We start from the raw sequence: 124,956 nt of genomic DNA on the forward strand, positions 1-124,956 counted from the left end.
TTTCTACATCTGTTATTGGGTATCTTTCATTAACAGTAAAATACGTAATCAAATCTGTATTCTATTCATGAAATTTCCACATTGAGAAAGGTCCATATTAGGCCTTTTGTAATCTTTCTAAGGGTTCAAAAGCTGATTTAAAGAGTCGACAAGTTTTTCCTGTTGGCTTGCATCAGAAATTCCTTGTCTGTAATCTGTAGGTTTTCATTTGGTATTATATTATGCAGTTCATGGATATCAACTATTAACCAAGGCAAAATTTGTATGTACCTCCTGTAGCAAATAAGAACACACATTCTTATGATAATTTGGAGAACAGTATCTCTTTGAAGTGTGGCCTGGATTTAGAGGCCACATTGCTGCCATATTTCTCAACTCTGAAAAGGTCTGTTAATTTAATTTAGCTTTTGTTTTAAATATGTTTTTCTAATTTACTGTATGATATAGGCTGGAAATTCAGTATCATCAAAATCATAAAACATATGAATTTTGAATTAAATAGTATCATGGAAAGTAAAAGAAAAATTTACATTTGATAGGCATGAAACACTTCCATAATAGCGTTACAAAACAGAACAAAAACCTTTACAATATATAACATGAACTAACTTGTACGTATTTGTATAAATATGATACATATTCCCTGATATTTCCAATTTAATGAAAGCCGTTAGTAACTGCTTTTGTACTTCCCAGATAATTTCATACACTGATGGTGAACATGCCAATGATACAGCTGATATGGAGGGTAAATTGGCAATATCTAGAAAAATCACAGATATGTTTACTCTTTCACTCAGCAATCTCATTTCTAGGAAGTTATCCCAAAGTTACACTGGCAAAAGTATATACTATGTGCACATGCTCATTAACTGTAACAATATTTGTAATGGCAAAAGACTGAAAACAAACCCATCAGCAGAGAGTAGGTTGTGATAATAGCACACAATGGAGTATATGCAACCACACACACACAAAATGAGGATTTCTGCATAATGACAGATTGTAATCACAGGGACACATTAGGTGGAGGAAGCAAGGTGCCGATCAGTGTATACGGTAAGCTACATTTCATCATCAATAGTGACGTGCTATTTCAGGACAACTAGGTATTATGTTTATCTTGATGTACTACAACCTAAAGTACATAGAATCACCTATAGTCTCCCCCAGAATGTTTAACCTGAGCCTCATCAAGTCCTTAAGTCTAATTCCCAGTTTATTTGGAATACAGGGGACAAAGGAACATGTTAAAGGAGACATGGGGAAGCATCAGACCAGTGCAGAAGTTGGGACACTCTGCAAGACCGCTGGCCTTTAACTAGAAAATGTCTTGGGAAAAGATACAGTGGTTGTGATAAGGTCTATTCAGATTAAAAGAGAAAGAACTTGAGTTGATCCTGGTTTAGACCAACCAACTCTAAAAAACATTTTGGAAGGAATCAACTATGGACTAAGTATTAGATAGTACTAAAGAATTATTGTTAATTTTATCTGATGTAATTATTGTATGGCGAGTAGGTAGGGAAACATCCTTTTTTCAGAGGTACCCAGAGGTATTTAGGGTAGAAATACTCTATGTTGTCTGTAATTTAAATACTTCAGGAAAAAAAAAGTTGGAAAAATTGGGCAGAATGTTAACAATCATGAAACCTAGATGATGAGTATATTGGGGAGGATATTGTGAAACCAAGTCCCCTAAAACCAAGTTGCCTTGCCAAGTCTGTGATGAACCTTTCAATCAAAAACTTTATTTTCGGGCTCCCCTGGTGACGCAGTGGTTGAGTCCGCCTGCTGATGCAGGGGACATGGGTTCGTGCCCCGGTCCGGGAAGATCCCACAAGCCGCGGAGCGGCTGGGCCCGTGACCCATGGCCGCTGAGCCTGCACGTCCGGAGCCTGTGCTCCGCAACGGGAGAGGCCACAACAGTGAGAGGCCCGCGTACCACAAACAGAACAAAACAAAACTTTATTTTCTTTCTTGCCCTGCCCTTGTTCCTCTCAGGATTGAGGAGTAGCAAAGAAAAGGGAGGATTGAAACTAAGTAGAACCCTGCAGGGCCTTCCTGGGTAAAAAAGCCCCTCCATGTCCCCTCTATATTTGTAGAAAAAGGCTTTGGTCTTCTAGGCCTTCCCCAAGTTCCAAAGAGCAGACTCAAGCAGTTACTAATTAGAGAAGTGGGGGAATGCAGAAACACAGGAAAAGCAGTTAAGCAAGAAAAGTATGATAGCTTGAAAAATAGTTCAGCAATGAAAGAGTCCTAGTTCCTCCTGAAGGGATATGTGTAATAATCTGATACATATCTTTGAGTTGTTCTGTAGAACCTAAGACCCTCACCCAGGGAGAGGATGGGGACTACACACTCACCACGGGCCGTAGACGCCAGACTGATCGGAATCAGAAGGCTGATAATTGAGATTTGCAAAACATCACCCTGTTACCTCACCACCAGCCCATCAAAGAAAGTCCATGAGCTGATCAGGTACCCTACAACCCTTACCCCTAAGGTCGACATTAAAAACCCTTCCCTGAAAGTCAACAGGGAGTTTGGGTCTTTTGAGCATGTTCTCCTTGCTTGGCGTCCTGCAATAAATACTGAAATTTCTCTCACCTCAACCAGGTGTCAGTAGATTGGCTTTGCTGCATTTGGGCAAGTGGACCCGAGTTTGGTTTGGAAGCAATATTTGTATTATTTCTATCTTTATGTATGTTTGAAACTTTTCACTTAATAAAAAGCTAAAAAATGAAACCTAAACAAAGAAACAGCAACTGAGGTGTTGCCTGGTCCCATCCTCTCTTGGTCGATGACTGGGTACAGGCAAGAGCTGTAGCAGCTGCCTTGCTTTTCTAAGTAGAAGGCACAGGTTGAAGTCTGCAGAGTCATGCCAGCTCTGGACCACCTACCTGCCCAGGGAGAAATGATTATTATAATTAAGGCTTTGGTGGAAATTTTTAATTTTAAGTGTTATAAATTTGCAGGATGTGTCAAGAAATAAGATATACACTCTGAATCTCAGAAGTCCCACTCTCCCTGCCCATACCTTCTAGACTAAATCTTAGACCTTATCAGATATGCAAAAATAGGGGCCCATGGAACAACTCACTGCAATATTCAGTACATTGTTAATTCCTAATAAATGCTGCCAAAGACTTTCTTCGATTTATCTCATTAATGATCAGATGACCTGCCTCCACATAGGTGGCTTATAAAATAGAAATGAGGCTTACACTGAGGACTCAGAGTCAGTGATAAAACTTTATATAAACATCTTTTCCAAATAGTACATGTCACCAGCACTGAGGAAGGGGAAGTTATCATAAACAGAAGTATCCAGATGTATGCAAACTGTTTTTAAAAGCCATGAATAAAATATGAGTGTAAAATGTCTTGGCAGAATTCTGACTGGCATGACTTTCTAGGCATAGTTTGTATTCTGTGGCAAAAATGATAATTATATATTTAATTTGTTTGGGAATTGTTACCCAGACCATTATTACTGAATCACTTATTTGGTGCTATAAAAATTTTATATTTCAGGAAGTGTTTGGTGTATCTAAGACATGTGGTAATGTTAATACCACCCAACTCTCTAACAGGAAGCCTCATCTTTAATGTTGAGTTCGCTTCATGAGTCCTTGTGAGGAATACTATCGTGGGCAATAATTGTTCATTAATACAAACAAACAGATTGTAGGATGAGTAAGCTTCCCATTAAAAACCGAACTCCGATCAGAGAGTAAAACAGTAATTAAAACCTGAACAAAACCCTGTTCTTGGACAGAATTTTAAAGTGGATGAGTCTTACTTACAGTCAGCATTTCTCACTCTCATTTCACCATCTCTCTTCCTCATATACTCCACTCCACCCCAGCCCCTTCCCCAAGTGCCAGCTGCAGTGTAGGAACTCAGTGCTTCTTGGCCCAGCGCAAATACCTGTTATGGTATTTTGGTGCCAATGTAGCATCATCTGGGGCCTTTCTAAACCTCTACCTTCTTCCCCAAACCTCCCATAATCCAAAATGTGACTGCTGTAGGATTTCATCAGAAAACATATGAACACAAGTAACTGATCTTCACAAAGTAAAAATTTTCAACTTACAGTGCTAAAATCCTATGGGCATAAGTCATGGCTCATCATATGATGCTTTGTTTCAGTTTTACTTTGATCTACTCACTAAACAATTCATCCCCAACGTAACTGAGGGTAAAGAGTGGGGTGGGAGTGGGTTAGAGAGGAAAGTCAAATCGGAAATGGGAAAGGGGTAGAGTAGAGCATATTTGGACTGAAAATAAAGCAAGATTTTTCTTTTACATGGGGCTAATGTAGGAATACACACAATACTTCTAGCTGTCCCAAGATGATCATTGATTCCTTCTTTGTGGTGAGATTTCAGGCATGGAATTGGCCTTAGCCAATATAAATTTTGGCAACATATGTTTTTAGTTCTCCTAATAAATCAAACTGTCTCACATTTATGGTGCCAAATATTTTCTCAGCTCACTTATATCAATAGTTGCTAAAAATTTTGTTCCATGACCTGGGATGATGTTAGGAGGTCCGTGATATGAAAAATCAGTGTAACACATGAGTTTTTCATGAAGTTAATTTTATTTATTCTCAAAGACTGTCTTTTATTATAATGGTATTCCCTTCCTTCTTTAATGCTGAAATAAATTCTTCCCTTTATGAAATAGTGGTGACAGTAGATGGTAATTGTTTTAATGTGTGCTTAATGTTTTTAATTTTACACATTAAAAAGATGGCAAACCTATGTTTTGTTACTCATTTTCCAGTAGAGGTGGACAGATTTTACTTGTATTGGAATTCAAAAGTCTGAGACCAACTGCTCCATATTCTATTCTCTGCTTCAAATATTGTTTTCTTGGAGGTGACTGATTCAGACTAGATCTAGGAGAGAAAAGCATAGAATGTCAAAGATGCTTTTCAAGCTGTAAACTAACTTCTCAGTTGTAAACTACTGGGTACTAATACTTTTCTTTAAATGGAAAGGTGTTTCTGAATTGAAAAGCCCAGAGTTTCCAAATAAATTTAGAAAGCATTTTCTTGATCTACACAAAAGTGTTTTAAAGGCTTGTCTTTCTTTTGGGCTCTTCACTGTGACTTCAAAGTAATCATTTTCAGATTATTAAACCAGTCTGCCTTGGAGTTATCAGTTTTTTCTTTATGAGGAAATCTGAGGTTAGCTAGAACCCAGTTGCAGAACATAAGACTGAAGGAGGAAAAGCTGACAAAGTGAGGCAATGCTTAATCATTTCAATATGTGCAATTAACCATTTATACACTTCTTGAAAGCAGAGAGCTGGGATGGTGGTATGTGAAAGAAAAAAATGTGTAATTAAACACCCCTCAGTTTATCTTCAGTAAAATTTCACCATTGTCTAAAATTTATTGTTATTTGCAATTACCTGTTTCAGCTCCTCTTTGCCCTCCCCCCTTTTGGAATCCTTAGTTTGAAGTTCTGTTCATTTTTTAAAATTATTTCAATGGAAAAAAAATATTTTATGCTTTTAAAAAATATATGGATGTGGGTATGGACTTAAGCTCCCACATCAATCAGTACTGGAAAATTTTATAAAAGGCAGTATCAGGGCTTCCCTGGTGGCGCAGTGGTTGAGAGTCCGCCTGCTGATGCAGGGGACACGGGTTCGTGCCCCGGTCCGGGAAGATCCCACAAGCTGCGGAGCGGCTGGGCCCGTGAGCCATGGCCGCTGAGCCTGCGCGTCCGGAGCCTGTGCTCCGCAACGGGAGAGGCCACAGCAGTGAGAGGCCACAGCAGTGAGAGGCCCTCGTACCGGGAAAAAAAAAAAAAGCACTGTCAAGGCACTCTAAGGATAGAATTCTAGTATAAATGTCAATACCAACCTACTGATATAAGTTTTCACAAATACTTTTTGTAGAACGGCAAACCAACTTTGTGATGTTTCATGAACAAAGAGTTCAAATATTGCTTGATCTGTCCAATTCATAAATATCTTTTTTGTTGTTGCCTGTCTCCCTGTTCCCTGCCTCCCCCCTGCCCCCTACGGCAGTTTTGGGGTTTTTTCTTTAATTCTTCCCCTCGCCTCTCTAGCCTAGTTTCCTTTATTGACTATTTATTGAATGAATGAACTCCCCGACCCTGTTCCAGCAGCCTGGTTCCCCTCGACCCCATGCCATGCGACTTTCCCTCCTGGGAGTCCGATCGCAGCACACTCGCCGGGGGGCTGGACGTGCCGTGCGCCAAGGGAGGAGCCGGCGAGGGGGCCAGAGTCGCTCAAGCGGCCGCGGTCTGAGCAGGGGTTGGCTGGGAGCCTGGAGGCGGGCGGGAGGCGGGCAACAGCTCCGCCGTGGCTCGGAGGAGAGCTACACCGGCTCCAGAACTCTCGGAGCGGAGCCGCGGCCGGCGTAGAAGGCAACTCTTCCAGAGGGCGCGGCGGTCACCTGGGAGCCCCGCGGGGACCCGACGTGCCCGAGGGGAGCTCCCGGGCGCTGGGCTGCGGCTGCGGCGCGGGGCGGCGCTGCGGGGCCCGGATCCCACGAGACCTGGGACACCCGGGACGGAGGTGTGGCCGCGTCACCCTGCGCGGTTTGTGGTTGATCAAGCCGGGAAGCCGGTGCGTTTCTAAGCAGTCGCCACCCCAGCTTCTCTCAGCTCGAATTCAGCCTCCAAGTTGCAGGCACCGGAAAGACTACCTCGACGAGGAGGGCATCTGCCCCTGACTGTGGTGGGGTTTGCTCAGGGGCTTAGAAGGCACCGGGGACTGACCCAACCAGCCCGGGGAGGGCTGGCAGGCGCCTGAGAAAGCCGCAGGGCGTGGGCGGCCGTCGGGGTTCGGAGGCGAGGGGGCTGTGCTTGATTCATAGATCCCGAGGCCCTGAGCTTATCTCATGGGCTGTCTGCTCATCCACCAGTTGTCCCACGCCTGATCCCCGGCACTCCTTGGGGCGACTTCTGTGCAAACTTCTGATTCTGTTTCGCAAGATTCCCTTCTTCCCGGAAAGGTTGGGACGAGCTGCAGGTGCTAGCCTTGCACGTTGCGGACCAGGTGTCTCCGAGGAGAGGTGCACCTAGAAGAGGACAATGGCAGGGCCAGGATCAGAGCTGCCTTCTGGCCCTGTGGCCCCCATGCTCTTGTCATGGCTAACAGGACTAGGGGCTGGAATGGTCTTCCTGAGCTTCATGCAGAAACTCCTGTACCCTTACTTCTGGGACGACTTCTGGTACCTGCTGAAGGTGGTACACTGTGGACTTCGGTTGGAGATGTACAGACTGAAAGGGGAGCTGGTCACTGTCCTGGATAAATTCCTGATGCATGTCAGGAAGCAGCCTCAGAAACCTTTCATCATCTATGAGGGAGACATCTACACCTATCAGGATGTGGACAAGAGGAGTAGTAGAGTGGCCCATGTCTTCCTGAACCATTCCACGCTGAAAAGGGGCGATACCGTGGCTCTGCTGATGAGCAATGAGCCCGATTTCATTCACGTGTGGTTCGGCCTGGCCAAGCTGGGCTGCGTGGTGGCCTTCCTCAACTCCAACATTCGCTACGTCTCCCTCCTGCATTGCATCCGCAGCTGTGAGCCCAGGGCCCTCGTGGTGGGTGCAGGTAGAGTATGGGGTGTGGTCGGCTTGTGCAGAATGGCAACCCTGCCTCCTACCCCTACCCCCTCATTTTTTTGTTAGAACCAATTCACAACTAATATTCTGGGTGTGTGATGAAGTGTGCATGTTAAGGGTACAAAATAGTTTCATAATTCTATGCCAATGGTTTAATTCCCCCCTCCCACTTCAATCACTTACTCTGTTGTAAATTACTAATTATTAGCACAGCTTTTGAAGACTTCTGAAATCTCTGCTGCTTATTATTTTAGCGAAGGCGGGGGGGGGGGCAGGGGGGAGGGGTAGGGGCGCGCATTTTACCTTTCTTGATACCTTCAGTGAGTGCAAGAACGCAGAGATATAGAGTCTGGTAAGTTCTAAATTTTGTCAGATCTGACAAGATTATTTGACGAGGAGGAAAGTGATCCTGATTTCATTGTGGAACACATACTGCCTCGAATAGTAACATTATCCGGGTTGACTGCCTTTGCAGAAAAAACATGTTTAATCGCAAGTGCATGAATGCCAGTCTTCATGTCTGCTCTTATTCTGCACTGCCTGCAAGCTAGGATTTGCCTGGCAAGGTTGGGCTCCCACCTCACAGCCAGTGGCGGGCTCTTGGCAGACTCTCAGCTTCTCTCTCTCCCTTCTCCCACCCCAACCTGTGCATCATTTTCTTTATTTCAGTAAGTGCTAACCTTCTTCCCGCTCCCCTTCGATTTAGGCTTTGCATAAATATACTGACAGTGAACTACAAAGAAAAGTCTTTGGTTGAGTGCCTAACTAATGAAGGACCTAGTAAGATGGGTTGCATAACAAAGTGGAAGTGCAGTATGAAAACTGATGCTTTGGTATAATCTAAGTGGTTTATGCTTACGCTTCTTGCATGGGGGTAGGAAGGTGGAGCATGAGGAGGATCATGGCAAGGACCTCAGTGAAAATATTTAAGTATTTTAGGTTAATAGATATATACTGACACCTCATATAGAAGTTTTAGATTCACAGAGAAGTATAGGGGGAAAAATCTACATTTCTACACCAGTGGTGTCTAAAGTACAGTACCTTTCGTGTAACCTTTATTATATAATAATTGCACATCACATGAAAATGAATTAGGCAGTATATAGTAGAAAGGTTAGTTATTCAAGGCTTTCACTTTTGCTTGTTCCAGTTGTCCTTCCAGCTCAGTTTGTGACATGATGAAATAGCTAAAATGCTTACTCTTTTTATTTTATGATGATATTTTTTTTCATAGAAAGGCATTTTGTTTTAAATGTAGCAGTGTGTACATGTCAATCCCAAACTCCCAATCTATCCCTTATTACTCTTAAGCACTGATTTTATCTTATGTTATAGGAGTGGAGAAGCCAGAAGGCCTCTATTGTGTATTTTTGTTCTTTTTCTTTTTTCCATTCAACAGTAATATCCTCCAAGATTGAAATTCAGCTCCTCTTCACCTTGGAAGGAAGTTAACTAGTATGATAAAATTTCTCTGAACTGTAGCAATAAGTAGGATAAAGGAGTCACACAGAATTTTGATAACATGGTGAAGCAATATTTACCTCTAGTGCAGGGGCAGTGATAATATGAATGCAGCAGGGAAAACTATCACAGTGCATCTCTGGATATATTCTGACATTTTAGTTGCTCATTCTAATTTAGATTGCAGTTTCTGGAGCAAATCTAAACTTTAAATTGTGCAAAAAATTAGTAAAGCCATAAAGTCCCTTTAGAAGAGCAAACTAGAAGGGCCACGATATCTCTGAAAAGATTTCTGTGGCCATGATGTTGAGGCCAACCTGAGAAACGTCCCATATCCTGTCTCCTGACGGACTCGGCTTGAAGTGCATAGGGCTGGTTACCTCTCAAAACAGAGTTTTCAAACTTTTCTCTTGACCCTGTTTTTGCCTAATTAGGACCAATTAATTTTGCAATTTTACTTGTGCCAGTTTTTGCTTTGCTTGCCAATAACTAATTGCATAGTTTCCTTGTTTTTACCACTACCAGTCAGGTTTTGTTGGAACTTTAAGCCAAAAACATTTAATTGCTTTGCTCAGTAAGTAGGTACCTGGAGAAATCAACCTTAAATCCTAGTAACAGTTCTTTTTAGCATACCTCCAAAATACATAAACTGCTTATGTTTTTCAAAGGTAGGACAGTTCTATTTTTATTAATTACTAGTTTTGTTTTGTAAAACAGCACGGCTTAGATCACGGTCACTTTTTTGTATTTGAAGCTCTTACCCTGAAAACTGTATTCTTGGCATCTTGCGTCTCATCCATGAACAATTTATATATATAGCTTTTAGAACTTTCCATTTCAGAGGTCTTAAATTCTCATTGGATGTTTCTAATGGAGATGTATTATGAAATCATTATATCCCCAGGGAGAGTGTATCAGGTGGAAAGACCAGTCAAGTGGTTTAGATCAAGATAAGCCAGACAGTCCCAGGTTTCACTTATGATCTGCCACTTCTTAGCTGTGTGATTGAAGATAAGTTTATCAGCTGCCCTGAGTCTCGCTTTACTCAGCTGTAAAATGGTGATAATACCATCTCCTTCACAGTGTCATTCTGAGGATTAAATGACAACTTTTGTAAAGTGACTAGCTGAGTGCCTAGTATGTACAAAGTAAATCCTTGGTGAATTAACATAATTGCTGTTATCATTATAGATTCATCGGGGGCTTTTACTAAGGGATCTCATTTGGATTTTGCTGCTACATTCTAATTTGGTGTTAGCTGTAAGAAAGACTAGTAAGTCGGACTATCTGTTTGGGATAGGACCTTTAACGTTTCACTTTGCTGTGTTTTAGCAAAATGTTATTTTTCATAAATTATATAAAAACAGTGTCAAACAGGTTTTATAGGCAGGCCAGATATTGTCCAAGGTGGTCCATGGTGATAGGTGACGTTTTAATCATGGCAGGTGTCTGATAGTTCTGTCTGTATCAACTAAGCCACCAGGGAAATAGATGTTATTCTTGCTCTAATTGTCGGTAACAGAAATACGAATGTTGCCATTTACTCAAGGCTGACTGTGTGAAAGGTACTCCCAGTGATTCTGAGAAGCAGGCACAGAGCTATATTTTGGAAACTGAAAGGGAAAGAAATTCATCTAGGGTGTCTAGGATGACACAGCTTAGTAGGTACAGAGCAGACTCAAAACCTGGTATCTGATGTTAAGACTCTGCTGTATTATACACTATAGCCCAATGGTTTCTGGCTCTGTTAATCCCCTTTTGATATAACCATGAAAAAAATTGCATTCCAGTTATATAAAAATAGTAAAATTAAAGTTGCCAATATTAAGACATCAGGTTTTTCATGCACAGATAACTAGAAAAAATTTAAATGTTTATAAAACTATTATTCCTATTTCTCATTCTGAAGATTCAAAAATAGTTGCAAAAAAGCTTTATATCTGTATAGTTTCATTTAGAAGATGTATCAGGTGGCATCCCAACATTCCCTGGAAAATTTCAGCACTTACTGAAAATTAAATAGTCTTGTATTAAACCTAGTTCTTTCCCCCCAATATTTCAACTCTGATATTGCAAATAGTGCCTGCTGCCAAGATTATCATCCACCTAGATATGCTCTTCTCTTTACTTGGAACAAACAGAAAAATGTTGAGATGTTTGTGTATGGCTTTTAAAAGTTTTTGTCATTATATCCTTTGACATATTTAGCAATAATAAGAATAATGATAATAATAAATAATAATCTCTTCCATTTTTAAAGTACTGTGTAAATAACAAGCTGTTTTTAGACACATTATCTTATGTCATCCTCACCACAGCCATAGCCTGGTTTTAAAGATGAGGGAAGCATGGTTGGGAGTGGGCAAGTAATCTTGTTAAGCTCCTACTTCTAGGAGAGGCAGTATGGGAACTGGAGCCTGGATTTTCTGATGCTAAATCTCAAAACCTGTTGGGTATACCTTTGTCTTTGTCCTCATTTCTGCTCCTGCCCATTCCCTCATCTCCATCTTTTCCCTTCCTCTTCCCTTCACTTTCCACCCCTCCCTCTGCCCTGCTCCTTTTCCTTCTCTCTCTGTCACCTTCCATCCATTCGTCTACTTTGTTTCATCACTTTCCCACCAATCCTCTTGCCTCAGTCACTGTATGCTGTGGCTATCCCAGTGACTCAATGGAATGGTAAAGATCTGTTTGCCAATTCACGTATAGATATTTGTGTGGCTCTGAGGAATAGGCCAAGAACTCAGATGTAAGCTCTTAGAGAAGGAAGTTTGTTTTGTTTGCTGCTAAATTCTCAGAACTTAGTGTAAAGGAGATGCTCAATAAATATTTACTGCCTGGATGAATGAATAGGTGATTGAATGACCTAATGAAAAACTGTAAGGTACATCTGGGCATTCACTAACTGTTTACTTACTTGCCTATTTTTGCCCATCAATTGTCCCTCTGCTGTTCTTTTGATAGCTGATTTTGGCAGTAGATATATCAATGGAATTTCTGGTTGTGTTATTTTATATCAATGTCGCTAAATGTTAGAATCATGACTCCCCAAAAGTCAAAGCATTTTAGACTTCGTAGTCTTTAGTGTTTAGACTAAACATCCACAGAATCTCAGATTTACTTGCATGTGTGTATTTTGCACTCTCTCCTTTCTCAATATATCACATATTAAATCATTATAATTATAAGTGGATAACTAAAAAATATATATTGATATTATCCCAAACCTTTTTACTTTACATTCAGTAGTAGTTTGTGTCTCCACATTCTCAGAAGGGTTTTGTGTTTCTATTCACAAGAAGTACAATCCTATGTCAGCTCTCTAAACTTACAGTAATGCATGCAGCATTGCCCTGTTCGTTTTTATGATCTGTTGCATTCAGACTGTGCAGGGCAAATATTCCAGTTAACAATCAAGCCATTGTAATTCTCCAAGTGACTTTCAACCATAAAGGCATCTTCTTTTCAAAGACCAAAAGGAAGAGATAGAGGAAAAATAAGACCCTTTAAATTCTGTAGAAAGTTCTATAGAAAGTAATACATACTCAGATAGATAAGACATGGCTCATGTGAACCTGTAGTATTGTATCCATGTACTATGATAGCCTCACATATCTATTTTAATTTTTATGTGTAGTAGAATGAATGGCCGTTTTGCAATTTTTTTTCCCGTTTTAGACTCAGCTCTGTCAAGGATTACCTCCATTCCAAAAGAAAATAACTGATTTTGATTGGAAGTTTAAGTGGCTTCCTGGTTTACTAGTTGGAAACGGTACTGTTCTAAGCATGTGTTATTTTCTTCAGTGATCATGAGGATACCAACCCTGGAATTCTTATGTACAGTATATGTTGAACATGTGTTACCTTAAGGGAATGGTGCTTGAATACTGACAGGAGCAAAAACAATTTAAAGAGGGATTGTGCCTCCTCAGAGAAGTGGCAAGGCTGAATGGGAGAAACACACATCAGAGTAATAATTATTTACTGGCAATAGGAGACGTGTTGGAAATAATGTCAAATGAAGTATTCTACTTTTTATTTTCTTACGCAATTTTGCCAATAATAAATACACTGTCTACTCCCCAAAAGATGTGGGGACAGCTGAAAGTGAAAACCCATAAATCCATTTACAAACTTGTGTGCTCGTATTCAGGGCAGTTAATAAAGGTGCTTCAGGGAAGAATATGTTATCACAGTTGAAAGGCTTATGCCCCAGTGTACTTCCTAGGGTTATGATTATCAATAAACTAATATTTGTAAAAATAGCTGGCACATTGTTGGTGATGAAATTAGTTTCTGGCCTGATAAGAAGTATTGTTATCTACATCATGATATACGTTGCTTACTTAAGCATCAGTTTTCTTAGACACCATAGCCTACCCATGTGTTCTTTGAGAAACCTGTTGAGCTGCTGTTAAGCAGTAGGATGGTAATTATGAGCATGTGATGAGACCTACAACTTCACTTTGGTTTCTCTGTGAATATTGCTTTGCATTATGGAAAGCTCAAGTTAACCCTGTGCAGATGAATTTCATATTAGTTGTATTAACACATAAAAGTTTAAAGTTAAATGTTTGCCAGTGTTTTAAGAGCTACAAGCAATACATTTGAGATACCTATTAGTTTGTTTTATGTAGAATAAGATAATTTAAAAATAATTTTTGTAAGTCAGAGAAACACAAACATCATATGATATTACTTATATGTGGAATCTAAAAAAATAATACAAATGGACTTATTTACAAAACAGAAACAGACTCACAGACATAGAAAACAAACTTATGGTTACCAAAGGGGAAAGGGGGGAGGGATATATTAGGAGTTTTGGATTAGCAGATACACACTACTATATATAAAATAGCTAAACAACAAGGTCACAGGAAACTACATTCAATGTCTTATAATAACCTATAATGAGAAAGAATATATAGGTATGTATAACTGAATCACTTCTCTGTACACCAGAAACTAACACAACATTGTAAATCAACTATACCTCAATTTTTAAAAAAAAGTTGTTGTTGTTTTTTTTTTTTTTGCGGTACGCGGGCCTCTCACTGTTGCGGCCTCTCCCTTTACGGAGCACAGGCTCCGGACGTGCAGGCTCAGTGGCCATGACTCATGGGCCTGGCCACTCCGCGGCATGTGGGATCCTACCGGACCGGGGCACGAACCCGTGTCCCCTGCATCGGCAGGTGGACTCTCAACCACTGCGCCACCAGGGAAGCCCAAAAAAAAGAGTTTTTAATGCAGAATGAATAACATAATTCACACTAATGGCATATTAGAGGAATATATTACATTTTTACTCATTGATTTCATAGTCTTAGAAATGTGAATAAGAGGCATAATAATGATGTAGAAACAAGAAATTAATTTGTACAAACAGTACTAAAGGATTGTAAGCAGAGATCATAATTTACCTCTTTTTATGCTTGCAACCCCTCCTAACACAGTACCTTGCATATGCATATTTCCTGGAAGAATCTATTGCTTTGAAAAGAGAGATTCAATCTTCTCCTGTAGTGCGGACTTTGTTAAATCTTGTAGAATTGTCGTCTGTCTCATTTTCTTATGGTAATTTACTGATAAGACCTGCACCTACAGTGGATCCCATGGACAGAGCTCCATTCCATATCCAGCACCTATGGTGTGTGTGCCAGGCACAGTCAGTGAAAGGATGGAGTAGGACAGGCATCATTTTGAGGTGCTTACAGTTCTATGGGTTTCAATGGTAGGACACTTCACTAAAGAGTAAATCTTCATGAAACACAAACAAGTTTCCATGAAGTATTTAAACACATGCTATGTTGTGGTGGGACTTAATATTTAAAATTTACTTGCAAAATGACACTAAAACTTTCCATTTGATTAAGAAAGATTGACAGTGATAAGTAAATAGTGATTCTTTATCCCGTACAAGACTTTTCAAATTTTTATTTCAATTTTCACTATCCTCATCCACACTTCCTACCACTATTGAAGAAATAATTTGGTTAGATAAAATTCTATTTGATAATTCTAAATGTCTCAGCTAAGTCAATTTAATTGTAATGTATGAAGGAGATTAAGTTGTATCTCCTCTGATTCCTAGGAAATCCACTCACTTCCTTTTTCTTGTAAAAGTCATCACTCTGTAAGTACTCTGATTTTTTGGACTCTACAATTCTAACAAAGATTTGGGACCACAGTTAATCATATTGTAACTTTCTTTGTACTTAATTTGCCAATTTAGACACACATATTATTAAGAACACATAAAGTTTGTGCTGTGAATTTACAATTCCAGGTGAGAAATTTGAAATTAAGGTAATGAAATGGGTCAAGTCAGAGACTTAACCTTATATGTTCAGAATGCCCAGGAGAATCATTTAAACAAAATCTAGTGCTAAAAATTAAAAGAAGATACAAAATGCAGATCATGTGCTTGTCCTGCTTTTTCATTTATTTATGACTCGTCCTTCCCCTGGCATTCCTTGTAATTTTTCACTTCTCCTCACCAAAGCAATCTGTATACAGCAGCATGCTGTGTATGCTCAGTACAAGTAGATTTTTCTCTGGAATCTTACAGGTTATTTTATTTGGATTTGTTAAAGAAATAAAAATTAACTCAGAAAATTTCAAGCCCCAGTTTGCCTCCCCAACCCTGATATTTCAACTCCTTATCATTTTTCTGTGTTTTCGCAGTTTTCTTGCAGGTTTTATTGTGAATTTCCTAGTCCTATTTGATGTATTTCTCTTGCTGCTTCTTTGTGAACAATTTGGGTTATAGATTTTGAGGCGGTAAATCATGAGTTTTTTTCAAATGTTTTGTATTATAGTAGAACTAAGGGCTGACAGATGGCTTTTTGAAATAACGAGACAGCGATTTACATTTCCGGGAAGATGTTTAATGCATCACCCTGAATTCAGCTTCAAAATAGAATATATCTGGCGATTATTTTTTATTTTTTGTTTAAAAATTATTTAAAAATGTAATTATTTAGATGGACAGGTTTTATTTACATGGACCTTATCATTCTGACCAGGGTATATTTTACATTTAATAATATTTTTTATCATTGATTTCTTTAATGAGGTAATATATAGATTTTAGAGTTAGGTTAGACTAACAGTTCTGTCCACCAACTTGTGACCTTGGTTGAATTAGTTTCCTAGGGCTGGTGTAATAAAATAACACAAACTGGGTAGCTTAAAATGACAGAAATTCATCCCCTCACAGATTTGGGGGCTAAAAGTACAAAATCAAAGTATCTGCAGGGCCATGCTCCCTCTGAAGGGTCTAAGAAAGAATCTTTCCTCACCTCTTCCTAGCTTCTGGTGGTTGCTGGTAATCTTTGGCATTCCTTACATTAACTCTAAAAGGCCCCTGCGTAATATCCCCGTGGATGTTAATGTAGATTTTAAGATAAATAATATAGCACTCAGAAATCGCTTTTATCTTAGAAAAGTGTGATGTATTATAATACGAAAATAAAACTGGAGCACCCATGTAGAACATGAAAGTGGATCTTCACTGTTAAAGATCCATGTTGAAGGAAAGGAGTGTCACATTTTAAAAGAATTTAAAGAATATAAATAACTGTTTGTCTCTCTACTCTGGAAAAAAAAATGATGCCTCGCTCGCTTCCACCTCATCCAAGGAATGCCGATGCTCTGCTTCTTTTGTACCCCGTAGAGTGCTAGATACCTTCACGCTGAATATCTCCTTCTCCAAGACCTGCACCCACTCTCCATCTCCCTCCTTCTCTACCACTACCCTCCTCCTGGACAGACGACAGTTTCTCCTATATTAAAGATCAAATTAAGAAGGTCTAATTCAATCTCCCAGAGTGACTCAACACAGTCTCCCTTCCACAGTTGCTCGTTTGTTAATGTGTACAGTAGATGCTTCCCGAGAGAAGTATCCCTTTTCCTTTCTCCAGTCTGAATTTCAACCCAGACCCTTGACCTTGTGAGGACCCCTAAGCTCTTCAGGCCTGAAGACACCCGTGTTTCTGGCTTTTCTACTCCTCTGCCTTCTTTTTTGCTTGACGTGTGTTCTAGCCAGGCCTTGGATCCCACTGCTGCTGACACAGGCTCTGCTTTCACCAGCCCGCTCTCACCTGCCATTGTCATAGCCTGCTGTGCACCGTGGATCCTACTGCCTTTTCTGGAAGGTGTTCTTTTTCTCCTTTTGCTTTCAAAGACCTTTTACCTTTAATTATTCTAATCCAGAGGAAAGAGCATCTCTGAATCTCCTCATTTAACTTTTCACTCTGAAATGGTCTCTAAGCCATAATCTTGTGAATCCAGTCAGGTGTTTCTCCTGGATCATTACATTATAGTAGAACTAAACAGTGACAGACAGATGGCTTTTTGGAATAATGAGCTACTGAGTTGTATTTCAAGGAGAATGTTTAGTGCAGTGTCCTGAATTTAAATGTAAAGCAAAGTACGAAAATAGAGTTTTATTTAAAAATTGGGAAAAAAACACTATCCGGATAATGGAATCTCCAAAGTTCAATTTGAATTGGGCTATTTGCATTGATTAAATCAGGTAATAACTAGATTTTCCTTTCTGTTGGTCATGTTGAAACATACTCATGAAATGGCTGGGATGTCACTTATCCAACATGAAAAGGAAGTAAGCGTTGTATTTACATATCATCCCTGTTCCAACATGCAAAAGAACACACAAGGTGAGTGCTTTGAGATTTATGTCTTATTTACTTACTCCTAACCCTTTGGCTTTCAGATTTGCTTGAAACTATAGAAGAGATCCTTCCGAGCCTCCCAGCAGATATCAGTGTTTGGGCAATGAAAGAGTCTGTTCCACAAGGCATAATTTCACTCAAAGAAAAACTGAGCACAGCATCTGACAGTCAGGTGCCACATAGCCACCATGCTGCCTCAAACCTCAAGACTCCTTATCTTTATATTTTCACTTCTGGAACAACAGGTAAGATCCATCTGTTCTTGAAACTTAAGAAGAATGCAGCGTATTTGCAAAGCAGCAGTTTCAGGCAAATCTCTGCCATGTGTAGTTGTAGCTGAGCAAAGAACTCATGTGCCCTTGACACAGAAAGCCAAACTCTGACAGTGGGAGTCTGCAGCCCAGTAAGGATTTATTGCAGGGTGCCCAGCCTCAGATCCACTCCAACTTGATCTTTGAGTTAGGGGTTTCTTAAAGGGGAAGAACAAAGAAGCTAGGGTGAATCATCAGCTTGTGACATTTCTGTGCCAGTTTCCGGGGAGTCAGGCTGTCTCTGGTTTACAGCTCTCTGACCAGGTGCTTCATGGCTTGAGGGTCTGTGAGCTCATCTCACCCTGGAGAAACAACCTGAGTTTACACGTTAATGATATCTATAATAGCTACTTTAGTACATTAACAATGTTATCCGCAAGAGCAATTTTAGTCATCTGACTCTGGTTGATTATTGTTCAGTTAGCCCAGAATTGAGGTCAGAGGGGACAAGAAAGGGAACAAAGCTTTGGATGTATAGAGATTAATCATAAAGTTGGTAAGAGAACTTGGTTTTAGGGGGGGCTCGGTTTCATAGTCACCATACATCTCAGAAAGCATGCATCCAAGAAGGCCTGGGGTTCTTAGATATTTGAACTCCCAAACTTGGATGAAAAAGGTAATTGTTTTAACGTTAACTTGACAAGTCACCATGTTCACTTGGCCATTGTCTCATGTGGAAAGATTTTCTTCAAGTTTGGTAGTACAAATGGCACAGGAATGTGTGAAGACTTGACCCAACCCGGTTGCTCAGAGTGTGGAATTTGGCCAGCTTCTTTGGCAGGATCTTTGCTAGCTTCCCTTAGTTGCCTAATGTATAAAATGAAAAGATTAGTTTAAATAGTTTCTAATTATCCTGCTGCATTAAAAAATCCATTAGTCTACTTTAAAACCATTTTCTTAATTCTTGTATAAAATGTTAAATCCTAAGCACAGTCCAAGTGTAGCTGCAATTTAAGTACCTGTAGCTGGCTCTCCTCGTTTTGCATAAGTTGATTGGAACATGTGAGAAACAGGAAATCTTGAAGGCATTGCAGGTTTGAGGAAGGATACAAAATAGAATCAAGTCACTAAACTTTCCCTTTTTTAGGTAAACAACAACACACACACACAAAGAATGTGAAACTACCTGAGAATTCAAAAGAAATGTTAAACTTAATTGATTCTTAAGAAAAATTGAATGATATCTTTGGTAGTCTAAGTAAGCTTTTGTAATTAATTTGAAGATGACTGGGAGTTTGAATTAGAGGCATATTAAAAATATTGGTACTAATTTCTTATGCACAGGTAGTATTGTAAGCAAAACTACTATTTTTTTTTTTTTAACATCTTTATTGGAGTATAATTGCTTTACAATGGCATGGACATATATACACTACCAAACGTAAGGTAGATAGCTAGTGGGAAGCAAAACTACTATTGCATTAGTAAAATTTTCTTACTTTTTTCTTTTCCTTTTTCCTATTTGGAGGCTAACAATGATCTCTATACTGGAGAGTAGACTATGGTTTTCTTTTTGACTTTGTTTGCAGCAGCTTTGATAAATAAACTAGGAAATGCTAATATGTATCAAGTCGCCAGCATAAATTCAGACTGACTTTGGACTTTGAAAGAGACAATAAAATTTTGGAAATTATATGCTTTGAAAACTTCCAACGGAAGGTACTTGTAAAAATAGAAAGTGACTCTGGTCTTCAAAACAATCTTTACCTCTCCCCGCTCCCTCCGACCCCCCTCCCCACCCCAAAAGAGAATAGTGTGGAGCAGACTATTAACATCTTTTGTTCTTGAAGATTAAAACCAGAGTGTTTGATACATTTGCACAACAGGCTGAAAGCAAAAGCGCTATTAATTTTTTCTGTTTGATATTTATTTGTATTAAAGTTATACAGCACAGAGATGAAAAATTCTAATAGTTTTAAAAATTTTAGAGAAAAGTACCCTGCTTACCCCTCTATTTCTCCATCCTGAAACCAATTACATTCAGTATTTTTTAGATCTTTCCTTCTGTAATCACCTCCATTTATCTAAATAGATTTATGAATAGTATTTTACTGGATACTTAATAGGTACCTACTAAAAAGTATGTACTGCTTTTCCACAATGGAAGATGAGGATTTTATCTTCTTTCTTTACCACTCTCTCCCTCCACTCATTTCTTTCTCTCTGGTGCAGATACTTTCTCTCCCCAATATCACCCTAATATTGTTTCATCATAAATTTTTGTTTGATTGGTATCAGTATCATAACTTAGTAGATACTATTTCTTGCTGAGCTCTATAGTATAACAAAATTATATTTATTTCCTTTCGTGTAAAACTCTCCCCAACCTTGGATTAATCATTTGGTTTTGTTTGTTTGCTTGCTTAGTTTTCTATACACCTATAAATGGTTTGTACCCATCCCTTTATTAAAAAGTAACTCACCTTTAGATGTTGAAAAGCTAGTCTGTATTCTGTCAAGCCCACGTTCTTGGCTGCACCCTTCCCAGAGCTTTCCTCCCTATGATTCCAGTCTTGACATGTTGCTCTCTTACTGTCCTGGGTTCATTCCTCACCATCACCCTGAGAATTCCCTTCAACTCTTTTCTTTTTTTCTGATCCCCTGATTCTTAGATTCTAAATTCATTTCCTTAGTTTGCTTTTCATTTTATCACTGCACTGCTTTCATTAGCTGCTTGATAAAGAGTATTTAGCAGGTATGTTTTAAGTCCTTATATGCCTGAAAGTGTCTTTTTCTACCCTTACACTGGTTTGTATAGAATTCTAGATTAGAAATGATGTTGATGCAGGGACTTGAAGGCATTGCTTTTTTATCTTCTGTCTTCCAGTACACGTATTGAGAAGTCTTTTTCTTTCTGATTTCTAATCCTTTACTTGCAACCTGGTATTGTTTTTCTTTCTTTCTTTTTGGGGATTTTTAGAATCTTTTATTAGCCTTCAGTAGTCTATGATATCATGATTATTTGTACTGGAACCAGTCTTACTTATCCATTTTGCTGGTAAATTTGCAAGCCTTTTAAATCTAGAAACTCATGTCTTGCAAGTCTAGGTACTTGAAAATTTTTTTTTAAAGGTGTCTACATATCTTCTTTTTCCTTCTTTATTTCTATTCTTTCTGCCCATTCCCTCCTTCTATTATATTTGTTTGCTTGTTTGTTCTTTTATCTTTGGAACTCTAACTTTTTAAAGATTGGCCTCCTTGCACTTAGTTATTAATTTTCTAATCTTTTATATCCTATTTTCCTTCTCTTACCTTTTGATTTACTTTTTTTTAAGTGCAAAACAATAAATTTTTATTTGTTCACAGTTAAACACAAGCAACTGCCTTGACATTTTAGAGCATTCTAGGAAGGACAGCAAATCCTTTTGATTCCAATTCCCATTCACTAAGATTGTACCATTTCCTCCTGCTGTTCACGTTTATGGCATCTCATGTGGATTGTTTGACATGCTTTTAAAATCAAGATGGGAAGGTGTAAACCTTTTGACAAGAGATGACTTTCTATAATTTAGCTTTTAGCAGTCAGCCAAAAAAAAAATCTGTTTTTCACTGATGGGACCCCTTGATTTACTTTTTGAGAGATTTATCTTTTAACCCTTGTGTTCTCTTACTATTTCTCATTTTGTAGCATGTTATTTTTGTATTATTGATACTTCATTGTCTCATATCTCTCAGAATATTAATATTTTTTGAAAATTTCTCCTCTCTACCTTGTCTCTATTTTCTCTGTCATCCTTTTATCTTTTGTTTTATGTTGCTCTCTGTTCTTTACCCTAGAGGATTTTCTCAAATATCTGGTGACCTTTGGCTGTGCATGTTTAAAATGCAGCCACCAAAACACACACACACAAAAACAAACCAAATCCTAACTAGAAGCTCTGTGTGATTGAGTGGGATTGTGGGCTGGTTAGTTTCATTGCTCACGACATTTTGTTGGGAGATTCGTGACTGTCAGTTTTTACTTCTGGGCGCCTTAGATTCCTCAGATAAAAATCTTGAAGGGAAAACTAGTCAAGTGTGAAAAGGGAGCTGGAGAAGGATGCAGACTTTCTTTTATTCTCCCTACTTGTTCAACCTCTCTTCTTCCTGGTGTTTCCAGAGGCTCATCTTTTTCCAGAGAATACACATCAGATCTTATAGCAGTGTGGAGGAAGCAACCTGGGGCTGTAATTTTATTTTATTTTTTGCATTTTAAAATATCAAAAGCATTTATTGACATTCTTCCAAATTTGGATTGTGAATGATCTTATACAGGGAAAGTTATACAGGTAGCATCTCCTGTTAGCTTGAAGTTCTGAGCAACATGGGGTCTTGTAGAGATCAGAGCAGAGCAACATACAGAATTAGGCATATAGTAGATGTCATGCTTTAGAAATACAAAGCTATCAAAGAATGTAACAAAATCATATTTTTTACTGACTAGGGCCCTTGGACTCTTTAATCAATAGAAATTGATTAAGTTCTACTCAATAGAAATTGATAAGAGGTCAGATGAGGGATTCATGCTAGGCTTTATCGGGACTTGTGCTGCACATGAGGAAGTGAAAACAAGTAACAGGTGCCCTTACTCCCTGAGGAGGGACTGGTTCCTTAAATGGTGGGGGTGGATTGGTGGGTTGGACTGGAGGGTGGCTTAGGTGTTCTGCCCACCCCCTGGGTGGTACTTTGTGCAGGGATCACGTGCAGTGCCCTGCTTTTGCTCTGGGCACCTCAGAAATGGCAGTTGAGCTGTGGCCTTTTTGTATTTTATTGTTCATAATTGCCTCAACTGTGCATGCGTGCACAGTTATTTTTAGTCCCTTATAGTTTCTTTGTATTCTGTTGCTCAAGGTGAAGCAACTCCAATAAAGGATCCCAGGCGCCAGCTCCCAGCCTGTCTCACATTGAGCCTTGCTAGAGGCTTCATTGACACTTTTTATTAAAAGCATCTCTCTTGTTCTCTCTCTCTAATATAAGCTGATGTTTTGCAACTCAAAACCCAGAGCTGAATTAAGTGATGATAATTGTAATGAACATGAGAATTAATATTAGTATGTCACCTATTATCATAAAAATCACTTGATTCTCACATAAAAATCTTATAATGTTGATAACGATGAAGGTGTTGGTGCAAGTTACGAAGTGATGTAAAGAAATGAGACTTGGAAAAGTTAGATGACGGCAGTAGAGTTTGCTCATAAGCCCTTTCAGGCAGGTTATAAGGGAGCATTTTGGATTATATTGAATCTTTCCTAATCATTTTACTACTATGAAGTTCTGTTTACCCAAGCTCACCAAAATATTATATCCATGGACCCAGGAACAGACTTAGATGTCTCTGAGTAAGGAAAGGATTGAGGTCAGTTTTTATACCATTCACATGTCTTTGACCTGGGAGATTCTGTGAGATCTTGATGAACAAGGGGTGATTCCCTTATCTATGACTCTGATGGAATTGCTTCTTAAACATAACTCCCACTTAGCTCCCTCTTTATAGTTCCATATTGATATTCCACTGGGGGGGGTACCTGGTCATCAAGTTTCTGAGCCTCGCTGGGGTTCTGTGGGAGCAAACCAACTTTCTTCAAGGCTTCAGCTTCGGTTTCATCTTCTTGGGTCTGCTGTGTCAGTCACCAGTTGTCCATCTGCCTTTCTTTTTTTTCTTCCTTCCTTCCTTCCTTCCTTCCTTCCTTCCCTCCCTCCCTCCCTGAGCCGGGTCTTAGTTGTGGCATGTGAATTCTTAGTTGCGGTATGCATGTGGAATCTAGTTCCCCAACGAACCTGGACCCCCTGCGTTGGGAGTGCAGAGTCTTACCCACTGGACCACCAGGGAAGTCCCCATCTGCCTTTCTAAAATTGTGTTGGCCATTCTTTTGGCGTATGTATGTGTTCAGTCTGCCAGCTTCTGGTTCTGTTGTTGCTCACTGAAATTGGTTAGGTGCCTGAAGATCTCTAGGAAAGGCTATTTAAGCCTGGTCAGAGCAGCCTTGCCTTCAGCCACTCCGGTAAGTAGTGGGAGGGGGAAAAAGACAGAACTGCCTTCCACGCTGCGCCTGGGGCCAGTTGCTATCACCATCTATGTCTCTATTTACTTTTGTCCCTCTTTCTCCTTAATCCTATGGATTCTTTCCTTTTTCCAAAATTATCCCCGAATTCCCCAGATTTTTTCATCCCTGCCCCTAAATTGGTTTTCTCTAGATATCATCTGTTCCTCCTTCTTCCTGCTAATCCCCAATTCACTGGACACAGCCTCACTCCCACCTTTACGCCTGGACCTTATCGCAGTGGTCTCCTCACATCTGCGGACATGTGGGGAGTTTCAATGCTAGGGATTCATAGAAGGTTAGAAGAACAAAGGACTTCAGAGACCATCTAAGGTAGCATTTCTCCAAGCATGTGGCACAGCATGTCCCTTCATGTCTACAAAGAAGGGAAATAAAAGTTGTAAAGGGGCTTTATGACCACATGAGCTTGAGAAACATCATTGAAAAAATAGTAACATTTCTGTACTGTTGGGCTTGTCGAAAGCTTTAATATGTTAATGTGCTTTCTAACTCTTCCAAGAAGGGACTTTAACTTGCAGTTTTAACACGCTTCATTTATTCTGTTGGTTCTTCTTTCCTTCTTTAAAACTTTAAACTCCATGAACCTTTGATCACTTTCATTTGTTGGATAAGCTCCTATCTGTTGTCTCATTTATCAAAAAGTCTGAGTACCTTGAATGGTTTAATAATAAATTAATGAGATCATTATTCACTTAAAGCTAACCAAATTAGGAACGAAAACATGACTAATTCGCTCACTAAAGTGCTTTACAGGAGTGACATAAGCACACAGGTGGAAAATAACTAGATAAAGCATCCTTCTTTTTTCGACATACCTCCAACTGAAAAGTTATTTTTAAGGCTGGGTTGCCATGAGGTCAGGAACAATATGGAAAGTAGGGAATATGGTGACTGAAGAACAGTAGGTGGGAACTTCTCGGAAGCAGAAAATGCATAAATATTTGATTCTCTCAATGAAGAAGAAAAGGCATTGCATTATCAAGAATCAAGGATGCTAGTCTCACTCAAAATCTTTATACATGGCTTTGAGAAGAAATTTTGGAGGGATTCTCAGTACATGTGGATGACAATAAACTCTTTTAGGGTGTGAGATGCCAACCTATCAGGAAAAGCCACAGAAACTTCTTTTGAAAAAATGTAATAAATGAATTTTGGTTAGGATGGTAGGCAAGATCATGCCAATTTTCTGTATGAGATCTTCCAGTTAATGGAAATGGAGGACAAAGCCTATCAGAAAATATCAAAGCAGGTGCAGCAGCAAGGCGGACTTGAGGCTCACCCTGGTGAGTGTCTGGAAGTCACTGTAGACTGGGGTTCATAGCTACATGTGCTGTCACCAAAAACCCATGACAACTTGGGCTTTATTCAGTAAATGTGTTGAACCAGAGAAAGAATGATATATTTTTGGCATCTTTATAGCAGATATGGCTCTTTGAACCTTACAAGATCTCAAACTCTATGTAATTTTATAGTTTTAATCCTTCTGGGTAGATCTAAGATTCTAGAGATTAATTACAGTTGTAGCTGACATCTGTATGGCCCCTTTTACCAAGGATATAGACCATTTTGATGTATTTTTGTCTCAACTGCTGTTGTAGTTGATACCAGCATAGTATCTATTCTATTCTTTCTTTCTTTCTTTCTTTTCTTCTAGGTCTCCCAAAAGCAGCTGTGATTTGTCAGCTGCAGGCTATGAAGAGTTCTGCTGGATTATGGGCTTTTGGTTGTACTTCCAATGACATCATTTATATATCCCTTCCTCTGTATCATAGCGCAGGATCTCTCCTGGGAATTGGTGGATGTATTGAGTTAGGTAAGCTTTTATTTTCTGTTTCATAAGTTCTCAAAATGCCTAATAATTGGAACTTGCCTTCATTAAAGTGCAAAACTCTATCAGTAGAATTCAGAGTGATCGTGTGCATGTTATACAATTATAAAAAAATATTTATTAAAAGGACACAATTTCATCACATACTTCAGTGTATGCCTGAAGTGGAAAGAGCAGTAATTTGGCCTTGTGGTTGGATCTGGCTGTAGACAGGGCTTCCCTCTCCATGTGGTTGCTCACCCTTGAGTGGTTGCCACCCCTGCCCTTAAATGGTGGTAGGAGCCTTCCCAGAGGGTGAACTCAGAAGCTGTGTAGCTCTTAAGTCTTAGCCTCCTCGGAAGTAACATGGATCATTTCACCTGCACTTTGTTGATCAAAGCAAGTCAAAAGCCAGTTTAAATTCAAGATTTGAAGAGTTGGGAAAGAGACCCCACTTCTTGAAGGGAAGGGTGGCAAATTCACACTGCAAAGGTAAGGGCGTAGGAGAACTTGTTGAGGCTATCTTTGCAAACAGTGTACCCCAGATACCCAAGAAGTCAGTTGGTAGAGCTGGTGACTCAGTAGATTCCATTCATAACCGTGCTGAGATTATGTGTCTGTTACTAGTTAGCCCAGAAATAATATACAGAGATAATTCACCATTATTTATGTTTGTCTAAAATACTATAAAGTAATCTTATAGAATAGTATATTTCAAATATGATCAATGTCCACAATAAATAAAGATGAGGGTCAAGACATTAGTATTTTCCTTGGAACATATTCATATGACTTACATTGTTATTAAAATTAGGATGTTACAATTAGCAGTCATCAATGAACCTTTTTTGTTGGTGCTTTCATACTAACTCTACCTTACCAGCTCTCAATCTCAAACTATATTGAGACTGCTTAAAAGTTTTTAAAAATGAATACTATGTATATATTCAACGTTGAAAGCAAGTGAATATTCTTGGTTTCTGTGAAGAAGGATGACCTTATCTATATTCATGCTCTAATACTTGTAATTCTCCTACATATTTTGACTGCTTCTTTCATCCCATATATTGCAAAAAGTGTATCTACAGTCAGAATATAAAATTACAAGATGAATATTTTTTAAAGACTTATTGGACTGTAAGATTAATGTTTTCAAATGAGCTTGATATAAATGGCCACTGATGGATTATAAAAGCCTTGAAAGTGAGCAAAAGTGTTCTAGACAGAGCAACATCATTTGTGTTTTATGTTAATTCTGCCCTTGAATTTTTTTCCCTTTTGCCTTTTTATACCTTTTCTTGTAGGTGCTACTTGTGTGTTAAAGAAGAAATTTTCAGCAAGCCAATTTTGGAACGACTGCAAAAAGTATAATGTGACTGTGTTTCAGTACATTGGAGAACTTTGTCGCTACCTTTGCAAACAACCTAAGGTAAGAGTAATCGTTGTCAGAGAGAAAATGTAACTTCAGAAAGAAAAAGAAAATAATTGAGAGAAAATAGTTTTTGTTTGCTTATACTCCATTTTCTTCCAGAACATAGTTTAACTGACTTACAAAGATGTATACAAAACCCCAAGATAAAATGAGTATAAAACAAGTCAGAGAAAATAAAAGGAGGATATCAGGAATGTACTAATGTGTTTTATATTGAGGCAGGAGAAGACAGACTCGCAATCCAGTCCACTTCATGTTTAGACGGATTAAAATTTCTGTAAACATAGCATGCATCTGATTATGAAATTTTTTTGTGTTTACAGAAAGCAGTTATTCCAAGGGTTGAATTAGATCATCTTTTAAAATGTTGGTCTTTAAATAACACACAAAAACTAATAACAATGATTATACTTGTTTTTCTATTTGTTTTCTTTTGAATAAGTGATTACATCAGAATATCTTTTTGTTTGGTTTTGCTGTAAACTTAAAAAGAAACTTTGCTTTGATTTGCACTTGTCTCCCCACCACCTCAAGCAATCATTTCCATGAACTTTTGATAAATTGCCCCCTTCTGAAAATAGACCCGCAGAGACAGTTGCATTAGCTTAAAGCTTGTCTTTATTAGTTCGTTTGCTTTTTGGCCCTCAGAAGTTGTTGTCCTTTTCCTGGTCTCATTTGTATTTTGAGATGCTTATTTTTTCACTGTCTGATTGTCTAAGCATTCTTGAGGCTACAAGGAAGTTTCTCAGCCTGTAATCAAATCAAAACCAGCCGCCCTTGAAGGATGGTGACAGAGGTTGCCTTTCTTTACCCACAGCACAACTGAGACAAGGCTGGAGGCATTTAAATAAGACTTTATTAAAGATATGGAATTACACAGGAGAGATAACACAGAGAAGAGTCTGAAACTGGATAATCTTATTTACAAAATGCCTGTAAATTTAAGCTTGGAGTTTGCCATGGAGAGACCTTCCATCTAACTCCTGACCTGCCTCCTTGTGGGAGAAGCCATCCTTCCTCTTTCTTTGGTCAGGAGTACTTCAAATAGCTAAAGATTCCCCACATCCTTAGCTAAGACAAGGAGTCCCAGAAAAGTGTTTTAGCTTTTTGACCTTTATTTTCCTCCAGGAGATTTTGCCAATATCAGAGTTGTGGTCTTACCTGAGGATTCCCAGTAGAATAATTATAATACCACAAGCTACATATTTTCTCTTATAGTTTTCATTGTATTCTTTGATGATATGATATCTGGACTATGTAATTTAAGGAATTAATGCCCTCCAGTAAAATGAAAGCCTCCTTCAGTATAGGACATAGTAAGCACTACTTAATGAACTTCTTCATGGCTTTTCTAGACCATGCCCCCAGCCATTCTTATTTCCTCTCATCCTTTATTAGCAACATTAACTTTTGCAAGATCATTTGCTCTGTAAGTATCTATTGAATGGTTGGATTCATGCATTAATTTTTTTCTGAAGTTTTACCACCTTAAACGATGCTGTACTTAGTAGCTTCATGTAGGGCCTCAGAAGTGAAGGTAGTCAAAGGGCATGGGTATTTTGGTGATTTTTTTATGGCATGTTTCCAGACTGCTGTTCAGAGTGGTGGATGTGATTTAGAATCTCATCAACAATGTGGGAGTATGCCCACTGCACAGTCTCTTATCGATACTGAGTGGTATTAAAAATAGTGGTCTTCCAGTGTCCTTCATGGAAAACTAGACACTAGTTGTTTTTGTTTGTTTGTTTGTTTGTTTTGCCGTACGTGGGCCTTTCACTGTTGTGGCATCTCCCGTTGCGGAGCACAGGCTCCGGACGCGCAGGCTCAGCGGCCATGGCTCACGGGCCCAGACGCTCCGCGGCATGTGGGATCTTCCCGGACCAGGGCACAAACCCGTGTCCCCTGCATCGGCAGGCGGACTCTCAACCACTGCGCCACCAGGGAAGCCCGACACTAGTTGTTTTTGTTGTTGTTGTTGTCAGTCAATAACGCTTACATTTTACTTACGTGGGTAACACCTAAAACACGTTATGCTTTTTAAGCTTCCTCAAAAGTCCCTGTAGGATGGAGAACAGGGAGAATAGGCCAGTTTCCATGGCCCACCCTGTCAAATACGGTTGATGAAACCCAACTTGCTTGGGCTTCGTAGTGATATTCTGTTTGAACAAAGAATGTCTTATTTAAAAAAAAAAAAAAACGAGGAAAAGATTTCTAATTTTATTTATAATTTTATAGACTAGAAACAAACATTTTTAATTTCTTTGTTAAGATTACTGGCAAGGTGGGATAGTTTTCTAGCTGTATTTCCCTTTTAAAATACCTCTTCTGAGTCTTTTACTCATTTATCTCTTTGGCACATAATGTTTTATCTTATTCATTTGAGCTCTCATTTCATATAATAAAGGAATTAACAGTTTGTCATATTTGCTACAAGTCTTTTTTCAAGGTGTTTTCCTTTGACATTTTTAAATGAAATGAAATAGTCTTTTCACCTCTCTGAATTTGTAATACACTGATTTGGGGGGAAATACTATAGCTGCAGAGAATTTGAGAGAACTGAGAATTGAAAGCAGAACTCCTGGTTGCTTTTAGTTATTAAGTATTCTAACTCTTAATTAAAGTTCTTTGAGGAAAGACGAGTGTTTGTGTAATAATCTCTAACCACTTACCTGAAGACAAGTTGAGGAGGAGAGAGGGAAATAAATATAGATTTGCCAAAGGAAAACTGAATGATTTTTTTTAGCAGAGATGCGTTGTATTACCTAATCCTCTTTGTTGATTTCTCACAGAAAGAGTACAAACAGTTCTTGGCATTAAAGATTGGGAAAGGGAGAAAGTCATTTTGTTATGACATCTTATCCCTTCAAGGAGATCTTGCTTTCTTGCTGTCCAGTGTTCATTCCTTTCAGTGAACTTCCCCTGAAAGGAAGTGTCAGTGTCTGCTGTGCAGCCAACATAGCAGGGGGTTCAAGTAGGGCCACAGAGTGAACAAGTGACAGGGTCCACATCCTCAAAGAAATTAAATTGCGTGTCTCATGAGTCGTGGTTTGAAGCCCCATAGATATTTAATATAAATCTTTAAAAGAAAGCGAAACCATATATTCCCTAAGTATATCCAGAGTTGTTGTCAATCTCAGGTAAGTAATATATTCCAAAGGACATTTACCTGCAGGCAGAAGCCACAGTCTGAGTTGAGTGTTTGTATATAGCTGTATAAAAACATCCTAGGGTTGGTTTTCCCTGGCTGGAAGCACTTAGCACCCCCGACCCAACCCCATCTTTTTTCTCTTTTTAAAAACTCCAGTTACAAAATTTCCTTTCGCATAAACACTGGATTCGCCCCAAACTGCTGGCAGCCACACTGTCCTTAAAAAAAAAAAAAAGCTGAGGTACTGGCTTCTCTTAGTCATGGAGTGTTGGGGTAATTATCCTCTTCCCCTGAGACTAGGAAGGCAGCTCTTTCCCCACTTTCCAATCTTCTATATTTTCTACATTACCGAAGACCATCATACATTTTATGATTGGGTCTAGCTCTATATTTTCTTAATATTAATGCTGCATTTAATATCAATAGGTGAGGAATGTGGTGGAACTCTAGACATCAGTGATCCTCTGGGGGACTCTTGCTGCACAGTTTATCTTATTTAAATAGCTCTGCCATACCTAGGGATTTACCTAGGAATAGGATCATGTCACTCATTCATTCATGCAAGTAATGTAGGTTTGAGTTGAAAGGGGCACAGAAGACAAACAAGACCACTTTTCTCACGTAACTTACACTCTGGTTTGAGGAGAGAGAAAATAAGCCAGCAAACACATGAAGAAAAGTGATTACAGATAATGATAAATATTATGAAGAAACAAAACCAGCTGAGGTGATGGAGACCAATGAGTGGCGAGAGTGGGGCATTGCTAATTATAATAGATTGAATGGTCAGGGAAGACTTCATTGACATGGTGACCTGTGAGCTGAGGAATCGTTATGACAGGTGGGATCCAGCCATGGAAAAGCTGGGGGACTGCAGTCTGGATGGAATAAACTGAAAACGGAGCAGCCCACAGAGGACATAGCCTGAGTGTTTAAAGAGAAGGATCTGAGTCATCCATAGACCAGATCTTATGGGGCTCAGTAGACCCTGGAGGAGAAATTTGATTTTGTTCCCATCAGAGTATTTGGAAAAAGATGAAGGCAAACTGGAAAATACTATACCAATTTGGGATCTGTTTTGAAGGAAAGATAACAAGACTTGTTAGTTCAAGAATAGGGAGTGAAGAGTGAAGAAATGGATAGAATCAAGGATGCGTCCCAGGTTTCTGGTTCAAATGTCTAGGCAAATTGCAAACCATTTGCTGAGATAAGGAAAACTGAGATTTGGGGAATGAAAATTAAATTTCTTTTGGACCTGTTAAGTTTGGTGTGTTAATTAGACATCCAGGGTAAGAAGTAAAATAGGCAGTTGGATGCAAGAATCTGGAGCCCAAAGAGTGCAAGGGATGGGACCTAGTTAGCAAAGACCTATGTTATAATGCATAAGTATGATGCCTGTTTTTCAAGTTAACATTATAGTTTATCATTTACACTATATAGTTTGTCTATAGCTCTCAATGTGGAACACCCACGTTTTGACATTCTCAAGGCATAGCTTATATTCTTTAGTATATATTTGTATATATGTTTTCTATTAATTATATCCTGTTTCTTTATTCTATTTTCTTAAAATCTAAGATATTTATTGGGAGCCAGAAAGTATACTTATGATTCTGGATACTGTAGTGAAAATATATTAAAACTTCGACAAAACAGATTATGCTCAACTCCCATCATGAAAAGAGACATTTTTAAACACCTGAATGTTTGATGAATATTTATTAAATATTTTTCATTAAATATTGTTCATTAAATTCCATATGGATTGTACTAAATATGTCACTAGTAATGTTTAGACAGTCCTACAGTGAACCCCTAAGTGTTTTTTGAGGGTAAAAAAATGAAAATGTTGAAATTGATGACGTGAGATTTTTTTCAGACTTCAACATGAAAGGACACCTACTTTATTTTCTCCAAAGAAAGTCTATCATTTCTTTCAAGCTTTAAGAGGTTTCCTTGTTATATTTAGATAAGATGTAAGGATAAAGACAATGCAACAGTACCAGAGAATAAAATTCCAGTAGGGGAGACTAAATGATGCTGACTTAACCTAAATCTCTTGAATTTGTTGTTTGTTTGTTTTACCAGTTATGTTTTGAATGGGTCTGAAGACAGGTAAAGGCTAAGTGCAGTGGCATTACCTTGTCCCTGATTCAGGGCATTACCATTTATTCTTTTCTTTTCTAATTGAAAATGGATATTTTTAAAGCATTTGTTCTTTTTATCATGTTTTCATTTTCTTAGTTTCTATATAACTTCAAGTGTTTTACCATTATGTTTTCCCCATTTCACATCTTGCGAAAGATGTAGTTTCTCAAAGCATTAAGCTGTGGAAACTTTTTCATCACACATAGTAACCTCTAAGGAATGCCGTTTTAAAACTATTGTGAATTTTAGTTGTTATTAAGATGTTCTGATTTAGTTTCATTACCATTGTTTTCTCGACAACACTCAAAACAATTGATTTTACCTCCAAGACCTAGTCGTTTAAAGATATTTTTAAATTTTTTCTTTTCCCCAAATATTTGAAGCATATTATTACATGGTTGAGAAAATCAACTCTCTTTTAAAACCCAGTTTTTCTTAAATAAATCAAAGATGTGTTTACTATTCTCACACTAAATATGAAAGCATTTAGAAAAGTCAGCAAGGAACCAGAACTTTCTTTTCTGCTTAGAAACTGCAAATATAGAAATATGAGGGATGACAGAGGAGAAGGCCATGTGAAGACAGAGGCAGAGGTTGGAGTGATGCAGCCACAAGCCAAGGTCGCCTGGAGCTACCAGAAGCTGGAAGAGGCAAGCAAGGATTCTCCACTAGGACCTTCAGAGGGAAGATGGCCCTGCCAACAACCTTGATTTAAGATTCTGGCCTTCAGAACTTTGCTGATCATCTGAGCTGTGATCCTCAAACATGGTTCTTTGTCCCTCCTAACATCAAACAGTGAATTTCCTTGCTGCAGAGGGGAAATTGCACCTTTAAAGAGAAAATGTCACAGGCTGCTTTCCACAATGCAGTTGCTGTGCTTATCTACAATAATAAATCCAAAGAGGAGCCAGTCACCATGACTCATCCAGGCACTTGACATATTATTGCTGTCATGATTACAGAATTGAGAGGTAAGGATATTTTGAGTTACCTGGAGAAAAACATCTCTACAAATGACAATAGCGGTTGGAACTCGAACGCTGCCAAAGAACTTCAGCTGTGGCTCTCTAGTCTTCATGTCAATATCCTTCATTATTTTGATGATTATTTCTTCAGCATGGCTTATATTCTACTTCATTCAGAATATCAGGTACACAAATGACGGGGACAGGAACCAGAAGAATTCCAACTAATAAATGATGAAGGGGACTTCCCTGGTGGTGCAGTGGTTAAGGATCAGCCTGCCAATGCAGGGGACACAGGTTCATTCCCTGGTCCAGTAAGATCCCACATGCCATGGAACAGCTAAGCCTGTGTACCACAACTAGTGAGCCTGTGCTCTAGAGCCCGTGAGCCACAACTACTGAGCCTGCTCACCACAACTCCTGAAACCTGTGCGCTCTAGGGCCGGTGTGCCGCAACTACTGAGCCTGCGTGCTGCAACTACTGAAGCCTGCATGCCTAGAGCCCGTCTTCCTCCGCCACAAGAGAATCCACTGCAACGAGAAGCCCACGCACCGCACCCGCTCGCTGCAGCTAGAGAAAGCCTGAGCGCAGCAACAAAGACCCAACGCAGGCAAATAAATAAAGGCAGAAGGAAAAAACAAAAAGAAATATGAGGGAGTAAGATAAAAAAAATAGCTATTAGCAACCTAAATGTCAGTAGAATTAGGAGGGAATTAATGTTTTGGAAAGTTTTAGAACTGCGTATATATTAAAGACTTTTTATAAGTGCCAATTTTAATACTTAATGATTCGTAGTTCGTGGGTAGTGGTACATATAAAGTATACATATCTTTTTCTGTCTATCTGCTTATACCTTTCCTGCTGTCATTTCCATTAAGAATACATATATCCTTTATTTATTAAATTTCCCTACAAATTTAGCTTTATGTGGAAAGCCATCAGATAGTGTGTTGGCTGTGGAATCAAAAGACAGGCTCAGTTTCAAGCTCTTGTTGTATGACTCTGCTGGTCTTTTCTCTTTGAGCCATAGTTCCTGTCTTCATATAAATACCTACCTCTCCTAATTCGGCCTTTGATTCTCACCATCTGGTTATGAGATATATGTGAAAAAATGTAAAGTGGTAAGCCAATACAAATGGAAGGATTTTATTTTTATGCAGAACATGGTAATGTTTTCCATGAATGTCATTATAAAATTAGAGTAATTTTTGTGGCGTTAAAAAATAATTGGCCTTTGACTAACAAAAATCATACAACATTGATTGTAAAAGTCAATTTAGATCATGATTATTTTAAAATAAAACTTTTTAATAATGTTAAAATATTAACAATTTTATATTATACTTCTCACACAAAAACATTAGAAATAAAAATAAAATAAGAAACCCTGAAAACATTATACCTGTTTCCCCTTGGGGTATATCCTGCTGTTACTGTAAATGTGGTATGTTAGTAAGGTTTTCCTACATCGCAGACTGATTTAACATTTTAAAATATACCTTCAAGACTATTTATTTTACTGTTTATTTGCTGTTTTTCACATTGCCTATTCCTTTAATTGTGTGTTCCTGATACTCATGCTACGGACATAGGAAGTCAAGGTCAGAAATGGTTGATCTTTGCCCTTCCAGTAAGGCTTACCAGCAAATACAAGAATCTTTAGCAAATTATTACCAACTAGAATTTTCCAAAAGATGATTTTATTCCCAATGAAAAAAAGTAACAATGAATGTAAAGATGAGGGTTTTTTTTTTCCAGTACCCGGGCCTCTCACTGTTGCAGCCTCTCCTGTTCCGGAGCACAGGCTCCGGATGCGCAGGCCCAGCGGCCATGGCTCACGGGCCCAGCCACTCCGCAGCATGTGGGATCTTCCTGGACCGGGACACGAACCCATGTCCCCTGCATTGGCAGGCGGACTCTCAACCACTGCGCCACCAGGGAAGCCCAAGATGAGGGTTTTAATTCCATCTTTTCCATTAATTCATCATGTGACATCAGGCAAAGCATTTAACTTCTTTGCCCCCTAGGGTTGGGGAGCTTGAAGTTCAAGCCTGTCTTCCCTGTCTTACCAGCTCTCTGATCTTGGACAAATTTTTGCTTTTCTGAGCAGCCTCCACCCCAGTTTTCTCATCTATAAAATGAGTGTAATAACAATTACATCCAGAGCTGACATAAGGATGAATGAATTAAGTACTGAAGTACAAATGAAAACAGATTGACCGTAATGCTGGGGGCTCTCTGGAAGAGGAGACAGCCTTCTCCCAAGAGGCCTTGCAAAACAGTTTTGTTATCATAGCAGATGTGCCAAAATTTTTCTAGCCTCCAGCCTGACAGGTTCAGAACTGCATTTATCAGTACCTGTCTTTACATTAGACTCATATAAACCAGGTTCAGGAATGCCAGTTTATAGCTTTAAGTTGTCTCCATTGCTGGATCTTCCTCCATCTTCCTGACCTCTAATTGTTAGTGTGTCCAGGACTCTCAATCAAGCTTTTCCCTTTTCTCTCTGGACATGTTCCCAGCTGCAAATACCATCTACAACTTAACTCTCAAATTTATATCTGTAGCCCTGTCTTCTCCCTTGATGTCAACTTTTATGTGTCTAGATTCCTACTTGGCATCTCCACTTAGAAATCTGATTGACATCTCGTCTCAAAAGTGGCGAACTTTGGGCTTCCCTGGTGGCGCAGTGGTTGAGAGTCTGCCTGCCAATGCAGGGGACACAGGTTCGTGCCCTGGTCCGGGAAGATCCCACGTGCCGCGGAGCGGCTGGGCCCGTGAGCCATGGCTGCTGAGCCTGCTCGTCCGGAGCCTGTGCTCCGCAACGGGAGAGGCCACAACAGTGAGAGGCCCGCATACAGCAAAAAAAAAAAAAAAAGTGGCGAACTTTGTCAGCACCTCCCGCCTCAGCATGTACTCCTGGCTTCCATCTTGACTGTCTCAGTTAATGACAACACCATTCTTCCAGGTACTCAGTCACAAACACTCTAGAATGTCCCTTGCAGCTTCTCTTTTTCTCACACCTCCTGTCCAGTCCATGAGCACATCCTGCAGTTTCAACCTTTAAATATATCCAGACTCAAACCTCCTCTTACCACCTGACCTGCTGCTGTCATCTCCATCAGCACTACTTCTCCCCTGAAATTCCAGCAATGGCCTCTTCTTAACTCCATTTTGCCCCCCTAACTTCAATTCTTACGTAGCAATTGGAATGATTCTGTTAAAATGTAAGTCAGATTATGTTACTTCACTACTCAAATCCTTCTGATAGTTTACTTGGAGGAAAAGTCCAGATTCCCTTGGCATGGGTCACATAGCTCTATGTGATCTGCTTCCCCTGCTGGGACCTCCTCCCCTATCCGCTCCCTCACCCCACCAGACTACTTGTTTACTCCACCCCAACCTCACTGACCTCCTCTCTTTTTCTTCAGTGCGCCAGGGTTCTCAGTTTCCTCCCACTGAGTGTTCCCCCGTATATTTGCATGCCTCACTCCCTGATCCATTGAAATCCCCTCCTCCTCCTGTTTGGAGAGCATTTCTCTGGCGACAACCCCTATAAACGTCTGGTATGGTCACCTTCCCAACTCCAGTGGACCCCGTACCCAAAATCTGGTTCAAAAGTGGAGACTGATGACGATGCCACACATGCAGTAAGAGAATATGAACAGGTTTATCACTCCTATGATGGGGCTTTCTGGGGAGAGTAGGGCAGGGGCCCAAGCAGGCCAAAAACTGGCTTGAGAAAACAGGGGAAAGAAACAGGTTCAGCTTTTATTGTGATAAGAGGCAAGCACTAGGCTGAGGGGCCTTGTGCATGCAGGATTGCTCATGCGCTTTGAATTTCCTGTTGCTGCCAAAGGAAAGAGCCCTGGGCTTTCTCAAGAGCTTGCCCAGATATAGGGCAGAAGAGGAAAGGGGATTGGGGGTGGTTTGAAAGCTCTCAGCAGTCAAACATCAAGAATGGCGTCAGCTCTTTATTACAGTGTTTGTCTCTGAGTCCTCTTTCCCTGCTGTATTTTCCTCATAGAACTTATTACCCCATTACATATTTTATAGATAATTTTTATTTGTTGTCACTTAATCTCCCCACCCTATTATATAAGTTCCAGGAAAGCAGGGAGTTTATCATTTTTATCTCTAGTTATATCCTCAGTACTCAGAATGGTGCCTGCCATATTAGTGCTCAATAAAAATTTGTTGAATTATTTAAAAAAATAAAGTAACAAATGTAATGAGACCAGTTGCTGGGACACCTATGTGTTCATGATGGGCACAATCTTTGCCTAGTCCAGAACTGAAAGGAAAGCTCAATTGTAATGAGAAAGTCAGAGTTCCTGGGGAGGACAGAGTTCAGGGAGAGACTTTGGAAAAATCAAAGTCAGCATCATTGCGGGAAGGCTGTCAGGCCATTGCTGCTTCCAGCTCACAGCAGAAATTATCCTGCACTTTTAATGGGCCCCTGAACTTTTCAGAACATTCATTAGTGACTTGTGGTAGCTGTGGCTCAGGTGACCTCTTTCTGGGTTTCCCAGGAAGATCATCCTCCCTTTACATCTGCACAGCCTTTTTCTAGGTGAGTGAAAACAGTCATTTGGGTCAGAGGTGAGTCCTGCAGACTCCTGGAGCTGGTCTTTCTCTACAAGGCAGCTGTGCAATGCCTCTGGTCTGAAGCATTGATTTCCTCCCATTTTCAGTTCTCACCAGTGCTGCCAGGATAGAAAGCACCTGTGCAGAGGGAGTGGTCTGCAAATGGTAATCTCAATTACTTATTATTTCTAGAAAATGAATTGGAAATAAGCCCACTATGTGGTACATCTTTCTGCTGTAACATTTGCAATCACAGAGGTCTTTTCTAGCTGTTATTTGTGACTTAAAATGGTTTGTTGAACTGATGACTGTTATCTCTGAAACCGTGGCCTGCCCGTAACCAGACTGGAAAGGCAGCTACACCAAGACTCGGGCAGCTGAGCCCACGCTATCTTAGCCTTGGGGGCCTCTCCTTTTGAATCCTCTTATGTCCTTTCTCAAAAGAGTCCCCTGCCCTCTCCCCTCCACCATGCCTTTCCTGCTTCAGTATAAGAAACTGCTGTTTTGTGCCTATTTTCTTGTTAACAGGATTCTCTCATATCCTGTTTGCATTTAAGGTTTCTTTGTCCCTGCTCTGTGATACCCACTGGGCTTGCTGCCTTTATTTTTCCAGTGTGTAGTAGTAGAGTGTCCATGAAAGAAGCAAACTGTTGGAATGTATAGTTATTCTTCTTATTACAGGGTTGTGTACATGTGCGATACATTTGCGTATGTGATTATCAGTGGGTGTTAGGGAAAAGAGGTCTTCTGTTAAATAGAATCATGATGGAAGAATCATAATCCCTAACACATGTTGTTAATATGTTTTAGTAAAGGAATTAGACCATACTTTTGTTTTGTGCATTAAGCTGCTAGTTATCCAGGGCTGAAGGCAGAAATGATTTGTCCCTTTTTTTCCACTTTGAGTTTATGTTTCTCTTCTGTCTTCCCATGAGTTTATGTTTCTTTTCTGTCTCTCCATCTAACAACCATCTTTGTTTCCTGAGAAATCAGGGTTGATACACAAAATTACCTGTATTGAAACAGAGCCTCCAGAGTTTCACTTTTCACAGGCATACAAAGAGCCTCTTCAGCCTGGGTGTGTTATAGATTCACTGAGTAGGATTAAGCACATGGTCTGGAAGAAAGAGGTTTTGTTTCTAAGAGGTGTTGTTAGAGACCTGCATATTTGGCAAGTGAATAAATCTGTGACTGGGTAGGAGGTAACTGTAGTTCAACCACTGCCTCAAATATAGTAGCTCAACAGACACTCCTGGAAAACAGCTCTCAAAGGATGTTTTGAAGAAACAAGAGCCTTGGTACAAAATAACGTGACTCCTTCACTGCTATCCGCACACCATTGTGATGCGTGGTACTGAAAGCCAGAGGGACTGTCTACTGAAATCCATAACCCTGGGGTCACTACATTAAAAGCTCTGACCCATTCAGCAAATTCTCTCTTAAATTTCAAATGGGATTTTAAAGGGCTGACAATAAAATGAGTCCTTTCTGTGTACTGTAAAATGGCTTACTGTGTGTGTGTGCCAGTGTATAAACATTTAAGCACTTACTACTGAATTAGAAACCCAGGTTTCAATTGCTTCCTATTACTGAAATCACGCGGAAAGGCTTGGAAAAATAGAGCAGGGGCTGTTAAGGGTTTTTGAGCTGGTTTTCTCCCTCTGCCCCTTTTTCCTTCTTTCCTTCTTTCCTCTCATCCCTCGTTCCTTCCCACCCTCTCTGCCCACAGAGCACTTACACTTTGATGAGTTCAAATTCTATCTTTGTTTATCTGGTGTATGACTTTGGACCTGAACTTCATTATCCCCATGTGCAAAATGGGGATAATGCTTCTTATTTCATGAGGTTGTCATGGTGATTAAAATGAGATAATATAATAACCTGGTCATGGAGGTACAGACATATTTCACTCCCTTGCTTCTTCTGATACGGCTGCAGACGTGTCTTTTGTTCCCGTCCCACTCTCTCTGGATTTCTGCTTTTCCCCCTTTCTTGGACTCTGTTTGCCTTGATTTCTGTTTGTAAGTCTCTTTATTTGCATGTATCTCTTTCCGTGTGTCTCAATACTGATGTCTCTGTGAGCAGCTGTGTGTCTTTATGTGTGTGCCTCTCTGCCTTCTGGTATATGTGTCTAGTTTATATCTTTTTTTTTTTTTTTTGCTGTGTGTGTTTCTGTATTTGTGTGTTTGTGTGTGTGTGAGAGAGAGAGTGACAGAGAATATCCCTCTGTGTGCATGCTTCTTTGTCACTGTCTTTCACTTTGTGTGTGTTGTGGATCTCTGTGCTGTGTGAATGTGTCTCACTTTGCATCTCTGTGTGTGTGTGTGTGTCCAGCTCTCTGAGTGTCTCTGTGTTTCTCTCACATGCGGTGGGTCTCTCTCTGCCTCTGCATATGTCACTCTGTTTCTATGTTTCTGTGTATCTCTATTTCACTCTGTCCCTTTCTCTGTTTTGTTCATATTCTCTCTCTCTCTCTTTCACTTTCACTCTCTGCCTTTCCTGCTTTCTATCTGTCTTTTTGTCTCTCATGCACTCTCTCAGATTCTCCATCTCTGTCTCTCTGTGTCTTAGTCTCTGCCACTCTGTGACTTTCTCTTGTGTATGTACATATGAAGGTGCTATGTGTTCATTAGTTCATTTAATCGTACATGTATTTATGCATGCTCTTCTCATTCTGTCCCCAACACAGCTTAGATATCCAGTGACAGTTAGGTAGTAACTTCATAACTCAGGAAGAAGTGAAAGGAATAGGAATTTGTTCTAAAGAAGCCTTCAGGGACTTTCCTCGTGGCGCAGTGGTTAAGAATCCACCTGCCAATGCAGGGGACATGGGTTCGAGCCCTGGTCCGGGAAGATCCCACATGCCGCGGAGCAACTAAGCCCATGTGCCACAACTACTGAGCCCATGCACCACAACTACTGGAGCCTGTATGCCTAGAGCCTGTGCTCCACAACAAGAGGAGACACCGCAGTGAGAAACCCACACACTGCAACAAAGGATAGCCCCCGGTCGCCACAACTAGAGAAAGCCCGCATGCAGTAACGAAGACCCAACACAGCCAAAAATAAATAAATTTATTAAAAAAATTAAATTAAAGAAGCCTTCAGGAGACTTATGGACAGAGAGGAGATTCTTTAAATTATAGATGGGCATTAGGAAGATTTGGTTGTATTTTAGATGATTTACCACTAATTTCACAAATCACCTTCAAAATGGACGCATATAAGACCAAATATAATTAGCAACCTCAGACCCTCCTCTTAATTTCCATAAACTCCAGGGTGACGTTTGAAGGCTCCCTTTGCCAATCTTGATGATTTTTTTCTTCCATACATTTGTCGTTCTGCTGACCCTCCTTTTCCATTTCCCTGACCATAATCTGGATTCCTCCTCTAATCATCTTTTATCTGGACCATTTTAGCTGCTATCTCTGACTCCTGCCAACCTCCCAGTCCATCGTGCCAGTTGATGCTGGGTTAATGTTGCTATTACTTCAGGCTCTGCTTGATCCCTTCCCTTGGCTTCCAGTCATCTTCCAGGGTTACCAAGAGAGCTTCACAACATCACTACCTGGGTAGGATTTTTTAAAAGGCTCATCTGAACAATATTTTGCCCTCCTACCAATATGCTCAATGAGTATAAGAAACTCTACACCTGCTTTACAAATAAAACCAACTCGCATTTATTTCCAATGAGATAAAGCATTTCTTAAGAAGACATAGAATGAACTTAAATGGGAATCTGGATGAGGAAGCTTCACCAATTTGTAGCACCAGTGTGTTGTCCAGTTTACCTGGTGGTGCTTAATGCGTGTAAATGTTAAGTTGATTTTGTTTTTACTTTTTTTTTTATAATTTAGGGCAGAGGTCAGCAAGCTTTTTCTGTAAAGCACTAGATTAGTAAATATTTTAGGCTTTGTGGATCATGCTGTCTCTGTTACAACTACTTATTTCTACCTCTGTATTGCAAAAGCAGGGTAGACAATCCATATAAATGGGTGTGACTGTGTCCTAATAAAACTTTATTTACAAAAACAGGAAGTAGGGACTTCCCTGGTGGCGCAGTGGGTAAGACACTGCCCTCCCAATGCAGGGGGCCTGGGTTCGATCCCCGGTCAGGGAACTGGATCCCACATGCATGCTGCAACTAAGAGTTCACATGCCACAGCTAAGAAGCCAGTGAGCTGCAACTAAGAAGCCCGTGAGCCACAGCTAAGGAGCCCACCTGCCACAACTAAGACCCAGTGCAACCAAAAAAAACCAGGAAGTAAGCTGGATTTAGCCCCTGCTAACCCTTTATAACATTTATGATAACACCTTATTGTGTATTATATATCTTTTAGGTAAAGTTTCCATTCCTGGGCAAACTATTTTTTTTAAAACTTCTGTTTATCTCTCTCTCTCTCCATTATGTATATACATGTGATTGTGTGCCAAAAATAACTATAGGCATGTACTGTATGTGGAGCAGTGTACAGTGAAGCAGAGGCAGAGCGGCTCCGCGAGCTCCTCTCTCTCCACTTTGCCATAGAGAACCCCTGACTGGCCGCTGACCGGCAAACCCGTGAGGTCACTATCATATGACAAAGGCTTTGCTGCAGTTCATCTTCCTCCCTGTGTACTTTCCGTTTGCCTTCCTGGAATTCTGCTGCATCACAGAAGCTGGAAGTTCTGATGTTCCATTGAAATCACAATGGAAAGTCTTGACCGGCTCTTCGTACTGCAGCCAGGAGTCAGTGCTGTGCCTCTGAGGTGGGAGAGCCAACTTCAGGACATGCTCCACAAGAGACCTCCCAGTTCCATGTAATATCAAATGGTGAAAATCTCCCAGAGATCTCCATCTCAACACCAGCACCCAGGTTCACTCAACAACCAGCAAGCTACAGTGCTGGACACCCTGTGCCAAGCAACTAGCAAGACAGGAACATAACCCCACCCATTAGCAGAGAGGCTGCCTAAAATCATAATAAGTCCACAGACACCCCAAAACACACCACCAGACATGGACATGCCCACCAGAAAGACAAGATCCAGCCTCATCCACCAGAACACAGGCACTAGTCCCCTCCACCAGGAAGCCTACACAACCCACTGAACCAACCTTAGCCACTGGGGACAGACATCAAAAATAACGAGAATTACGAACCTGAAGCCTATAAAAAGGAGACCCCAAACACAGTACGATAAGCAAAATGAGAAGACAGAAAAACACACAGAAGAAGAAGGAGCAAAATAAAAACCCACCAGACCTAACAAATGAAGAGGAAATAGGCAGTCTACCTGAAAAAGAATTCAGAATAATGGTAGTAAAGATGATCCAAAATCTTGGAAATAGAATAGACAAAATGCAAGAAACATTTAACAAGGACCTAGAAGAACTAAAGATGAAACAAGCAATGATGAACAACACAATAAATGAAATTAAAAATACTCTAAAAGGGATCAATAGCAGAATAACTGCGGCAGAAGAACGGATAAGTGACCTGGAAGATAAAATAGTGGAAATAACTACTGCAGGGCAGAGTAAAGAAAAAAGAATGAAAAGAACTGAGGACAGTCTCAGAGACCTCTGGGACAACATTAAACGCACCAACATTCGAATTATAGGGGTTCCAGAAGTAGAAGAGAAAAAGAAAGGGACTGAGAAAATATTTGAAGAGATTATAGTTGAAAACTTCCCTAATATGGGAAAGGAAATAGTTAATCGAGTCATGGAAGCACAGAGACTCCCATACAGGATAAAACCAAGGAGAAACACGCCAAGACACAGATGAATCAAACTGTCAAAAATTAAATACAAAGAAAACATATTAAAAGCAGCAAGGGAAAAACAACAAATAACACACAAGGGAATCCCCATAAGGTTAACAGTTGATCTTTCAGCAGAAACTCTGCAAGCCAGCAGGGACTGGCAGGACATATTTAAAGTGATGAAGGAGAAAAAGCTGCAACCAAGATTACTCTACCCAGCAAGGATCTCATTTAGATTTGATGGAGAAATTAAAACCTTTACAGACAAGCAAAAACTGACAGAGTTCAGCACCACCAAACCAGCTTTACAACAAATGCTAAAGGAACTTCTCTAGGCAAGACACACAAGAGAAGGAAAGACCTACAATAACGAACCCAAAACAGTTAAGAAAATGGAAATAGGAACATACATATCGATAATTACCTTAAATGTAAATGGACTAAAGGCTTGCACCAAAAGACACAGGTTGGCTGAATGGATACAAAAACAAGACCCATATATATGCTATCTACAAGATACCCACTTCAGACCTAGAGACACATACAGACTGAAAGTAAGAGGATGGAAAAAGATATTCCATGCAAATGGAAACCAAAAGAAAGCTGGAGTAGCAATTCTCATATCAGACAAAATAGACTTTAAAATCAAGACTATTAGAAGAGACAAAGAAGGACACTACATAATGATCAAGGGATCGATTCAAGAAGAAGATACAACAATTGTAAATATTTATGCACCCAACATAGGAGCACCTCAATACATAAGGCAAATACTAACAGCCATAAAAGGGGAAATCGACAGTAACACATTCATACTAGGGGACTTTAACACCCCACTTTCACCAATGGACAGATCATCCAAAATGAAAATAAATAAGGAAACACAAGCTTTAAGTGATACATTAAACAAGAAGGACTTAATTGATATTTATAGGACACTCCATTCAAAAACAACAGAATACACACTTTTCTCAAGTGCTCATGGAACATTTTCCAGGATAGATCATATCTTGGGTCACAAATCAAGCCTTGGTAAATTTAAGAAAATTGAAATTGTATGAAGTATCTTTTCCGACCACAATGCCATGAGACTAGATATCAATTATAGGAAAAGATCTGTAAAAAATACAAACACATGGAGGCTAAACAATACACTACTTAATAACGAAGTGATCACTGAAGAAATCAAAGAGGAAATTAAAAAATACCTAGAAAGAAATGACAATGGAGACACGATGCCCCAAAACCCATGGGATGCAGCAAAAGCAGTTCTAAGAGGGAAGTTTATAGCAATACAATCCTACCTTAAGAAACAGGAAACATCTCGAATAAACAACCCAACCTTGCACCTAAAGCAATTAGAGAAAGAAGAACAAAAAAACCCCAAAGTTAGCAGAAGGAAAGAAATCATAAAAATCAGATCAGAAATAAATGAAAAGGAAATGAAGGTAACGATAGCAAAGATCAATAAAACTAAAAGCTGGTTCTTTGAGAAGATAAACAAAATTGATAAACCATTAGCCAGACTCATCAAGAAAAAAAGGGAGAAGACTCAAATCAATAGAATTAGAAATGAAAAAGGAGAAGTAACAACTGACACTGCAGAAATACAAAAGATCATGAGAGATTACTAGAAGCAAATCTATGCCAATAAAATGGACAACCTGGAAGAAATGGACAAATTCTTAGAAATGCACAATCTGCCAAGACTGAATCAGGAAGAAATAGAAAATATGAACAGACCAATCACAAGCACTGAAATTGAAACTGTGATTAAAAATCTTCTAACAAACAAAAGCCCAGGACCAGATGGCTTCACAGGCGAATTCTTTCAAACATTTAGAAAAGAGCTAACATCTCTCCTTCTCAAACTCTTCCAAAATATAGCAGAGGGAGGAACACTCCCAAACTCATTCTACGAGGCCACCATCACCCTGATACCAAAACCAGACAAGGATGTCACAAAGAAAGAAAACTACAGGCCAATATCACTGATGAACATAGATGCAAAAATCCTCAACAAAATACTAGCAAACAGAATCCAACAGCACATTAAAAGGATCATACACCATAATGAAGTGAGGTTTATTCCAGAAATGCAAGGATTCTTCAATATACACAAATCAATCAACGTGATACATCATATTAACAAATTGAAGAAGTAAAACCATATTATCATCTCAATAGATGCAGGGAAAGCTTTTGACAAAATTCAACACACATTTATGATAAAAACCCTGCAGAAAGTAGGCATAGAGGGAACTTTCCTCAACATAATAAAGGCCATATATGACAAACCCACAGCCAACATCGTCCTCAATGGTGAAAAACTGAAAGCATTTTCACTAAGTCAGGAACAAGACAAGGTTGCCCACTCTCACCACTGTTGTTCAACATAGTTTTGGAAGTTTTAGCCACAGCAATTAGAGAAGAAAAGGAAATAAAAGGAATCCAAATTGGAAAAGAAGTAAAGCTGTCACTGTTTGCAGATGACATGATACTATACATAGAGAATCCTAAAGATGCTACCAGAAAACCACTAGAGCTAATCAGTGAATTTGGTAAAGTAGCAGGATACAAAATTAATGCACAGAAATCTCTGGCATTCCTACACACTAATGATGAAAAATCTGAAAGTGAAATCAAGAAAACATTCCCATTTACGATTGCAACAAAAAGAATAAAATATCTAGGAATAAACCTACCTAAGGAGACAAAAGACCTGTATGCAGGAAATTATAAGACACTGATGAGAGAAATTAAAAATGATACAAATAGATGGAGAGATATACCATGTTCTTTGATTGGAAGAATCAACATTGTGAAAATGACTCTAGTACCCAAAACAATCTACAGATTCAATGCAATCCCTATCAAACTACCACTGGCATTTTTCACAGAACTAGAACAAAAAAATTTCACAATTTGTATGGAAACACAAAAGACCCCGAATAGCCAAAGTAATCTTGAGAACGAAAAACGGAGCTGGAGGATCAGGTTCCCTCACTTCGGACTATACTACAAAGCTACAGTAATCAAGACAGTATGGTACTGGCACAAAAACAGAAAGATAGATCAAGGGAACAGGATAGAAAGCCCAGAGATAAACCCATGCACATATGGTCACCTTATCTTTGATAAAGGAGGCAGGGATGTACAGTGGAGAAAGGACAGCCTCTTCAATATGTGGTGCTGGGAAAGCTGGACAGGTACATGTAAAAGTATGAGATTAGATCACTCCCTGACACCATACACAAAAATAAGCTCAGAATGGATTAAAGACCTAAATGTAAGGCCAGACACTATCAATCTCTTACAGGAAAACATGGGCAGAACACTGTATGACATAAATCACAGCAGGATCCTTTTTCACCCACCTCCTAGAGAAATGGAAATAAAAACGAAAATAAACAAATGGGACCCAATGAAACTTCAAAGCTTTTGCACAGCTAAGGAAACCATAAACAAGACCAAAAGACAACCTCAGAATGGGAGAAAATATTTGCAAATGAAGCAACTGACAAAGGATTAATCTCCAACATTTATAAGCAGCTCATGCAGCTCAATAACAAAAAAACAGACAACCCAATCCAAAAATGGGCAGAAGACCTAAATAGACATTTCTCCAAGAAAGATATACAGACTGCCAACAAATACATGAAAGAATGCTCAGCATTATTAATCATTAGAGAAATGCAAATCAAAACTATAGTGAGATATCATCTCACACCAGTCAGAATGGCCATCATCAAAAAATCTAGAAACAATAAATGCTGGAGAGGGTGTGGAGAAAAGGGAACACTCTTGCACTGCTGGTGGGAATATGAATTGGTACAGCCACTATGGAGAACAGTATGCAGGTTCCTTAAAAAATTACACATAGAACTACCATACGACCCAGCAATCCCACTACTGGGCATATACCCTGAGGAAACCATAATTCAAAAAGAGTCATGTACCAAAATATTCATTGCAGCTGTATTTACAATAACCTGGAGATGGAAACAACCTAAGTGTCCATCATTGGATGAATGGATAAAGAAGATGTGGCACATATATACAATGGAATATTACTCAGCCATAAAAAGAAACGAAATTGAGCTATTTGTAATGAGGTGGATGGACCTAGAGTCTGTCATACAGAGTGAAGTAAGTCAGAAAGAGAAAGACAAATACTGTATGCTAACACATATATATGGAATTTAAGAAAAAAAATATGTCATGAAGAACCTAGGGGTAAGACAGGAATAAAGACACAGACCTACTAGAGAATGGACTTGAGGATATGGGCAGGGGGAAGAGTAAGCTGTGACAAAGCAAGAGAGTGGCATGGACATATATACACTACCAAACATAAAATAGATAGCTAGTGGGAAGCAGCCGCATAGCACAGGGAGATCAGCTCGGTGCTTTGTGACCACCTAGAGCGGTGGGATAGGGAGGGTGGGAGGGAGGGAGATGCAAGAGGGATGAGATATGGGAACATATGTATATGTTTACCTGATTACTTTGTTATAAAGCAGAAACTAACACACCATTGTAAAGCAATTATACTCCAATAAAAATGTAAAAAAAAATAAAAAATAACTATATCTGTATATTTTGATCTTGCTACAGAGCTTCATATAATTTTTATATCATTATTATAGATAAAGGAATCATATTATTTTCGTATATATATATTTCCATGCTCATGATTTTAATCTGGTAAACAAAAATCTGAATAATATCACTGAAACTAGATTATATCTCAATAAACTGAGAATAACTAATTTATATCCCTTATATCAATTGTCATTTGTATTTTACTGTTTTAGGAGTGCATGCATATCAACAATAGAAGAAATATGCATTTTCTTTTTTCCCACAATACTAAGTAATGAATCTGTTGATCTTTCTTCCTACTCCTCAAAGCATGATACTCTGGGCTTTCTTTTAAATGAAAGGAAAATAGAATAAATATTTAAATACTTTAAATAAATACATATCTTGAGAGTTAAATACATGACTTTGAAATTTCTAGACAAAAGCCTTATCCTAGTTTTGATGATTTTATTTTCTATATCAGTTGAATGACTTTGGATGAATATTATTATTTAGTAAGCTTGTATAGCTATATATCCCACACAGGTTAAAGTCTATGGAATTTGGTGTGTCAACCACCTTCTTATTGGTTTTCCAGAGTGTGCCAATTCATTTTATAAATAATACTTGCTAAAACTCATTTCTAACCTGAAAAGCATCCAAGAATCATGCCATATAAAAGATTGTTCTTTGGACTTCCCTGGTGGTGCAGTGGTTAAGAATCTGCCTGCCAATGCAGGGTTTGATCCCTGGTCCAGGTAGATCCCACACGCTGTGGAGCAACTAAGCCCGTGCACCACAACTACTGAGCCTGTGCTCTAGAGCCAATGAGCCACAACTACTGAGCCCATGTGCTGCAACTACTGAAGCCAACGCTCCTAGAGCCCATGCTCAGCAACAAGAGGAGCCACCGCAATGAGAAATGAGAAGCCTCAACAAAGAGTAGCCCCCGCTTGCCACAGCTAGAGAAAGCCCGCGCGCAGCATTGAAGACCCAACGCAGCCAAAAGAAATTAATTAAAAAAGTAATAAATAAAAATAAAAGATTGTTCTCTGTTAAAGCAGAATAAATCCTTAGATTTTCAACACTACTGTTTTATATATGAAAATGGCAGTGAAAAATCCAAGAGCTAGTTCCGTGCCAGGTCGGCAATACTGGGCATGCCCGTGGGAGTTGGAACCAGGACAGAATTGCTCCTGGTAGTATTTAGTGGTAGAAAATAATCCTCTGTCTTGGAAGTAGCTACTTTGATTGAGTGAGGTTTTTTGTTTGTTTGTTTTGTTTGTTTGTTTGTTTGTATCAGTGGAATATTTACCTTAAACCCTTAAGGGTTTAAGGGCCTAATGAAATCCACAAGTCAGATTCTGATGTGTCCACACCTCGGCTCTTATTTTATTTTTTTAATTTAATTTTTATTTTATTAAATTAGTACTTTTACAATTCTGAAAAATCAAATAGTACTCTCAAGAAAACAATACCCCCTCCTATCAATACTTGACCTCTAGAGGTAAACATATTTAATTATTTTAAGACATTTGGGGTTTTATTTACTTCCATATTTCTTAATAAAACATGTATGTTACTATTTCTTGATTTTTCAGTCTTAACTGTCATCTACCTGGCTTCTTACTCAGATATTCACACACATATGTTTCTTCTCCCTCTATGGCACCAATCTAATTATGATCATTTTAAAATACTTTGATAATAAGTTTTTTCATTATAAAAATTATATATATATTATTCATAGCTGACACATAATGTATTTAAAATATAATAATTTTTAACTTTTTATTACTGAAAATAATTGACTTTTTAAATTTTGCTTTCTAAATGCCTGTTACTAATTTATCTCTCCATCATAGCCCAAATTTCTGAATATGATTTAACAACACTTCAAGTATTTTTAATCAATTTTATTTATTTTCTTCTTGAAGATATTCCCCCTGGTTGTCATCAAAAAAATCAGTCATTGTCCTACCAAATGTGAACAATATTCTGATTTCTACCTCTGTAGATTAGTTTGGCTCTGAGATCTCACCATTTAGTATTCAGGCTTGCATTGAACTTACTGTTTTCAGTAGATTCCTGCATCTGAAATGGTATCTGGTTGGGCTTCTCCAGAGAGTGTCTCCAGTGTTTGACCAGTGTGCAGAGGTCAGACTCCCAGATGTATTATCTGAATCAGGGTGTCTAGGGGTGCAGATGCTTCTTAAACAAATTTCCAACCAAGTCTTCTGCCTTCCTCATTTTTTTGTTGTTTCCTTGACACTCTTAGGAGCATGTGTTGCGTTCCCAACTGTGGGCTTAGATTTCAGAATTAACTACTCTGCTTAGTCTCCTGCCTTTTATCTATTCACCTTTCAGTTTGTGAAATTACCTTTCTTTCACATTCTCTTTTTTCTTGAGAGTTAATAGATTAAAATCTCCTTTAAGACGGAGAAGGAACTAAGGTAAAGAATGTGTTCATTGGACCATTTTTAACTGTGTCAGGGACAATTGATTTCTCTATTATTGTTGTCTATTTATTGTTATTTCTTGTTATTTTGTATTACTTTTGTAAGGTTGGAGGTACTTCAGAAGGAATCATGGATTTACCATGACTAAGCTGATATTATATTCTTACTCTAATTTTTTAATTGAGGTATAACTGACATAAAACATATAGTTTCAGGTGTAAAATGTAATGATTCAATATACTGTATATATTGCAAATTGATCACCAGTATAAGTCTAATTAACATTCAACACCATACATAGTTGCAAATTTTCTTTTTCTTGTGATGAGAACTTTAAGATTTACAGTTGACCCTTGAATAGCATGGGTTTGAGCTGTGCATGTCCACTTATATGCAGATTTTTTTTCAGTAGTAAATATCACAGTACTACATGATCTGCAGTTGGTTGAATCTGTGGATGTGAAACCAGTGATACTAAGAACCAACTAGAAATTACATTTGGATTTTCTACTTCATCTCCATGTCCCTAATTCCTGGTTGTTCAAGGGTCAACTCTACTCTCTTAGCAACTTTCAGATATGCAATTCAGTATTGTTATTTATAGTCACCATGCTGTACAGTACATCCCCAGGACTTATTTATTTTATAACTAGAAATTTGTACCTTTTGACCCCCTTTACCCATTTTTGCCCACTCCTCACCCTGCCCCTGGCAACCACCAATCTGTTCTCTGCTCAGGGTTTTGGGTTTTTGTTTTGGCTGTTGTTTGTTTTTTTTAGATGCCACATATATGTGAGATCATACAGGATTTGTCTTTCTTTGTCTGACTTATTACACTTAGCATAATGCCCTTAAGGTCCATCCATGTTGTCACAAATGGTAAGATTTCATTCTTCTTTATGACTGAATAATATTCCGTTGTGTATATACCACATTTTCTTCATTCATCTATTGATGGGCATTTAGGTTGCTTCCATGTCTTGGCTATTGTAAATAATGCTGCAATGAACATGGGGTGCAGTATCTTTTTGAATTAGAGTTTTTGTTTTCTTCAGATAAATACCCAGGAGTGGAATTGTTGGATCATATGGTAGTTCTACTTTTACTTTTTTGAGGAGCCTCCATTCTGGTAAGGAAGAAAGCATATTTCAGGAAAAAGAAGACTTCAGCATCTCAAATTTAGGAAGCGATTTTGCCAGATATAGGGAAATAAAGCTCTATTACTTTGGACCAGTGTTAGTTTCATTAGCTATTGGACTTAGTTCTGCCATGGACTTACATGATACTTTTTTTACTCCTTTGCATTATTGCACACATGCAACTTACTTCTGGATGGTTGCTATTTAAGTAATAGCAATGAAAGAAAAAATTGGGAACTGGAAATAATAAATTACTAGTAAAATCTTTTCTTCTAACAGAGAGAAGGAGAAAAGGATCATCGGGTACGTTTGGCAGTTGGAAATGGCATACGGAGTGACGTATGGAGAGAATTTTTAGACAGATTTGGAAACATTAAGATGTGTGAGCTTTATGGAGCTACTGAAGGAAACATTTGTTTCATGAATCACACTGGGAAAATTGGATCAGTTGGGAGAGCGAATTTCCTTCACAAAGTAAGTAAAATATTTTCTTTACAAAAGAAATATATTGAGATCTGCTAACCTCTCCTCTAGATGTTGTGCTTGTAAATTATGCTAAATATTATCACCTTTTTTTTAATTTGAGAACTTCTATAAATAACATAGTGGCCTCTAGATGAACTGTGGTGCCATAGACTATGAAAACCTCAATTATCTCCCATCTTTTCCCCCTGTCATATGGGAATAATAATAGTTAGTTCTTTTGTTCAGTTTTCAAATTTAATGATATAATGTATAAACAAGCATAGGTCCCATATATATTAATTTGACTCCATTTTCTGTTTTTAATCCACTATTTCTACTTTCCATTCATTTTTATATCACTCAAAAATTATATGTAGGCTTCTAATATATGGTTTCCTTAAAAACTATGTCAAGATATCACTAAAATTTTTAAAGTAGCCAAAAAATTACCTTCTTAGGAGTAAAAGACAGCTAATTTCTCAATAGCAACCATGGAAGACAAAATATAGTGGACAGATATCTTCAACTTGTTTGGAGGAAATAATTATCAAAATAGAATTTATATTCAACAATAATATTTTTAAATAATAAACATGAAAATTTTTAAAAAGTATCAAAATTTATATAACCTCAAGGGGAGATAAACAAATCCAGAATCATAGTAGAATATTTTATTTTAGCTCTTTACTATTTGATAGAACATGCAAAAAGTTTTTTCAATGACATAGTGTATTAGAATAATACAATAACTAAACTATTTGAACTAATGAACATATATAGGACACTGCATTTAAAAACTGCAGAATATCCATTATTTTTAAGCGTTTGTCACACATTCACAAAGATTACAGGACTACATGGGGAATTCCAGCAAATTTCATAAGCTTGAGTATATATGGATTATGTTCTCTGACCACAGTTTAATTAAGATAGAAATGTTTAAAATAACAGCTAGATCATCTCCTATATATTTGGAAATGAAACATCTCTAAATTTCTGAGTCAAAGAAAAAAATCATAATAGAAAAATAGAAATAGAAAATAATTTAAGCTGAATCATAATGAAAATGTTACATTTCAAAGCTCAGATAAGAATAGCTGAAAATTAGTGAGCTAAATATCCATTTCTGTAAGTTAATTTTAAAAAACAACTAAAATAAACTCAAAGAGTATAAAAGGAAGGAAGTAATAAAAAGCATAATTTAAAAAAGTAAAAAGAAACATTTAGTGAGGATTATCAAAAGTGATAAAAGTATAATTTTTAAAGAGTAAAGAAATAGATTCAAAGCTGGTATAAATTGCCCTAATGTTTGAAACTTAAAGAAGGTACAAACTATTTTTATAATGCGTTTTATGGGACTGTGAGGGTCTTGTTGACATTTCAGAAATACATGTGTGTTGCGAACAAAAATAATTGGGGGAAAGTAAGTGCTGATATTACCGAGTATTATTACATTCTTTACAGTTAATTTTCTCAATGGATTGCAGTGGTTCCGTTAAAAATTTGGTATTCATAATTAAAGCTTTTTGGTGAAGCTGAGTCATTCCTAAGTAATCATGTAATAGGAATACAATGAAGATTTATATTTTGTATTACTGGCTTGACCTCATTATAATTTTCTAATATCTTAAAGTCCCTGTCAGACTGTTATAATGTCCATAATGCAGGAAGTTATGATTGTCTCCAATTTATTTGGGCAACTTCTGATTTTTTTTTCTTTTTTTTTTTTTTTCAGTTTAAAATGAAAAAAAAGTATGCAATGTCATATGAATTCTAGTCTTTTATCATTTCATTTGCATGTTGTTTCATCACATAGCAGGTAATCAGAAAAAAAATTGGACCAATAACTGTTTCATAACTATGTGAGGAGATTTAAGTGCGTCTCTCAAAAATTTAAACTTATTGGAGGCTTACACTTACCATCTGAGAGAGGAATCAGCCTCTAAATGGAGATAGGATGTTAAAACTGAAAGAAAAAGATGAAGCAGCAACAGAGTTCCTCTAACCCAAATGTCCTTCTTCTGTGCTATGCTTACTATTTAAATGCATGAAACTGAAGGGAGGTGTGTCCCATATACGCCCCCAAAGCAAAAAATATAAAAAATTTAGTGACAGTGCATTTGAGAGACAAATCCAAGTAAAAATTGGGGACTGCCGTCTCCTTTTCTATGCCCAGTAATAATAATTGGGAAGGAACAAACATGAAATCCATAGAGGAAATAAAACTTGAAAGAAAGGGAGAAAATGAATCTAAATAAAAAACAGCTAAAAATATATGGATGAATATCAAAATAATAAGTCCCCCCAAATGGCCAGAAAATGTTTAGAACAACAATTTCCCATAGGTTCAAAAAATTGTAATAATATTCTCTTTAAACATAAGAGCTCAAAGGAAAATGCAAGGAAATCATAGATCAACAAATGGAGTTGGAAAGTAGGCATGCTCAACCCAAAGGAAAAAGAATAAAAGGGAAAAATGAAAATATTACAGAGTTGAACACCACACTGAAGAACTTAAAAATAAACAGGACTGAAAACATTGTTAGCAAGATGGATGGGATTAAGGAGTCACACAGATGTAAAGAATAAGCAAATAATAATATAAAATAAATTAAAAAGGTAAATTTTGAAAGCATAGACAATGATCTGACATGTGCTTCATTCATGTTCTGGTAGAAGAAAACAAATCAAAGTGAAAAAAACTATTTGAAACCTAATAGAAGAAAACTTCCTGAAAATAAAGATTTGAATCTTTAGCAAAAGAGCACATTATGTTCCAGGGGAAAAAATATGGTACAGAATGATCATCAGGAAATATATATATTCTGGTGAAATTACTGAACGTAAGTTGAAGAACCATAAGAAGATGCTAAGGCAGAAAAAGCAAAAGATGTACAAAGTATATGGTGAAGATGGGAAATGTCTCAGGCATCTTTCAAAACAAAAACATTACACTCAGTGCCCCCCCAAAAAGAGCGTAATGTTTTCACCTAAGAATTTTAGTTCTAACAAACTTGTCCTACAAGTCCAAGGCAACAAAGTAGTGTTCTCAAACTTTTAAGAAATCAGAGAATATAATTCCCATGTACTTACAGGAATATACTACTTCTTTATATTCATTGAATGAAAAATTCTAGTGAACCTGAAGATAAAGCAGTTTAGAAATTGAAGGAACCACCTTCAGTTGAAAGGTTTGCTTGAATCCACTTAAATATAGAGGACTGAAAGGCTCTGAATTATGTTTATAGATCAAATGGAAGTATAAATCCTGACACTATAAAACTACTTACAACTAAAAAAAATGAGAATTGTGTGGGAGGAGAGAAGAAGGTATAAGTATTGATTATCTCATCTTTTATCGTGGTAAATCCATAGATACAAAGTAAAGATAAAGTATGAGACTTATTAAAAAGGTTCCTTTTGCTCACATTTGTATAAACTTTTTTTATTGTCTTAAAGTAGGCATCTTTTAGAGACTAAGAAATTTAGCCAACTGTGAAGTTAAAAAACAGTTCACGTGGGACCACCTTCACATCTAACATCAGTTGCAGCTTGGGAGTCCCTAAGACCACCTTTAAGTTTGATAATTCACTGGAAGGAACACAAAACTCACCAAAAGCCATATAATAGTTACAGTTTATTACACCTAAAGGATATAGATTAACATCAGTCAAGGGAAGGAACGTCAGTCAAGGGAAGGCCAGGGTAGAATCCAGGAGGGTACCAAATGCAAGGCTTCCAGTCGTCCTCTCCTGTGAAGTCAGGAGGATATTACTCTCCTGGAATTGATGTGTGACAATACATGGAGTATTGCCAACTCAGGAAGCTCACCCAGCCTTGATGTCCAGAGTCTTTTGCGGGGGCTCAATCTTTTAAATCTAGTTGGCTGCCTCTGTGGTCAACCTCCACCTCCAGTCCCTCAGGAGGTCAAGCTGGGTGACCCAAAGCCCCAACCCTGCATAACATTATTGGCATGGCTCAGAGACCCACTCTCAATCATAGAGTTACTATCTGGTTGCCCAAGGTCCTTAGGCAAATAAAAAGTCCTGTCCCTCATGACATTGTGAGAGATTATCTCCCAGAAGCTGAGAGCAAAGGCCAGGCCTCTAATTAAATTTGTGGTTAAAGTTAAATTCTTTGACCCCATAGGGACTGGTATCTGTTATGCTAAACACACATTTTAGTTTAACTTTGGTTCCATTTTCTTTTGTTAAATTCAAGAAAATTTAAATTGATTGCATTTACTAGAATGGTGTGGTTTCATTTTTCATAAATTATTTTACTAATCAGTTTCATACCTTTCCCTCTATTGATTTAAATGCATTTGTAATGATTGTTCATCAAATGACTTTCTTTATATATATTTATAATGTTTCCAGTATGCCTGACACAAGTGAGCACAGTGAACAAAACGCACATAAATTCCTGCCCATGTGCAGGTCATGCTCTATTGAGGAAGACAGAAAACAGACGAGATCAATAAATAAAATACAGTCTATAGCACATACTCATTAGTGCAAAAGAGGAAAATTAAACAGGGAAAGGAGATTGTGTGTATGTGCATGTGTATTGGGAGGCGTTTTTTGAAATTTTAGATAGAATGGCCAGGGATCACTTTGTATTGAGAATATATTACACCATGTTAAGAATGGTTTACTTTTGGTTAAAATTTGGGGAAATTTAACTTTTTCTTCTTATTTTTCTGTTTTACTTGATTTTTAAAAAATGATTATTTTTTAAATACAAGTCTGCAAACCATTCAGAAAACTATTCTGTTGCATAATAGTGCATCCTAGAAATGAGTATTCATAATGTCCCAAGTCTATATAATATTACATGTTACTATAGGTATATAAATGTATATTTATGATAGAGAGAGAGATGATAAGTTTATGAGTGTGTGTGTTTGTATATTTTAAGGGTCTTCTGTTTAAGGAAACAGAGAAACCACCCTTTACCTATGGTGAGGGATAAATGAGCCTGTACTGTATAGGTCAAAGCAATGTAGTATAACGCTGAGGCAAAAAAATCCTGAATTCGAATCACTGTACCTAGGGCTCTAGCTCCAGCTCTGCCACTACTTGACTTTTTGACTTTGACAAGTCACTTTCTTCTGGATTCAAAGTCTACTCATTTATTTATAGAGGAAATAATTTTTGTGTTCCCTTTCTAACTTCTAAATTTACAAATCTGAATATGCAAAAGCATACAGGTATGTGTGGGAACTCCAAGGGCCAGTGTGCACAGTCACATAGATGTATGCTGTACAGTTCTGGGGACCCATTTGTCTAGACTGTTACAAATGAGAACCCCTGCAGCTGTGTTCTGGCCATGTATACCTCTTCCTATACCTATACCTGTATGTGTATGTATACTATACATTTAGGAGATATTGAAGTGTGGCATCTGTTTCTTTATTTGTGTTATTATAACATAACCGTTTTTGTAACCTCATGGGTCCTCTTGAAGGCAGGAAAAAAAATAGAAATCCTTCTAGCTGAGACTTAATGCTCTGATCCAGGCTACTTCTAGAAGGTGCTGTGATATATTTAAATTTCATTTGTATTATAAAATGACTCAATTTCTGACCATCAAGTCCCCTGTATCTGATAACAGGCACACTGAACAGTGATTTGGTGTGGAATGAATCTTACCCATGCGTGTGGTTGCCAAATTAATGTAAAAGAAATAATGTTAAAGATGATATTACCAGTTGCTGGGCAAATTTTTCAAAATATAAAGCATGTTAAAACACAAGAGAGTAATAAACAGGACTCTGTTCTAGTTTGGCCGAAATGATAAATGCAGTTCCGGAACCTCTGGAATCTTTCTTTTGACCAGTCATTAGGCAAGTAGCCAATATCCTATTAGCCCAATTACAGACAAAGACTAACAAGATGCAAGCTTGCATTTTAATAAGAATCTTTATGTCAAGAGTAACAGTTTTTTTGTTTTGCTGTCTCTTTCATTGGCCCTCATCTTAAAATAGGATAATATTAATTTCTACCTTATAGGGTTTTTGATGATTAAATTAAAAGCTCTTAGCACAGTGACTGAGACACAGTAAGTACTCAATCAATATTAGTTGCTCTCAGACTTCCCTGGTGGCACAGTGGTTAAGAATCTGCCCGTGAATGCAGGGGATACGGGTTCAATCCCTGATCCGGGAAGATCCCACATGCTGCAGAGCAACTAAGCTCGTGTGCCACAACTACTGAGCCTGTGCTCTAGAGCCCATGAGCCACAACTACTGAAGCCTGAGCGCCTAGAGCCTGTGCTCCACGGCAAGAGAAGCCATCTCAATGAGAAGCCCGCACACCGCAACAAAGAGTAGCCCCCATTGCCCCAACTAGAGAAAGCCTACATGCAGCAATGAAGACCCAATACAGCCAAAAATAATAAATAAATAAATTTATTATATATATATATATATTAGTTGCTCTCATTTGTATTTTAATTCAAACAATGAATTGTGATTGTAGTTACATGCTGACTTTCCTGAGATGTTTGTTTAGTCTTTGATAATAAATTATACTATTACATTTATCTCATTAATTTGATTCATATTTTCCCATTTGTTCTTTATTTGTTTCTCTCCTTCTCCTCATGCTCCTCCTTCTCTCTTTCTCTCTTTTGTTTGTCCTTCCTAATTATTTTTTCTCACTTCATTTTATCACCTCCATTTTACTTTAGTATGTGCTGGTTCAGCTTAATAAGATTGCTTGTTTAATTGATTGGGAAAACCTCAATTTTCTTATGCATGAAATGAAGGAGTTGGATTGAACCAACCTGCAGTTCTCTCCCAGGGTCAGATTTTGAGGATCTGTGAATCTGCATGACATGGTAATATGAACGTTACAAGAGCAGAGGAGCTGGAACTATTGGGGGTCAAGGAGAGATGTCCAATTAGCTTGTTTCCTGATGTGATGAGGATGTTCCAACAAATTTCCATCTTACACCACAACTGTGTACAGAAGTACTGAGGGTTAGTTTAAGGACATTAAGTTGAAAGGCCTGGGGAAAAGGTCTAAGTAAGTGACAAAAACAAGTACTTTTGAGGCATCTAGTCCCTTTACAAGGGATGGTAAGTTAAAATACACAACACAATCCTTGCATTCACATAGTTGACATTTTAGTTCTATTAAAACTTTCCATTTCAAGGGACGTTTGAAAGATTGCAAAAAAGAGAAGGCAAGAAAGTGTCCTCTTAACTATAGTTAGCAGAGTATGGATTTCGTGCAGGGATTGCTTCCTGGTACTCAAATTAGGGGAGTTCCCTGGCTGTCCAGTGGTTAACATTTTGATCCCTGGTCGGGGAGCTAAGATCCCACATGCCTCGGGGCCAGAAAACCAAAACATAAAACAGAAGCAATATTGTAACAGATTCAATAAAGACTTTAAAAAATGGTCCACATCAAAAAAAAGAAAAAACTTAAAAAGAAAAGATTAGAATTAGTAAGGCTTTTCTAAGGTAAGGTGCAACATAAAAGAAGTGAAAGTAAATGCCAGTACATGAGCGCTGGTTACTAACACCTTCAGTTTTGATTTTTAAATATTTATTTAACTTTTTACCAGGAAAGCTTACTTGTTTTAATAAATCCACATTCTAATTCTGTATTTCAATTGACTGAGATTTAAATCTACTACCAGGAGATGTCATTGCACAAATAAATAACTAAATCTTGTTTTTGTTTCATTCTGTTTTTTGCAGCTTTTTTTCGCTTTTGACTTGATAAAGTATGATTTTCAGAAAGATGAACCCATTAGAAATGAACACAGCTGGTGTAGTCGTGTGAAAAAAGGTAAGATTCTTGTATTTGAAGATGTCTCCTCAGGCAAAGTTCTTGAATTTCTCTTTAATTACTGAATTTAGAAGAGAAAGAGTGGTTATTTCTAATATGTGACTTATTTGGAATTTTAATTCAGGTAGAATGGTTTAATTATTAGAAGTTAGAGGCCCCACATGGGTCACTCAGATGGTAATTACGAAAATTTAAAAGTGATTACTGTGGGCTTATAGTTCTCTTAATCCACCACTCTTACAGTGGCATATGTCTGATGTCCTGTACCACCAAGATATAATATAAAAATGCATGGCAATTTATGATTCTACGTATAGTGGAAAGTGAGACAGACTTGGATTCAAATGTGGGCTCTCACACTTAGAAACTGTCCAACTTTGGGTAGGTCACTCAACCTGTCTGAGTCTCATTTTCTTCATAGGCAGAGTAGAGGTAGCAGTGTTTCTTTCGGGAAGTGATTGTTGATAGTTTAATGAGATGATGTATACAGAGCCCTCCTGAGGGCCTGTCATGTGGCCAGTTACCTCCCTCCCTTTCTCTTCTTCCTCCCACTCCCCCTCCACCAGGCTAGTCTTTCTCATAGTTTTGGGTTAGAAATTTTAATGAAAGCGAGTGCCCCAGTTAACGTGCGGCTGCATATTATCAATCTAGAACATTAAATGTAGAGATGTGCCCTTAGAATTGGTTTGAGATCCAGTCTGAAAGAATCAGGCCCAAGTTACTTTTTACTGCCTCAGAATATGTTTAAACTACATTTCAGAGATGACTTCAAATATGGAGATAAAGGTCACAGATCCGGGTTTCTTTGTTTTGGTTTTGGGGTTTTGGTTGTTTTCCTGGTAGCTGAAAGATTGGACAAAAATATAAGCCTTGTCTTTTAAAAAGCAAATTTCCCAATCCTCTGAATTTCAAGAGCATTTATCAAATATCTTTCTCTAATTCAACTCTATAGACAGCATCTAAGAAAAAAGTCACTTCTAAGGAGATTGCAAAGAACTTTATTTAAGCACTCTTTTCTAGTGTGTTTTATTTATTACAATTACAATAATGTCTGATATTGGAACTTGAATCCCAGAACTGCTCATGCAACCTCAGGGTTTTTCAAAAACAGATTGTCCCCAAATATCTGCTTTACAATTTTGTAATTCTCATTATGGATTGCTCAATTTTATTTTACATTAAAGCATTGTGTCTTTAATAAAGTATGCCTGGGAGGGAAAGATAAGTATACACTCTGACCTTTTTAAGCATTTGCAATAATTAATTTGTCAGTGAAGAAACTATCACCTGTGTCCTGAAGAAGAAAAATAAAGAACATAAATTTTAAGGGAAATATAAGAGGCTTAGAAAATTCTGAAATGTATATAGGGGATGTAGATGGATGGGATATGCGAGGGAGGACAGCCTTTGGAGTCAGATGGACCTGGTTAAAAACATTCCAACTTCAACGTTTTGCAGCTATGTAATATTGGGCAAATTACTTTTTCTTCCTCAATTTCACTTGTAAAAAGAATACAATATGAGGCCCTGTCTTACAGGTTTGTGATGAGGATGAGATGGGATACATATGTAAAGTGCTCAGAATAGTGACGGGTACCCAGAGAGTGCTCAATAAGTGTAACAATGGCAGTGATTATGCTAACGATGCTAATGATGGTGTCCGTGATGACAGTGACAGTGAGGGGTCCCTGCTGAGTCAGGGCAGGCTAGTTTTGGCCAGTGGTATGTGTGCCCTTGGAACCCATAATGTCCAGAGGAGTGGGAGCAATAAGAATGGAAAAGAGAGTGTTAAAATGACATAAATCGCTTTAGAGTTTGCTGGAATACAGCCTCATCTAACCCATCACATAGATGTTAGTTTTCTTCACAGTGACCAAAACAAGTCAGCAATGGCCTTGAAATCTTCTGGGGAAGTGATTGCTGGTCCCCTTTGTCTTCTACTCTTAGTAGTTTTTTACCTTGTTGATGGCTGGGCAGTATCTTGATTAACTTGAAAAAGTCCGATTAAAAATTATTTTAAATAATGTGTCTATATGTAATTAAAATGAATAAATTTCATGGCTTATCTCCTGTCCATTGAGGATTTCCAGAGTAACATTCCAGAGGAATAAAACATATTCTTAAGCTTCTAATAACATATGTATTAAATCAGAGATAATATTGTACAGAAAAATCATAGGGACTTGAATTTGAGTTCTAGGTCCATTCCTTTTTATCTGTTGGACTTTGCTAACATACTTCCTTCTTCTGGACCCTAGTGCCTTCCCTGTGAAATTGGGATTATAATGATCAATTTCAAAGGATTTCTTTGAAAAATTAATAAGGTGACAGTTGCATTTCTCTTGGGGCTTGCTCCATAGTAAGTGCCCAATAAATAAATATTGCTACCATCATAATCTTATTTAAAATTATTATTGTAGTTGTTATTTATATAATTATCATTATTATCAGTGTTAGAATCTACATCTTCAAAAAAAGTAGCCATTGCTGTATCCACCCAGGATGTAAAATAAATTTAATATTCCTTTCTTTATATTCAATTTCCTTTTTCTTAGTTTTTCCAAAGTGATTTGTGCTTTGGCAGTCCGTGAAATGGTGTTAGATTTAGGCACCCAGAGTAATTGATGTCAAATATAATAAAAATAAGTTCAGAGGAAAGTAATATAAGCTACACTGGATGTGTTGGTCATATGTAACTTAGGTACATGCATGGTGTGTGTAATAATAGTTTTAATCAAATCACTGAAAATACCTCTCTCCCAGGGGAACCTGGACTTCTCATTTCTCCAGTGAATGCAAAGAATCCCTTCTTTGGCTATGCTGGAAATAGGAAGCAAACAGAAAAGAAATTGCTTTGTGATGTTTTTAAGAAGGGAGATGTTTACTTTAACACTGGAGATTTAATGGTCCAAGACCAGGAGAATTTCCTTTATTTTTGGGACCGTATTGGAGACACTTTCAGGTATGAAATAGCGTCGGTTGCAAAGCTTGCTCCATGATTGTGAACCCTGCTCTGAGTGAGGCTCTGTGGAAACATTATACACCACCTGCTGCCTACCTTCAGGGAACGGAGAGCTTTTATCTCAATAATGTCTCCCAGTTTAAAAATTCACTGCCCATCTGTTTCTAGATTGAAACATAAGTTACATTTTGATGTCATTTTTGTAATTATCTTAACGAATCTTTTGGGTCCAAATCAGTGAGCTCCTTTTTTTTTAGCATATGATACAGGCAGGCTGATGTGAAGTCTAAATGGTAGGGTTAAAACAGAAAACCAATTTAGTCAAATATGGTCTAATTCTTGACCTAATGGCAAAAATAGTCAAACAGCAAAATTTCCCTTTCTTATATTTGCTTTTTTAATTCCTTAGGGTTATTTTAGGCTTATGAATTTATTTTGCTTTACTAATCAATGACGATAGAACAGTAGAGGACAGACAGTAGACAGTCCAAAAACGTTGAAGGAATAAATGAATTATATTTCCTCACCTTCTTTGTGTCATGTTAGGAGGTCACCTTATGTAAAATCTTTTTTTTTTTTTTTTTTGTGGTACGCGGGCCTTTCACTGTTGTGGCCTCTCCCGTTGCGGAGCACAGGCTCTGGACGCGCAGGCTCAGCGGCCATGGCTCACGGGCCCAGCCGCTCCGCGGCATGTGGGATCTTCCCGGACCGGGGCATGAACCCGTGTCTCTTGCATAGGCAGGCGGACTCTCAACCACTGCGCCACCAGGGAAGCCCGTCAATTCATTTTAATTAAAACATTCATATGCACTAAAAGAGCCAAAGGGGTTAATTCCTAGAAATTAAAGGGTGTCAGTACACCAAAAGACAACTATAGCTTTCCTTTCAGTTTTTTCTATCATTAGAGATAGAGAATGCTTTCTTTGTACTTCACTGTTATTATATTACAAAACAAAGAGGGATTTATTGTTATCTTATTTTTTATGACATATTAAAAAAAACCTTTTACAGTAGCAGTTGATACCAATGAGACACAGATAATGTAATTTTAAATAAAAAACAGATACTGATGTAATTTTAAATAAAAAATAGATACCGACTTCGTTGACTTCTCAAAAAAGTTCTTCCTTAGAAATGTTTTTCATTTTGAAAACTGCCATTATTTTTTATTATTAGGTGCTTGCACAGAGCCAAATGCAAGACACTAAAACTTAAAGCTGGGCACCTCATTCTTCAAGTATAGGTAACTAACTGGAACTTGTTCTTTGTTTAGATGGAAAGGGGAAAATATTGCAACCACAGAGGTTGCCGATATTGTTGGAATGTTGGATTTCATACAGGACACAAATGTCTATGGTGTGGCTGTACCAGGTATGAATATGTTTCAGGTTTGGAAATGGTTCTCAGAATGTGCCACTTTCCTTTCACTTTGCAACAATTTTATTAACTCATCATTTCATTTTTCACATATTAAAATAAATATCTTAGTTTTGGGTTGGCAAGTAATGTCCTAGACCAAGCTAGCAAACTTCATGGTCACACCAGGGGAAAGGTACCCACTGCATTTTAATGTATGTGTGTATTTCTAAGCAGATCTTGAAAACTCTGATCAGTGACTCACTGCTAGAATATTTACAGCTTTTCAATGGTCTATTATTTTTCTCTTGATGACTAGAGTTTATACATACTACTAAATAGGAACATGTTCTAATTTAAATGTTTAATAACACTGACTTGTAGTTAAGTTGAATCTTTTTCAGAAATTATTTTAAAATGTGGTTGGCCTCATTTATCGTTATAAATATGCCTATGAGGATTGTCTCACTTGGTGAAAATGGCAAAGAAAAGTGACCAACTTGAAATCACAGGACAGCTATTCCCCTTTACTGCCTTTTTTTTTTTAAACAAATGACAGTATTTTCCAATTAATGTTTGTAGGTGCAGGGGACACTGAGTGTGGGAATGTTTGGATAGGGGGGCAAAGAAAGAGGATATTAACTCTAATAGACAGGCACTGGGTGCTGGGAAAATGCTACAAGAGATTCCAAAGCCCTGGAAAAAAGGTGGCATGATAAACAGTAAGCAATCTGTGGAATTAGTTGTGGAAATACCCGCCTCTAGTTTCTTAACTTGAATATATTGAATAATACCCTTTATTTTTTGCATTGATGCTTAACATGGACATTTCTCTAAAATATATTTGCCTTTAAAAAAATGTTTCATCTTAATATTTTATAATAATAGTGGCAGGATGCATATTATGTGTCACTTATGGTGTTTTCTATTCCATCTATTTTAAAATGTTTCTGTAGTGTAAACAATTAAACATAGACTCTGTACTTCCTTTCTCCTAAATCATTTCTAGGGAGTAAATCATATGCCCGGAAAGACCCACTCATTTATGCTACTGTTGCATTGTTATTACTGCAATGGATGTAATGTCTATATTTGTAACAATTAGTGTGTAATTAACTGGATTTTTTAAAAAGTTCACCTACCACTTGTAAAACTGATGTTATTACAAACTTTTTTTTTCAGATTATGAAGGAAAAGCAGGAATGGCTTCTATAACTTTAAAACCAAATATGTCTTTAGACTTGGAAAAAGTTTATGAACAAGTTGTAACATTTTTACCGGCTTATGCCTGCCCACAATTTTTAAGAATTCAGGTAATTTTACCTACCCATAAAATTTAAGACCAGGAATCTGGAGATGGTTTAGTTATAAAATAATATTTACCGCTTCGATAATAGGTGCATTTTATTTTTATTAGAAAATTTCAAGAACAACGAAAAGCATTGGGATGCTAATTTATGCCATATTTGAAGCCTAATTGTAGAAGGGAGGACAATAAAATGCTAGGAAGTCTTTGTCGTTGTCTTACTTGTTGCTCTCCTCTTCAATCAGGTAAATGAGGGTCCCAGTGATGGTGGCAAGCCAAACCCAAATCTTAGACATGCCTTCATGCTTTGTGAAGACATTTGGTGCTGTGTACCTAAAATTAGGTTCCACCAAGCTAACATCAAAGTGTCTGCAGGATGTGTGTAGACCCTCAGGGCAATTGGCTTTAAGCAATTTTGCCTTTAATTTTTTGTTTGTTTGTTTTTGCGGTACGCAGGCCTCTCACTGTTGTGGCCTTTCCCGTTGCAGAGCACAGGCTCCGGACATGCAGGCTCAGCAGCCATGGCTCACGGGCCCAGCCGCTCCGCGGCATGTGGGATCTTCCCGGACCGGGGCACGAACCCGTGTACCCTGCATCAGCAGGCAGACTCTCAACCACTGCACCACCAGGGAAGCCCCTGCCTTTAATCTTTTAGCTTCATTCTGTCCAGTCTCCTTCGGGGACCTTATATTTTGCAGGAATTCTGAACTCACTGGTTTTGAGAGTTGGGCTTTCTCTTGTTAGGCTGCTGGAGTAAAGTCCAATAAAAAGGAAACAAAATTTCTCAGCTCCTGGGTAACTCTGCCTGCTCATTTATCCAGCCATTTATTCATTTAATATTGTGCCTCAAATATAATTTCCCAAAGCTAGTCCTCATCATCTCTTAACATCCAATCACATAGAACTTTTCTGGATATGTTTGTCATATCACTGTTACATCCCTGATAGAGCAATAGCTGACTTAATATTCTTTTTTAAAGCATTTGCTGGGTAATCCTTGTGGCCAAGTCACTGCTTGGCCAATGAGACACATCATCTAAACTGTCATAAATACATATTCCATTTACATAATATTTTAAGAGCTTTTACATATATTGTCTCATTATTTTCATAGCAGTCCTCTGAAATAACAAAGGTAGCTAAATATGAAAAAGAAGTAACATGGTTTTAATTGAAATTTTTGAAATAATTGTAGATTCACCTGCATTTGTAAGAAATAATACAGAGAGATCCTGTGTAAATGATTACAAACAGGATATTGACATTGATACAATCCACTCATCTTATTAAAATTTCCTGTTTTACTTGTACTCATTTGTGTGTATGTGTGTATTAAGCTCTATACATTTTTATTACCTGTGTAGCTTCATGTATCAATGACCATAGTCAAGATATGGACAATTCCACCACCACAAGGCTCCCTCACGTTACCCTTTTATAACCACACCCAGCTCCCTCCTGCCCCTCCCATCTTGCCCCAGAAAGGATGGATTTTAATTCTTAGTAGAGTAGAAAGTTGATGGATCAAATAATATTTTAAACATTTTCCTCCAAGGGTAACTTAAAATTCACTGTCGTTAAGCAGAAGAAATATTTTGTCACAGGACTCCTCTGTAAGATTAAATCAGTCTTGTACAAATTTAGAAAATATTTTAGGATCATTAAACACCTAAAAGAACTTGGCCCATGAGTGTTACGTTTATTACAGTATTTACTATAGTTAGCACTATGAATGACACTTAGTTGGCACTAAAAGTATTATTATTATTATTTTTTTTTTAAAAGATGTTGGGGTAGGAGTTTATTAATTAATTTATTTATTTTTGCTGTGTTGGGTCTTCATTTCTGTGTGAGGGCTTTCTCTAGTTGTGGCAAGTGGGGGCCACTCTTCATCGCAGTGCACGGGCCTCTCACTCTCGCGGCCTCTCTTGTTGTAGACCACAGGCTCCAGATGCGCAGGCTCAGCAGTTGTGACTCATGGACCTAGCTGCTCCACAGCATGTGGGATCCTCCCAGACCAGGGCTCAAACCCGTGTCCCCTGCATTAGCAGGCAGATTCTCAACCACTGCGCCACCAGGGAAGCCCTGGCTCTAAAATTATTTAATGAATTATAATAAATGATCTGATATAAGCAATGCAAACATATAAGTTACTTCTGACAAAATGAATAAGACAACTATCTTATTAAAGATCTGTTTAGCACAAATTTAAAAAGGATTCTTTTTAGCAATAAATTTACAAAAAATTTTTAAATGTGATATTACTCAGTATGGCTGAGATGAAATTAAACTGGTCCTTTCATTTTGCTTCTGGGAACACAAATTGTTATCATCTCTCCTGAAAATAAGTTGGTAAATATGTGATCGTGCTCTTAGAATTTGCATATATTTTGATTTAGTAATTTCATTTCCAGAAATTTACCCTTAGGACATAATTAAAGATGTACAAATGTTATATATAAAATGTTATTATTTATGTAGTAAAATTTTTTAATATTCTCTATATAAGTTCAAGAATAAGAGTAAAGTTAATTAACATATATAATTAGATGAGATCCTATGAAACCATTAAAAAGTGCCATTTTGATGAAAATTACCTAACCTGGAGAAACATACCAGGTTAATTTTTTTTTTTTAAAGAAGGCAGACTGTCAAATTGTATAATGTGAACTAATTTTTTTAAAAAGAGAAAAGAATATGTGTTTTTACACAGTTACATCTCATTCTGTGATGACAGTGTTGGGTAGAGGATGAGAGCAGGGAAGAAGGTTCAAAGAGAGGTTGACTTAGTTGCATTCGTTCGGAAGGATGCATAAAAATGGCCAAACTATTCATAGAACCTTGTATGGACCCTGCATGTCATCTGACTTAAAACAAGGTTGCTTCCCTATGCCTGAAACTACCACAGAGATAATATCCTTGTCTCCTTTAAATTTCTTTTTTTTTTTTTTTTTTTTTTTTTTTTTTTTTTTTAACATCTTTATTGGAGTATAATTGCTTTACAATGGTATGTTAGTTTCAGCTTCACAACAAAATGAATCAGTTATATATATACATATATTCCCATATCTCTTCCCGCTTGCGTCTCCCTCCCTCCCACCCTCCCTATCCCACCCCTCCAGGCGGTCACAAAGCACCGAGCTGATCTCCCTGTGCTATGCGGCTGCTTCCCACTAGCTATCTACCTTACGTTTGGTAGTGTATATATGTCCATGCCTCTTTATCGCTTTGTCACCGTTTACACTTCCCCCTCCCCATAGCCTCAAGTCCATTCTCTAGTAAGTCTGTGTCTTTATTCCTGTTTCACCCCTAGGTTTTTCATGACATTTTTTTTTTTTTTAAATTCCATATATATGTGTTAGCATACGGTATTTGTCTCTCTCTTTCTGACTTACTTCACTCTGTATGACAGACTCTAGGTCTATCCACCTCATTACAAATAGCTCAATTTCGTCTCTTTTTATGGCTGAGTAATATTCCATTGTATATATGTGCCACATCTTCTTTATCCATTCATCCGATGATGGACACTTAGGTTGTTTCCATCTCTGGGCTATTGTAAATAGAGCTGCAATGAACATTTTGGTACATGACTCTTTTTGAATTATGGTTTTCTCAGGGTATATGCCCAGTAGTGGGATTGCTGGGTCATATGGTAGTTCTATTTGTAGCTTTTTAAGGAACCTCCATACTGTTCTCCACAGTGGCTGTATCAATTTACATTCCCACCAACAGTGTAAGAGGGTTCCCTTTTCTCCACACCCTCTCCAGCATTTATTGTTTCTAGATTTTTTGATGATGGCCATTCTGACTGGCGTGAGATGATATCTCATTGTAGTTTTGATTTGCATTTCTCTCATGATTAGTGATGTTGAGCATTCTTTCATGTGTTTGTTGGCACTCTGTATATCTTCTTTGGAGAAATGTCTATTTAGGTCTTCTGCCCATTTTTGGATTGGGTTGTTTGTTTTTTTGTTATTAAGCTGCATGAGCTGCTTATAAATTTTGGAGATCAATCCTTTGTCAGTTGCTTCATTTGCAAATATTTTCTCCCATTCTGAGGGTTGTCTTTTGGTCTTCTTTATGGTTTCCTTTGCTGCGCAAAAGCTTTTAAGTTTCATTAGGTCCCATTTGTTTACTCTTGTTTTTATTTCCATTACTCTAGGAGGTGGGTCAGAAAGAATCTTGCTGTGATTTATGTCATAGAGTGTTCTGCCTATGTTTTCCTCTAAGAGTTTGATAGTTTCTGGCCTTACATTTAGGTCTTTAATCCATTTTGAGCTTATTTTTGTGTATGGTGTTAGGGAGTGATCTAACTTCATACTTTTACATGTAGCTGTCCAGTTTTCCCAGCACCACTTATTGAATAGGCTGTCCTTTCTCCACGGTACATTTCTGCCTCCTTTGTCAAAGATAAGTTGACCATATGTGCGTGGGTTTATCTCTGGGCTTTCTATCCTGTTCCATTGATCTATCTTTCTGTTTTTGTGCCAGTACCATACCGTTTTGATAACTGTAGCTTTGTAGTATAGTCTGAAGTCAGGGAGCCTGATTCCTCCAGTTCCTTCTTTCGTTCTCAAGATTGCTTTGGCTATTCGGGGTCTTTTGTGTTTCCATACAAATTGCAAAATTTTTTGTTCTAGTTCTGTGAAAAATGCCAGTGGTAGTTTGATAGGGATTGCATTGAATCTATAGATTGCTTTCGGTAGTAGAGTCATTTTCACAATGTTGATTCTTCCAATCCAAGAACATGGTATATGTCTCCATCTATTTGTATCATCTTTAATTTCTTTCATCAGTGTCTTATAATTTTCTGCATACAGATCTTTTGTCTCCTTAGGTAGGTTTATTCCTAGATATTTTATTCTTTTTGTTGCAATGGTAAATGGGAGTGTTTTCTTGATTTCACTTTCAGATTTTTCGTCATTAGTATATAGGAATGCCAGAGATTTCTGTGCATTAATTTTGTATCCTGCCACTTTACCAAATTCATTGATTAGCTCTAGTAGTTTTCTGGTAGCATCTTTAGGGTTCTCTATGTATAGGATCATGTCATCTGCAAACAGTGACAGCTTTACTTCTTCTTCTCTGATTTGGATTCCTTTTATTTCCTTTTCTTCTCTGATTGCTGTGGCTAAAACTTCCAAAACTATGTTGAATAAGAGTGGTGAGAGTGGGCAACCTTGTCTTGTTCCTGATCTTAGTGGAAATGCTTTCAGTTTTTCACCATTGAGGATGATGTTTGCTGTGGGCTTGTCATATATGGCCTTTATTATGTTGAGGAAAGTTCCCTCTATGCCTACTTTCTGCAGGGTTTTTATCATAAATGGGTGTTGAATTTTGTCAAAAGCTTTCTCTGCATCTATTGAGATGATCATATGGTTTTTCTCCTTCAGTTTGTTAATATGGTTTATCACATTGATAGATTTGCGTATATTGAAGAATCCTTGCATTCCTGGAATAAACCCCACTTGATCATGGTGTATGATCCTTTTAATGTGCTGTTGGATTCTGTTTGCTAGTATTTTGTTGAGGATTTTTGCATCTATGTTCATCAGTGATATTGGCCTGTAGTTTTCTTTCTTTGTGACATCCTTGTCTGGTTTTGGTATCAAGGTGATGGTGGCCTCGTAGAAGGAGTTTGGGAGTGTTCCTCCCTCTGCTATATTTTGGAAGAGTTTGAGAAGGATAGGTGTTAGCTCTTCTCTAAATGTTTGATAGAATTCGCCTGTGAAGCCATCTGGTCCTGGGCTTTTCTTTGTTGGAAGATTTTTAATCACAGTTTCAATTTCAGTGCTTGTGATTGGTCTGTTCATATTTTCTATTTCTTCCTGATTCAGTCTTGGCAGGTTGTGCATTTCTAAGAATTTGTCCATTTCTTCCAGATTGTCCATTTTATTGGCATAGAGTTGCTTGTAGTAATCTCTCATGATCTCTTTTATTTCTGCAGTGTCAGTTGTTACCTCTCCTTTTTCATTTCTAATTCTATTGATTTGAGTCTTCTCCCTTTTTTTCTTAATGAGTCTGGCTAGTGGTTTATCTATTTTGTTTATCTTCTCAAAGAACCAGCTTTTAGTTTTATTGACCTTTGCTATTGTTTCCTTCATTTCTTTTTCATTTATTTCTGATCTGATTTTTATGATTTCTTTCCTTCTGCTAGCTTTGGGGTTTTTTTGTTCTTCTTTCTCTAATTGCTTGAGGTGCAAGGTTAGGTTGTTTATTCGAGATGTTTCCTGCTTCTTAAGGTGGGCTTGTATTGCTATAAACTTCCCCCTTAGAACTGCTTTTGCTGCATCCCACAGGTTTTGGGTCGTTGTGTCTCCATTGTCATTTGTTTCTAGGTATTTTTTGATTTCCTCTTTGATTTCTTCAGTGATCACTTCATTATTAAGTAGTGTATTGTTTAGCCTCCATGTGTTTGTATTTTTTACAGATCTTTTCCTGTAATTGATATCTAGTCTCATGGCGTTGTGGTCAGAAAAGATACTTGATACAATTTCAATTTTCTTAAATTTACCAAGGCTTGATTTGTGACCCAAGATATGATCTATCCTGGAGAATGTTCCATGAGCACTTGAGAAAAATGTGTATTCTGTTGTTTTTGGATGGAATGTCCTATAAATATCAATTAACTCCATCTCGTTTAATGTATCATTTAAAGCTTGTGTTTCCTTATTTATTTTCATTTTGGATGATCTGTCCATTGGTGAAAGTGGGGTGTTAAAGTCCCCTACTATGAATGTGTTACTGTCGATTTCCCCTTTTATGGTTGTCAGTATTTGCCTTATGTATTGAGGTGCACCTATGTTGGGTGCATAAATATTTACAATTGTTATATCTTCCTCTTGGATCGATCCCTTGATCATTATGTAGTGTCCTTCTTTGTCTCTTCTAATAGACTTTGTTTTAAAGTCTATTTTGTCTGATATGAGAATTGCTACTCCAGCTTTCTTTTGGTTTCCATTTGCATGAAATACCTTTTTCCATCCCCTTACTTTCAGTCTGTATGTGTCTCTAGGTCTGAAGTGGGTCTCTTGTAGACAGCAAATATATGGGTCTTGTTTTTGTATCCATTCAGCCAATCTGTGTCTTTTGGTGGGAGCATTTAGTCCATTTACATTTAAGGTAATTATTGATATGTGTGTTCCTATTCCCATTTTCTTAATTGTTTTGGGTTCGTTATTGTAGGTCCTTTCCTTCTTTTGTGTTTCTTGCCTAGAGAAGTTCCTTTAGCAGTTGTTGTAGAGCTGGTTTGGTGGTGCTGAACTCTCTCAGCTTTTGCTTGTCTGTAAAGGTTTTAATTTCTCCATCAAATCTGAATGAGATCCTTGCTGGGTAGAGTAATCTTGGTTGCAGGTTTTTCTCCTTCAACACTTTCAATATGTCCTGCCACTCCCTTCTGGCTTGCAGAGTTTCTGCTGAAAGATCAGCTGTTAACCTTATGGGGATTCCCTTGTGTGTTATTTGTTGTTTTTCCCTTGCTGCTTTTAATATGTTTTCTTTGTATTTAATTTTTGACAATTTGATTAATATGTGTCTTGGCGTATTTCTCCTTGGATTTATCCTGTATGGGACTCTCTGTGCTTCCTGGACTTGATTAACGATTTCTTTTCCCATATTAGGGAAGTTTTCAACTATAATCTCTTCAAATATTTTCTCAGTCCCTTTCTTTTTCTCTTCTTCTTCTGGAACCCCTATAATTCGAATGTTGGTGCGTTTAATGTTGTCCCAGAGGTCTCTGAGGCTGTCCTCAGTTCTTTTCATTCTTTTTTCTTTATTCTGCTCTGCAGTAGTTATTTCCACTATTTTATCTTCCAGGTCACTTATCCGTTCTTCTGCCTCAGTTATTCTGCTATTGATCCCATCTAGAGTACTTTTAATTTCATTTATTGTGTTGTTCATCGTTGCTTGCTTCATCTTTAGTTCTTCTAGGTCCTTGTTAACTGATTCTTGCAATTTGTCCATTCTATTGTCCATTCTATCTCCAAGATTTCGGATCAACCTTACTATCATTATTCTGAATTCTTTTTCAGGTAGACTGCCTATTTCCTCTTCATTTGTTAGGTCTGGTGGGTTTTTATCTTGCTCCTTCATCTGCTGTGTGTTTTTCTGTCTTTTCATTTTGCTTATCTTACTGTGTTTGGGGTCTCCTTTTTTGCAGGCTGAAGGTTCGTAGTTCCTGTTGTTTTTGGTGTCTGTCCCCAGTGGCTAAGGTTGGTTCAGTGGGTTGTGTAGGCTTCCTGGTGGAGGGTACTAGTGCCTGTGTTCTGGTGGATGAGGCTGGATCTTGTCTTTCTGGTGGGCAGGTCCACGTCTGGTGGTGTGTTTTGGGGTGTCTGTAGACTTACTATGATTTTGGGCAGCCTCTCTGCTAATGGGTGGGGTTGTGTTCCTGTCTTGCTAGTTGTTTGGCATAGGATGTCCAGCACTGTAGCTTGCTGGTCGTTGAGTGAAGCTGGGTGCTGGCGTTGAGATGGAGATCTCTCGGAGATTTTTGCTGTTTGATATTATGTGCAGCTGGGAGGCCTCTTGTGGACCAGTGTCCTGAAGTTGGCTCTCCCACCTCAGAGGCACAGCACTGAGTCCTGGCTGCAGCACCAAGAGCCTTTCATCCACAGGGCTCCTTAATTTGGGATGATTCGTTGTCTATTCAGGTATTCCACAGATGCAGGGTATATCAAGTTGATTGTGGAGCTTTAATCCGCTGCTTCTGAGGCTGCTGGGAGAGATTTCCCTTTCTCTTCTTTGTTCTGACAGTTCCCAGGGGCTCAGCTTTGGATTTGGCCCCGCCTGTGCGTGTAGGTCGCCGGAGGGCGTCTGTTATTTGCTCAGACAGGACGAGGTTAAAGGAGCCGCTGATTCGGAGGCTCTGGCTCACCCAGGCCGGGGGGTAGGGAGGGTCACGGAGTGCAGGGCGGGCCTGCAGCGGCAGAGGCCGGCGTGACGCTGCAGCCTGAGGCGCGCCGTGCGCTCTCCCGGGGAGCCGTCCCTGGATCCCGGGACCCTGGCAGTGGCGGGCTGCACAGGCTCCCCGGAAGGGCGTGTGGCCAGTGACCTGTGTTCGCACACAGGCCTCCTGGCGGCGGCAGCAGCGGCCTTAGCGTCCCATGTCCGTCTCTGGGCTCTGCACTCTTAGCCGCGGCTCGCGCCCGTCCCTGGAGCTCTCTCAAGCAGCGTTCTTAATCCCCTCTCCTCGTGCACCAGGAAACAAAGAGGGACGTAAAAGTCTCTTGCCTCTTCGGCAGGTCCAGACCCCTCCCTGGACTCTCTCCCGGCCAGCCGCGGCGCACCAACGCCCTGCAGGCTGTGTTCACGCCGCCAACCTCAGTCCTCTCCCGGCGCTCCGACAAAAGCCGGAGCCTCAGCTCCCAGTCCCGCCCGCCCCGGCGGGCGAGCAGACAAGCCTCTCGGCTGGTGAGTGCCGGTCGGCCCGATCCTCTGCGCTGGAATCTGTCCGCTTTGCCCTCCGCACCCCTGTTGCTGTGCTCTCCTCCGCGGCTCCCAAGCTCCCCCCACTCCGCCTCCCGAAGTCTCCACCCGCGAAGGGGCTTCCTAGTGTGTGGACACTTTTCCTCCTTCACAGCTCTCTCCCGCTGGTGCAGGACCCGTCCCTATCCTTTTGTCTCTGTTTAGTTTTTTCTTTTGCCCTAACCAGGTACGTGGGGGGTTCCTTGCCTTTTGGGAGGTCTGAGGTCTTCTGCCAGCGTTCAGTAGGTGTTTTGTAGGAGTTGCTCCACGCGTAGATGTATTTCTGGTGTATCTGTGGAGAGGAAGGTGATCTCCGCGTCTTACTCTTCTGCCATCTTCCCGGAAGTCTCCTTTAAATTTCTTAAAGCAAAGATTCTTAAACTTTCTCGATTCATAACGTCTTTAGTGTCTTAGTAATTAATTCATGGCACTCTTGGGCCAAAACAAATACCTAAACATTCATTTATTCAGTACTTAGGGCAAAGCAAAATAACTATTTAGGTCTAGTAAATTAGTTGCTGTTTGAAAAAAATAATGCATATAAATGGAAAGAAAAATGCTTTTATTTCATATTTAAATAACCACATGTATTAAGGAGATGTAAGTTGGGCATTGCACAGCTCCTCAAATGTTGGAATGAGATTGTGCTGAACAGGGCCAGACTAATTCCATAGTCTACCTTGACTTTTGGTTATACCTGCTTTTTATCATAGCAACCACCAAAAACCCTGTTTCTCAAAGATATGACATCATTGAAAACAATGTATCATAAACTAATATTGAAACTGAACTACCTTGACCAAGTAGTTGGTAGTGTGACAACAGATGTCACTGGGTTTACCTTGAAAATTTTAAATATCCTATGGGGACTCTGGCAATTCACTGAGGTACTATGAGGCACCTCAGTGCATAGTTTGGGAACCCAAGTTTTAGATCATTCCTTACCCCCTCTGGTTCTTGCAGTATTCTGCCTTATGGAATAGATTGCTGTCTTTTATAGCTTTTACCTTCTTGCCGTCTAGTAGCATTCTTAGTACATAATATTGCCTTGACATTGGATTGAAGAGATAAACTTATATGTTTTAGACATATTTGTAATCAGTTATTAACTGTATTCATAATTCTTACATGTTGAATGAAGCTCACAGGAAAATCAAGGTAAAGATTTAAATGTTCTAAAGAGCATTTTAAAATTTCTAATATTAAATTATTAGTAGTGAAAATAGAGATGGTCACTGGATATAAAAATGCTTTCATTAAATATTATAGTCTATATTGTTGAATATTTTATTTGTATATTATACATAATATTGACTGACTCCACTAATCCTGGTCACTGTTTTATAGGAAAAGATGGAAACAACAGGAACATTCAAACTACAGAAATTTCGGTTGGTGGAAGAAGGATTTAGTCCATTGAAAATTTCTGATCCACTTTACTTCATGGATAAGTTGAAAAAATCATACATTCCATTGACCAAAGAAATTTATGATCAGATAGTATTAGGGAAGATTAAACTTTAAGCTTTTTTATATATGGGATTTTCCTATGCTGCTTAGGAGAAGTGAAAGGGAGAGTATGTGATTCTTTAATATGAAATGGGGAGAGGGAACTGACATTAAGCCTGTGCTATATTTCCTTAACATGCAACAAGTTTTCTTTAATTAAGTACTAAATTTAATTTGTTTTAATTGATAACAAACTTTGGGCGATTATTCTTTTTACCTATTTGGGATTCAGTGCATAAGTAAATATCTGCCTTAAAGTTTTTAAATAATTAATAAGTGGTTAACAATTTAGACATCTGCTAAAAATTTACTTATTAATAATTAAATTTTCTAGTTTTGAGTAAAGGGTTAAATTTTAATCAAATATTTGATTTTTATGTGCCCTGTCCTATAACTCAATAAAACCATCTTTATTAATATGAGTTTTGAAGTTTTGTTTTGATGTTTTTAATTGTAAATATTCATTCAAAGGAAGGTAACTAACTAAATGCATGCACTCCTGTCTCCCTTATCCTAAAATCACATTAAGATGCTAGAAGAAATGTAAAAATATGAAACAACAAAGCACGAAAACTGGTAAGCCCAAAGCATTTAGGAATTTTTGGAAGATATATAAATGGGATCAAATTGATGCTAAAATCCAACAGAGCTGTAGGAACCACTAATAATACAGGGAAAGAATAGACTAGACTAGGACCCATGTGTTAACACTAAGATCAGAGGCATAAAGGCTTTGAGTGTGAACAGGTTTTTGAGTAGTTAACTGGGAAGTGTATCATAAAGATAGTGTAATAAGCACAATGGTACTTATCTCCATGTGGAAGCACCAGCCTCCAGTGTTTGCCTCAAGCCAAAAACATATAAGAGACTCTCTTACCAAAGTGAGCTAACTTCCATGGGAGGGGGTGGTGGAGTTGGACTAAGAAGCAGAGTAGGGGACAATGACGACTGCATCAGCCTAAGTGGGCCTCCATTTTCAAGTGGTTTCTGGATGTTGCCGTGGGAGCTGCAGTCGTCTCAGACCCAATCGGTGGCGGCAGCTCGTGTGTGCGCTCCTGCCGTGTTCTGGATCGAGCGGCAGCGGCAAGACCTGGCAGGGTGAACCAGTGTCAGCTTGGCCTCTTCGCTCACCTGGACCCTGCCCCTGGGCTAAGTCGTCAACATGAGCGGCAACAACTTGGATGCGAATGACGAGTTTGATGAGCAGTTGTGAATGCAAGAATTGTATGGAGACACCAAGGACTGTGATACCCAGAAAGATACCAGTGGAGAAACCAATTCTTTCAGGCAGCAGCTGACTGACACCCCGTATGAATGGGACCTGGACAAGAAGGCTTGGTTCCGCAAGATCACTGAAGATTTTATTGCTACATATCAGGCCAATTATGGATTTTCTAATGATGGTGCATCTAGTTCTACTGCGAGTGTCCAAGATGTCAGTGCTAGGACTACAGAAGAACCTCTGCAAAGCAAAACTCCCAAACCCAGTTATCCCAAAAAGAGGGGAGAAAAAAGAAAGGCTGAATCAGGATGGTTTCATGTTGAAGACAGAAATACAAATGTATATGTGTCTGATATGCCTCCAGACATTACAGTGGATGAATTTATACAGCTCATATCCAAGTTGTGCATTATTATGAGAGATCTTCAAACAAGAATTTAAGGTCAAGCTTTACAAAGATAATCAAGGAAATCTTAAAGGAGATGGACTTTGCTGTTATTTGAAGAGAGAATCTGTGGATCTCGCATTAAAACTTTTGGATGAAGATGAAATTAGAGACTACAAATTACATATGGAGGTGGCAAAGTTTCAACTGAAAGGGGAATATGACACCTCAAAGAAGAAGAAGAAGTGCAAAGACTACAAGAAAAAGTTGTCTATGCAACAAAAGCCGTTGGATTGGAGACCTGAGAGAAGAGCTGGCCCAGCCTGAATACACCACGAGCAAGTTGTCATCATCAAAAATACGTTTCATCATATGGATTTTGAGGATGATCCACTGGTGCCAAACGAGATCAGAGAAGACCTTCAAGTAGAGTGTTCAAAGTTTGGACAAATTAGGAAGCTCCTTCTCTTTGATAGGCACCCTCATGGTGTGGCCTCTGTGTCCTATAGGGACCCGGAGGAAGCTGGTTATTGTATTCAAACCCTCAATGGAATGTGGTTTGGTGGCCATCAAATCACTGCCCAAGTGTGTGATGGGACTACAGATTATCAGGTGGAGGAGACCACAAGAGAAAGGGAGGAAAGGCTGAGAGGATGGGAGGCTTTCCTCAATACTCCTGAGGCCAACAGAGGCCTTCAGCTTTCAAATTCCTTCTGTGCTCCAGAAGGGTGGGGCCTTCTAGAGTTAGGTATTTTTCAGAGCACCCTGGCACATCTCAAATGAATGTTCAAGAAGCCACAACTGAAATGGCATTTGAAGAACTTATAGATGAAAAGAAGTTTGAAAAAACAGAAGATAGGGGAGAAGATGAAGAAGCTGCTTCTGAAAAAGATGCTAAAAGAAGTGGCCCTGAAAAAGAGGCTGAAGAAGGCTGTCCCCAAAAAGAATCTGAAGAGAGCTGCCTCGAAAGAGACTTGAGGAAGGCTGTCCCAAAAGAGAGCGTGAAGAAGACTTCTCCAACGGAGAGTCCAGAGAAGGCAGCCCCGAGATGTAGCATGAAGAGGGTAGTCCTAAAAAAGAGTCAAAAGAGAATGGCCCTGAATGAGAGTCCAAAAAGAAGAGACCCAAAACGGATCCTGATGAGAATGGCCTTGAGCAGGAGTCTGAGGAGGAGGCCAGCCCCCAAAAGGCAGCTGAAGACAGCAGCTCAGAACAAGGGTCTGAAGAGTGCTCAGAAAAGCAATTTGAAGATGACTCTGAAAAAGAGTTAAAAGAGAACGGCCTTGAGAAAGGTTTTGAGGAAGAGGGCTCTGAAAAGGAATTTAATGAAAACGTTTCTGAAGAAGAGTTAGAAGAAAATGACTCTGAAAAATCAGAATTCAAAGATGACAGCTCCAGGAAAGTGTTTGATGAAGAAGGCTCTGAGAAGGAATTTGACGAAGAGTCAGATGAGAAGGAAGAAACATGAAAAAGTATTTGATGATGAGTCGGATGAAAAAGGGGACAAAGAAGATACATAAGAAAAGGGGCTGGGGGCTTCCCTGGTGGCGCAGTGGTTGAGAGTCCGCCTGCCGATGCAGGGGACACGGGTTCGCACCCCAGTCCGGGAAGATCCCACATGCCGTGGAGCGGCTGTGCCCGTGAGCCATGGCCACTGAGCTTGCGCGTCTGGAGCCTGTGCTCCGCAATGGGAGAGGCCACAACAGTGAGAGGCCCGCGTACCACAAAAAAAAAAAAAAAAAAAAAAAAAGAAAAGGGGCTGGGAGATGCAAATGAAAAGAACGAAGAAGATGATGCAGATGAAAATGTGTTTGAAGATTCAGATGGAAAAGAAGATGAGGAAGATGTAGATGTAAAGGAAGATGAAGACATAGATGAAAAGATGTTCAAAGATGAAGATTCCAACGAGAAGTTGTTTGATGACAATTCCAGTGACAAGTTGTTTGAAGATTCTGATGAGAGAGGGACTGCAGGTGGTTTAGGGAATGTTAAGGAGGAAGGGCCTCTGTCCACAGGCAGCAGCTTTGTCCTCAGTAGTGATGATGATGATGATGATGCTGTTTAATTCCTTAAACTTGCTTTGTAGGGCAATTCCTCCATCTCCATTTTGCCTCTGCTCCAGGGTAATTACTAGTAGTGTTACATGAACGTGTGCCTAGAGGTAGGATGCCATCAGATTAATGCAGTGAAATGTTCATGGCTACTTGTACTTAACAATTTTAAATATATGTGAATTGGCTGTTCAATTCAAACTTCATAGCATAATACAAGTCAACTGGATCCTTGCCCTTTGTCAAATTTGTTAAACGCATGCAGAATAATATTTTTAAAGTATTCTGATTGAAGTTTGTGATATTCAAAAATAAAAAATAAGTTGTTAATATGAAAAAAAAAGGAAGAAGTAGAGTAGGACCCAGCAGCAAACTCCTTTGCCCATAAACCTAATTCTCTGTACAACCAGAAGGAAAGTTGACTTTGCCATGTTGCCTCCACATGCTAAAAAGTTTACTTTGGTGGGAAGAGAAGTTGCAGATAGTTCCTTTTTGTCATTGTTAGGAAAACATGTGTTATAAAGTTAAAACATTTTTTAAATGTAAAGATTAACCATAAGTAGCATAGAAATAAAAGGTCACACTTTCAAATGAAAAAAAAATGAAAGAGAAATAATATCAGTTTTGCAAAAATCTGTAATTTTAAGAGAAAGAAATTTTTTAAATGAATAGAAATGGAAAAAGTTAAATAAATCTAAGGATATCCATGTTACCACTATATAAATGAGAATGGATTAATTGTCTTTATTAAAAAGTATTAAGTAAATGAAGAAATTGGCATTTAATTTTTATATTGATGATCTGGCTGTTCTTTACCTTTCCCATTAAAAAACTGTTTTGCCTTTATATTTTTAATTTAGATTAAAATGCTATAAATCTGAATGAACTTTTTTTACTAATTCATAGCTCTTTAAAATCTCTGGAGACTAGATTGGGAGACAAGGTTGTGGAGTAGAAGGACACAAGCTCACCTCTTCTTGCAGAAACACCAAAATCAAAATTAAATGCTGAAAACCATCAACAAAAAACACTGGAGCCTACCAAAAAAAGGTACCATACATCCAAAGACAAGGAAGAAACCACAATGAGACTGTAAGAGGGGTGCAATCATGATAAAATCAAATTCCATACATGCCAGGTGGATGATCACAAACTGGAAAATAATTATACCACAGAAGTTCTCCCACAGGAGTAAAAGTTCTGAGCCACATGTCAGGCTCCCCAGCCTGGGGGTCTGGCAGTTGGAGGAGGAACCCCCAGAGAATCTGGCTTTGAAGTCCAGCAGGGTTAGATCACAGGAATTCCACAGTACTGGGGGAAACAGAAACTCCACTCTTGGAGCATCCACACAGGGTCTCATATGTACCAAAACCCAGGGATAAAAGCAGTGAACTCATAAGAGACAGGGCCAGACCTACCTGGTAGTACTGGAGGGTCTCCTGTGGAGGTCGGGGGGTGGCTGTGGTTAGCTGCAGGGACAAGGACACTGGCAGCAGTAATTCTGGGGAATATTCACTGGTGTGAGCCCTCTCGGAGGCCACCATTTTCTCAACAAGACCTAGCCCAACACAATAGCCTGTAGGCTCCAGTGTTGGGACACCTCAGGCCAAACAACCAACAGGGCAAGAACACAGCCCCACCCATCAGCAGACAGGCTGCTTAAAGTGTTCCTGAGCACACAGCTGCCTGATAAACACACTCCATGACTTGGCCCTGCCGCCCACCAGAGGGATAAGACCCAACTCCACCTACCAGTGGGCAGGAACCAGTCCCTCCCAAGTGGAAGCCTGCACAAGCCTCTTAGACAGCCTCATCCACTAGGGGAAGACAAACTACAACCTTGCAGCCTGCATAACGGAAACCACAATCACAGAAAGCCAGACAAAATGAGACAGCAGAGGAATATATCCCAGATGAAGGAACAAGATAAAACTCCAGAAGAACAACTAAGTGAAGTGGAGATAGGCAATCTACTGGAAAAAGAATACAAAGTAATGATACTGAAGATGACCCAAGATCTCAGAAAAAGATAGAGGCACAGATAGAGAAAATACAAGAAATGTTTAACAAAGACCTAAAACAACTAAAGAACAAACAAACAGATGAACGATACAATAACTGAAATGGAAACTGCACTAGAAGGAATCAAAAGCAGAGTAACTGAGGCAGAAGAACGGATAAGTGAGCTGGAAGACAGAATGGGGGAATTCACTCCACGGAACAGAATAAAGCAAAAAGAATGAAAAGAAATGGAGACAGTCTAAGAGATATCTGGGATAAACACACCAACAATTGCATGATAGGGGTCCCAGAAGGAGAAGAGTGGGAGGAAGGACCTGAGAAAATATTTGAAGAGATAATAACTGAAAACTTCCCTAACATGGGAAAGGAAACAGTCACCCAAGTCCAGAGAGAGTCCCAGGCAGGATAAACCCAAGGAGGAACACACTGAAACACATAGTAATCGAACTGACAAAAAATAAAGACAAAGAAAAAATATTGAAAGCAACAAGGGAAAAGCAAAAATAACATACAAGGAACTCCCATAAGGTTATTGGCTAATTTCTCAGCAGAAACTCTGCACGCCAGAAGGGAACAGCACAATATAAAGTGATGAAGGGGTAGAGTCTACAGCCAAGAATACTCTACCCAGCAAGGCTCTCATTCAGATTTGACAGAGAAATCAAAAGCTTGACAGACAAGCAAAAGCTAAGAGAGTTCAGCACCACCAGACCAGTTTTGCAACAAATACTAAAGGAAATTCTCTATGTGAAAAAGAAAAGGCCACAACTAGAAACAAGAAAATTATGAATAGAAAAGCTCACTGGTAAAGCCAACCATACAATAAAGGTAGGAAATCATTCACACACAAATATATCAAAACAAGCAATTGTGAGATGAGGAAAGCACAACACAGGATATTGGAAATGCACTTGAAATTAAAAGAACAGCAACTGAAAACAATCTTGTTTATATATAGACGGCCACATCAAAACATCATGGTAACTACAAACTGAAAATCTGTAATGGATGCACACACACAAAATAAAAGGGAATCCAAACACAACACTAAAGTTAGTCATCAGATCACAAGAGAAGAGAACAAAAGAGGAAGGGAAGAAAAAAGACCTATAAAAACACATCCAAAACAATTAACAAAATGGCAATAAGAACATATGTATCGATAATTACCTTAAATATACATGGATTAAATGCTCCAACCAAGAGATGTAGAGTGGCTGAATGGATACAAAATATAAGACCTGTCTTATTTTGTACACTGTCTACAAGAGACCCACTTTAGATCTAGGGACACATACAAACTGAAAGTGAGGGGATGGAGAAAGGTCTTCCATGCAAATGGAAACCAAAAGAAAGCTGGAATAGCAATACTCATATCAGACAAAATAGATTTGAAAATAAAGACTGTTACAAGAGACAAAGAAGGAAATTACATAATGATCAAGGGATCAATCCAAGAAGAAGATATAACAATTGTTAATATATAGGCACCCAACAAAAGAGTGCCTCAATACATAAGGCAGATACTAACAGCCATAAAAGGACAAAGTGACAGTAAAACAGTAATAGTGGGGGAGTATTAACACCCCAGTTAAATCAGTGGACATCTCATCCAGACAGAAAATCAATAAGGAAACACAGGCCTTAAATGACACTTTAGACCAAATGGAATTAATTGATATTTAAAGAGCATGCCATCCAAAAGCAGAATACATATTCTGCTCAAGTGCATATGGAACATTATCCAGGATTGATCAAATGCTGGTCCACAAAGCAAGCCTCAGTAAATTTAAGAAAATTGAAATCATATCAAGCATCTTTTCCTACCATAACGCTATGAGATTAGAAATCAACTACAAGAAAAAAAAAACTGTAAAAAACACAAACACATGGAGGCTAAACAATATGCTACTAAACAACCAATGGATCACTGAAAAAATCAAAGAGGAAATCAGTAAATACCTAGAGACAGATGAAAATGAAGGCACAATGATCAAAAACCTATGGGATGCAGCAAATCAGTTCTAAGAGGGAAGTTTATAGCAATATAGTCTTACCTCAGGAAACAAGAAAAATCTCAAATAAACAACCTAACCTTACACCTAAAGCAAATAGAGAAAGAAGAACAAACAAAAGCCATAGCTAGTAGAAGGAAAGAAATCATAAAGATCAGAGCAGAAATAAATGAAATAGAGATGAAGAAAATAATAGAAAAGAAAAATGAAACTAAAAGCTGGTTCTTTGAAAAGATAAACAAAATTGATAAACCTTTAGCCAGACTCATCAAGAGGATTCTAAGAGACTACTACAAGCAACTACATGCCAATAAAATGGACAACCTAGAAGAAATGGACAAATTCTTAGAAAGGTACAATCTTCCAAGATTGAACCATGTAGAAATAGAAAATGTGAACAGGCCAATCACAAGTACTGAAATTGAAACTGTGATTAAAAAACTTGCAACAAAAAAAAGTCCAGGACCAGATGGCTTCACAGGCAAATTCTATCAAACAATCAGAGAAGAGTCAACACATAGACTTCTGAAACTATTCCAAAAAATTGCAGAGGAGCACTCTCAAACTCGTTCTATGAGGCCACCATCACCCTAATACCAAAACCAGAAAAAGATATCACAAAAAATGAAAATTGTAGACCAATATCACTGATGAACATAGATACAGAAACTCTGAACAAAATACTAGCAAACAGAATCCAACAACATATTAAAAGGATCATACACCATGATCAAGTGGGATGTATCCCAGGAATGCAAGTTTTCTTTAATATACACAAATCAATCAATGTGATACACCATATTAACAAATTGAAGAATAAAAACCATATGATCATCTCAATAAATGCAGAAAAAGCTTTTGACAAAATTCAACACCCATTTATGGTAAAAACTCTCCTGAAAGTGGGCATAGAGGGAACCTACCTCAACATAATAAAGGCCATATACGACAAGCCCACAGCAAACATCATACTCAGTGGTGAAAAACTGAAAGCATTTCCACTAAGATCAGGAAGAAGACAAGGATGTCCACTCTCGCCACTCTTATTCAACATAGTTTTGGAAGTCCTAGCCACGGCAATCAGAGAAGGAAAAGAAATAAAAGGAATCCAAATCAGAAAAGAAGAAGTAAAACTGTCACTGTTTGCAGATGACCTGATACTATACATAGAAAATCCTAAAGATGCTACCAGAAAAGTAATAGAGCTCATGAATGAATACAGTAAAGTTGCAGGATACAAAATAAATACACAGAAATCTGTTGCATTTCTATACACTAACAACAAAAGATCAGAAAGAGAAATTAAAGAAACAATCCCATTTATTATCACATCAAAAAAATAAAATACCTAGGAATAAACCTACCTAAGGAGGCAAAAGACCTGTACTCTGAAAACTGTAAGATGCTGATGAAAGAAATAGAAGATGACAGAAACAGATGGAAAGAAATACCATGTTCTTGGATTGGAAGAATCAATATTGTGAAAGTGACTATACTACCCAAAGCAATCTACAGATGCAATGCAATCTCTATCAAATTACCAATGGCATTTTTCACAGAACTAGAACAACAACAACATAAAATCTTAAAACCTGTATGGCAACACAAAAGACCCCAAATAGCCAAAGCAATCTTGAGAAAGAAAAACAGCTGGAGGAATCAGGCTCCCTGACTTCAGACTATACTACAAAGCTACCATCATCAAAATAGTATGGTACTGGCACAAAAACAGAAATACAGATCAATGGAACAGGATAGAAAGCCCAGAAATAAACCCACACACCTATGGTCAATTAATCTACAACAAAGGAGGCAAGACTATAAAATGGAGAAAAGACAGTCTCTTCAATAAATGGTGCTGGAAAAACTGGACAGCTACATATTAAAAAATTAGAACATTCTTTAACACCATACACAAAAAATAAACACAAAATGGATTAAAGTCCTAAATGTAAGACTGAACACTCTAAAACTCTTAGAGGAAAACATAGGAATAACACTCTGACATAAATCACAGCAAGATCTTTTTTGATCCACCTCCTAGAGTAATGGAAATAAAAACAAAAATATACAAATGGGACCTAATTAAACTCAAAATCTTTTGCACAGCAAAGGAAACCATAAACAAAACGAAAATACAACCCACAGAATGGGAGGAAATATTTGCAAACAATCCGAACGACAAGGGAATAATCTCCAAAATTTACAAATAACTCATGTGGCTCAATATCACAAAAAAAACTTTGCAGAAGATCTAAATAGACTTTTCTCCAAAGATGACATACAGATGGCCAAGAGGCACATGAAAAGATGCTCAACATCACTAATTGTTAGAGAAATGCAAACCAAAATGACAATGAGATACTCCAATAAAGATGTTTAAAAAAATAAATAAGACAATGAGATATCACCTCACACCAGTCAGAATGACCATCATCAAAATGTATGCAAACAGGGCTTCCCTGGTGGCGCAGTGGTTGGGAGTCCGCCTGCCGATGCTGGGGACATGGGTTCGTGCCCCAGTTCGGGAGGATCCCACATGCTGCGGAGTGGCTGGGCCCGTGAGCCATGGCCGCTGAGCCTGCACGTCCGGAGCCTGTGCTCCGTGACAGGAGAGGCCACGGCAGTGAGAGGCCTGCATGCCGCAAAAAAAAAAAAAAAAAAAAAGTCTGCAAACAATAAATGCTGGAGAGGGTGTGGAGAAAGGGACCCCTCCTACACTGTTGGTGGGAATGTAAAGTGATACAGCCAATATGGAGAACAGTATGGGGGTTCCTTAAGAAACTAAAATAGAGCTACCATATGATCCAGCAATCCCACTCCTGGGTATATATCCAGAGAAAACCATTGTTCAAAAGTATACACGCACCCCAATGTTCATTGTAGCGTTTTTTACAATAGCCAAGACATGGAAGCAACCTAAATGTCCATCAACAGATGAATCAATAAAGAAGATGTGGTACTTATATACAACGGAATATTAGCCATTAAGAAGAATGAAATAGTGCCATTTGCAGCAACATGGATGAACCTGGAGATTATCATACTAAGTATATCAGACAGAGAAAGACAAATATCATATGATACCATTTATATGCAGAATCTAAAAAAAATGATACAAATTGAACTTATTTACAAAACAGAAACAGACTTACAAATTTAGACAACAAATTTATGGTTATGGGAGGGGAGATTGGGCATTTTGGGTTGACTTGTACACACTGCTATGTTTAAAATAGATAACCAACAGGGACCTACTGTACAGCACAGGTTTGAGGGTTTGAGGGTTATTTTTGAAAGCAATCTTGGCAATAGACATAAAATTTTTTCAGTATACCAGAAGCTCAGCAAACCTCAAACTGGAAAAATACAAAGAAAACCATACCTAGGCACATTATGATCACACTGCTGGAAACTACAGATAAAGAGAAATTCTTGACAGTAGTTAGAGAATAAAAGAGCATGTTACCTTAAAAATAATAATAAAGGACTTCCCTGGTGGCACAGTGGTTAAGAATTCTCCTGCCAATGCAGGGGACATGGGTTTGATCCCTGGTCTGGGAAGATCCGACATGCCATGGAGCAACGAAACCCGTGCACCACAGCTACTGAGCCTGCACTCTAGAGCCTGCGAGCCACAACTACTGAGCCCACATGCCACAACTACTAAAGCCCATGCACCTAGAGCCCGTGCTCCACAACAAGAGAAGTCACTGCAATGAGCAGTCACCACAATGAGAAGCTTGTGCACCACAACGGAGAGTAGCCCCCTCTCTCTGCACCTAGAGAAAGCCCATGCGCAACAGCGAAGACTCAACACAGCCAAAACTAAAGAAATAAAAATTAAAAAAAAAAATAGAATAAACCACCAGTTTGAATTATGACTGACTTCTCATTGAAACTATGAAAGACAGAAGAAAATGGAATAATATTTTTAAAATGATAAATAACTGAAGCCAGAATTCTATATGCTGGAAATGTATTCTTTAAGGATGAAAATGAAATAAAAGAAGTTTCAGATTAAAAAATTTATAGCCAGGAATCATGTATTAGAAGAAATACGACGGTAGCTTCTATAGACCAAGGAAAAATAAGAGCAAGTAGAAACTCCTGTCCTCAGGAAGGAATGAAGAATATTGAAAATGGTTAATATGTGGGTAAATATAAAAGATTATGTTATTTCTTTGTTTAAAAAATATTATTTCTTTGTTTAAAGGGTAATTTGTAATACTGTTTTGGAGGCTTATACTCTGTGTAGATGTAATGCAAATAATAATTATAGCATAGAGAATGTGAAATTCAATGGAAAAATTATAGGTGTCTATGAAGCACTGGGGAAAGAAATCTTAAGATTCATTACAAATTAGGAAACTGTAACTTAAAATAAGGATGAGATACTTTTTACCAATGAGATTTGAACAATTAAGAAGATTGGATCTGTCTAGCTCTGGCAACATACTAAAAATAGAACTCTTATAGGCATTGTTGGTGGACCTATAAGTGGGTTCAACTTTCTGGAGGATAGTACCTATCAGAATATAAAATGCATGTAACTTTGACCCAACAATTCTACTTCTAGGAATAAAAAGTTATTGATAGTGAGCCAGTATTTATGTCAGATTATATTCAGTTCAGGGCAACATTATTAATTGAAGACAACCTAAAATATAGAAAAGTAAAATAAATATTGGTAGAATCCATATTTTGTGTTGCTCTGCAATGATTCCAAAGAGTGACTGAAAAGTCAGCATGTACTGACATGGAATAATTTCCATGTTATATCAGTAAGAATGGAGGTTATTTATTTAAAGGGTATTTATCATTCGTTAAAAATACATTGAGAAGTATAAATATTTACAAGGACAGTTTCAGATAGTCTAATTAATTAAGTATAGAATTGGATGGGGAATGGGTGGGTTTTTACTCTTTACCCTCTGTGTCATTTGAAGTGAAAACTGCCATACACTGCTTATGTATGCTTTTAAGAAAATTTTAAAGTTAAGTGTCTTGGCATCTTTAAGGAAAGCATAAGACAGATAGCAGAGAATTGAATTAGGTGTTATTACAGGGGGGAATTTAAGATACTCAACCTTTCTCAGTAGAAATAATTTTTAGGTTGTCATTTTCTCTCTCAATAAAATTCACTTCTCTGTAGATTGTACCACTTCTTGACATATTTAAGATGAATTAAGACAGTTCAAGAGAAGAGGAAAAAGCATCTGATATTTTTTTATAAACTTCATACATGAGTGTTCTCTTCTTGAGGAAGAACGCTGGCTGTTAATTCTGTCTACATATCAGTAAATTTGTAAGTAAAATTTTTAATGTGTAACAAAAATCAAGTTTGAACCACATTCTTGATGATCTTTCATTGTTTGTTACATCTGCATTTTTACTAGTGAAAGGATTTATTATCGAGACTGTGGTTTTCAGACCAGAAAGCTCTGGGCAATGTCTTCACCAAATTAAAAGTCAAAGTTAAAATGCAGTACTAAAACTGTCTATGGAGTTTACTAACCTCTTGCAGTGCTTTCATTGTCTTTTCCTTAGTCAGAATTTTGGGCTCTTGATTTAATCTGACATTTAGTCTATGTAAACTATTTGACTCACAACCTTCTGGAGACAGGGGCATAGCTGTATGATAACCATACAGCTGTGTACTCTGTCACATTTCAACAGTGAGGTGAGAGAGTGAAAGTATGATTGCGTTTCTCAGTCAACACAACCTGACCTTGTGAAGAGTGATGCTTCCTCCTCTTCATCAGACTACTGCAGGAAGCTCTTATTGCCACAGTCCCCAGCCTCCAACAAGAGACATGGTTCTCAAGGCCAGAGTGAGTAACAATCATTTTTACATCTTTTAATATGCAGATTCTCAGGTGCTACGCAGCTCTACTGAATCAGAAACTCTGTTGGATGTAGGTCCTGGGAACTTGCATTTTAACAACTCCCCTAAGATTCTGAGATCTGGCTATGTACTGTGTTCCATTTCTTTATTCTCATTCTCTAGCTCTCTCTGCTGCCCAGAGTTCCCTCTAGGCCCTCTTAGAACCCAGATCTGTGCATACCAAATCCCCTGTAAACCCTCAGTGTCTTATCAAACCCATCCTTCCAACTATTTGCCTTATTGGAAATGTAGCTTTCCCTGGAGGGTACCATTTTCCCTTTTGATCCACTAAAGTGGAGGTTGTAAATACTCATATACCCCAAATGTTGTGGTCCAGAGGTTATGCTCTGTGTACCTCATGGTCCCTTCTGGACTATTATGATTCCTGGTCCTGTGAGGACCCTGAAATCTTGCTATAACATCCTCATGTTTTGGTACAGCCACCTCATCCTCTGAAAACTTCATCAAAGGGCTCACAGCCTTCTTCTCTCTCTAATTCGTGTCATCAGTCAATCCCAATCTTCATTAAACCAATTTGTTTCTCATGTTTTCTTCACCATACAATACTTCCTCATGCTTTCCCAATCTTCCATTCCTCATCCACACCACTCCATTCAGCTGATAGCTCCCCTCACACTTAATTGAGAATACATAAGTCACCATATGGGAACACCGTCGTTTTCATAGCATTCAAAAAATGTAAGTCTATATGCCAATTACTTTCATTTTTCTAGCCATGAAATGAATGTTCCTTTTACTATCAAAAGCCATTCTTATTATATATGTTCTGGAACTCATCTTCTCTGCCCCACTTAAGAATTCTTCCTGATTATCTCCCTTTCTCCTCTGAATTTAACCTCTCCTCTCTATTTGATTATTTTCCTCAGTATATAAGTATGTTCTGTTATTTTCCATATTTAAAAAGACTTCCCTTTTCTAGAATTAGACAAGGTGATTTTAAAGTATGTGTGGAAAAATATCTAAGATAATTTTGAAAAAAGAAGAACCATGAGGGCTAATGAGTCATATCTCATATTAAAACATATTATAAGGGCTTCTCTGATGGCGCAGTGGTTAAGAATCTGCCTACCAATGCAGGGGACATGGGTTCAATCCCTTGTCCAGGAAGATCCCACATGCCATGGAGCAACTAAGCCCATGTGCCACAGTTACTGAGCCCGTGCTCTAGAGCCCGTGAGCCACAACTACTGAAGCCAGTGAGCCACAACTACTGAAGCCAATGAGCCACAACTACTGAAGCCCACACACCTAGAGCCCGTGCTCCACAACGAGAGAAGCCACCACAATGAGAAGCCCTCGCGCAGCAACAAAGACCCAATGCAGCCAAAAATAAATTAATTAATTTTAAAAATAAATAAAACATATTATAAACTCTCAGCAATTAAAGCAGTGTGTCCCTGGTTCATGAATAGACAGGTAGGCCAATGGAAAATGATCAAAAGTTTGAAACAAAGACAAGAATTTAGTACACAGTATGACAGCAATAGGACAAAGATGAAACTTTAAATAAATCTTCTTGAAACAACAAGATTGCCATCTGGAAAAGATAAATTCATACCACACACTGTATATGAGGATAACCTCTAAGCACTTAAAATATTTAAATGTGAAACACTGAAAGAAAATATGGACCAATTCCTTTATAACACTGGAGAGGCAAAGGCCTTTCCAAATATAACTCAAAATTTGCAAATCAAAATGGAAAGATAAAGATATTTGACTATATAAAAGGAAGAACAGGAAAGAGAAGAGACTGAAAGGGGTGGGAGAGAGTGGGGAGGAAACATGAAAGAGAGAAGAAGAGAAGGAGGAGAAAGAGGAGGCGGAGAAAGAAAAAAAAGAAAAGAAAACGAGAAATTTCTGCCTGGGAAAAAAACACCACAAAATCAAATGACAAATGAAAAACTGGGGAAATATCTGCAACTTGTATCACAGATACGAGATAATCTCTTAAATAAAGATCTCTTAGAAAAGATAAGTAACACAGTAAAAAAAAACAAAAAACAAAAACAAAGGTTATGAACATAAGCAGTTCAGAGAAAATAAGTGTGTAAAAAATGTTCAACCTTATTCATAATAAGGGAAACATGTACTGGAAATACACTTTGCTTCTATTTTTCACTTATCACATTGGCAAAATTCAAAAGTTTCACAACAGTTGGCAAGGGAATAAGGAAGCAGGCCCTCATATATTGCCAATGCAAGTGTAAAGTTATATAACCCCATAGAAATCAGTTTAGCAATATCTATTAACATTTTAAAACATGTATCTTTGGTCTGGTGATCTCATTTCTGGGAATTTATTCAGACAGATGCACCTGGCTGTATGCAGAAAGAAATATTTACAAGGTCATTGACTTGGGCATTGTCTGTAGTAACACGGTACTGGGGACAATCCAAGAGTGCATGTCCCCACCAGTCTAGAGCTCAGTGGGTGGTCTGAGTTACAGATAAAATTTTGGAATTGCCACATAAATGTAAATGTTAAGGAGCTCAAGGACACCTTCTAGTAGCAGAATGAAAGATGACCCAAGACCAAGCCCAGAGAGCCTAGGACCAACGTATAAGGAGAACCAACAGTTAGAGCTCAGATGGAAGTGGAAACACCAGAGTGATCAGAGAAGTAAGAGGTGAGTGAGTGCTACAGTGTCACAGACCTAACAAGGTAATAGTCAATAGTGTAGAATGATACAGATTGATCTAGAAAGACAGGACTAGAAAGAAAACTGTTACATGGGTTTGGCAAAATACGTATCATTAATGACTTCAGCAAGAGTACTGGTGGGGGGGCAATAAGACGGGTTCAAATAGGTTGAAGAGTGAATGGTAGGTGAGAAAGTGGAGATAATTTTATGAAATTTTGCATTAAATGGGGACAGAGAAATAAAGAGCTTGAAGTGTATGTGGCATCAAGAGAGAATTTAAATATTTTATTTGTATTTTCTTTTAAATAGACCATCTGGTTTTAAATAAAACAATACATAAAACAAGATGAAAAGATACATTGATAAGTCTTGATTCCATCCTGACTTGTCTCCTGCCCTTAGTAGAGAACCATTTTTATTCATTTCTTGGGAAAACTTTCAGTGTGTCTTTATGAAGATATAATAAGTATAAATACATATTCTTATTTCTGTGCCCATTTCAAGCATATAAAATACTATACTATTCTGTACCTCAAGTTTTCCATTTAATAATGCATATGGGAGATCTTTCCAAATTAGTATACAAAGAGCTTTCTCACTTTTTACAGTAGTTTTTAATGCCTATATCATACTTTATTTAAGCAGCCCCAATGCCCCCCTCCTCCCCAAGTATCCTTAGCACACTCTCAAAAACTTAAGACCCAATGTCAAGAGAAATGATAGATGGAAGAGAAGCCAAAATTGCCTGAAATTAAGTGCTGCAATCTTGCCTTTTCAAATGGAAATTAGATTAATTCTGGCTTGAACTTAAATTCCCTAACTTTTAATTCTTGACAGAATTACAAAGAAGCCTCTCTACCGATAGATGCTCAGAGGACTGTTCATTGACTGTGCTTCTTGGGGTCTTCTAGGATGATTCACAATTGACGGCTATTTTACTTCTTTCTAGTTGTTTGTGAATTACGTCTGGAATAGGAAGAGTAGCCAAGCAATTACTATGGCTTCAATGTGCACGATGAATGAGAACAAGGAATGCGTTATCAGTAATGGGTGGGTCAAAGATAAACTTGTGCTGACCCCCAGCTGCCAGATGTGGGAATGGAAATAGGTAACGCATTGCTATCTTTTTATATTGTGGCTGTTTGTGCTATTTCTTGAATGTACTATTATCTCTAACTGGACATCTGGGACCCAAAAATACCATTTTCTATAGATATATGCGTTATAACTTGTCAATAACTTAATGGAAAATTAAAGCAATTCTCCATATATTAAGAGCTGCAGTATTGAGACCAGATATTATATTCTCATGAAGACAAGCTAAAAATATTGAAGATGATACATGAAAGCTTATGCCAAAAAGGCAATAACATAATGAACAAATTTCTGTCAGACTGAGGTAAGTAAACAAAAAGGCGATTCTTTTTTGATGGTGCCAAGAAAACCAGTAAGGGAGAAATATGAACTAATTGGTTTATATCAAAGCTAATGATCAAACCTATGCCTGTAAATCCTGTGTCAGTCAAATATTTTGGTGATTGGTAAGCAAGCCAAACTATTAAGCTTAAAGAGGAGGTCTATGAATGGTCAGTTGTCTTTGATCTGCATCAAAATACCTGATTTAACTATTTAATTACCTTCATAAACTATTTAAATCCAAAAAGAGAACGTTATTTGAAGCTATTATGATCTAATTTTGTGCTGTGTGAAAACATGAAAGATGTTTAGATCAAACGGAGTTTTGTAGTAAAATGAATCAATTTTTTACAGGACATGTGGGAAAGTTCTCTATATGAGAAGAGCAAAGCAATAATACAGATTTCTCATATGCTTTCCTTAGATGTTATTTATTGACACTGGACTAAAAAAAGACAATATGTAGGCAGTAACCTATAGACAACCCCAGTCTTACCATGAAAAAGAAATCAGACAAATCCCAGTTAAGAACATTCTACAAAATACCTGTCTTGTATTCTTTAAAGCTATCAAGGTCAGTAAAAACAAGGAGTTTAATTAAATAGCAATTAAATGAATGAATAATATATATATTTACTTTTATTTAGCAAACCCCCAAAGAGAGAGAATGTGCTTGATGGGGAAGGCTTGCAGGAGGGGCATGAGAAGGAAAGATTTGGATATAAGAAATTTAGAAAAAGCCTGCTTGAAGCTGCATGCTTAGGGAATAGGTCCCTGGAGTGTAACTGTAAAGATGCAGCAGTGGGGGTCTCTAGTAGAAAAAATAAGTCCATAAATGACCAATATGTTTAATTTCCTGAACCTATCTGAAATGCTGATTATAGTGATGGTGATGATGATGATGATGATTTTCTCCTTCCATTTGTAAGATTTGTGTAATGATTTCATGGGCTAGAAGTGGTTGGTCTTGCTATTGCCTTTACCAGTGACTTGTTAAGAATAGAAATGAGCCTCATATTCTAATTAATGAGACACCAGGGCAGATTTTCTGAGAAAGTTCTTCCTTACTTTTTTTTTTTTTTTTTGCGGTACGCGGGCTCTCACTGTTGTGGCCTCTCCCGTTGCGGAGCACAGGCTCCGGACGCGCAGGCTCAGCGGCCATGGCTCACGGGCCCAGCCACTCCGCGGCATGTGGGATCTTCCCAGACCGGGGCACGAACTCGTGTCCCCTGCATCGGCAGGCGGACTTCTCAACCACTGCACCACCAGGGAAGCACCCTTCCTTACTTTTAATGGACAGCAATGGAAAGCCAGACTTTCCAGCCAGATGTGAATGAGGACGCAGGTTGCCATAATTGTTGATGGCAGTTCTGTTACAATCATAAGGGGAATCAAGCTAAAAAAAAAAACCCCAAAAAACCAAAAAAAAAAAAACAAAAACCTGACACATACATACGGAAGCGCAGAGTTGACAACTGCAGAGAAATGGAGCAAAGGCCCTAATTGGACCACTCTACAATTTGTTCTTCATCTGGACTTTTATTTATGGGAGGCAATAAAGTCCCTTTAGTTAGCTGTCATTGAAAATATCCTGAGAGGGGCTTCCCTGGTGGTGCAGTGGTTAAGAATCTGCCTGCTAATGCAGGGGACACGGGTTCGAGCCCTGATCTGGGAAGATCCCGCATGCCGCCGAGCAACTAAGCCCGTGCGCCACAACTACTGAGCCTGTGTTCTAGAGCCTACATGCCACAACTACTGAGCCCATGTGCCTGGAGCCTGTGCTCCGTGGCAAGAGAAGCCACCGCAATGAGAAAGCCCGCACACAGCAATGAAGACCCAATGCAACCAAAAATAAATAAATAAAATAAATGAATTTTTTTAAAAAAGCATCCTGAGAACCCTTCTATACTGCTGATGGGAATGTAAATTGGTGTAGCCACTATGGAGAACAGTATGGAGGATCCTTAAGAAAATAAAAATAGACCTACCATATGATCCTGCAATCCTGCTCCTGGGCATGTACCTGGAGAAAAATATGGTCTGAAAGGATACATGCACCCCAGTGTTCATTGGAGGGCTGTTTACAATAGCTGAGACATGGAAGCAACCTAAATGTCCATCAGCAGAAGAATGGATAAAGAAGATACGGTATGATAAAGAAGATATACAATTGAATATTCCTCAGCCATTAAAAAGAATGAAATAGGGGCTTCCCTGGTGGTGCAGTGGTTGAGAGTCCGCCTGCTGATGCAGGGGACACGGGTTCGTGCCCCGGCCCAGGAAGATCCCACATGCCGTGGAGTGGCTGGGCCCGTGAGCCATGGCCGTTGAGCCTGCGCATCCGGAGCCTGTGCTCCACAACGGGAGAGGCCACAACAGTGAGAGGCCCACATACCGCAAAAAAAAAGAATGAAATAATGCCATTTGCAGCAACATGGATGGACCTAGAGATTGTCATACTGAGTGAAGTAAGTCAGACAGAGAAACAGAAATATTGTATGATATCACTTGTATGCAGAATCTAAAAACATGATACAAATAAACTTATTTACAAAACAGAAACAGACTCACAGACTTAGAGAACAAACTTATGATTACCAGGGTGGGAAGGGTGCGGGGAGAGATAGTTAGGGAGTTTGGGATCGACTTGTTCACACTGCTATGTTTGAAATGGATAACCAACAAGGACCTACTGTATAGCACAGGGAACTCCGCTCAATATTCTATAACAACCTAATGGGGAAAAGAATTTGAAAAAGAATAGATACATGTATACGTATAACTGAATCACTTTGTGGTACACCTGAAACTAACACCACATTATTAATCAACTATACTCCAATATAAAATAAAAAGTTAAAAAAAGAAAATATCCTGAGGTGCTCACTATCTATCAATACTAGGAAACACATCAGGGACTTTCAGGAGAGCAGCTAAGTCAGGTTCACATGTAAGTCAAGCACAAAGTCTGACAGTATTAGCAGCAGTAATATTAAACCATAACCAGAAGGAAAAAAGGAGAATGAAATTAGAAGTGGCCGTTATTGTGCAAAAATCACTTATAAGAACATATTTTGCCACATATTACCTTGCATAAATGGTACTTTCAAAGATGGATGAAATAAACTTTCAAATGCCAAAATAGATAACCTGAGTAAAGATATCGGTATACTGCTTTGCTGCTCCCTGGTGTCAGTAGCTGGCACCCTAGTTTCTGAGTGCCCAGTAACGGCTGGGGTTGGCCTGTGTGGCCCAGGCAAGCATGCCTAGGTTGCCAGTTTCAGACTGTTCCCTTTATGGAATTGTAGCTTTACATTCTCCATAGAGCTAAGCAGATTGTGTACTTATACCAGGAGACTATAATGCTTTTATGGGCTGGTGTCTGAATTCATTTCCCGTTCCTGTGTAAAATAAAATTTACATTGTCATTTGAAAAATACAATCGTCTAGCAAGAACACAAGTATTACTTTAGTAACAATACAAAAATATACATTTAAGAAAAAGAGAGAGAAAGAGAACTCCATCCCATAATATTTGGTAGCATCTGAGATTTAGGATTGAATGTCTTCAATAAGAAGGGGAAAGGATGTTGAGGATGAGATCTCTGTATTTTTTTTTTCAATTTTTCCTGAGTTAAATTTTGTTATCACCATGTGACCAGAAGACAACAGGCTATAAAAATGAGTGAATTTTCTGCCCCAGCACAATTCCATTTCTCATAGCATTTAAAAAACTTAAATTTTAACTTATTTCAAGAAAAATTACAATTAGTAAAATTATACATACATTTAAAAACTAACTAATTAACTAGCACTTTTCTCTCTCTTCCCTGAACAGGTAAAATTCTTTCCTAGCCTGGATTTAACTCTAATCCCATTCCCTTTCAAGTAGAGCCATTTACACTTCACAGCTCTTCTAATATCAATAATTCCACATAATTGAAGAGCTTCCTCTCCAAACATCCACTCTCATAGTTGTCCTTTTCCTAGTCTATATGAGTTTGAGACTAAGACGGCACTATGAATCCACCTCTTCGTTATCCAAGAACCACCCTTTCACCCCTCTCCCTTCCCTCCTCACCACCCTCTTGAAGAGCTAGGGCAAGAGGCACCTGTTCCATCAAAGTGGGCCTATTAATTATAGCAGAACACAGAACAAAGAAGTCAGAACTTAGCTTCTGTGCTTCAGAATTGCAAGCTGCAAAGTCAGTCAGAGCCACTGTTTCTTGTCTCTGGAGATAATATTCGAGTTTGCTAGACTGGAAAGGGGATGGGCAGTTACAAAAGGGTTGGATATTGGTGTGATTCCCAGAGAATGGGCTCTGTGCCTTGGCTGATGTCTGAGGCCAAGTACCAGGGAAGTGAAGAACAATAGAAACCCTAATTAGAACAGTGGGGCATCTGAACCCCAGTTCAAGTAAAGCCCCTGGAGGCGGCAAGACATCAAGAGCCCCTTTATCCAACCTGGTGTGGTGTGGGTAGGAATTACCTGTTGCACATTTAGGCAAAAATGGTCTGAGATAGCATGGGAGAATTTCTTCTTGTGCCAGCATGGCTTGGGAGCACAGCAAAGTATTTTCCCAAGCTTTTAAGAGGAGCATGATAGTAATGAAAGAATTGGAATAAAAAGCTATGAAGTTGGGGAGAAGGACAACTCAGCTGCCACTGATGTGCCACAGGTCTGATCTGCAGATCAGATGGGCTAATGGAATGATGGACAACTCAGCAGGTGAAGTGAAGTGCAGTGATCAAAAGTTAACCAGAACTAGTTTCACTTCCTGTGCACCTGAGTTTGTGACCCGATTCACCAGTCACTGCTCATGTTTTCCCATCTTCTTCTGTGTTTACTTTACTGAAGGAGAGGAATTAATTACTTCTTGGTCATAAAACTTTTAACACAAATAGCATCTGCTCACTTATGTATCAATTTGGAATTCTAAGAATATGTGTATATCTGAAATATAATAATAAAACAGAGATTTGAGTCTCTGGAAAAAGTTGAGACAATTTAGAGTGTCACCTACATAATCATTTGCTTAAAAATTATCTTTTATTTTAAAATATCTCCTTTCTACTCTTATTGCAGCATAAAATTGCAATATATTACAAGTTTAGTTAAAAATAATAGAATTAGGGCTTCCCTGGTGGCGCAGTGGTTGAGAGTCCGCCTGCCGATGCAGGGGACGCAGGTTCGTGCCCCGGTCCGGGAAGATCCCACATGCCGCGGAGCGGCTAGGCCCGTGAGCCACGGCCACTGAGCCTGCGCGTCTGGAGCCTGTTCTCCGCAACGGGAGAGGCCACAACAGTGAGAGGCCCGCGTACCGCAAAAAAAAAAATAAATAAAATAATAGAATTAAAATTCTATAAATGATCACAGTTCATGGTGAGAGATATTTGGGAGGAATATAAGCAAAACTAAAACAAAAAGGAAACAATTTTCAAACTTGATGATGTTTGAACATTTTGAAAAACAGATGGTTTAAAATCATAATATTGCATTATGTAGATGATAATAAACATTTTAAAGTGCATTTTTGCTAATAAATCTTTATGATCAGTTGTAATAATTCAGAAAAATTGTTGCACAAAGATTTTATTGAGTTTAAAGTTTAAGTGTTTTCCTATAACAGTAATGTCATTTTTTTATCCAGGTTATATTAACCTAACTTTTTCTTTTTTTTTTTAATGAAGACAGAGTAGCAGTACAAAGTGGAGAGTATCTCCATTGTCTAGCATAGTACTTGGCACACAGATGCTTTCAAAATGAACTTTTATGAATGAATGAATGTTATCCCCTTTTCTAAATATAGTACTATTAATGCAGCTTAAAATTGCATTATCTTAAAAAAACTTGTATTGATCACGGAGTCAGCTAAAAAAACTATAACAGTTTATTTTTGACAATATTTCTGTGAAGTCATGTCTTTCTCATTGCATGTTCATGGTGTTTTTTACACATTAAGTGCAAGAGCTTTGATTGATTACATTGTACTTTTAAGATAAGCTGCCCACTACTTTGTTCTTTTTCTTTTTTAAAAAATAAATTTATTTATTTAAATAAATTTTTATTTATTTTATTTTATTTTTGGCTGCCTTCGGTCTTCGTTGCTGCACGTGGGCTTTTCTCTGGTTGCAGTGAGCGGGGGCTACTCTTTGTTGTGGTGTGCAGGCTTCTCATTGTGGTGGCTTCTCTTGTTGGGAGCACGGGCTCTAGGTGTGTAGTCTTCAGTACTTGGGGCACATGGGCTCTAGAGCACAGGCTCAGTAGTTGTGGCGCACAGGGTTAGTTGCTCCGCGGCATGTGCTACCTTCCCGGACCAGGGATTGAACCCATGTCTCCTGCATTGGCAGGCAGATTCTTAACCACTGTGCCACCAGGGAAGCCCCTACTTTGTTCTTTTTCTATATTTTCTCAATTGGTCTCAAAATATAGCATCATTAGACCATGTTTCCATAGTGTACAGGTTTTACACTAGAGAATTGGAAGCAAAATTATTAACTTGTGGCTACCAGCATATAATTTTAGAAGTTGTTCACAATTCATTGGAGAGGCTGTTGTTAGAAGTAATAACTTCTACTAAGTACTGTTAGAACTTCTAACTTCTACCAAATGTTAGAAGTAAGTTTAAGATATTAGCTGAAATCCACAGTTATTATTCATTTTATTTGACTGGTCTTGAAAGTAAAGGTAATCAAACAAGTGCTAGTACATGTTAGAAAGATGTAAATGAAATGAATCCTGGGGTGGAGAGAATAATGTCTCCCCCACATACACCCTAAGATTTCTGTGTCCTAATTTCCACAACCTGTGAATATGCTACCTTAAGTACAAAAGGGACTTTACAGATACAATTTAGTTAAAGATATTGAGATGGGAGGTGTAGCCTAGCTTATCCGGGTGGGCCCAGTGTAATCACAGGAGGCCTTATAAAGGAAGAGAGGAAAGCAGAGGAATCAGAATCAAAGCCAGAGGCAGGAAGACGAAAGCAAAGAGATTTGAAGATGCTAAACTGTTGTCTTTGAGGATGGAGGCCCATGCCATAGACCAAAGAATGCTAGTGGTGTCTAGCAAGAATCTGGAAAAGGCAAGAAAACAGGTTCTCTGAGAACCTCCAGAAGGAAGGAAGACCTGCCAACACTCTGATTTTAGGACTTTGGACTTCCAGAGGTGTAAGATAAATCTGTGTTGTTTTAGGCCACAAAGTTCATGGTATTTTGTCCCAACAGCTGAAACTAATATAGATGCTGAGTTCTAGGACAAAAGAGGATTGAGATAAAAACAGAGACTGTCTGGTCAGTAGGCGCCTGCCTTCTGATTTTGAAATCTTCTCAGATGTAGCCCGTAGGATTGCGAGACTGCTCGTTCATCAGGAAGGGATCAACATGAAGCACTGAGAGCCAGAGGTTCTGAATTTGGAACACATAGATCCCGCAGGAGATCTCTGTTTCCCCAACAAATTGGATGCACCGACCTGGGAAAAGGGGCCATAGCTTTCCTCAGTTTCTCAAAGTAAGTCTGGAACCCCCCCAAAATTTAAGAAGCACTAAATTAGAACGGTGGTTTACTGTTTAATTTTATTAAGTAGTCTTTAAAATCGCCAATTATCATTAAAATTGCAGTCCTACGAGGATGTGAAATAACTGTCGCTTCAGTGACTGCCCACAAGTTCTTTCTGGCCTGCTGAGATGTCCGAGCTGTGCACGCTTAACACAGGATGCTCTCATTTACGCTATTTGTCTCCTACAGGCATTGTGTTGGTAACAATGGACTTTTGGATTTGTGATCAGGCAGCTTGGTAGCCATTTAACTTAACATGTTCTAATTTAATTCTTACAAGAGCATCCTGAGGGTCACAAAGAGTCTCCTGAAGCACGTGGCTAATCGGGAGTGATCTGGGATTTCAATGCACACCTGAATTTTCATTGACTCTAAGAAGCCATGTGGTGGGGGGAAAATGAATGGGGATTTCTCAAGTACCACAGAAGGAAGAGGGTATTTTGTGCAGCTACCTAGAACTAGGCAGTGGTTCTCAGGTGTGGTTCTGGGGCAGCAGCAGCAGCCCCTGGGAACTTTAGAAATGCTATTATCTGGCTCTTCTCCAAACCTATTGAATCAAACTCTGAAGGCAGGCCCAGCAATGTGTTTTAACAACCCTCCAGGTGTTTACAGTGTGAACCTTGGCAAATCATTGAGCTAAAGCATAAAATCCCTTACCTGCTTATTGAATATTTTGCATTGATTTTTGTATTCAAGAAACAATATTCAAATTATAAGTTAGTTTTCCAGGGTGGGGAGGGAGATGGGGAAGGAAAAGAAGGAAGGCAATGCAAGTTAACAGGAGAAGAGGAGAAGTTAATTTGATCTTTCTTTTCTTTTTTCCCCCCTTTTCTCTCCTTAAAAAAAAAAATGTTAATACAATCCTTTCCTGATCACTTGTGGTGGCAAATAATTACTTCTATCTAGGGCACTGGCTCTTAACCTAGGAGACCCTGAGAAAGCTTCCAGGGGTTTATGAGCCTCTTAGGCATTCTTCCTGAGATTAGATTTTTACCATCAGGTCAATAGTTCAGCCTTAGCTAATTTTCTATAGTCTGAGCAGCTAAATTTATAATACCAAGCATAACAAGGTCAAATTAGATTAAAGCAAGCTGCATTGGCTAGGAGTGGCTTAGGACAAACTCCAACAGGCTTGGCCATCTGATTTAAATTTCTTGGCTCTCCTAACTTGGCATATTCACTCAACTCCAGCGTGACCTTTCTTAGTTTTAACATTCAGCTAGGAGTGCCTAAATCTAGGCTCTCCATATGACAAATGCTGAATAGAAAAGGAGGCTGGGACAACACTTGTAGACGAGGCAAACAAGGATGTGTGATCTCTATCTAAATAGCAAAGGCTAATATAAATAAAAGATTACTAGGTGCAGTGAGTTGTAGTGAAAGCTTCAAAACGCCTTTTCTGAGCTCTTATGTTGTATCCTATCTTTAGGCATGTCCTCTTTGATTTCTGCCGTCTCATATATTTGCTGTATCCTGACAACTGGCATTTTCTTTAGTTGACGGACTGGATGTCCTTGAAGTCTCAGGGTAGCCTAACTGATGAGAATGTAACCTTTGTGGAACATTAGCAACTCCCTTATATCCCATAATGGTCGTTCAACTTCAGTCTTGCATGCAAGATTTTTATGAAAATCTATTATGGGATTTGTTCACCGTATAATTTATCTTATTTAGAGACTTCATTATGTGGATGACTATTACAAATTGTCATTCCTCATAATTATAACATTTATATTAAAATCAACTGAGTTTTCAGAGTGCAGCTTAATCAATGTATCTTGCTTGGTTTAGCGTCTGATCATGCATCATCTACACAACTAATCTTCTACAAACATGTTCACATCTTCATCTTCATTAAGCAGTTTCGCCTATCCTCAGTTGTTAAAAATATCCTCTCCTTTTTACGGCCAACCACTTTCTATTACTTCCGATCAAGACTCCTCTTTCTCACTTGATATTTTCTCCATCAGTTATGAACTTTTTCTCTTATATTTATCCTGTCTCTCCCTTGGATCTTTCTCAGTCTCTAAGTTTATTCCTTCTGGAGGAAAACAAACAAACAAACCCTCTGTCAATCTTGCACCTCTTTATAGCTACCATCCCGTCTCATTATAACTAAGATAAAGTCTTGAAAGTCTACTCTGACCTTGTTATTTCCAGTTACTTACTTCCTTTGCATCTTAACTCAGTGATATCTTATTTTTGATGCCAAAATTGCTCTATAAAAGTACTTAATCAACTTATTATTAAATCCAATATTTATTTATTATTTATTGGGTAACAGTAAACAAAATTTATTGTTAAATTTTTTCTTTAGCTATATAGGGTTTATTTGACATCTTTGAGTGCTTATTTCTTCTTGAAACTCTCGAATCTCTTGGCTTCTAATACACTACTTTCTCTGTTTTTTTTTTTTTTTTTTTTTTTTTTTTTTTTTTTTTTTTGTGGTACGCGGGCCTCTCACTGTTGTGGCCTCTCCCGTTGCAGAGCACAGGCTCCGGACGCGCAGGCTGAGTGGCCATGGCTCACGGGCCCAGCCGCTCCACGGCATGTGGGATCTTCCCGGACCGGGGCACGAACCTGTGTCCCCTGCATCAGCAGGCGGACTGTCAACCACTGAGCCACCAGGGAAGCCCTCTCTGGGTTTTCTATGTTATCTCAAAGTGCTTTGCTTCTCTTTCTCAACTCAGTTCTTAAATATGGATGCATCTCAGTATTTCAACCTACTGCATTTCTGATAACAGTAAACGGCACCATTATCCACCCACCCAATTACTCAAGTCAGAAACTTTTGTCTTTTTAGAGTCAGAAATTGCTCCTTTGGTTCTCAAATAATGAGATCTTAAAATATATCTCTTAAATATCTCCCCGCATCGATTACCCTTCCCCCATGCCCTTTTCAACCTTTCTAATTTATACTCATTATTCAACAGTCATCAGAGACTTTGTCTTAACCAGGAAATGTTCCCTACTCCATAAGCAGTTTCTGAACAAATCTGCATTAAGCAAAACTTGAAGTATTAAAGTAACTGAGTCCATCTCTTGCCAACTGACTGCACATTGCTCATTCACACTAAGAAAAGCAACTGAAAGCCTTTGAGTTATTTAAGACTAACTTCTATTTATTTAAGTTCTGGTAGCTGTCTCATCCAGCCTGTTAACTGGCCATACAATCTGGCCTTGTTTTCATTATCAAGAATAACCAAGCATAAAGCTGTGAAACTGAGACGGGAGAAGAATTCATATGAGTCCACAGTTCAACATTATTTGCATACTAGGAGAGCTGCCAGCTATTCTAGAACAGCTTCAAAGAGCCATAGTAGATCCTAGGAAAACTGAGAGAAAGTGGAATTTGTCTTCTGCACATATCTACCTTTATTTCTATCCTTTCTTTCAGCTTCATGGTATTTCTATCTCTCGTGTGTCTTCTAAGCTATAAATATTTGGAGTCTACTTTCCCCATATCCCTAATATTATATCTATGTTCACTATGTTTTTCCTTAGAGTTAGCTAAGGTAAAGGAAATTGATGTTAAATGTGCTTGCATGAAACTTATGCCCTTTTTAATATTGATAGAATTGGGTATGGGGCATTGCATACCATGAATCTGTTAAACCCTTGGCTTATAAATATTAAATATAATATTAATGATTGAATTATGAGATTCTGACTTTCAATGGATCTTATGCTATTCTATTAAAACTCTTATTTTTAATAAGTTTAAGAAATGAAGAAACCATTTTAACTAGATTAGAAAGAGATGAAATGACATGTAAAAAAAACAAAAGGGGACTTATCTTTACTGATAGTAGTAAACTAGGTAATTAAAACCACTCTTCTCACTGAGAACAGCTAGAAAACTTGCATAAAATTTGTTGTAAAACATTTACTTGAAGTGATCACTGTCCTAACAAGACAGTAAAAAATTAGTGGATGAGAAGACAGAAATGCAGAGAATCAAATCTTGACACAAATGCAGAGAAATGCAGCATCTCTTTGGGGCTGCTTTGGCCCAGAGGTCTTTGGTCAGCCCTGAAGTGGTGGTAGAGAAGCTGAGCAACACTATTGAAGAAATTAGGGGATATGGGAACAAAAGTTATCCTCCAGAGCCCACCAATTGTGGGGACCCTTATAAACACCCAATGCCATAGATTAAGGCTCAAAAAATTGCATTCTAGGAGTTAGCATAAACTGGGAATGAATCAGCTCTTGCAGAGACTATAGAACAGCTTTAAGGCATCTGAGACGTTCTGAAAAGTCCCAATCCTAGCACTTAGTAATTTATATTTAATGTAACTAGTACTTAAAATTATAACCAGTATCAGTAGTATTTGAGTTAAAATTTACAATCTTGCTACTTGCTTTCTACATAATCTATCTCTTTTCTTTTCCTTTCTCTACTTTTGTGACTTCTTTAACCATCTTCCTATTTATCTGTCACTAACTTAAATTTTATCTTGATTAGAATTTGAGTTTCTTGAAGCTAACGATTGAAGTCTTCCATTAGTTTTAGGAAATTCTTAGTTGTTATCTCTTCAAATACTCCTTCTGTCCCATTCTTTCTTTCTCTCTTTTTTCTTTCTGTAACTTTAGCTAAATGTATGTTAGACATTCAGAAAAACACAATTTACTTAAAGTGATACAAAAGAAGATAGTAAATCTGAATATTCTATTAAGTAAATTCAATCTTTAATTAAAGATCTATCATACAGTTAAAATACTTAATATATTATCTTAGCATCACAAACAGAAAAATAAAAGAAAAAAGAAAATACAGAAACCATTAACATACCTGTGTACATATAGACATTTGAGTTATGAAAACAGTAGCACTAGAGAGTGGTGGGAAAATTACATTGATTTCAAAATATTGTGCTGTGAAAATTGGATATCCATGTGGGAAAATAATGAAGCCTGTTTCAGCATCATGCCACAAGCAAAAATCAATACAAATTGATTGCAAATCTCAATGTGAAAGCAAAAACAAGAAAGTTTTTAGATGATGAGAGAATATGAACTCGGGAGGTGAAAAATTTTAAACAGAACCAAAACAGTAGCTATGAAGAAGGCTAATATCTCTAATTCAATTCAAATTAAGACTTTATGTTTTTGTAAATCTGTCATTAAGAAGATGAAAATTCCAGCCACAGATTATGAGAGAACATATACACACACAGAGAAAACTCACTTTTTACTGAAAAGAATATAACATTAGGTAAATGGCTAGAATAGCAAAAATCTATAATCCTATATTAAACTAAACTTATTTTTGCATTTTGCATTTTACCCTCTATGTACACAAACATTCTTATATTGTAATCATGGAATACATAAAATTTTGGATTACTTTAGAATAAATATGTTTTAATTTTCTGTATTCCCTATTTTTAAAGCCTTCATAGATGTAAATAATAAGGTATTATGCATAATAAAAGCTGGTGTTAATGTATATTTACGTTTTAAAGCAAAAGAAATTTACTCATGAAAAACAGTATGGCATAAGTGGATAACACATGGAAAATATTAAATAAATTAGTTTTATCACTTTATGTTTTATGGTTTTCATTATAAAAATTAAATAGATTAAAATAAATCAAGTATAAGAAAGCTTTCAGATTTAAAACTTTGTGATAACATTTAGTAAAATTTAAATTTCCCTGAGATAAAGCCTTAACATTCAAATTAAATTTAACCCATCTTATTTAGAAAGCAGAAGAGTAGCCCATAGTCATAAAATAACAAATATTAGAAATATATGATTATAAATAATGAAAAATATTTTTAAACTGAAGGTGAAAGTTCTATTTATTAGTTTAAAATTCCAGAAGAACATGACCATAAAACCAAACCATTCAAGCTGTAACTTGATTCTTGTTTGAAATTCATCATGGTATACTACTGTAATTAACCTTAATTAAAATATTTAAGCCTCAAAATTATTGCATATAATGTAAGATTATGATCAGGGGAACTAGATCCTATTCCATATTCTGCCACTTATATGTGATGTATACACTTATCCATCTCTGTGTCCAAGTATCCTTTATTGTTTTTTAATATTTATTTATTTGGCTGCGTTGGGTCTTCGTTGCTGCGCACGGGTTTTCTCTAGTTGCGGTGAGCTGGGGCTACTGTTCTTTGCGGTGCGCGGGCTTCTCATTGTGGTGGCTTCTCTTGTTGCGGAGTGCGGGCTCTAGGCACACAGGCTTCAGTAGTTGTGGATCGCGGGCTCTAGAGCGCAGGCTCAGTAGTTGTGGTGCACGGGCTTAGTTGCTCCGCGGCATGTGAGATCTTCCTGGTCCAGGGCTCGAACCCGTGTCCCCTGCATTGGCAGGCGGATTCTTAATCACTGTGCCACCAGGGATGTCCCAAGTATCCTTTATTATATAAAAATACTTAGTGACAAAGGTTATACTTTTATTTTATTATTATTTTTTAAATTTTATTTTATTTATTTTTTTATACAGCAGGTTCTTATTAGTCACCCATTTTATACACATCAGTGTATACACGTCAATCCCAATCGTCCGATTCATCACACCACCACCCCACGCCCCCGGATATACTTTTAAATTTATATAACAATTTTACTTATTTGTATACATGATTTATGTATGTGTACATGGACAGGAATATGTAAATATACAAATGGTAAGAAATTCCTCTACTTAAAATTGTTTTTCAGATTTTATGTTATTGCTTAGCCATCCACATATACTTTATCTCAGCAATTATATTCTACACAGGAAAAGAAATGCTTCTAGTCCAAAAGGGATAGTTTGATCTTAATAATAAATAGTCACTGATAACCAACTAGTTGTCAGGCATTGTGTTCGATGCTGCTTTCTGAAGGCAAGAACATATGAACAATTATATCTTTTCATTTTAATAACTTTTAATAATTATAATCTAGATGAGTGCCAACATTGAAACACACATGAATCACCAGATGATGAGGTTAAAATGCAGATTCTGATTCTGTAAGTTTCAGGACCCAAGATTATCCCCATGTTGCTAGTGCAAAGGTCATGCTTTGACAGCAAGGGCAAGCCTCCTTCACTGACTTCTGTTTAAAAGTTCCCCAGGTTTTTTTCTTTTCAATTGTTTATTCCCCTTGGTGTTTGGCATTCTGTACTTGTTACAAGGTTATTTCCTTACTTCCTGGTGTTACTGCTCTTGAAGTGTAATCTACATATTGAAAGATACCCCATACTTTCTCATTTATCATTTATTTTTCAGCCAACTGTGCCATCAGTTAATGAAAACAGTTGCTCTGTGAAAGTTCCCCATCCTTGTGAAAAATATTCCCTCTCTTTCTATAGATCTATCTTCTGTAGGGGAAAACTCAGTTGGGACCAAACAAACTAGATGCCAGAAGCACAGATATGAGACTTCAGTCCAAATGAGCTCAGGGGCTGTAGACTGCACAGGCAGGACAGACAGGAAGAAAATGAGGTAGAAATAGATGAGAAACGCATTTGCTAAAGGAGTCCTGGAGTTTAAATTTAGTTAGCCCACAAGGGAATTTAATTTTGCAGACTTAGAAACTGACAGACATCCCTGGGATAAAAGTAAATTGTGTCATATCCTGCTGCCTATCTATCTTTATACAGGCTACATAGGGTTTTAACTTCATCATATTAATTGGCAAAGCATTGGAAGCTCCTTGTGTCTATCCTTTCCAGGTATCACCCTAGGCCTAGTTTAGCATGAATAAAATGCCAGACTGCTTCCTGATCCTGCTCATTGATAAAAGTCACAGAAAAATCACTAAACTAATATTTTTCAGCAGTTCTTCACTTCCTGAACTGGCCTCCTATTGCTTCCAGCATTAGCCTATGTATACCCTAATGTGTGTGTGTGTGTGTGTGTGTGTGTGTGTGTGTGTGTGTGTGTTGGAATTTAACTTGCTTTAGTTGGCAGGTCTCCATTTCTAGAGTAGCCGCATCCAAATTTGAGGTAGAGACTGATGAATGCAATGCAGAAAGCCAAGGTATTGAGCTTAATGCCATGACAGAGTGGGATTTTTTTTTTTTTGGCTGTGCCATGTGGCATGGGGAATCTTTAGAACCTGACCAGGGGTCAAACCCATGCCCCCTGCAGTGAAAGTTCACAGCCTTAACCACTGGACTGCCAGGGAAGTCCCATGAGTGGGATTTTTGGACTGTCTTTCTTGGAGTAGGGGTAGATGTATTCTCTTTGTGGGACAGAGAATGAGGCAGTTGAACCACATTTGATAAACAGAATGATGGTTTTATATAGTCACTATGCTGTTTATCAAATATTTCCAATTTCTTTCCAGGCATATCATGGAAAGTCTATCAGTTCCCGTTGAAGTTATAGGTGGCCATGAGATTTGCTAGGGACAACCAAGTGTGGTCAGAAACGATATATATCAATTTGGAGAGAAAGCTCTGAAGATCACAGAAGCTTTTACCTCCCAGATAATTACATTGGTCAGAGCCTTCTCTAACCCATGCTGAATATGTAATGTACTTAAGGAAAAATTATTTATTGGGTTAAGTCATTATATTAGGGTTTGTCTGTTATCGTTGTAGCATAAACTACCACCTATTCTGGCTAAAGTAGAGTTAATTTGCTCAATCTCTGTTCTAATCTTTTCTGACTCTTCTTTCTCTCATACTTTCTTTCTCTCATCCCCTACCTCTCTCAAACTCTAGAGTTTCTTTCAGTCTGTACCTCATAATCTGTGATGAACGAGTAGGCTTTTTCAGAGTCTCCCAATAGTCAACACATAAGGAGCCACCAATATCTACTTTTAAGGTCAAGCCTGGGAGATGCCACAGTACTCAAGCGGAATTCATAGGGACGATATAAATGATCTCTTTATCATCTGGAAATGACTCACATTAGCTAATGTCTGGCCTTCCAAGTACTGGCCATATGTTTTTGTTGTAAATACTATTAACTGATGGACTGTAGCCATTATCTCAATTAGCAGATATTTAAGCCTGGATGAGCAGTACGAAAATCCTCGACAGTTGGCAGCATGTTTAGATTCTGTTATGTTTAGCTACAGGGAAGGTGAACTATAAGAAGTTCAGGGCTTGTCTTTCTTTGATCTGTGTGGAATCTATGTCCCAAGAAATCCCTTTAGTGAACTACATGTATTAATGACAATAAAAACAACTTGAAAATAATTATAATTTCCCACTAGAGTTAGCAAATATCAGTTTGACTTTTAGGTTAATTTGTCAAGCAATATATCAGACCACAAAATCAGCAATGACATTTGGGATGCTTATATTTTAAAATGAGTTGAGTTTTGAGAATATATATATATATATATATATATATATACACACACACACATAGAATGCTGGAAATCAATTAGTAAAAAATAAACACAAATGGCAAAGAATTAAAATAGGCAATTAGATGAAATCTAAATGTCTAACAAAAATATAAGAATGTTTAACCTTATAATTAATCAATGAAAGGAAAATTAAAATTAAAATCACAGAAATATCATTAAATGCTGTAAGACTGGCAAAAATAGAGAAAAAGTCAAAGAATTGGCCAAAAGGTATGGAAAATTGAACCTCATATTTTCCTAGTAGAATATGAACTCAATAAGAAACCAATTTGGCCATATTTAATAAACCTCCATATGATCCTAACCTGTGACCGACAAATTTCATTTCTGATAATATATTCTAGGGAATCTATCACAAGTTCACAAGGAGCATATAAAAGAATGTTCACTGCAATATTTCTTTGGAATAGCAAAATATTGAAGACCCCTAAATATCCATATATAGTGAATGAATGAAGGGATCATATTATATTCATTCAATGAAACACTATGGAAGTGTTGGAATAAATGAACTAGAGCTGTAGAATAAATGTGGATATATACTGAATAGATAATGTTACATGGAAAATAAATAAAAAATGGATACCATTCAAGTAATTTAAAAAATTCCAGTAATCATAGATTTTTATTCAAACATACTTGCATACCCAGAGTAAAATACTTGATCAGGAAAAATATACACCAACTCCAGAAAAGGTTTTCTCTGGGGTGAGGAGAGGGTTCTCAGGAGACATTGTAAAGGGATTTCAACTACATCTGTCATATTTTATTACTTAAAGGAACTTTTATGATAAGCAGACAAAAAAACCAAGGGAAAAGCAGTAAAATAATCACTAAAAATTTAAAATATAAAAAGTCAAAACAAAGTGAAAAATCATAGATAATATCAGTTAAAATTTTGTTGCATTAAAAATTTTTCCATAGATAAGAGTATTTTAACCTAATTAAATTTATTCTCTTTACAAATGTCTCTTGCCTTTAAATTTTTATATTTTAAATGTTTTCATATTGTATTGTATAGACTTTGCCTCACTTTTACCAGTGGAAGGTGGGGGAAAGTGATATCTGTCACTTCTGGATTAAGGCTTTAAGTGAATATAGCTTCCCTGTGCTCTCTTGTCTCTTCTGTTTTCCAGGTGCAGATGATGACATAGGGGATGGCAATGCTTTAGAAAGAAGCCTCCTCATCTTTAAATCAGAATGTCTAGGAAAGTCACCCTACCGGGGCTGTCACATGAGTGAGAAATAAACCTCTTTTGTGTTTAAACCAGTTTACATGTTTGGAAGCAGTTACAGCACCTTAACCTACAGCAATTTACACAATAGAATTCTTAGATCAAAGATCATTAATATGTTCAAGGTTTTTGATACATGATGTCAAGTTATGTTTTAAAAGGATTAGATTAATTTACATGCTGACCGGAAATATATGAAGGATTGTCTTATTCCACCTACCAACATATATTATTTTAAAAAATATTTTTACATGATGTGGTATTATTCTTTGAATACATTTTTCCAGTATTTTGTAGAATAGCAATACCTGTGGTGTCTCAGAACTGGTGGGACCGCTTAGGGCTATACACTGAAGTGCACATGAGCTCTTGTGCTAGTTTGGTCAAAGGAGAATGAGATTCTGTGGAAAGAAGATGTGGCCTTTGGGCCAAGTGACCTGACCCTAAGAGCGTGGTGATGTGAAGAACTATGAAATTTGCTTTGGTGAAACTGGGTGTATGGGGGAGAGAAATAGAAAATGATTTGATTTGAATGGTGCTATAAAGAATGTAGACTTGGGAAAGGATATAAATATAGAGCTTCCTGGAAGAGAAAAGCTGATTGGTTAAAATAGCCTCACCTGAGCAAGAAAAGCAGTGATAGGTAGGTCAAAGACTTCAAAGGGCAAAGGCTATAGGTCTCCATAGCCCAAAGGTTACAGGATTGTCTACTAGAAGTGTGACAGATTTGATACCATGGGATGTTTAGTCTAGAAAACCCTTCCCTGGGTTCTATGGGTTACCGAAGAAGATTTAGCGCTGAAATATTGGGAGTACAGGGGTCTAGAAAGCTTTTCCAGAAGGGTCTGTCTTAAAAATTTTAAATGATAAGGAGTATCTAGCTTATTTACTGCTTATTGCCAACAATGGTGTTCCTTTGATAGATTGGTTGAAAGTCCATTCATTCAGCAAATACTTCAACTGGATACAGTTTATATAGCATACTTTTCTCACATTATTCTAAAAACCTTGCACTTAAAGTGATTTTGTATATATAAGATGATAAAGTACACGATAGAACAAAGAGTCCTGCCAAAGATGAGAAAGTGGGGAAATTCCATAACCTAGGAGTACTGCCTTTAAAGGAGAAACTTCTTTTCATTTGATTTCTATCTTGGCACATCAGTCTGGAGAATTCTTCTATAGGAATGATGGAACCTGGGTTCAAAACCAGATACTGCCATTTAATGACTATTTGATCTTGGATGAGTTGTATAATCTCTCTCTGTCTCAATTTCCTCACGAGTAAATGGAGATAATAACTATATTTCTCTCAACGGCTGTGTGATTATATGTGTAATGTGCTGTAGCGGTCTAAATCATGGCTCCCAAAGATATCTGGTCCTAATCCCTGGAACCTGTAAATGTCTCTTTATATGGTAAAAAGTGACTTTGTAGATGTGATTAAGTAAAGGATCTTGAGATGCCGAGATTATCCAGGTGGACACTAGAAGTGATCACATGTATATAAATGTATCACAGGTATATATAAGAGGGAGGAAGATTTGACCACAGACAGACATAGAAGAAGGTGATGTGAAGATGGAGGTGGAGATTGGAATGATATGACCACAAGCCAAGGGATGCCAGTACCCACCAGAATCTGGAAGAGGAAAGAAGTAGATCCTCCTCCAGAGTCTCCAGAGAGAGCATGGCCTTGGTGACATTTTAATTTCAGCCCAATGATACTGAGTTTGGACATCTGGCCTCTAGGACTGTGACACAATATATTTCCTTTGTTTTAAGTCACCTAGTTTATGGTAATTTGATAAAGGCCACAGGAAACTAGTATGAATGCTTAGACCCATGCTTGTAACATACTAAGGATTATAAAAGTATAGTATAAATACTATATGCTATTAGTATTCTAAGAAAATGGCCATAAGGTCACACTCTGAAGTACAGAACTGGACAGCTCAAAGACTGCTAACTGTGTATTTTCAAGGAACTTATTTGTGTCTGTTTGGGTACAAAAGTGAATTCAAGAAAGAAGCGAATTCTGGTGTGGGAAGTGAATAGAACATTCCATGTGGCTCCTTCCACCAGAAGACCTTTCAATCAGGTGCAGCAAGGAAGAGGGACCTGTGGAGCCTTAGAGGGAGACAGTGGCCATACTGCAATGCCCTCTCCTTCTGCTCAACTAAAAAGATATCCCATTTGTATTCCAGGCAGCAAAATCACCTGGGAGGTATGTGAAGTATTTTTCAAAGCCTTGAAAACAGTGGCCCTGAATAGTATCTTGAGCTAAAATTTGCTTCCCAAATAACAATGCGAAACCCATTCAAGAGAAGGTGGTCTACTGCAGTGATTAAGAGCCTTTAGAGTGAAACTGACCTCTGACTGAACCCCTAATCTGTACTTACAAATTACATGACCCCATACAGCTATCTCTCTTCTCTGGACCTCCATTCTCTCTGTAAACTTGGGGTTGGGGTGGGGAACTAAGGAAGAGGAAGACAACATTGCCTCATTGGATTATTATAGGAATCAAATTTGATAATGCATGTAAAATGCTTAGTCTTGGACTGGTAAGCAGTAAATATTCAATAAATAGTCTCCAGAAAAGGTGAGGCCAAAGCAGCAATTCATTCAGAAACATTGAGGATTAAGTAGACAACTAAGTTCAATAAGGCTAAGGGATTGTAAAAAATCTGTGCACAAAAAGTCCCAATAGGTTTTTTCTTTATTTGTTTTAGCCCCATATATTGTTTTTTTTTAACATGTTTATCAGAGTATAATTGCTTTACAATGGAGTGTCAGTTTCTGCTGTATAACAAAGTGAATCAGTTATACATATGCATATGTCCCCATATCTCTTCCCTCTTGCATCTCCCTCCCTCCCACCCTCCCAATCCCACCCCTCTAGGTGGTCACAAAGCACTGAGCTGATCTCCCTTTGCTATGTGGCTGCTTCCCACTAGCTATCTGTTTTACGTTTGGTAGTGTATATATGTCCATGCCACTCTCTCACTTTGTCCCAGCTTACCCTTCCCCCTCCCCATATCCTCAAGTCCATTCTCTAGTAGGTCTGCATCTTTATTCCTGTCTTTCCCCTAGGTTCTTCTGACCATTTTCTTTTCTTTTCTTTTCTTTTTTTTTAGATTCCATATATATGTATTAGCATACAGTATTTGTTTTTTCTCTTTTTGACTTACTTCACTCTGTATGACAATCTCTAGGTCCACCCACCTCACTGCAAATAACTCAGTTTCGTTCCTTTTTATGACTGAGTAATATTCCATTGTATATATGTGCCACATCTTCTTGATCCATTCATCTGTTGATGGACACTTAGTTGCTTCCATGTCCTGGCTATTGTAAATAGAGCTGCAATGAACATTTTGGTACATGACTCTTTTTGAATTATGGTTTTCTCAGGGTATATGCCCAGTAGTGAGATTGCTGGGTCGTATGATAGTTCTATTTGTAGTTTTTTAAGGAACCTACATACTGTTCTCCATAGTGGCTGTATCAATTTACATTCCCACCAGCAGTGCAAGAGGGTTCCCTTTTCTTCACACCCTCTTCAGCATTTACTGTTTGTAGATTTTTTGATGATGGCTATTCTGACTGGTGTGAGGTGATACCTCATTGTAGTTTTGATTTGCATTTCTCTAATGATTAATGATGTTGAGCATTCTTTCATGTGTTTGTTGGCAATCTGTATATCTTCTTTGGAGAAATGTCTATTTAGGTCTTCTGCCCATTTTTGGATTGGGTTGTTTGTTTTTTTGATATTCAGCTCCATGAGTTGCTTGTATGCTTTGGAGATTAATCCTTTGTCAGTTGCTTCATTTGCAAATATTTTCTCCCATTCTGAGGGTTGTCTTATCGTCTTGTTTATGGTTTCCTTTGCTGTGCAAAAGCTTTTAAGTTTCATTAGGTCCCATTTGTTTATTTTTGTTTTTATTTCCATTTCCCTAGGAGGTGGGTCAAAAAGGATCTTTTTGTGATTTATGTCATAGAGTGTTCTGCCTATGTTTTCCTCTAAGAGTTTGATGGTGTCTGGCCTTACATTTAGGTCTTTAATCCATTTTTTTTTTTTTTTGCGGTATGCGGGCCTCTCACTGTTGTGGCCTCTCCCGTTGTGGAGCACAGGCTCCGGACATGCAGGCTCAGTGACCATGGCTTACAGGCCCAGCTGCTCCGTGGCATGTGGGATCTTCCTGGACCAGGGCACGAACCAGTGTCCCCTGCATTGGCAGGCAGACTCTCAACCACTGCGCCACCAGGGAAGCCCTTTAATCCATTTTGAGTTTATTTTTGTGTATGGTGTTAGGGAGTGTTCTAATTTCATTCTTGTACATGTAGCTGTCCAGTTTTCCCAGCACCACTTATTGAAGAGGCTGTCTTTTCTCCACTGTATATTCTTGCCTCCTTTATCAAAGATAAGTTGACCATATGTGCATGGGTTTATCTCTGGGCTTTCTATCCTGTTCCATTGATCTATATTTCTGTTTTTGTGCCAGTACCATACTGTCTTGATTACTTTAGCTTTGTAGTATAGTCTGAAGTCAGGGAGCCTGATTCCTCCAGCTCCATTTTTCTTTCTTGAGATTGCTTTGGCTATTTGGGGTCTTTTGTGTTTCCGTACAAATTGTGAAATTCTTTGTTTTAGTTGTGTGAAAAATACCAGTGGTAGTTTGATAGGGATTGCATTGAATCTGTAGATTGCTTTGTGTAGTAGAGTCATTTTCACAATGTTGATTCTTCCAATCCAAGAACATTGTATATCTCTCCATCTATTTGTATCATCTTTAATTTCTTTCATCAGTTTCTTATGATTTTCTGCATTCAGGTCTTTTGTCTCCTTAGGTAGATTTATTCCTAGATATTTTATTCTTTTGGTTGCAATGGTAAATGGGAGTGTTTTCTTAATTTCACTTTCACATTTTTCATCATTAGTGTATAGGAACGCAAGAGATTTCTGTGCATTAATTTTGTATCTTGTGACTTTACCAAATTCCTTGATTAGCTCCAGTAGTTTGCTGGTAGCATCTTTAGGATTCTTTATGTATAGTATCATGTCATCTGCAAACAATGACAATTTTACTTCTTTTCCAGTTTGGATTCCTTTTATTTCTTGTTCTTCTCTGATTGCCAGGGCTAGGACTTCCAAAACTGTGTTGAATAATAGTGGCAAGAGTGGACATCCTTGTCTTGTTCTTGATCTTAGTGGAACTGGTTTCAGTTTTTCACCATTGAGGACGATGTTGGCTGTAGGTTTGTCATATATGGCCTTTATTATGTTGAGGAAAGTTCCCTCTATGCCTACTTTCTGGAGAGTTTTTATCATAAATGGGTGTTGAATTTTGTCGAAAGCTTTCTCTGCATCTATTGAGATGATCATATGGTTTTTCTCCTTCAATTTGTTAATATGGTGTATCACGTTGATTGATTTGCATATATTGAAGAATTCTTGCCTTACTGGGATAGACCCCACTTCATCATAATGTATGATCCTTTTAATGTGCTGTTGGATTCTGTTTGCTAGTATTTTGTTGAGGATTTTTGCATCTATATTCATCACTGATATTGGCCTGTAGTTTTCTTTCTTTGTGACATCTTTGTCTGGTTTTGGTATCAGGGTGATGGTGACCTCGTAGAAGGAGTTTGGGAGTGTTCCTCCCTCTGCTATAGTTTGGAAGAGTTTGAGAAGTATAGGTGTAGCTCTTCTCTAAATGTTTGATAGAATTCGCCTGTGAAGCCATCTGGTCCTGGGCTTTTGTTTGTTGGAAGATTTTTAATCATAGTTTCAATTTCAGTGCTTGTGATTGGTCTGTTCATATTTTCTATTTCTTCCTAGTTCAGTCTCGGAAGGTTGTGCATTTCTAAGAACTTGTCCATTTCTTCCAGGCTGTTCATTTTATGGGCATAGAGTTGCTTGTAGTAATCTCTCATGATCCTTTGTATTTCTGCAGTGTCAGTTGTTACTTCTCCTTTTTCATTTCTAATTCTATAGATTTGAGTCTTCTCCCTTTTCTTCTTGATGAGTCTGGCTAATGGTTTATCAATTTTCTTTATCTTCTCAAAGAACGAGCTTTTTGTTTTATTGATCTTTGCTATCATTTCCTTCATTTCTTTTTCACTTATTTCTGATCTGATCTTTATGATTTCTTTCCTTCTGCTAACTTTGGAGCTTTTTTGTTCTTCTTTCTCTAATTGCTTTAGGTGTAAGGTTAGGTTGTTTATTTGAGATGTTTCTTGTTTCTTAAGGTAGACTTGTATAGCTATAAACTTCCCTCTTAGAACTGCTTTTGCTGCATCCCATAGATTTTGAGTCATTGTGTTTTCATTCTCATTTGTTTCTAGCTATTTTTGATTTCCTCTTTGATTTCTTCAGTGATCTCTTGGTTATTAAGTAGTGTGTTGTTTAGCCTCCATGTGTTTGTATTTCTTACAGATTTTTTCCTGTAATTGATATCTAGTCTTGTAACATTGTGGTCGGAAAAGATACTTGATACAATTTCAATTTTGTTAAATTTACCAAGGCTTGTTTTGTGACCCAAGATATGATCTATCCTGGAGAATGTTCCATGAGCACTTGAGAAGAATGTGTATTCTGTTGTTTTTGGATGGAATGTCCTATAAATATCAATTAAGTCCATCTTGTTTAATGTATCATTTAAAGCTTGTGTTTCCTTATTTATTTTCATTTTGGATGATCTATCCATTGGTGAAAGTGGGGTGTTAAAGTCCCCTACTAGGACTATGTTACTGTCGATTTCCCCTTTTATGGCTGTTAGTATTTGCCCTATGTATTGAGGTGCTCCTATGTTGGGTGCATAAATATTTACAATTGTTATATCTTCTTCTTGGATCGATCCCTTGATCATTATGTAGTGTCCTTCTTTGTCTCTTGTAATAGTCTTTATTTTAAAGTCTATTTTGTCTGATATGCGAATTGCTACTCCAGCTTTCTTTTGGTTTCCATTTGCATGGAATATCTTTTTCCATCCCCTCACTTTCAGCCTCTATGTGTCCCTAGGTCTGAAGTGGGTCTCTTGTAGACAGCATATATACTGGTCTTGTTTTTGTATCCATTCAGTCAGTCTATGTCTTTTGGTTGGAGCATTTAATCCATTTACATTTAAGGTAATTATCAATATGTATGTTCCTATTACCATTTTCTTATTTGTTTTGGGTTTATTATTATAGGTCTTTTCCTTCTCTTGTGTTTCCTGCCTAGAGAAGTTCCTTTAGCATTTGTTGTAAAGCTGTTTTGGAGGTGCTGAATTCTTTTAGCTTTTGCTTGTCTGTAAAGCTTTTAATTTCTCCATCAAATCTGAATGAGATCCTTGCTGGGTAGAGTAATCTTGGTTGTAGGTTTTTCTCCTTCATCACTTTAAATATGCCCTGCCACTCCCTTCTGGTTTGCAGGGTTTCTGCTGAAAGATCAGCTGTTAACCTTATGGGGATTCCCTTATGTGTTACTTGTTGTTTTTCCCTTGCTGCTTTTAATATGTTTTCTTTGTATTTAAATTTTGACAGTTTGATTAATATGTATCTTTGCGTATTTCTCCTTGGATTTATCCTGTATGGGACTCTCTGTGCTTCCTGGACATGATTAACTATTTCCTTTCCCATATTAGGGAAATTTTCAACTATAATCTCTTCAAATATTTTCTCAGTCCCTTTCTTTTTCTCTTCTTCTTCTGGGACCCCTATAATTCAAATGTTGGTGCATTTAATGTTGTCCCAGAGGTCTCTGAGACTGTCCTCAGTTCTTTTCATTCTTTTTTCTTTATTCTGCTCTGCAGTAGTTATTTCCACTACTTTATCTTCCAGGTCATTTATCCGTTCCTCTGCCTCAGTTATTCTGCTATTGATGCCTTCTAGAGAAATTTTAATTTCATTTATTGTGTTTCTCATCCTGTTTGTTTGCTCTTTAGTTCTTCTAGGTCCTTGTTAAATGTTTCTTGTATTTTCTCCATTCTATTTCCAAGATTTTGGATCATCTTTACTATCATTATTCTGAATTATTTTTCAGGTAGACTGCCTATTTCCTTTTCATTTGTTAGGTCTGGTGGGTTTTCACCTTGCTCCTTCATCTGTGGGTGTTTCTCTGTCTTCTCATCTTGCTTAACTTGCTGTGTTTGGGGTTTCCTTTATCGCAGGCTGCAGGTTCGTAGTTTCCGTTGTTTATGGTGTCTGTCCCCTGTGACTAAGGTTGTTTTAGTGACTTGTGTATGCTTCCTGGTGGAGAGGACTAGTGCCTGTGTTCTGGTGGATGAGGCTGGATCTTGTCTTTCTGGTGGGCATGTCCACGTCTGGTGGTGTGTTTTGGGGTGTCTGTGGACTTCTTATGATTTTAGGCAGCCTCTCTGCTAATGGATGGGGTTGTGTTCCTGTCTTGCTAGTTGTTTGGCATAGGGTGTCCTGCACTGTAGCTTGCTGGTCGTTTAGTGGAGCTGGGTCTTGGCGTTGAGATGGAGATCTCTGGGAGATTTTTGCCGTTTGGTATTATGTGGAGCTGGGAGGTGTCTTGTGGACCAGTGTCCTGAACTTGGCTCTCCCACCTCAGTGGCACAGCATGATGCCTGGCTAGAGCACCAAGAACCTCTTCTCCACACTCGCCCCATATATTGTTTTCTTCACTCCTAAAGCTTACAAATCCAGTAGCACAATATCTGGGGGTATCAGAATAGGATTGGAGAGGTTGTTTCTGAAAAGGAAGGTAATAGGAGATAGTCCAATCTTTCAGTAAGCTTAAATTGGGGGAAAGGCACTTTCCTGGTGGTGCAGTGGTTAAGAATCCACCTGCCAATGCAGGGGACACAGGTTGGAGCCCTGGTCCGGGAAGAAGAGCCCACATGTAGTGGAGCAACTAAGCCCGTGCACCACAGCTACCGAGCCGGTATGCCTAGAACCCGTGCTCTGCAACAAGAGAAGCCACCACAATGAGAAGCCCACGCACCACAACGAAGAGTAGCCCCTGCTCACAGCAGCTAGAGAAAACCCACGCGCAGCAACGAAGACCCAATGCAGCTAAAAAATAAATAAATAAAAAAATAAGTAAGTAAATTTTTTTTTAATTTGGGGGAAAATCCTGCCTATGAAAGTAGATGCTGGCTTCAAAGCAATATTAATTATAGAAATTCTATTTTTGCCAAGTTTCAGTTCCAGAAAGGAAGTTATGAGAAATCACTTTAACTCTTCATAGCTTGATTTTAAAATTTAAGGAGATGACAGAATCGACAATTTTAAGTGGCCACAGAGCCCACATGTATTACCACAGTGAAGAAAGCACAAGGCCTCCCTGTCTGCTTCAATCACAGTGCTCATGTGTTGAAAACATTGCAGGTTTGCAAGTAGAGTAATGGAGTGGAACCTGGGGCAATTGCCATCTGCCACCATTGCTAAGCAAAGCCAAAGAGGGAAGGCTGAAATTTGGCTAAAGTTGTGATAGTTTATAGCCCTTATTCTTTATTGTCCGCCAGAAGCTATTCCCTCCTTCCTCCTTAGTACCAACATACCTACTTTTATTTCTACAGGTGGGTATGTGCCCCACTTCTGGCCAATGGCATGCCAACACAAGTTTGCTCAGGGGTTTCTGGAAAAGATTTTTTCCTTCAGTAGTGGCAAGGGAGTGACAGAAAACTGTCTCTGCCTTGAGTTACGCTTGCTTCCAGACACTGAATATAATTGTGTGGTGCTTGGAACTGCAGCACCTACCGTGGGACCAGGAGAGGAAAAGTGAGAGAATTAGATGCCAACCTTAAACTAGACATCACTGCAGCCACAAGCCTCCTCTGGACTTCTAGTTACATGCAAAATGTAAACTCTTTGCCCGGAATTCTATTTCTTGCAAGTAAAATGTATACAATACATATAAATAAATTCAGATTGTCAATAATTTAGGTTCAGAGACCTTGGAGCACACTATGATGTAACTAACTATATTACAACATCTTTGGGGAGAGAATGGGAAATGACTTTGAATTACTCAACCAGAGAATAGAAAAGAATGTTAAGGAGAATAGAAAAGAGTGTTAAGGAGAAAGACTAATCAATTAAATTTAGTTATTCATTAGTTTGTTCGAGTATTTATTGAGTTGTATTTGACTGGTACCGTGCTACTGAGAATAATTTGATGAAAGAGGTGAACAAAGCATCTGCCTTTGTGTAGTGTGTACACTTCATAAATAGACTTACGGAAAAGATGAATACTGGATGGCAAGTGCTTAAAAGAAAAACAAAGATAATAATATGATGAGCGAGGGGGTTCCACTGCCGGAATCTCCTCTGGATAGAATTGAAGGATGAGAAGGAGCCCAGCATGGTAAAATCTTGGGAAACAACCTTGCAAGCAGAGTAAGTACAAAGCTTTGAAGCAGGAAAATTCCTAGAGAATTCAGTGTGGCTGGGGCAGTGTGATACAAGCACAGACATGAGGTGAGCACAGAGAGGCAGCTCCTAAGTCAGACTTTGTGAGCCCTAGCAGACCAAGGTGAGGAAATGGATTTTATCTCACTTTAAATTGGAAGCTAATGAGGGTTTTTAAGGAGAGGAGTAGGATGTTCTCATTTATGTTTTCAACAGTTCACTTTGTCTAGAGCATGGGCTAGGGGGCAAGAGTCGAATCAGGGAAACCACTTGGCAGTAATCCAATAAGAGCTGATGTGCTTCAACTAGGAGTGTTGCAACCTGAGAGTCAATAGTTGGTAGAAGCAATGGACTTTGCTCGTGAAATGAATGTTGTCATGCTGAAGGGGGATAAGTCAAAAAGGACTCACATGTTTCTAGCTTGATCACTGTGAGGCAGTCTCACTTTCTGAGTTAGTGCCACTTTCTAAGATGGGGAAGACTTCGAAAAAAACTATTTACAGAATGAAAATTAAAAGTTCTTCTTTGACCATGGTATGTTTGAGAAGTCCTGGAGACATGGGTGGAGGGGTCAAGCCGGCAGTTTGACACATGCGTCTGAAGGTCAAGGAGGAGTCGACACTGGAGAAATAAATTTGGTTTTTGTAACATCTGGATGGCATGAAAATGATGGGAATAGATCATAATCATTTGAGGAAAGTGTGCAGAGAAGAAGAGAGGATCCAGGACTGAGGCCTGCTGTGTGCTGACATTTAAAAGTCAGATAATGAAAGAACAACATTAAAAAAAAAAAAAAACAAAACGCTGGTTAAATCTTTCCTTCAGCAAGAAGGAAAATTAGGGGAATATAAAGTAATGGCAGCTACAACCTAAAAAGGTTTCAAAAAGCAGAGAGTGATCAGAGATGTGTTGAATATATTTGAAAAGTCTGGTAAGTTCAGGGCACAGATATGGTCCTTAGCCATAGGCATGGTCACAGGATTTGGCAAAAAGATCACTGGTGACCTTGACAAGAGCAGTGGACTGAGGAAGGTAGAAGCCATAGCGGGGTGAGTTAAGGAGTAAATGGAAAGAGAATCGGAATTACCTCTTCCAAGAAGTTTTTCTATGGAGAGCAGAGAAATGGGTTCATATTTATAGGAGAAGAGGAAAAGAGTTAATTCATTATCACCTCACTTCATGTCTAATGAGAGAGATCAGTAGAGAGGGAGAAATTTTTCATGTAGAACAGCAGTGGGGATAATTGAAGAACAGAAATCTCTGACAGATGGAAGATCCAGAGCCCAAGTGGAGCACTTGGTAGGAGCAAGGGTGCTTCCTTCAGCTTCTGAGGAGGGAAGATGTGGATGGTAAACGCTGTGCTGACCTGAAAAGCTCTGCGTACTGTGCCGTCTTACATAAGGGGCTTCAGCATCCACAGATTTTGGTATCTGAGGTGGGGGGTGTCTTGGAACTATTCCCCCATGGATACCAAGGGACAACTGTACTAACTTTTGTCAAAGAATGGCAAATCACAAAATTGCATTTGCCAAGCATGACACAGCCATCTGCAGCAGAGCAGTGAAGACAAGCAACAATGTAATTAAGGATTCCAAACCAGCCATAACCGAACTTGAGGAAATTAAAGCCATGCAAATTGTGATTAAAATTAATTGGGATTAGTGAGATGTTGCTAAATTGTCTTAGGTTGATGATTTCAAGATCTTAAGATAAATTTTGGACACAATAGGAGTTCTGGATTTAGGAAAGAGTTTATAATTCTGCTTTTTCCTTTCTA

The 124,956-nt window shown here is 38.2% G+C and overlaps 1 protein-coding gene and 1 pseudogene across 2 annotated transcripts; both read left to right on the top strand.

Moving 5' to 3' along the window:
• Nucleotides 1-6,335: 6,335 nt before the first annotated feature.
• SLC27A6 (solute carrier family 27 member 6) lies at nt 6,336-77,442 on the top strand. Its single transcript, XM_079916980.1, has 10 exons — nt 6,336-7,608; nt 17,818-18,021; nt 25,786-25,944; nt 27,243-27,367; nt 52,432-52,626; nt 60,329-60,419; nt 63,183-63,381; nt 64,655-64,752; nt 65,920-66,050; nt 76,859-77,442. Exons 1-10 carry the CDS (start codon nt 7,083-7,085, stop codon nt 77,033-77,035), a joined length of 1,905 nt encoding a protein of 634 aa, XP_079773106.1. The 5' UTR covers nt 6,336-7,082; the 3' UTR covers nt 77,036-77,442.
• Nucleotides 77,443-78,077: 635 nt separating this feature from the next.
• Nucleotides 78,078-80,692, top strand: LOC307184873 (17S U2 SnRNP complex component HTATSF1-like; annotated as a pseudogene). The gene is made up of 3 exons: nt 78,078-79,628; nt 79,682-80,142; nt 80,379-80,692. The product of its transcript is annotated as a 17S U2 SnRNP complex component HTATSF1-like (transcript).
• Nucleotides 80,693-124,956: the final 44,264 nt, after the last annotated feature.

This window comes from Stenella coeruleoalba (genome assembly GCF_951394435.1).
Source record: "Stenella coeruleoalba genome assembly, chromosome: 3".
Taxonomy (NCBI): domain Eukaryota; kingdom Metazoa; phylum Chordata; class Mammalia; order Artiodactyla; family Delphinidae; genus Stenella; species Stenella coeruleoalba.

Excerpts from the sequence above, each read along its gene's own strand:
- SLC27A6 (XM_079916980.1), top strand. The coding sequence starts at position 7,083 with ATGGCAGGGCCAGGATCAGAGCTGCCTTCTGGCCCTGTGGCCCCCATG. Across the intron at positions 27,368-52,431 it reads ACCTTTGCAAACAACCTAAG|AGAGAAGGAGAAAAGGATCA; the intron begins GTAAGAGTAATC and ends TTCTTCTAACAG. Across the intron at positions 52,627-60,328 it reads GAGCGAATTTCCTTCACAAA|CTTTTTTTCGCTTTTGACTT; the intron begins GTAAGTAAAATA and ends TGTTTTTTGCAG.